Source organism: Cryptomeria japonica, chromosome 8 (assembly GCF_030272615.1).
Source record: "Cryptomeria japonica chromosome 8, Sugi_1.0, whole genome shotgun sequence".
Classification (NCBI taxonomy): domain Eukaryota; kingdom Viridiplantae; phylum Streptophyta; class Pinopsida; order Cupressales; family Cupressaceae; genus Cryptomeria; species Cryptomeria japonica.
This window is the reverse complement of record NC_081412.1, coordinates 712,536,594-712,680,772: the sequence shown is the minus strand read 5'-3', so window position 1 is coordinate 712,680,772 and position 144,179 is coordinate 712,536,594.

Below are 144,179 nucleotides of genomic sequence, written 5' to 3'. Positions count from 1 at the left end.
TAGTGGTACTTTTACAATGGCTTCTCTGTATCATCAACAGTTCTACAACATGGAAAGCCCATGCTGGGCTAAAGCATGGGTGAAAGGCCTCACCCCTAAGATAAACATTTTCTTTTGGACAACCCTTCAAGATAAAATTCTTACTACTAAGAATATCAGAAAAAGAGGTATTAGTATGCCTAGTTTTTGTTTTCTTCATAAGTAGAATGAGGAGACTATAAATTATATGCTCTTTCAATTCCCTTTCTCTGCTAATGTCTAGGGAAGTTGTCTGGATCACTTAAAAGTCAATTGGGGTTTCCCCAAGTCAATTCAGGAGATTTTCAATTCTTGGCATCATCCTTCAAGCAATAAATCCACAACCTTATTATGGAAAATTGCTTTACCTCACATGTGTTGGGGCATATGGAAAGAGAGAAATGATAGAGTTTTTAGAGAAAAGACTACTAAGGCTAAAATTGTGTTTGAAAAAATAAGAAGAAGTATAGTGGAAAATATGAATATCATAGGCGGTATTGATAATCCTCAAGATAAGGATGATCAATTTATATACAAAAAGTGGAGATTAAAGGGTCAAGATTGCTTTCAGATAAACCCTAGAGAGGGTGTGATATGGATCAATCCACCCAAGGGATGGATGAAAATCAATTTTGATGGGGCCTCAAAGGGTAACTCAGGTGTTGCAGGATGTGGAGTGGTTCTAAGGGATGAATGGGGAATATGCAAAATCATAAAATGTATTCCCATAGGAAATCAGACTAATCATGTTGCCGAAGCCATGGCGGCTTACCATGGGATGATCCTTGCCAAGGAAGCTAAATGCACTAAAGTTTGGTGTGAAGGAGACTCTTTAAACATAATCAATAGTTTAAATATAAAATTCCTGCCTTCTTGGTCAATTAGTACTAGGAAAATCAGCGAAGAATTTGAAATGTGTGTTTTTACACGTGTATAGGGAGGCCAACTCCTGCGCTGATTGGGCAGCCAACCTAGCTTGCCAATCAGGAGACATCATTACTAGTTATGGTGAAATGGATATTGCAAGTGATATGAAATCCCTGCTTAATCAGGACCGGAGCCAGACAAGGAAAAATGGTACTTTTAATCATTATTTCTAATGCCCCTTTCACCTTTTTCGATGCAAAATTTTATCGAAGATAATGAGCATTTATATAGGTGTCTTATCATTATTATCTGGCACAGATTCTGGGCATTCTCACAGAGTACCCAAAGAAACTAGAGGAGAGGTTATCAAGCTGAGAGAAGGAATTGCAAGGAAGGTGTTGGAAAAATGGGAGGTAACAAGAAAAGATTTGAACCTACTTCCTGCTCTGACTGGAGAAAGAACAAAGAAGTATGGGATATTCTTCAGCAGGGGGGTTTGAATGTTTTCATGGAGCGGCTAAGTGGGAAAGACCCCACAATCACTAGCTATTTCATCAAGAACTGGAAAAATGGCAAAATCCTTATCGGATCCCAGATGATGAATGTTGATGAAGAGGTCATTATCGAGGCCACGAGGATGACTACTAAGGGAATGAAATTTTATAGGGACCGAGGCATATCAGATAAAGCAACAGATAAGTTTCCTATCACGGATGAAGAGAGGAGAAAGATGATTAAAATCGACAACTCCTACCATGCTCCAAAGAGAATTTGCACACCATGGAGGTTTGTTTTATTTGCTTCTATTACATACATTACCTTAGATGGTAGGTTTACCAGAGCCTACGGGCATCACTTTGTTTTTCTCAACCATTTCTGTCATGGGGACAAGGTGATCCTACCCTATTACCTAGCATGCTCAATGGATCATACTATAAAGGAGGTTCAGAAGAACCCTAAAGGTGACCATGCCCTCCACCAGGGGCTTATGGTCCTAGTTTATAAAATGCTTAAGGGGAAGTGCATTGTGTTAGTGAACAAATTTGTCCTTTTTACAAATGATCAATCTTGAACTCTGTTGCCTTATTTTAAGAACAAGTGTTTCACTAAACAGTTGGGTAAGTGTTGTTTGAATCACTTCCCTCTGAATTTTGCGTAGGTACAACTCCCTATCTTAGTTTTTCAAATAATGCTCTAAACTATTTATTTTTTAATAGTAGCTCTTAACTCGAAAGCATGTAAGGCTGCCTACTTCATTCTTGGATGAGAGGCTGATATTTCACACATGTTTCAAAAAGAAGAAAGCAATCTTTCCTATCTTTTCAATATATGAGATGACATCAACTGAAACAAAGTTCAATATACCATTTACACAGGTTTAATAAAGAATGAACAGATTTAAGAAACTAAATCTATCTCCAAACATGAATCTTCTCTAGAAGTAAACAAACACTCAAAGGAAAGAATATCAGAAGAATAATAATTTTCTATAATGGCAAGATCATTACTATTATTTGATCAAATAAACATATGCAAAGATATGTATCAACACAGATTCAAAACACACAGATTTTCCCTCTCCCAAGAACAATATGAACAGTCTATATATATATATATATATTCTAATGCAACAAAGGCATGAAAATACATCTACAAATCTTCTTCCATTCTAGATTTAGCAGTCTGATTCTTCCTTAGACAAAACATAAAATACACCAAATGGAGCCAAAAACCAAAAAATGGTCACTAAATCTAACCCTTATACTATCTAATTTTCCTTAATTTATAGATTTGAATAGGGGAGGTCTCCCTAAAAACTTGACCACCCCCGTAAATAGTTATGAAACCAACAAGAAGTATTTTGGGACAGATGTCCCGAAGTCTTTGCATAACCATGAGAAATTACAAAAATAAAAGAAACCAACCCTAAATTAATGCTTTATGCCATATTTCCATCATCATCATCCTCTCCGCTTTCATGGGCGTTGTGAGCAGTTGTGAGTTCTTGAATAATGGATTGGCTCAGGACTTTCATCACGTTGAGCTTCCTCTTCACCATCTCTTTATTCCACCGGTGTTGCACCATCTTCTTGGAATGTTTCGGTAGTTGATCATTTCCAATGAAAGTCATAGACTCAATCCTTGCCACCCTGGTTATATCTTCAGGTGTGAAGTTACCCTTGGCCTTGATCTTCTCCATGTTCATCTAGAAAGATCTGATTGCATCCTGTGTGCTCAACCCGCAAATTCCCAACTGTCAGTCATGGTCAGGGTTAATCACCTTGTTATCATTTACTATGCTGCATTGGAGATCTCGGAGTTCGTAAACAGAGGTCTTTGCATCAGTGATCACAGACTTGAAGGTAAGCACTCGTTGCATTATGGTTTTCTTCAGCACAAAAAGCTAACATTCATCCGCCACCAGCTTGATTGAGTGTTCTGTCAAAAACCTGGTAACTCCATATTCTTCTATTTTGGCAAACAGAGGCAAGATATTCTGCCATTTGTGCTCCTCCTTCTCCCATGGCACAAGCTGATTTTGAACCTCGGCAATAAGACCCTATATTTCATCGCATAGTCTCTGGGAGTCGGTAATGTACTTCCAACTGTCCTTGATTATCCCCTCAATCCATTTTTCCACAGCTTCAGCAATACTCTTGGCCTGTTGAACTTGGTTCATTAGCTTTTTATTTTCTGGCGAAGTTGGGTCGAAGTTCTCTATAGCATGAGATATTGGAAGTTCCCCAAGGCAACCAATACTATCGATGAACTAGGCCAGAACGTTTATGTGTTGCTTAAGTTCTCTCTTTTCTCGCCCATCCTTTTCCGACCTAGTGAGCATTTTCTTTGCTGACACTTGGAAGAAGTGGTTGTCTGTGTCTCTGCTCATGTTCCCTAATTCCACCTTTGTGATCTCGAAATCATCAGGAATAGCCTCTTTGTTTTCATCTTTGGGTTTATATGAGGCGATTTCAGCAACCCATTTTCCAGTTTCCTCATATTATCCAAGCGAGCGGCAGTCTTCAACCTCTTTGGCTTTGGATTCTTCTCTATGTATTTAACAACCATTTCCTGAATCAGAATAGTCACCGGAAGAAAACTCCTTTTCTTGTTCAGCGAGGTGGTCAACCACTTAGGAGTTGCACTGGAATGAGTAGTTCCTTCGATCATCTTTGAAGGTGGCATCATAGCCACAGTCACCATATGAGAATCTAGGGTACTAGCAACTTCACCATCCAAGTCTTCAATTTCAAATATCTAGGCATCGAGGATGGTATCTTTCACCCCCGTATGCTTTGCCTGATCCATCTTTCTTTGAGCGGCACTTTGCGAATGGGTATGCCGAGGAGCACAAAAATCCAAAGTTGAATTAGACCTGTGTCTAAGCTGGGGTGACTTGTTATCCTTACTTGCACGAACAAGCATAGAAGCATTGTTAGAAAGATGCTTTGGTGAAGGTAGAGGATCCTTATTACTTCTCGCAGAATGAGACTTAACACCTAACTTCATTGTTTTCTTATTGGCCACCCATGCCGCGGTCCTTTCCAGAACTCATTTGGTCCTTAATTGTATATCATCATTCTCTTCCTCATCCCAGTTAATTGGAGGCATTTCAGCTTCTGCATGAGCTAAGTACCCTAGTTCGAATAGTTCCAGATAATCCTCTTCGAGCCCCTTAGTATCCAACTTTATCTGGAAGAAACAACTTGTTCTAACACCAATCTCATGTTTCCCCTTTTGAATATTTCAAGTTCATCTATACAATCTTCCCAGAAATCTTCTAACTATGGCATGGGAAGATATGGCATTAGACCAAGACTTGGGGAAAATCCTTTGTTATCAAAACCTTTCCTTTTAGAATAAAGAGAAAAATTGAAATTCCTGAGGTCTGCTCCTATACTCAAAGTATCAAACATTGAACTGCAGAACAACACACCCAATTGTATGGGAAAATGACCTTCCCATTTGTCCCTGGGTTGTGCCTTTTTTATTATAGAGGTTAGTTGCCTGCATACTTCCGCTAGAACAAAGCAATCTGAACAGAAGTGAGGGATCTTGAAGGGTTCCTCTTCAAATCCGCCTACCCATATGTAACAGAAGCGTGGAAACTAGATATAAAAACTACCAAACCTCTTTATCAAAGTCTGTGCATCATCAGAGATTCTTTTAGCTTTCATATTCTTCAATTCATGACACAAATCACCCAGAAAAGCGTTGTGCGCCGTTTTGAAATCCTATAAAGCTTTATCCTTTTGCAGCATAGGATAGAACTCATATATGGGAACATCCTCCTCAGTGAGTTGTTTCGGTATTCCAACCAACTCCTTAACACAAGCCAAACAATACAAGAGATATGAAGACATAAAGAAGTTCTATTTGAACTGTTTAGCCAAACTCAATTGTTCTCTCATTGAATCAGTGATTAATTCAGCCCAATCCAAATACTGCTTTCCTTCTAAAACCAGCTGCACATAACAATAAATCCAGTCATCGAAGCTATAAGCTTCAGCGGATCCTCTGGCTCGGTGCAACAAAAGTATTACGTCATGAATGTGTGGCAACATGTGATTCTTATTAGGATTCTTGGGTAACCTGGAACCACCTCTTTGAGGAACCTTCAACCAGAATTTTGCTACATCGTTTCGGTGTCCGACTCTGTCAACGTTGAACTCGGTGACTGATTGAGTAGGAGAAAAGTTGGAGAACTGATAATTAGGTATTTTGAAGACTGAGGAAATTACTTCACGATTTATGGCAAGAAGGGTTTCACCATTGTCTCTCCTAATGGTTTCAGACACTAGGTCATATCTAGCAATACATTCTCAAATCAACTCTGGGCAAGGAATGGCTGGGGGAAAAGCTGCGACTTCTACGAGACCACTACTCAAAATCTCCACACCAAAAGACTTGTCAATTCCCTTGAACAACCTTTCTTTCAACACCTCAAGGTTTTCCCCTTTTAGATTAGTATCGCTAAATATGGGTTCAGTGGATGCCAGGCTAAATACATTCCCGAACAAATGCAGTGTGGACTTCATAATTTTAAACAATAAGCCTAAACTGGTTACAGAAAAAAAATTTGTAAGAGAGATAATGCAAGCAAAAACCACTGAAGAGAACAAGGAAAAGACTCACCTTCACAGTTGAACAACCGGACGACGGCTAGCAGCAAACAAGACTTCTATCTAGGAAAAACAAAGACACAACAGCGAGGAACAAATGTGGAGTACTAACAATCCTTCATACCTTATTAGTGAAGGCAATGATATGGAAACATTGAATGCAATAATTCCAATTTTTAGTCTGATTGTGTCGAGTTTGTGGATTAGACCTCACACACATGCATTGAATTCATGGCAGCATTTTTGAAGTAACCGCCAGTTCCCGAAATGTTTACTTACTTCGAAAAACCAAAGAATGACATCACTTAAGACATGGTTCTGCCTCTTCATATTTGGCAATGAATGCACTATTAAATCATTAAAACCCGTGGGGCCCACCAACATCGAACACATATGAACATCCTGAACAGACTTCATGGGTGTTCAAGTAGTTCAAGATGTACGCTGCGCTCAAGGAGAATTTTGCCACAAATAATACCAAGCTATTGACTGCTTGTGCTATATTAAACATGTTGAACATATTTGAACCTCTTGAACTTAGTTCAATGAGTTCAACACCCGACGAATAATAAAGTGACATATCACCGAGCAAGGAACCTTTTTTTAAGAGAGCCGCTGCAAGACACTTAGAGAAAACATTAGTGTGAAAAACCTCCCTGAACACCTTGGAACCTATGGAACCTAAATGAACCTGTTGAATCCATTTCAAAATGGTTCAACGTGTTCACAGAGTTCAACAAATTATCTAAACTTGACCTTTATGACTAGAAAAAAAGATTTTTAGATGTACTAAGGACTTGAACCGAGGTATCACTTGAAGGATTAGGACTTCCAGCTGAAAAACTTAAAGGATGACTCACTCTTATCATGACGAATAAAAGACGCAATAACACATTGAAAAGCATATTAAAGGCAAAAATGCAAGAGATGAGACAACGGAGAGTGAAGCTAGTGGATTTAACTTTGAATCAAAGACCGAGGGAGAATCGGAAGAAACTAGCAAAAAAGGGAGGAATAGGGCCAATAAGAGAAGGATTATTGTGGAATCAAAAATTTCGGATTCTGAAACCAAATCCTTTGAGAAAAAAATTGTTAAAAAAAAGAAAGGGAAAGCTACTGGAAAGAAAACTCAGAGGAAGAATACTAAAAAGGGTAACAATTCAGACATCAACCACATTTTGGTTGATTCTGAGGAGGAGGCTGAAGAAAACAAGAAGGTTGAGGGTCAGGATAAAGAAGGGGAGGGTAACTCGGTGATGGGCAATATTGAGGTCGTGAATACCACAAGTCTGCAAAAGGAGGATAAAGGGGATAAAAGTGGCAGTGGTGACAATGATACTGTTAAAGCTTCTGTGAGACCATCACTACCATGGTGAATGATATCAATAGTTTGAAAATAGATACATAGGCTATCGCAAGAGTTATGGTTGGTGATAAGTCCTTGGCTGAACATGTTAAAGAATTGGTTGCCGTTCTGCATAATGCGGAAGCTATTGAATGTATGGTTGGAAAAATCATAGCTGCAAAAAAAAAGGTCAATGAGATGGGAGATAGAAAGGAAATGGAAAATAAAATGAATGACTTTGGCAGCAGAATTGATAGGTTGGAACTCAACGTCAAGAAGATTGCAGACCAAAATTTCCAAATCCTCAAATCGTCGGTGGACAACATGAACATCCTTATCAATAGGTTTGAGAATAATGCTGAGAAGGATGGTGATAAAGAGAAGCTGGACAAGAAGGGTCATGAAAGGAGGACTAGAGCTAACACAAAGATCAAGGGCGACATCAAAGGTCGTGAGCTGGAGAAACTGAAGACCTCAGCGAACAACATGAAACAAATGGTTGTTCATGCTGAGGAAATTATGAATAGTATTTAGGTCTTTGTTGGTGTCCTAGGTTCTGTCTTTTTGTTGTCTCTATGCTTTTCTTTCGCTGTCTGTTTTGGGTTTTTAATGATATGTTATGTTAGTTGATCCCTTTCAGTGGGATCATTTTGTCTTTTTGAAGTGATCAGGCACTTTTTTCTAGCAGTTTTGTTCTCGTGGCTTGTTCAAGGTTCGGGTACCTTTCAAATACCTGCTTTTACTTAATCAAAACTAATAATTATGATATATTATTGGTGAATTAATTTGGATTTCTACAATAAATTAAAAAATGTTGGCAAATTTGATCCAATCATGTATCAAATATTGTGGCGAATCTTTAAGTTAAAAAAATTAATAAAATAAATTCTCTAGTGATTTAAATAATATTAAAATAAAAATTTGTAAAAATGTGGCGATTTGGATCACCTTAAAACTTGAAATTATTAGCCAAATTTGATTCCCAAATTTCAAAAAATAGCCAATTGGCGAATATTAGCCACTAAAGTTTTCACTGCTGACAATGTTTATTATGTTGAAGGTTTGAGGCATAATCTTTTGAGTGTAGGACAATTGGTAGATAAGGGATTTCAATTACAGTTCAAGGATGGAAAATGCAAAATCATTAACACATCTGACTTGGAGATTGCAACCGGTACACTGACAAAAGGTAATATATTTCATTTGAACTCCGGTGAGAAGACATGTTTGATTACACATATTGATGAGAGTTGGCTATGGCATAAAAGGTTGTGTCATGTGAAATTTGATTGCAAGATAAGTTCAACTAAGGCAGTTAGGGATATACCTAAGATTATAAAGCCCTATAATCTGGTATGTAAAGAATGTCAAATGGGTAAACAGGTTAGAACCTCTTTTAGGAGTATACAAGATAAATCAAATGATGTTCTTGATCTTATTCATACTGATTTGTGTGGACCTGCTAGAGTTAAAAGGTTTCAAGGTGATAGATATTTCATGCTAATCATTGATGATTATTCCAGAATGATGTGGGTTACTTTTTTGAAAGAAAAATCTGAAGCATTTGAAAAGTTTAAAATCTTTAAGGCTAAAGTGGAAACTAAGACATGATTGAAGATTAAGTGTTTGAGATCATATCATGGTGGAGAATTCACATCCGGTGAGTTTTATAACTTTTGTGACAAGCATGGTATAAGAAAACAATTTTATGCTCCCTAGACATCTCAGCAGAATGGAGTTGTGGAAAGGAAGAACATAACTATCTTGGATGTTGCTAGAACAATGATGATGGAAGCTAGTCTACCTCATATCTACTCGAGAGAAGCATTAAGTAAAACGGTTTATACATTCAAAAGAGTACATATCAAAGGAGAAACCGGGAGGACACCTTATGAATTATGGTTTGGCAATACACCTACAGTTAAGTATTTCAGAATTGTTGGTAGTAAATGTTATATTAGGAGAGATGATATTATTGGGAAATTTGATCCTAGATGTGATGAAGGCATATTTCTTGGTTATTCTAATGAAAGCAAAGCATATAGATGTTATAACAAGAGATTGCAGAGAATTGTGGAGAGTACTAATGTCAAAGTAGATGAGCTGAACAAAAGTCAAATCAGATTTTATGAGAAGGAACTGATAGTAAAAATCATTATATTTGAACCGGTAGCACCTTTACCGGAACAGAGAGTTGAACCAGTTACTCCAGCAGGATCAGAGAATTCTACAGTAACTGAAGAACACGGAAGAGGAACAGAAACTTAGAAGACTCCTAGGTATGTGAGATTGAATCATTTAGAAGATCAAATCATTGTGGATAAGAGCAATGGAGTGATGACAATAAGAAGACTAACAACTAATGAGGTATGTTTAATGTCACAAGTTGAACTGGTATTAGTAATTGAGGCATGTAAATATGAACAATGATTGAAATATATGGAAGAAGAATTAGATCAGATTGAGAAAAATAACACATGGACCTTGGTTCCGCGGCCTAAAAATAAAAATGTTATTGGAACTAGATGGGTTTTTGGGAATAAATTGAGTGGGGATGGTCAATTTATAAGGAATAAGGCTAGATTGGTTTCTAAAGGATATTCGCAGAAGGAAGGAATTGATTATGGAGAGACTTTTGCACCTATAGCTAGGATTAAAGTTGTAAGATTATTTCTTGCCTATGCTGCTTATAAAAACTACAAGGTTTATCAGATGGATGTAAAATGTGCATTTTTTAATAGGGATCTTGATGAGGAAGTTTATATTGAGCAACCTAATGGTTTTTCACTATCAGATGATACAAATATGGTTTGCAAACTAAGGAAAGCTTTATATGGATTGAAACAAGAACCTAGAGTTTGGTATGCAAGGTTGGATAAATATCTTTTAAAGCTTGGTTTTACTAAGGGTAGTGTTGACAATAATTTAGATTATCATATCACTAATGATCATATACTGATTATTGAAGTATTTGTTGATAAAATTATTTTTTGAGGTGAAGATAAGTTATGCATAGAGTTTTCTAAGAATATGGAGAAAGAATTTGAGATGTCTATGATTGGTGAGATAAAAAAATTCTTAGGTTTGCAAATTACTCAGACTGACAAAGGTATTTTCATCTGACAAACTAAATATGCTAAGGAATTTTTGAAGATATTTGGTATGGGATATTCTAAACCGTTAAGTACTCCTATGATTATAATTGAGAAATTGACAAGAAAAGATGTTTCTGCACCGATAAATCCTACAAGATACAAATCTATGATTGGAGGTCTGATTTATTTGACTCAGACTAGGTCTGACATTATGAATGTTGTTTTTATTGTTTCAATATTTCAGAGTGATTCTAGAGAAAATCATGAGATGGTGGTAAAAAGGATTTTTAGATAGTTGCAAGGTTCATCAAAATATGGCTTGCGGTGCACTAAGGATGATAACTTTAGTTTATGTGCATATACAGATGTTGATTGGGCCGGAAAATCACTTCTTGTGGAGCTTTCTTTCTTGGAAAGAAGTTAGTTTCATGGATCAGCAAGAAATAGTCATGTACCTATTTATCTATTGTTGAAGCTGAGTATGTTGTTGTTGCTACTAATTGTACACAAGTTTTATGGATGAAGAAAATGTTGCTACTAACTGTACACAAGTTTTATTGTGATGCACCAGTAGTTATTCATTGTGATAACTCTACTACTATTGATATATCAAAGAAACTAGTATTTCATTCTAAAAAAAAGCACATATCTATCAAATATAACTTTTTAAAAGGAGAAGGTGGAAGCAAATGAAGTCAAACTAGTTTATGTGAACACTAAAGAGTAGATTGTAGATATTTTTACTAAACCTTCACCCAAGGAATCATTTGAGTACTTGAGAGATAGATTGGGAGTTTCTGCCCCTCCGATAGAGACTTGATTGATGTGGTTTGGCATCACTCCAGCATGCATTATCAAAGATACTATTCATTCTGGCATTGATGTGGGATGTTACTGCTCAAGGGAAGTAGTCAGCTTTATAGTAGTCATATTTCTGGCACTGATGTCGAAGGGGAAGAGATATTAATGTGAAAAAAAAGTAAAGGGATGATATTCAGAGCTATATGTGGGAGATTGTTGGTTGTCTTACATTGGGGGAGACTTGTTTGGCATTTTTTGGTACTTAGATGTTTTTCACATCTAGTGTTGCCATCAATGCTAAAGGGGGAGATTGTTGGCCATTTGGTGAAATTGATTATGTGTTGCATTGATGTTTTGTCATTGATTCAAACAGTAGCTATTCGGATTCGGCTCCAGTATAGTTTGGTGATGGAATTGGTTTGTTCATGATACTCATGCTCATATTTAGTCAGTTGGTTTTGGTCTGGTGATCGAATGCTATCCTGCTTGCTTAGAAGCTTAGTTTCTGGTTCTGGCAAAGGTTTCACCGGCAAAGTTTTTGATGAAGATCTTTGATGAATTGCATAAGTGGTGTTAGTGCAGCTTCTGGTGGAGTTTCAGGATGTTGTTGGTGCTCATGTTCGAGACTTGGCAAACAGAGATCATTGTTGTAGTGTGTGGATCTATATTGGATCCCGATTGATCTAGGTTATGGACCGACTTTAATGTGATGTATGGATTGGACTTCTCAATGTATTTCTGGGATATCTTATGTGTTGGATATTATTTATTTGGTCTAAGGCCGACATGGTTTGTAATTATGTAATTGGTTTATTATTTGGTGGCCGACCTAATTGTTTATGGTCGAGGGTTTGTATATATAGATGTAAGATCTCATTGTAGATCATCATGGTTATGTTAGAGGTCATGGTCAAAGGAATGTAATGTGTGAATAATGTAATATCATTCAAGAAGAGGAGTTGGTTGATCATTGGAGATTGAATCGGTTTTATGTAAGAGGATTTAGTCCTCCGGTATTGAGCTTAACCGGAACTGTACTCAGGCATACGAGATGCTATCTTTTGCAATTCAACACTTCTTCGGACTATAGTCTGGATTTCTATGTAGTCAGTGAGTCTCCTTTTGTGATGAGCAGTGTGCTCTAGGTTGTTGGCCTTCCTACAAGTGCAAGCCCCTCAATTGTAATTCACATACTTACTATAAAACTATTATTTGACTGTGGGTAGGCTTCCCATCATTGTTTTTCCCTTTACCGGGTTTTCCACATACATTTTTTTGTTGTCATGTGGATGGTATTTGTTTATGGTGAAAATGGAAACAACAATATTGAAAGACTGAATGAATTCAACCAAAAAACCCTAGCCTAACAATTCAACAAAGATCCACCATAACATATGAAGATTACCTAAGACAATGAAAATCAAATGAAATAACAAAGATTATACCATCACATGTCCAATAGGGTTTGGATCTCCATTCTTCCTATCTCCATTGATCTTTCTTGATATATTTTCTCTTAGATTTTATGTGTGCACAAGAGCTCAACAAAGAATGGAAATGTGGTTGCAAGTAGGCTTGATCGCATATGAAAGTTCAAATGCTAGAGTAGTCGAGATCTGAATAGAATAATTGAATTGAATGGCTGATTACGATGATTAGGGTTGATAATGAAAGAGAGTATCCTCTTATATAGAAGACACTGTAGGAAATGGAGGGATAAGATTGAGAGGTGTAAAAGAAAATGGTTGGCTAGGATTAGAGGGTAGGTAAAAATAAATAAAAATAATGAGAGGGTAGGTAGTGTAGGAATTAAGAGATGAATGACATGTGGATCATAAGTAGAAAAGGATAATGAATTAACTAAATAAATAAAGATTTATTTAATTAATAGAGGAAGTAAGATCAATTAAATAAATAAGATATTTATTTAATTTAGGAAAAGGATAATTTAAATAAATAAATGTATTTATTTAAATGAGAAATAAGGCTAGAAGAGGATAAATGAATTAATTAAATAAATAAAGATTTATTTAATTAATAAAAGAATTAGGCTTAAATAATTAAATAAATAAAAATATTTCTTTAATTAGACAGGACAATTTTAGGTGTCTACATTTTGCCCCTCTTTGAGACAATGCAGCTTGTCACGTTCTTTCAAAGAAGATATGATAAACTGATACAAAGTTGCCCTAAGATGGGAATGATGTCCCCTCGAGAGATTGGATGAAAACGTCTGAAAAGATCACAGACAATCTCTCGATAAGAAAGAAAGGCTAGAATGAACTAACCAGATAGGACAGAGCGATAGAGTCATGGGATAACAAAGACTGACACGAGAGACTAGGGCTAGGGTAGTCTATAAGATAGACCACACGGGGAAAACATCCTCATTGTCATCCACACATCCAAGAGATCAGAGTGTAGAGAGAGCATAGAGCAACAACAGTCAGCAGTGATGGCATTGGTTTACAGATTCGATCACGTTCACCAATTTCAGAGACCAGCAAATGCAGGAGAGCTGGTAAGTACCACAAAACCTCCTTGTACCTTGTTACATTAATTGTTGTCATAAATGCATGTCAGGTAGGGTAATAAATGTGCATTAGGTAGGTCTAGAAAAATATCAAGCAGGGGGGGGAACGTTAAGGTGCGTCCGCATTGGTGCCAGGTGCGTTTGGGTAGGCTAGGCGCGTTTGTGTCATGAATGCGCATTTATGTCTTCAAGGTTGAATCGACAGTTTTGTGATAAACATACATTGTCGATTGGATAAGGTGTTGAGAGGATACACTCAAAAAGGTCCTCTAGGGAAGACCAGAATAGTAGATAGGGCTAGGATTGACAATTTTGTGATAGAACATATGTTTCCAATCAAGAAACTACTCAAGAGGATACACTCAAGCAGAGGCCCTAGGAAAGGATAGAACAAGGCACTTTGTGATGAGCAGGGAGTACCAAAAAGATTGATAATTTTGTGATAGAACATACGTTGCCAATTGGATTAGGCTAGAATTGACAATTCTGTGATAGAACATACGTTGTCAATTGGATAAGCTACTCAAGAGGATACACTCATAGGATCAAAGCAACACTTTGTGATGAACAAGGAGTACTACTAGGATAAAAAGCAACACTTTGTGATGAACAGGGAATACCACTAGGATAGAGTGCCATATGATATATATAAGCACTAGGAAAAAAAGTAGCACTTTGTGATGAACAGGGAGTACCACTAAGATAGAGTGCCATATGATAGATATAAGCAACAGGACAAAAAGAAACACTTTGTGATGAACAGGGAATGCCACTAGGATTGACACAGTTGATTTTCTTGACTGCAGGAGGACCTACCTATCCTGGAGTCATGGGAGAGGTTCCCTTTGACTCAGAGTTTATGACCAGAGCTGACACTTGAGGATAGAGCAGTTGTTTAGGCTATGGGCTTACGATGTATTCTATATGTTCCTGAGTTTCAGGCGAACATGGGATTGCTAACTGCATTAGTTGAGAGATGGCACTCAAAGACATCATGTTTCATTTGTCGATGGGTGAGATGGCAATCACCTTAGAGGATGTATACAAGATACTACAGATACCGATCGATGGGAAGTTAGTTCCTTATGATTGAGAAGGAGACATGGATGCACTAAGATGAGTGTTTTAGGATCCAGGACTAGACATGGACAACCATAGGAGTAGCCATAGGGACAGGGTGAGGGGAGAGGGGAGGATGAGGATGATCTACTATCCTTGAGGGCCATCTTCTAGGGATAGGCAAATGAGATCCAGGATCTGGAGAGGGACGAGGCTAGGCTCAGGAGACAGCTGAGGGATACTGAGCGAGAGAGGGATCAGGCTATTTAGCCCTATACGAAGGCTGAGATAGCACTGAGGGCAGGGAGGAAGGCAACAGAGGACATAGGGGACGGATACGCCTATGTTCTATAGGAGGGGAGGAAATAACCTACTGGAGAGACCTGTATTATGGAGTGGTGCCACTAGATCAGTGGGCTAGGAGCTTCCGGAGACCATCACGGATGACAACGACCTCTGGAGGGAGAGACAGGAGATAGGCATCTAGTGGTGGGGTCATGGTTCCTCCACCACCACCAAATAGAGGGGGCAAGAAAGATGATCCTGGGGCGGATCCTTCCAGGTCTCAGACTCCATCGAGGCCAGCCAGCTCTGAAGGAGGGAGTTCATCATAGCCTTAGAGGGCTCCCTATGCATCAATTTTTGTATCATTTTGTATGATGACACCTTCGAGTGATTGTAGCCATATGATTTTGACATCATTGTATCATGACACATGATAATATATATGACATGATTCATCCTTGCGGTAGCTATATGCATGTGTACCTATGTGATGTTGGTTCTATGTGATGCTTATTTCTATGTGATGCTTATGATATGGATGAAAATATGTACATGAGGAAATGTAATATTTTTGTCTTTTTATGTTTTATATGTTTATGCAAATGCCAATGTGAATGTATGAAATGTAGATAAGGCAAATAACTATTTACATGATGAGAATGTAAAATGTGCTAACATGTGTTGTGTGCAGGATGTGATGCAATTGTGATATCTATATGTATGTATGAAATGCTTAATATGTGGTAATGCAGGTGCAAACTACATAAAATGCAGATATTTTTGGCATGTCATTATACTCAGTCATGTGATAGCAGGCTACACAGACTCGAGAAGGATAATGGAGGTCAATCAAGAAAGGGGGATGGAAGATAGAATATATGAAAGTGAAAGAGATTCTTGTGCTTTATTATCATTGAGCTTTATTATGGAAAATAGGTTATGACAATCCAGATATATGTTCGACCTAGAAAGTCATTGTACCCGTTTGCATGGAGATAAGATAGTCGCAAACAAGGAATACCCCAGTTCGCACTAGACTCTCAATGTCCTCATATCCTTGGACAAGTCATAGTATTACTAAGAGACAATCCACAGATAGCAAAGAAACATAGGTGACAATACCCCATCCTCACCTTTCTAGTCAAAGACATCTTGGAGATAAAATCTCTAGTTAGAGACATCCCAGAAAAGCTAAAAGACATGTCACGAACAGATAAAATCAAAAAGAAAACCAAGACTCGACACCAACATGCACTATAATCCTCAAGTTTAGTGTCTCTTGTCACTTCTATAAGTCTTATTTGATTGTGGTTACAATGTTTACTTTCACAAAAGGATAGTTAGCATTGAACCATAATGTTGTCTGAGTTTGTTGAAAGATTTGATTCGTTGAAGCCCATTGTTGTTGCTTCTCATCTGAAACTGACTGAATCCATGAAACTCATACTTTATTGCAGAGAAAGTGGAACTCTATTGTGGAGTTATGATGCAAATGATCTTTATTGTGGATTATGCATGGATAGACTGAAGAAAACTGGAAGAAACTGTACTCCTCAGAATGTGTGATTCTCTCAGTTCCACACCCATCACTAGACGTAGGATTTGCCTTAGCCATAAATAGGAGCTGATTTATTATGGATGGAAAGGTTGTGAAAAGGAAGGATTATTATGAATGGCTAACCAATATTAGGTAGATCAATAACAAGCCATGATGGGAATGGGTTAGTTTATTATGGACAGATAGGTTGTGAGTGTGTGCAAAAGTGAAAGGATGAAAGTGAATCCTGAAGGAGGGAGGAGCAATGTCTTTACGCATGGCGCTGGTGACCCAGTTTTCACCATGGTACTTGCCCAGGGCACCACCAAAGTGGTTTTCACCATTGGACGAATTTATTTTTCTTTCCAATTTTTTTGTGTCACAAGGCACTTGTTTGCCAAGTTTTTTTTGTTTTTTTGATAAAAGTGGAGAGTCCACTGAACTTATATTAATTAAAAGAAAATTTTACATCGAGTTCAAACATGGCATACCGGCAGGAAAGAACCCACAAGAAAACCTCCGGTTGTAGCCATTTTTGAATTTACAACAAAGATATATATATAGCCCTTACAACCAATATGTTTCGACTAAAAACCCCACCCTCCTATCACTACCTATTTTTACAAAAAGTTCGATCTGATAATTTTAAAGAAGAATAACTCCAACCAAAGAAGATATGGGTGTGAAGAGACAACTACATGAGAGAATTCACTTTCAAAACCAATGCAAACCATTTCGAACAAAATAAAAGCCAAGCTGCCTGCAACCCTGCAAAAAAACTAAAAAACCACCAGCTACAACACAGACAATATGTTAGATATCTAAGAACCAGGAACTAGTGCTCTCTTTTGGTGGTAACTGAGAGAATGGAGGTGAAACCACCCTTAAAGGGAAGGCCACACAAGCCAGAGCAGAACATAGAAAGCCCAATGAGATCAGTGAATGCAGAGCCTGAAAAACAACCCATGCTTTATCTACAAAATGGTCAAGAGCCAAATATAACAAAAAATCCATAGAGGCTCTAGTAGTTTCCAAAGAGTCACATATCAATCCCATTCGTAACTAATGAAGAAAATGACCAGACCAGCCATTAGCCAAAAGCTCATGTCGAGGAAGAAAACCCCCGTAAGGAAAAGAGCCCATATCAAACTGATAACTATCAAATGCAGTAGAGACCAAATCCCAATTACAAATTGTCAAAAAGATAAAGGAGGATACCAAGAGGTGAACCAAATCCAAATCAAGTAGAACATCATAACAAACAGTAATAAAATGAGAGAGAAGCTCATCATAAGAAATTTGACGAGCAACCTGGAAGCACCTACATCCCAAAAGTCCGCGAAGCTCAAAATCCATTGCGGGAGTAAATAAATCACCATCCCCTAGTGAACAAGCTTCTAAAACCACTCTATATACTCCACATGAAAGAGGACAACATTTGCAGGAAGAAGGGCACCGACAACCAAACACAAAAAACACAAAAAACTGCTTTTGACATTGACAAAAGAGAAATGTATTTGAAGGAAAGAAATGGCTTGAATTTCCCACAAAGGTACTAAAACAACCACTATAATCACACTTGTATCAATTCAAATGCATTTAAAATCCTTCCATTAAAAATCATTAGTGACTCTCCCACAAGTAGGATACTAACACGCAAAAATAAACTAACCGTACTCCAAACTGACAGACCCAGACAAGCACAAGGTAGCCAGCAAGTAGATATTAATCATCAGATAATAAAAACCTTACAAACGTACCGACGGCTGGAGGAGATGAAGCATGCAGAAAAGAATGTAGGCCTAAAGGATAATGATTACACAAATCACACATGCCACAACCATAACCTGATATAAATGAGGATAATACTGACAAGACATAAAAACACATAAAAATTGGAAAGTAAAACCAAAGGAAATCTGTCTCCAAACTAAGATAGAAAAGCTTATGAAACTTTAGAGAAAATTCCCATACATTACCAAATAAACCATTTTACTCAAAGTGGCCAAGATAAAGATCCCAAACTGCAGCTTTAACACAATGTGCACCAAATGTGACGATATTCATATGTGAGAAAGAAAAAAAACTTAAACCTCATAAAGAAAATAAATTTCTTGCCCCCACATGTGTGCCGAACGGAAAATGAGTACACCATATTATAAAATAAGCTGATAAAATGTAATGTCATCCAAGCCTAAATCTCCAATTCTTAAGTAATACACACATTGCCATCTAACTCAAATACAGAGATGTATAACTACTCCAAATGTAGATAGATATAAGACCTTCTATCAACACATGAAGCAATGATACAAACTGTATTGAGAAAAAGAAAATATGAATACTTCAGTAAGAAATGGAGAAAAAAAACCAAATATTTTAACATGTAGTGCAACTTAGAAAAAATATTCTCTCCAATCATCTAGAAATACATGCATTAACATCTAACCTAATTGCAGAAGTGTAAAGAACTCCATATGCAGATAGGAATAAAATTCCTCCTATTGCCACATGACGACCAGATACATACTGAACTAAGAAGAGGATAATACATATATTTCAACAAGAATGGAGTAATAATTCAAAATAGATAACTTAATTTGAGGGATGAGGCATATACCCGAGGAGGAGTTCTTGAGGAATGTCGCCTACTACTATATTCTTATGAATAGCAGCTGAGTCAATAGCCAAATTAGCCAAGAAGTCTGCCACTTTGTTTAACTCATGAAAGCAATGAGATAATACATAAGTATCAAAAAAGGAGAACTTCTCCAAAATGTGATCAATTAAATACTTCAAATGCCAACAATTACTTCTACAGTTCAACACACTTTGGATAACTACCATTGAATCCCCCTGAATAGAAAGGTGTTTGATCCCAAGAGAGATAGCCAAGTCAACCCCAAGTGACAAAGCTTGACATTCAGTGAAATTGTTTGATTGAGACCCAAAGGCATAGCATTGAGTAGCAATTAGGACAATATTATGATAAAAAATGGCCATACCAGCCCCAGCCAGACCTGGACTCCCCCTAGAAGCACCATCAAAATGAAGTTTGAAATGACATGGAGGAGGAGGAGCCCATTTTGCTATGATTCTCTTTGATTTAAAAACCAAACTCTTTGCAACAGACCCATGAGAAGGGATACAAGCCAAAAATTTCCAAGTCCTAGTGATCATGCCATCCCAATGGGAAAAAGATGGCAGATTATCTAAATTTTTATGAATGTAAAACAAGGCCACCTCTGAGATAGAGGCTTCTATCTTGACTAAAATATCAGAGAGCGAAGAGGATGTCTTTTTAAAAGATCCTATTATTTCTCTCTAACCAAATGTTCCAAATAATAATCGATGGGGCTATGATCCAAAGACAGGCATAAAAGGAAGAGGAAAATAAAAGAGGCCAAGCTCTAAAGTGAGAGAGAAGATCCCCACTAGTGGCAAAAGATAAGCCTAGCTTCTCAAAAAACCAATTCCAAGATCCTAAAGAAAAATCACAATGAAGGAAAAGATGAGATGACGATTCCAATTTCTATTTACACAACACACAAGGGAAAACAACCGATAAGCCCATTCTATCCAATCTCATGCCGGTGAGAACCCTATATTGAACCGCAAGCCAAGCAAAATCTCTGGCCTTCGGTAGACATGCAAGATGCCAGAATAATTTATAAGGCCAAGAGGGGAGAACCATAGCCGGCATAAGAGAATTGTAACCATCTTTCACTGTGTATTTTCCAAAAGAATTCTTAGTCCAAATGAGCTCATCATCCTTCTTAGACAAGATGATGGTTCTATCTTTAAGGATCGAAGAAAATTATACCTTCAAGCAAGGGCTAACAGGAAGGAACTCAATCGATTTCCATTTAGCCAACACCAAATTTCCACATTGAACTACATTAAAGTAGTCTGATAGAAAAACCCCCCATTTATCAAGAAGTATTGATTTCAAGGGAGACCAATCCCTAATAGAATCCATAGGATAGTAACCATTCCAAGCATCATCCCAAAATCTAACTTTTGAACCATTGTGCACGACCCAAGAAAGATATGGTAGCAGGACATTTCTACATTTACCCATGAAGTTCCAAATAGCCGACCCCTTAGGCAAAGTTATGGCCCTGAAAACAAACTCCCTATATCCATTAGACAAATACTTAGCGAACATGATTCTAGCCCAAAGGGAAAGTGGATTTTCATATAGTTTCCATACTAATTTGTCCCCAAGAGCCAAATTTTGACACTCCAAACTACGAATGCCAGCCCCTCCTAGATCTGTAGGAAGACAGACCTTGTCCCAAGCTAACAAGGGGATCCTAGACTTCCCATCCCTATTATTATTCCAAAGAAAAGACCTCACAACATCCTTTAAACTAACAATAACAGCCTTAGGAGCTTTTAGAATTGACATTAAGTAAATTGGCACCGCATTCAAAATAGGCTTAATCAACACAATTTTCCCAGCCATGGTGAGCCATTTATGGTTCCATGCCATAATTTTCTTCGACACCCCTGAAACAACTTTATCCCAAAAACTAACCTTAACCTTATTAGAAAAGAAGGGAACTCGTAAATAGGTACAAGGTAGAACCCCTTGTTCGAAACCCCAAAACCTTTGAAGCTTATCCTGAAGCAGAGAGTGAGTATTTAAGAAAAAGATCTTAGATTTCTCCTTATTAACCATCTGGCCTAAGAAAGCTACATAATTCCTGATCACTTGATCTATAACTTGAGCCTCCTTCAAGGATGCACAACCAAATAAGAGGGTGTCATCAACAAAAAGACAATGGGAAATCCTCTGATCAAAATTCTAAATTTTGATACCCTTCCATAAACCATTTTCCCAGGTTGAGCCAATTGCCTGACTTAGAGCTTTAGCTAATAAGATAAATAAAAAAGGTGAGAGTGGGTCCCCTTGCCTTAAACCCCTATAAGAGTGGAAGAAACCACAAGGTGACCCATTAATGAGAATCAAGAACCTTGCCGAAGAGATACAAGCCATAATCCATTTTATCCAAGCCAAGGAAAAACCCAACCTAACCAGAACTATTTTTAATGCCTTCCATTTGACCCTATCGTAGGCTTTCATCATATCTAACATAAGGATCATGAAAGGATATTTCTGGGCAGAAATCGAATGTAAGACCTCATGAGAAACAATAGCCCCTTCAGGAGTTTCCCTATGCGGAACAAATCCTCCTTGTTCCAGGGAGATAATTTTTGGTAAAAGAATAGCCAACCTTATAGCAATCACCTTGGAAAATATCTTATAAATAGTGTTACATAAAGCTATAGGATGATAATCTGCAAAAGTTTTAGTTTCCCTATTCTTAGGTAAAATGACTATTAGGGTTGTGTTTAATTCTTTAATTTTTTGAATTTTTTTGAATTTTTTTTATTTTTTTGTATTTTTGAATTAGGATACTCTGAAGAGCTATGCGTAAAACCTGCAAAGGTGCATGTTGTTTATAGGATCCTCCAAAGGTTCACCCTCTGTGGTTGAGAGTTGATATGCACCAGAACCATAGGCTATTGTGATGATGTAAGGACCAAGCCAATTTGGTTTGAACTTGCCCTTTTTCTCTCTCTCTTGCTGATTTTTGGGGTTTTCTCTGAGAACTAAGTCACCCACCTAAAATATATAAGGCTTTACCTTATGATTGTAGCTACATTGTTCCTTGACTGGATGATATGTTGCTCGAGTGACTATCTATTGGAAAATGCACACTCCAATGAGAAATTGTAGGTGATTGTAGGTTTTGTCGTTGATGGCAACCTTGCAATCATATGATATCGACACCAGCACCGATAGATAGACTCTACATTGGCACACAAGACACCAACAGTGAAAGGAAGGATACCGACATCTTGGCTAACTTCAATTTTATTTAAAATGAATTTTGTAATTAATTGTAAAATCATTGTAAGCTGACATGGCAAGTTGTAATATGACTCATATATACATGAGATCATTTTGTAATAGGAAATATGTGAAATAGGATGTGAGATAAGTAGACCTAATATGCAAAATATTGGTTAAGGATTTATGTTGTAGCAGAGCTTAAAGTGGTACTGAATCTAGCATAGCAGATGTTGATCTGAAGTAGTACAAGACATTGGATTAGTATAATCCATTTTGTAAGTCAGTGTGACTTCTTTTGTAATTTAGCAGTGAGCTCTAGGCACTTGGCCTTCCTGCATGTGCAGGCCCCTATTATAAGAGTAATATTCCCTTATTGGCCAATAAGAGAATATTGTGGGTCACAAATCCCACTGAGGTTTTTCCCACACCGGGTTTCCTCGTTAAAATACTATGTTATGGTGTGCTTCTCATGTGATTACTGTTATTCTTGTTTACTGCATTATTTTTGGTTTACCAGTACATAGTTTTAATATGTTTTTCATGTTTTAAGTCAAGTAAATTTATATACTAGTTAGATACTGATTCACCCCCCTCTCAGTATCTTTGGGAATCCTAACAATTGGTATCAGAGCTTGGTCCTCTATTTTCAGAAGCCTAAGAGCTTGAAAAAGATCTTGTCACCGGTAGAGATGGAAAACTTGAGAAAACAATTGGAAACAACTCTTACAGACTATGATGTAGAAAAAGTGAAGAATATCAAACTTGAAGATGATCTAAAGGCTGCTCAGGATATTATTCAAGCACTTCAAGATAATTTTACTATTGCAAGGAACAAGAGGAGAGAACTTTGTGAAAAGAAGCAGAATGAGGAAAATGAAAAGGAAACTCTTAATGATTTGATAAACAAGCTAAGACAAGAAATGAGTACAACAAAGAATGAGATGCAGGATATGACTATGAGATTTTGTAAAGAAATTGAAGATAGAAAGAAGAATGAAGAAGACTTGGTTAGAAGACTAAATGATGCCGGAAATGAAAACACAAGACTCAGTCATGAAAATGATATGTTGGAGATAGATCTTATGCACACACAAAATGATAGAACTGAACTCATAAGATAGAAAGGAATCTTGGAGAGTGAACTGACTACTACAAATCAACACAAGGAGAAATTAAAGAAAAGTTCAGAAGAACTTGGTGACATGTTGAAGAATCAGAAACCTAATGATGATACAAATGGCCTTGGCTTTGAAGTTGGTGAAAGCTCCGGTACTGCAAACAATCATGATCATAGAAAACCGGTAAGACAACCTACTGCTTACAAATTTAATGGCAAATGCTTTAACTATAACAAGTATGGTCATAGAGAAAATAAGTGTAGATATAGAAATTTTCAGAATACTAATACACCCACCGGTCAATGTTCTAAATGCAACAAAGTTGGTCATAATTCAGAGAATTGCAAAATGAATGTAAGACGTTATATTTGTGGAAGATTTGGACACGTATCTAATCAAAGCAGAACACATACCGGAATAGGATATGGGAAAGCTATTCAGAAGAACAATGTGACTTGTTATGCCTGTAACAAAATTGGACATATTGCAAAATTTTGTAGAAGTAAGGCATCACTGGTAAATAACAAAGGTCCTAGTTTGAAAGGTAAAGAAAAGGTTGAAGAGGTAAAGCAAGAATTCTCAAAACAATGGATCAGAAAGTCAGATTTGAATGTTGATGGGAATAATCCTCCACCGGTAGAATAGAGTAACACTCCACCGACAGGAGACTCTTCATCTAACTGAAGAAAAATCCTTTGGGGGTTTAGCAACAAAATGAAAAACTTGCTATTATTCCCTCGGTTAATGGTGAGAAGTCGAAATTGCTTCTATACCGGCAGATGACGTAAGTTGTGACTTAACAGACAAGCATTAAATGTGGTAGTTGACAAAAATAACATTATAAAGAAAGTGTTCTGGCTCCTTTTTCATTCACCAAGCATTCAAATCCTCAAGAGTGCAAAAATTCCTGAGCGAAGGTATTCTAAGCGAAGAAATGAAGAAATCCATCAAAGCATTCATCCCTAAGGAAGATTGAGGTATTTATAGCTATGACATCTTCATCCACTTCTGAATTTATTGCAAACCCTACTATTGTTGAGGTTATTAAGTGCCCTAGACCCATTTTCAAACTGGTTCCCGAAATTGCAAAGAAAGATGATAGCATAGGTGCATTTTCTCAAATCCCTAAAGGAGTAGTATATGTTGAAGACCCTAGGATGTATATACATTGTCATATTGATGAATTAGGTGATGATGAGATTAAGAAAATGTTTAAAACTATGATTTGTGATGAATCCAGAAATGTCAAACTTGAACATAAGATAGTAGAAACCCTAGGTTTCATTGAAATTCTTAGTATCCTAGATTTTCCCAAGGATATCATAAGGATTGTGTTAAGAAGAGTACATGGTGAATTTTTCTGGTTAGACTCTATTCATAAAATCACAAAAGAAGCAGTAAAAGTTGTAACAGGGTTACCCTCCACTGGTAACAGACCGGACAAAACAAAGAAGGTCTCAAATGACACAGTGATAAACCTAACTACTGCAACATTTGATAAAAGATCTCTAAGGGTAAACAATGTGAAGGATATAAATGTCAAATTTATCAGTATGATCTTAGGTTATAAGCCTACACATGCAAATAGGTTAAATTCAGCTTCTAGCATATGTATCAAGAGTGCCTATGATATGGTCAATGATAATGCAAGAATAGATATATGTGAATGGCTTAAAGATGAGCTAATAGACAATTTGGGAAAGATTAAAGGAGATAAGAAAGGAACATTCAGATTTGGAAACTTACTTGTTTGTCTGATGTTGTACATAACCAAACAAGTACTCAGTATTGGTACTAGAGATTTTGGCTTTGACATATCGGTAGGAAAACAACTATCAGATCTGTTGAAAAATATGGGAGAGAACAGGGAGAAAAACATAAATGAGCATTTTCAAGCATTGAAGGCTCGAATGAAGACTAGAGTAAGACTATCACAAGATATTGTGGATAAGTATCAAAAAGAAATCTGTTTTGTGATCAAGAAAGATGAAATCTGGATGGAGGCAGTTATCCCTAGAACTATTTGGGTTACTGAAATGGGCTATGAAATATATGACAACATCATAGAAACTTATGCAAAAGCCCTCCTTGAAGCTCCAAAGGAACCGAAAGAGAAAGTGTTTGGTAGTGCTAAAACAATAGAAAGTACTATTCAATCTAGGAAAAGGGTTAAGAAAGTTGAAGCAACTGTAAGAAAAGGAACCCGATAGGCAAAGGCAATCAAGGAAGATGTTTTGAGACAAATTGGTATAAGTGAAAGTGAGTTGGAAGCACCTCAACTGGAAACTCATCTTTCACCGGTTGGAACTTCTTCTAAGAGTGATATACCTGTTGTATTTAAAAGGGTTGGAAGGAAAAGAAAACCCCACCGATACCTTCTCCTACACCAAAAAGGACAAGATAGAAGCAACAGGCAATAAGGCCTCCAACAAAGAAAATGACTCCTAAGAAGAAGAAGGTGAAACAGACTATTGCTCCTCTAGACAAAATTCTTAGCACAATTATAGAGGATGGTAAACTGAAGAACATCAATAAAATATACAATACACTATTAACTGATGATAAGGAATGCATAGAAAATAGTGTAATTCTACACTTAGATATATACAAGAAATTTTTACTATAAATTGTTGATGAAATTCCAAATGACCTGTATATGAGATTAGAAGCTAGAAGATTAGCCATTGTTGAACTGGATAAAAAGATTAAGATTGAAAAATTACTGGCAGTGCATCCAGTTAACTCACCTCATGAAATAGACAAATTAATTAGTGAGGCTAACCAGATAGTATTTTCTACTGCTCACCGGCATGTAGCACTAATGGATGGCAGAGTAACTGAAGTATCTGAGGAAACAACAGATGGATGGGATATATTCTTTGTGGAAAATGAAAAAGAGGAAGAATTACTTAGGCCAAAAACTATCAAAGTATATCAAAAGGACAAAGATAAGGGGAAAGGTAAGGTAGGTGGACCACCAAGCCTGAAAATAACTGACAATGTGCCCCCACCTCTTTCAGATACTCCATCGATAGACACTACTAAAAATCAACCGACCACTAAGAGTATGGAGACTCTGGTAGAAGATACAAACCCTGAATCAGAAATTTTGTATACATTAAATGTAGACACTCAAGAAGTTAACGTTGTGGTTGACAGAGAAACCACTGAGGATAAGGAGAAAAATGTGACTACTGAGTCACTAGCTGCAGAGGTTGAGAAGAACACAGAAAAACTAGCACAGACAGAGCAACCGGTAGAGGATATCACTGAGAAACCAGTAGAAACAACAGATAAACCATCTGAAGAACTAGCTAAAGAGAGTTCAGAGGTACAAACTGAGATTACATCTCAGAAACCGACAGTTAAAAGCTCAGAGAAACCCTCTGAGACACAGATAGAGAAACCAAAACTAGTACATGTTGAAGCATAGGTTCAGACAGACACAGTGCCACCGACCCAAACTGAAAAGCATAAAACTTTGTTTGTACAAATGCAAACACAAACAAACCTACCAGAGGTTGAATCAAGCAAGGTAATAACCACAACCAGTAGCATGGCTATTATAAAGACTGTTGGACAAACATCTGGTACAACTATGACAGAATTCAGACCTACTAATGTAACAAAGGTCTTGTTAGATTCAATAAAGAAGATCACAGAATGCAATGCACAAGCCTATAAGGCTATTGATGATACAATACCAATTCTTAAATTGATAGCACCAAAGTGTAGTGTTGAGAATAAAGATTCTTTAGGTCAACTAGACACATTGTCTAAGTTCATTACCGACAACCTACTAACTATTGATCAAATAAATGAGAATACATTTAAGGAGAGAATGATAAAAGAAAAAGAGAAATTATTTGAGGATATTGTAAAGGAGAACAAGGAAGAAATGGACACCCTTTTACCAAAACTTGGAAAAATAATCTATGACTTCAAGAAACTGTACAGGGATACTTGCAAAATGAATGTCCTAACAGAGGATCTTGACAGGGAGATTAGCAAAGCACAAGATAAGATAAATAATATTGCTGACAATTTGATTGGAACATCAGATTCATTTTTGGAGTTAGAAAAGAAGATTGCAGAACAGGAAGAGAAAATCAAGAAGTTAGAAAATGACAAACAGGGAATAAAGGATAAGGCAAAGGACTTGAAATGCAGACTTAGTCAAAGACTTGAATACCTTACTTCTTTGAGAAAAGAAATATCTGAAGCTCTGGTTCCCGGACTGAAGACACTGGAAGAGAAAAGACACATACTCACCGGTACAGTGTAGAGAACAAAAGAGGCAATAAAAGATAGCAAAACTTTCAGTAATGGTATAAACTTAGTTTTGACAGATATCTTTTAGATTGTAACCCACCGGTTACAAGAATCCCGATAGGACTCCACTGATAGCGAATGACAACCTTTGTCATTGATGTCAAAGGGGGAGTAGTGGGATGAGAAAAATGGTCAGAAGGAAGGGACTTCATCTGCTTAGGGGGAGCATACAGTTTTGAGCAAATTTTGGAAAGACAATTTTTTGGCAGACTATTTTTGGATATCATTTTGGACACTTTTGATTTTTCTCATGAGTGTTGCCATCAATGCCAAAGGGGGAGATTGTTGGAAAATGCACACTTCAATGAGAAATTGTAGGTGATTGTAGGTTTTGTCATTAATGGCAACCTTGCAATCATATGATACCAGCACCGGCACTGACAGACAGACTCTACACCGGCAGTAAAAGGAAAGATACTGGCACCTTGGCCAACTTCAATTTTGTTTAAAATAAATTTTGTAATTAATTGTAAAATCATTGTAAGCCGACATGGCGAGTTGTAATATGACTCATATATGTATGAGATCATTTTGTAATAGGAAATATGTGAAATAGGATGCGAGATAAGCAGACCTAATATGCAAAATATTGGTTAAGGATTTATGTTGTAACAGAGCTTAAAGCGGTACTGAATCTGGCATAGCAGATGCTGATATGAAGTAGTACAAGACATTGGATTAGTATAATCCATTTTTTAAGTCAGTGTGACTTCTTTTGTAATTTAGCAGTGAGCTCTAGGCACTTGGCCTTCCTGCATGTGTAAGCCCCTATTGTAAGAGTAATATTCCCTTATTGGCCAGTAAGCGAATATTGTGGGTCACAAATCCCACCATGGTTTTTCCCACACCAGGTTTCCTTGTTAAAATACTTGTTATGGTGTGCTTCTCATGTGGTTACTGTTATTCTTGTTTACTGCATTATTTTTGGTTTACCGGTACACAGTTTTAATATGTTTTTCATGTTTGAAGTCAAGTAAATTTATATACCGGTTAGATATTGATTCACCCCCCCTCTCAGTATCTTTGGGAATCCTAACACTATCTTCCTTGATAAAGGAAATAAGATAGAATTACTAGTGTTTGGACTATGTTTGCCCATATGCGTGTCACCTGAAGAAGTTTGGGCACCTCTAATAACAAATTCCTTCAAGGAAGTTCAATTAAAGGTCCATGATGTATTGCTAGAAGGGAAAGGATGTGTAGAACAAGTGGATGAGTTATGAAGGCTTGTGATTGGGAAAAGAAGTGAAAGTAGGATAGCATCATGGAGACTTACGATCAACAAGTATGCTTTATGACTTGAGATTGTAGAATTTTTTCCCCCCAGCTATTTTGATATTAGGGGAGATCATCTCTTGTTCTTTTTCCTTCATAGGATTTTTATCCTTGACTATGATTTTTGCAGAGTCCAATAGCTTTTGATTTTTGATTTGGACTAAAGGACTTTTCTTTATTTTTGACGTTTAGATTTTTCTTTTCAAAGCTTGATTTTTGATCCCCAATTAGTAAGGGCTTTTGTAATTCTTGTTGATCCAAGTCTAGGAGAGGAGTGGAAATGGAATGAGTGGATAATATGGTAAAGCTATGTGAGTTCTCAAGAGGGTTGGTGATATGCTCAATAGATTATTTGTTGGAACCACTCTTAGGACTATTGATATCAAGAGCTGCTTGCACCACTAGAGGAGATTTGCATTTAGACTTAGTAGCCACAACACTAGGTGGTTCACACCCAATTCCTTGATATTGCAAATTGTTTGTAGGTTGTTCCTGTCGACTCAATGTGTTAGGAGATAGTGGGAATCGATCAACATGAAAGATATACTCACCACATCCCAAGTCTTTAACCTTGAATTTTTCTTTTAGCTCTGCTTGCTTTGATGTAGAAGGTTTTAATGATTCGGGATCAACATATCCTGATGAAGGAACAACTTCTCGATTGACTAGAATTGTTATTTCTGATATAGGTCACATATTGTTGCAATATATGAATGGATTTGGGTCAGCTTTGATGATCACTTCAACTCCATTGTGTGGAAACTTGATACATCAATGATATGTATATGGGACTGTGCTCATCTCATGAATCCATGGACATCCTAGCAATATGTTGTATGTGAGATCGAGGTCTAGGACTTGACAAACCACATCTTTTGTAATTGGCCCAACTCTGAGAGGTAAGGTGACTGTGCCCTTGGATGAGTGCTCTTCATCATCATATGCCTTGATGGTAACTTTGTTTAGAATTCATAGCCTTTTCAGAATATCCCAATTGTATTATTGTGTTCAAAATACATATATTGAGACCAGCTCCTCCATCTATCATTTTATTCAATGTTTGTGTATGAAGGCTCCAATGTGTAAAGGTGCATTATGTGATTGGCTCAAGGAGGCATCGTCAGCTTCTATACATGTAAGGGAGTGTGGAATGGAAAGGTATCCCACCATGGCTTGAAATTGGTCCACATTCATATCAGTAGGGACATAAGTGTCTCTCAAAATTTTGTCAAGAATAGCTTTATGTGCAGGGGATATATGTAAAAGTTCAAGGATGGAGATAAGCGTGAGTGTCTTCCCTAACTGTTCTACAAGGTCATACTCAGGTTTGGTTGATGAGGAAGCAATGTTTTTAGCTGGAGTACCTTGCAAGGTGAATTTACCTCGATGAGTTGTGACATTGCATTCAGAGGTAGGTTCAGAAGAAGATCCAATGCCTTTTAGGACAATCTTGGGTCTTTGGGCAGAATTCTCAGGTATTTTGTCCTTGATGATAATGGTAGAGATGTAATTATCCAACGAAATGTGATTGATAGTTGAATCATAGTTATAAGATGCTCTGGTATAGTTGGTTTGGTCATCTATGGCTTTTGCTTTTCCCCTGTCACATTTTGGGAATGGTTCTTTAAACATTTCATGTTCTTGATTGGATAAATGCCCTTCAATCTCAATGTCACCTCTATCAATAAGATCTTGTATGATGTTCTTCAATCGATGATAGTTTCTTGTTTTATGACCCTTGATTTTGTGATATTCGAAGTATTCACCGTCATTCCACCAATTTGGTTTCACCTTTGGCTCATATGGAGGCAAATCTGGAATTGTTATTATCTTGTTTACCACTAGCTTCTTAAAAGCTAACTCAAGTGGTTCTCTCAATGGTGTGTACTTCCTTCGTGATTTGGAAGTTGTTAGAGTATTCACTTGATTGTTTATAGAGCTTGATACCGAAAAAACATTTTTGGATTGTACTGTATTGGCATCAATAATACCATCATTGACTGTGTTCTTGTTTTTATTCCAAAATCTTGGCTTGTGTTTTCCTTTACATTCCTCTTTGTTTTCGTTGAACATTTTGATAATGCCTTTCTCAATTAGGACCTTCTCTATTGCTAAGCCTTTTTCAATGATGTCCTTGAAAGTGGACAAGCAAAATTTTCTCAGGTCATAACCAATTTCTTTGTGGACATTCTGGGTGAACATCTCTACCATTTTTTTTTGTGGAATTTCACAAGAGCATCTGCTGGCTAGATTCCTCCATATTTGTAAAAATGATGAAAAAGACTCTCCATCCTTTTGCTTGGTGTTGCACAAAGTAGTGACTAATATGTCTACTCTATGTTGTATGAGAAATGTTGGATAAATGCCTCTGCTAAGTCACCCCATGACTTAATTCCAGGTGGGAGTTGGGAGAACCATTCCATAGCTTGATCACCTAAACTCTGTGGGAATAATCTCATCAAATATGTCTCTTCTGCTACTACCTCAATGCAAGCTATGAAAAACTGTCTTATATGCACCTTAGGATCCCCTTTGCCTATGTACTTATCAAACTTTGGCATCACAAAGTGTGTAGGAAATGGAGGCATTGGAATGCTTTTGTCAAATGGATAGGGACATATGTCTCTCATTGTGTAAGTTGTCTTCGGTGTATTTATGTCCTCCATTTTCTTTTCTAAGTCCTTTATTTTCTGTTCCAAATTGTTCTTAGGTGGAGACCGACTTCTTGGACCATACCCCATGCCTGAACCACTAGGTGGAGGAGGAGCATGTTGCATATATGGATGGTATTGATCATACACATGTTCATATGGAGGTCTATAGTGATGCTGCATATATGGACCACTTGGTATAGAGTCATGATGAGAAATGAAATATTTTCTTTGTCCATGTATACCATACTCTATGGGCATGTCATGTGTTTGTTCTAGTGTGTTGCCCCCAAATTTGATGCAAGGTTTCCTTGTGTTGAAATTTTGATCATGCCTTTGGATATCCAATTGCTTTGGTGGTTGGTCCTTAGCATTGGCGTGTGATTCAGTATATTTTTCTGTATAAGACTTCCATAATGGTCTGTGAAGGTGAGTATCATATGCTTGACCATGTGTGTATGGGACCTCAGGTTTTTTAAACAAAGATGATGGTGATTCAGGCACCATATGTGGTCCTCTATTGCCTCCACTATTAGGCCTCCTTTGATCCATGTTGAGGTGAGGTTGTTGCAAAGGTTGATTTTTCATTATTTAAGACATGTCAAAATCATGAGGAATCTTGGCTCCACTTTGTGCCATCACTTGTAAGAAGTATTGTCCATCTCTCCTCATTATTTCCTCAACCAATCGATTAAAACATGGATCCATAATGGTGTCTTCCACTTATGCTGAATGTATGGAAAAGTTGTCCATATTGTCATTATGTGTATCATTGTTGTTTGTAGTGTCCATGTTCTCAACATTTGGAATGTTTCTATAGGCATCCATCTCAGGCAATGTGGTATGATCAAAATTGAAAAAGACATCATTGTCATACTCATAGGAACTCATGTTTGCGGACTCTTGAGCCTCTTTAAATTCTCTCCTAGATTTTTGGGAATGAGTTTCAACCATGAAATACGTATTGACCAAGATGTTTGAGGGTAGACAAAAATGGAAAGAGTATGGATGACCAAGAGTTGGATGGAATGTAAATGAATTTGAGTTGTACTTGCAATGTCCAAAGTGTAAGACCAAGTATGTATGTAGTAGAGTAGGTGTGACTTCCAAAGAGATGATAGTTTCTCTTGATGAGGTAAGTTGACCTTGACTCTAAGTAAGACCAAATGAGACCCAAAGGTGATAGACCTTGATGAGGGACAACTTAGCAAAATGTTGTTGTATGTAGTGTGTTGACAAAGCAAGATGAGGACAAGCAAGTGACCTTCACTCAAGTTTAGACAAATGTGAATGTAATGTAAGGTGTAAAGCAATGATGAAATTTGTGAGACCCAAAGATAGGTTGAATGCTAGATGAAAACCTGGAGAAATAACCTAGGAAGCTCAAGAATTCTGAAACTGATTGCTCTTATTTGCTGGACTATAAATTTTTCCAATTTGTGAAGTTGTTTGTTGTGACCAAATCTGAATTTTTGACTATTTTTTTTTCATGACAAGAGGACACAATGTTGATGAGGACTCTATGTTTGCAAGTGTTTAGACTCAAAATAAATCAAAAGAAAAGTGTTTTGTTTAATGTAAAAATTATTTTTCATACACTTGAAGACACAAAAGACACAATGTTATGATGTTTGGTCTTGAATGTTTGAGTGTTCAAAATAAGACAAGCACAATTCTTATGGTTGACCAGGACAATAGTTGTTGATCCCACATGGGGTTTCCCCGAGGCTACGCTATTCGGAGTGGATACTTAGATGCTTGACCCCACTAGCTCCACCCTCAACACTCACTTCTCTGGGGCAGCCAAGCATTAGTCCCCATGAAAATTCCCCGTGGTGAACTTTGTATCTCTACTAAGAATTGTATGTGTGTGGGTCGCTCCAGAGGTCCTACTTCCTGACCCAACAACTAGAAGGATTTTGGCTTTCTAAAACAAAAAGGTGCTAGTACGGGCATCCACTCGTGTGGCCATACATGTGGCACTTTGAGCTCTACAAATACAAAAGGCTCCTAGCCAATAGGGGTTACGCCCTACAAATGATCAAATAAATTTGATCAAATAGGTTTATGGGGAGACATAGTGTCGGTATGAACTAATTGGTACACGTTACCCATGGTTTTCACCATGGATATAGTTGTTTATAGTGGCTTAGAAGAGGTGGTTTTTCCTTGCTACCACTTGGGTCGTTCTCTCCTCACTAGTAGTCCTAATGACCACACAGGGAGACAGGCCCTCTAGAGATTAAACAAAAAGAGATTATTGCCCAAGACACAAAAGACACTGGTTCAATTTTAGTGCACCAATTGAAGTGTTTGATGATCTATGAAAACAAGGCACACAATGAAGATAAAAAATCTTTGCCAAAATTCTACAGCAAATATTTGTAAGTAGTTTTGCAATAATACCCCTCATGCAAGCACACAAGTTAGGTAAATTTTAAATCCAAAAGACTTTGTGAAATAGGGGCCTTCAACAATGCATTTTTTTTTACCAATTCAAAGATTTGATTCATCATAAAAAAGACCACTTGTAAAATTTCAAGAAATTTCCAGAAATGTAAGAAAATCCAAAAATTTTGCTAATTTGCTCCAAAAATTAATTTTTTTATGAAAAATCATAAAAAATTCATATAAAATGCAAAATTGATCCAAAAAATCTGAAATTTTTATTTAACACTCCTGATAGTCTACCAAACTTGCATAAAAACTATCTGCAAAAAAAATAAGTAGTTTGTGAGATATGAGCAAAATCAAGAAAAACCCTAATTTTCAAAGATCCAATTTTTGAGGGAATATTTTGTATCAAAATTAAAATCACAAAGAATAGAGCCTATGTAAAAATCAAAGAGATTTCCAAAAATATAAGAAAATCTGAAAAATTTGCTCATTTGCTCTCAAAATTAAATTTTTATGAAAATTCATAGAAAATTCAAATATGCTCCAAAAAAATTGAATTTTGGATTGCGATCTCTTGATACTGTCCCAAACGTGTAAAAATAATTTGATACAAAAAATACAATTTTTTTGTGAGATCGGAACAAATCTCTCCAAGATCTTGATTTTGTTTCCAAAACCCTAGCTGCACAAGGTTATTCTCCAAATTGTTTTACAAAACAACAATATAGGGTTAGAAAAACCTACAAAAAACAAAGATCTAAAAAAAATCCTTGTCTCACGAGGCGTATCAAAATGTTTATGGTGAAAGTGGATAATAACAATGTTGAAAGACTAAATGAATTCAACCACAAAACCCTAGCCTAACAATCAACAAAGATCCACCATAACATATGAAGATTACCTAAGATAATGCAAATCGAATGAAATCACAAAGATTATACCATCACATGTACAATAGGGTTTGGATCTCCATTCTTCCTATCTCCATTGATCTTGCTTGATATATTTGCTCTCAGATTTTATGTGTGCACAAGAGCTCAACAAAGAACGGAAATGTGGTTGCAAGTAGGCTTGATCGCATGTGAAAGTTTGAATGCTAGAGTAGTCAGGGTTGATAATGACGGAAGCATCTCCTTATATAGAAGACACTATAAGAAATGAAGGGATAAGATTGAGAGGTGTAAAAGATAAATGGTCGGCTATGATTAGAGGGTAGGTAGAAGAAAATAATAAGAGGGTAGGTAGTGTAGGAATTAAGAGATGAATGAAATGTGTCATAGGTAGAAAAGGTTAATGAATTAATTAAATAAATAAAAATTTAATTAATTAATAGAAGAAGTGGGATCAATTAAATAAATAAAAGTATTTATTTAATTTAGGAAAAGGGGAATTTAAATAAATAAATAAATTTATTTAAATGAGAAATAAAGCTAGAAGAGGATACATGAATCAATTAAATAAATAAAGATATTTATTTAATTAGACAGGACAATTTTAGGTGTCTACAGTATTTATTCTATGATTATTGTTTATGCTTAATTGGTTTAAGTGCTATTCCAGTATTAATGTTTTGGGTTTTGGTATTAAAGTTTAAATTTCTAATGGTTTCGGTAATTTGTGACAACTGATTCACCCCCCCCCCCCTTCTTAGTTGTCTTCCAGTTGTTTGAACTGTCTAACACCTCCAATGCTTTTAATTTCTCCAACTATCTCCTTGATTCTCTGACCATACTATTGAATGTTTTCACCTTCAGCCATTCTCATGTCATCAAAGTTTCCTCTGAGATTCTCTTCCTTGGCTATCTTTACATACTCATCACCACCATAAATCTCTTCTAGTTTCTTCTAAACTTCATATGGAGTCTCCAATCCATGAACATCAACATATTTTGAATCTGACAAGGTATTGATGATGGCTTCCAATGCTTGGTTGTCCTCCTGTTGCTCCTTCTTCTGATCATCTATTATAATTCCACTAGGCAAGTTATACTTATTAACAACATGATCCCAATACTGACTTTCTAAGCTCTTGATGCAAATCTTTATCCTATCGCTCCTGATTTTATAGTTATCTCTATTAAACTTCAAACTTTCTCTCTTTATCATTTTCTCCTAGATCTTTTCGTCAAGTTGTTAGGCTTGTACTCAAGAGGACCTGGAATGCTCTGATACCAATTTGTAATATGATGAAACTATAAAGATCCGATCAACTACTAAGAGGCGGGGTGAATTCATAGATAGAAAATTAACTGGGCTTTCACCAAACTTATTTCCAACTCAAAAACAACTCACAAAGTTGATCAGTTTAGCCACTTTAACAAATATGCAGCTGAACTGTTAAACCTTAGTGGTTGACCTAAAACATCAGTGATATAAAGCAACATATCTGAAACTTAAATATCCTTTTACCAAAACCATAAGCCACTTCACTAATACCAGTAATAAAATATTTCAGATCATTTCCAATTATTTAAATATATCTATGCAGATTTACCAGTCATTCATATGAACCATACCAAAAAAACATCCATAAAATCATTCACGACTTGACATAATGATTTTTCACATGGAAACCCAAATGGGAAAAACCACAGTGGAAATGAATACCCACAAGTATTTTGAACTTTTCTAAAGTTCATCCTGTTAGGAGCCAATCCCAGTTAGAAGCTTATACAATAATGTCCTATTAGGAACAGATATGGTTAAGGACCACTGGGTTAAGGGATTGACTACAAATACCCTGTTAAAGGTAACCTCAGTGGAGGATTTCAAATCCAAGCTAATGAATCACCTGGTTAGAGGATTTCAACAACAAGCCTATTAAATCTTACCTGGTTAATGGATTTTACTATTGTAATGGTTAGAGAACAATAAGTTCTTTGAGCGATCTAGAAATAACACTTCCTTACTTAATCAGATCCTTTACCACTCCTATCTATCTTCACATAATTCTGTAGATACACCTCCTAGTTCAGAAACAATCACTTACACACTTAACTAAATTTGCCAACCACCCATTCAATCAATCCATTGACCTTAAAAACAACTACATTAGGTCGGTAACACAACACAAACCCTACAAATCTCGTAGAGATTACAAACACATTGGTTCAATCTTGACCGTTAGATTACATGCAATCAACTTCACATTCTTCTAGGCATCTACACCCGCTCCTAGATCATCACACTTTGAATCTTGTAACACATCATGCCTTTTTCATTTCATACTATGCATTTGATCCTTCCCAAGATAAACAATTATCTTTATGTGCCAAAACCTTTTCAAAACTCATCACATGCAACATGCTTACGTGGCATCTTCACCACTGATCATCATTAGGTCATAGAACATCACAACCAATCTCCAATCTCCATCACCTAGGGTTCTGCTTGTCAACTGGTTAGGGTTACCGGTTGCAATTGACATCAATGATAACACTATACTTCTTCAATGCAATCTTCATGCAATTCCAACAATTATTACCCTTTGATATGTGGTGTTGACATTCTTGAGACTGAATGGAATTACATTCCAACAATATGTACCCCATGGGCATGTAAAAGTTGTTTTGTGTTGATCCTCTGGAGCAATCTTTATCTGGTTTTATTCTGAAAAGCCATCCATGAGTGATAGCATTGCATGTCCTGTTGTGAGGTCTACGACCATATCAATGTTTGGAAGAGGGAAGTCATTCTTTGGACATGCTTTGTTTAGATCTCTAAAATCTGTACAAATACGGATGCCCCTAGTTGGTTTTGCTACTAGTACTAGGTTGGAGATCCATTCTGCATAGTCAATGGGTCTTATGAAACCCACATCTAATAACTTTTTGAGTTCAATTTTTACTAATAGTGCAATCTGAGGATGCATCTTTCTAAGATTTTGTTTTATTGGTTTGGCTCCTTCTACTATTGTTAAGTGATGAATTACTAGTTTTGGATCAAGTCATGGCATGTATGCATAGGACCACACAAAATTGATTTGTTTCTTGCGAAAGAACTCTGTAAAATCAAGATCTTCTATTGGAGTCAGTGATTCTGCTAGATGTAGTATGTGTGAATTTTTAGGTGCCCCCAGATTGACTTCCTTTGTTTCTTATATGAGAATAGATGATCTCTCATAATTAGTGCTAAAGGGGAGAATGTCAAACCTTCTATCCTTAGGTGCCTCAGAGAGGTTTTCACCATTGGATACATCCTTTTTTTTTACTCTTTTTGTTTCCACAAGTGTCACAGTATGGTTGTCACTTGAGGATTTTGTTTTGATTCTAATATTTTTGTGATTGGAAGGTTTGGCATTCTCTCCAAAGTAAGTTGCACTGTTAAGTTCAATAGCATATCCAACTTTCTAATCCCCACTTGGTATGTCATCCCGTAATTCAAGAAAGTCTATGATTGCATCATCATTTTGGAAGGTGTCAAGGTGTGGAGGATCTTGTTGGTTCCACTAAATGAGTTCGGGGTGAATAATTGGCATTGCTTCATCGATCAAGGTAAATTCATAGGATGTGTCAGTTATGGTAAGTATGGAGGAATCAAGGTCATCGTCAGTACTATCCTCTTTGTAATCAGGCTTGGGAGGTGACCTATATGTTGTTGAAGTATCCTCATCAACTAGGTCCCAAAAGGTTTTAATAAATACATCTCCTTCAGCTTTCTTAACCTCAAAAGTGTTCTCGTCAGATGATTGTGAAAATAAAGAATCCCACTCATATTCATGTGAATCTGTCTCAGAATCACTTAGTAGAAATCTATCACTATATGTTATAGGGATGTCTGCTTATGTGAAAGGTTTGTTGATAGTTGTTGCAGGGGTTTTATCTGACGGGGTTGTTGATGTTGCTTGGGTGTCTGAAGTAGACAAGATTCCTATCCCAAGAGTGATAGTTTGGCAGGCAACATAACTCCTTTGCTTACTTGCTATAAATTGAGAAGTGTTTTCATAACTTGAAAATTTAGACCTAGTAGGTTGATTTACAATAACATTGTCTTGCTTCTAGAAGCAGTGATCTTAGAACTGGTCCTCTTATGTTTGCTTGGAATCCTAAGCTTAGAAGAGCTACCTGAACCAGGGTTGAATCTAAGTCCAGTTGCATCCCATGATTGTAACAATGGTTGCAATGGATCTTGTACACCTTTCTTGTGGAATCCCAATGCACTATCTCCATCATAGCCCATCTTTTGAATTAGGGTAAAACCTTTACCATACCTCTTTATAGGGATCCTGACCTATTTTCTAGCTATGTCAGAAGGGTCTTTGTAGATCCATCCTGCCAAATCTTCATCAATAGTTTCTTGTTCCTATGATCTACCTACGATGAAGCCATCAAGTGTAGTCATATGGGATGCAACAAGTGGTTTGAGTGACAGTTGTGGTTTTCCATAAGTCCTAGGTGAGAGGGGTAGTTGGCCAACATAGAAAAGTTGACTAATATTATACTCTCCTGGGCCTTCATCTTGTACTTTCATTTTCTGCTTTTCTTGTTTGGGTGTAGGGATCGGTGGAATGGTGAGGTTTGTTGGGTGAATATAAGATGATGAGGTGGTGGCTTCTCTATTTCTAGGGACTGTAATATAAGGTTGATTCCTTATATGGCTGCAAAAAGAAAATGGGTTGGCATCACCAAGGATAGTAATTTCTACTCTGTTATATTGAAACTTGATGCATTGATCGTAACTAGATGGTACTTCTTGCATGGCATGAATCCATGGTCTACCTAATACGAGATTGTATGGAAGAGGGAGGTCTAGGACTTGACAAACCACATTCTTCACCATGGGTCCTACCCTGACTGGTAGAGTGACACACACTTTAGAGGAGTCTTTTGCATCATCATAGGCCTTGATGATGATCTTCTTTCTGGCATCTACTACATCTTTTGCATCATCATAGGCCTTGATGATGATCTTCTTTCTGGCATCTACTGCATCTTTTGCATATCCCAATGTTGTGATTAATTGTAATGTGCAAATGTTAAGGCCAGATCCATTGTCAATCAAGACTCGCTTGATTTTGTGTTTATGTATAAATCCCTCAATGTGGAGAGGGGCATTATGCGGTTGTTGAAAGGATGTATCATTATTCTCCGCAAAAGTGAGACATGGTGATGATTTGAGACTACCAACCATGGCTTAAAATTGATTTGTATTGAGGTCAGGTGTGTTGACCATTTGGAGGAATTGATTATTTGTTGCATTAATTTTTTGTCATTGATGCCAACACTAGTTGTTTGGATGCTTTACCGACACCCTTCTGGTAATGGTAGGTTGAGTGGATTCTAGTTGATTTGGATCTGGCATGATCCGATAGTCTCTGGTATAGTTTGGTTATGGAATTGGCTTGTTCATGATACTCATGCTCATATTTAGTAAGTTGGTTGTGGTCTAGTGATCGGATGTTATCCTGTTTTCTTAGAAGCTTGGCTTTTGGTTCCGGCGAGGGTTTCACTGACAGAGCTTTTGATGAAGATCCTTGATGAATTACATAAGTGGTGTTGGTGTACCTTCCGGTGGAGTTTTAGGATGTTGATGGTTATCATGTTCGATACTTTGTGGATGAAGATCATTCTTGTAGCGTTTGGACGTATACTAGGTCTGTTTGGTCTAGGTCATGTACTGGTTTAATGAAGCGTGTGGATTGGACCTCTCGATACGTTTTCGAGATGTCTTATGTGTTAGATATTATTTGTTTGGTCTAAGGCTGACATGTTTTGCAATTATGTAATTGGTTTATTGTCTGATGGCCAACCTGATTATTTATGGTCAAGGGTTTGTATATATAGATGTAAGATCTCATTGTAGATCAGATATATGGGAATGGGAAATGGATATGTAATGTGCGAATAATGTAATATCATTTAGGTAGAGGATTTGTTCGATCATTGGAGATCGAATTGGGTTTATGTAAGAGGATTTAGTCCTCTGGTATTGAGCTTAACCAGAACTGTACTCTGGCATAAGAGATGCTATCTTTTGCAATTCAATATTTCTCTAGATTGTAGTCTAGATTTCTATGTATTCAGTGAGACTCCTTTTGTGATGAGCAGTCCGCTCTAGGCTATTTGCCTTCCTATGAGTGCAGGCCCCTCAATTGTAATTCACATACTGACTGCAAAAGTATTATTCGACTATGGGTAGGCTTCCCATCATGGTTTTTCCTTTTACCAGGTTTTCCACATACAAATCTTGGTGTCATGTGGATGGTATTTATTCTATGATTGTTGTCTATGCTTAATTGGTTTAACTGTTATTCCGGTATTTGGTTTAAGCATTTTGGTATTAATGTTTTGGGTTCTGGTATTAAGGTTTTAATTGCTAATGGTTCCGGTAATCTGTGACAACTGATTCACCCCCCCTCTCAGTTGTCTTTCGATTATTTCAATTGTCTAACAGGGTGGAACTGACGCTTCTTGGAGAGCTTAATCTAACATGGTTTTATATGAGGATGATATACACAAAATATCTAGTATAGAGATAAGTGTTGGAATCTTATCTAATTGGTCCACAAGGTTATAATGTTTGGGCACATATGCCGCTCTTGACGTTGCACCTGGTAAGACAAGCTTACTACGACGGGTAACAAAATTGCATGCGTGATCCTTTCCTTGGATGGTAATGGTAGCAACTTGTTCATTGGCATCATAAAGATTATTGATAGTATAGGTATAGGTTGCACGTGTATAATTTGTCATGTTATCTTGATTCTTACCTTGATGGGAGTGGATTTTTGAACATGGTATGATCAGTATTGGAATTTTTTTCATTGTGACCATCCACTTCTATGTCACCTCGATCAATGAGGTCTTGAACGATATCCTTTAGTTGATGACAATTATTTGTTTTGTGGTCTCTTCCTTTATGAAATTTACAATAATCATTATCTCTCCACCAGGTAGGTTTGACTTGTGGTTCATAGTTTGATGTTTTAGGTAATGTTACAAGATCAAAAGAGATGAGTTGGCATAAAATCTTTTCGAGAGATTCTCCCAAGGGTGTGTAGGTGCAATTGGGTTTGTAGGTTGGGTACCTATTTTTAGGCTCCTCTTATTGTGTGTTTGAAGGTTGATTTCCTGGATGCGTTTGAGGATTACCTCGATTGGTAGTTGGGTTTTTGCTATTATTCGCAACCACTGCAATTTTGACTATGGGTTGGGCGATTTTGACAATCCATGCATCCACAACACCATCGTTAACAATATTTTTTTTTCTTAGCCCAAAACTTTGGTTTGTCACTCTTGTAGGCTAGTCTTGGACCCTCCTCATTGTCATTGTATATTTTGGCAAGTCCCTTTTTGATAACGGCTTTCTCTATTTCAAGTCCTTCAACTATGCCGTCTTTGAAATTGTCAGAACATTTTATGTCTAAGTAAAATTATATTTCCTCATTTAAGTTTGAAATAAAAATTTCAACTAATTGCTCTTCGGGAATGGGAAAGGAACGTCTACTAGAAAGGTGTCTCCATCTTTGTAAGAATGTTAAGAATAACTCACGATTATTTTGTTTTGTATTGCATAGATCAGCCATGGGGACATCTCGTTCTATGTTATGCGCATGATGAGTGATACATATTTGCATGATGTACTCAAAGGTCCTGATACCACTGGGTAGGCGTGAGAACCATTGCATGGCTGAGCCTCCCAAACTTTGGGGAAAGAGGTGCATTAAATATGTGTCCTCATATGCAACCTCTAAGCAGGCAGAGAAAAATTGTCACACATGATCTCTAGGGTCTCCCTTTCCTTTGTATTTATCAAATTTTAGGGTTTTGAAGGTGCTTGGGAAAGGAGGCATGTATATGTTTCTATCAAATGGATATGGATAGATATCTTTGAGAGCATATTTCTTTTGTGTCCTTCCTGAGTGCACTTGTTGGGCGAGGTCTTGCATCTATTATCTTAACATATCTATTTATGTAAGATGAGGGGGGATGTTGTCACGTTGATAGTTACAATCATAGTTATGTGTATTCCTTGCCTCCCTTTCACCTTGATTTTGTTCTTGTCGATGGCTATGTTGGGCTTGTTTTGATATATCCTTAAGTTGTGATATGTCAAAGTCAGCGAGAAGTTTAGCTCCTTCTTGGGCAAGTTTTAGAAAATGGGCATCATCACTTCCCTTGAGAACTTCTTTAAAAATTCTGTTAAATCTGGGGTTACTAAGTGCGTCTTCTATTTGTGCTTGTGTAGGGGTATTTGGGTCTCCTCTTCTCGAAAATGGGTTAACATTCACTTCTTCTTTTCTTCCCATATTTCATTTTGATTTTTTCGATGACTCTGAGACCTAGTCCTAGCCATGTTTGAAGCACACATTTGTGGGTGAAAAAGTGTGCGGTTGAGAATAAGATGAATGAAAAAGTGGATGTGTGATCCCTTCTTATAGTTCCAAGATTTTATGATGATGATGATGAGTTGAAGTGTTTGTGGATGTTTGATCTCCTACACTAAAGGCTGGGTATTAACAAAGTCCTTTTTAGAATTTCTCATTTGATGCCTTAACAATTGTGAGATGAGGTGTAGCAAGGTCTATGTTGTTACAAACACAAGCTATCTAGTAATGAGAGGATGAACTCATGGACTAGTTTTAATGTATCTAAATGTTTAGTAATGCCTTTTAGGATGATTGATCCTAGATGTAGAGACACACTAGAAAGTAATCTTGTTGGTATGATAAGCAATATCTGAAAGGACTAAGGAGAAGACCTCTTTGTGTTGAGAGTTGAATGGATTTTTGATGTGTTTGGAATGAGTGTTACCCTTTGAGTTTCTACTAAGGGACTATGAATTTGATGATTGATTTTGGAAATAACTTTGAAGTGAGAAAGATGGAAGAAAATATAGGAAGATTATGTGAGCCTAGGAATCTCTAATAAGTGATTGTGGGTTGTGGAATGTATGATGGAGGAATGAGTCGACTGTGATTGTGATGATATTATAGAGCCCTTATTTGAAAGAAATCTTTTGATGCAAGTGGTTCTAATTCAAAGTTGTCGCTAAAACCATGACTAAAATCATGATATCGATGGATGAAAGTGTGATGTTTCAATAACAACTTAGGGTTTTTGTATAAGAAACTTATTCTCTTTTTGGGTTTTCTTTTCACTTTGCTTCTTTTTGGTTTTTTTATAAATTGAATTTTTGACATATTTGAGAGATTTCCAAACACGAAGCATGGGTAGCTTTTTGCAAGAATGTGTGAAGTTGTTTTGTTGAGATTGTTGTTGGGGTGTAGCTTGGTTTAAATGGTTGATTCTTTGGACAAGAAAACACGTCAAGAACACAAGCCTATATTCTTGCCTTTTCAAAAATGGCACAATAGGTGTGGGTCTAAATCAAGCCATTCATGAACTTTTTGACCTTGATAATGCATGTATGTTCATAGGCCTAAAGTCGGACCAAATTTTCACTGGTATGAAACAAGACAAAGACAACTCAAACACTTTTTAGTACCTTTAAGGTAATGTCCAATTGCTATATTTCAGCCCACAGCTTGATAGTTCTTTGACTTTGGTACTACATACCTTATGTATCCCATCGTAGTAGGTAAGAAAGTGATATACTAAGTCTTGCGCGAGCATAACAGATAGGTGGTCCCTATGATGGGGGAGTCACCACTTTCATCAAGCTACAAGTAGCCTTTCAAAAATCTTTGTTTCTACTCAAGGAATTATGCATGGTGACTATCTTGGGAGAAAAACCATTTATTCTCTTGCACTGAACTTTCACAAATATCCCCAATCAATAGAATGGGTGGGCTTCTAAAATAAGAGGTGTCTAGTAATGTTTGATGTCTTTAGATGTAAGTTCATTCTACAGTGACTCATTTAAGATCCTTGCAACTCACAGTGGGGTCCATATGTCCTTTCAGAAAGTTACACTGTAGGAACAACTACACCTAAGGCTACAAATTTCACTCTCACCTGATTTCTATAGTGGCTCGAAGGATTTACCGTTCAAGGTCATCCCAAGAGTGATGTGTCTCTTGGCAGGCCTCTCTTAAAAATAAAAAATTTAGAGTGTTACTAACACTTTTCGCTTGCACCTAGGACCACGAGATCCAAGGGAGAGGATAGTGTGTGTTAGAATTGAGACCACTCTACAAATTTGCACAAGCGTGCCAAACACAAAAGACACTTGTTCTTTTTAACCTTTCATTGCAATGTGATCTATTTGCTACTTGGAAATGTTTCTCCAACAAATATGGTGTTCTTTTTAACCAAGATATCAAAATGTTTGACACTTGACAAACTTTTGGAAAGCAAACTTGGTCAACAAAAATAAAGTCATGTAGCCTTTATAGCAAAAAGGTAAATGTGAGGTTCTTTTTATGCACCAAATGAAAAGTTGAGTTGTGTTTTAAGTGCATCAAAAGAGAATGAAGTTCATTTTATCCCTTTGTTTCAAAAACAAGAAAGATTTGATTCGTTTTATGCACCAAATAAAAGTTGAGTTGTGTTTTAAGTGCACCAAAAGACAATGAAGTTCATTTTATCCCTTTGATTGAAAAACAAGAAAGACCTATTTTAAACCAAATAAATTAAAATGTTTTAAAACTAACTCCTTCCAAAACCCGCAACTAACTGTTAGACCTGCAAAATCCACTCAAAAAGCTAGGTAAAATGGTGGGCTTGGCAAGACTAAAACTTTATTTTTCTTACAAAAATTACCTCTCTGCCTAATACAAAAGCACTAATCTGAGGGAAAATAGAAACACTAACATTATACAAAGGCGCTATAACCTTCAGTGAAAGCGCAATAACAATGCAAGAGTGCTACAACAGATAATAGAAGCACTAAATTAAATCAAAAGCGCTATAATAGACAACTAAGGTGCTAAACTGAACAATGGTGCTACTTTGCAGGTAAAAACCATGCACAAAATCAGAGACAAAAGCACCACTTCGTGAGAGAAAAGCACTAAAGCGCGACCTATGCATGAAAATCTGCAAATTCAGAATGCTTAGCTAAAAAGTTTTAACCTCTTAGTCTTTGATTCACGTCGGGTTCACCAAATGATGTTGAGGAAATGGGAACAAGGCAAAAAAAAAGTTCAAATGTTAGTTTCCAACCATAAAACCAAGACAAAGAACTAAAATCAGGTTGTAGATGATAAACAAATGTTATGCAAGTGTAAAAGAGTTGCTACAAGAAAGCTCCTAATGTCTATGTAAATTCCACTATAATAAAAATGCTCTAATTCTCTTTAATGCCTTTTTTTTTCTTAGGGAATGAGGTCCTTTTATAGGGAAAAATGTTGATTGAATGGCTAAGATTGAGTGATCTTGTGAAGGGTCAAGATTGATGGGTTTAGGATACATGTGATGGCATTCAACCCAATCCCATGATGACAAGTGTCAACATGAGATGGCTTGACAGGAGAGGGAAGGAACATTTAATTCCTGAGGAGACATGAGGGTAACCTCATGTGGGTTGGGTTATTGGATAAATCTATTATCCAAGGGATAAACTCTTGTGCAAGAGTAAAAGGGATAACCATGGTCAAAGCAATGAATGCTTGAAGAGATCCATGAGTTTAAAGGATGGTTGAGTTAGAGAGAAAGTCTCTAACCAAAGATTGAGTTTGAGTTAACCATTTATGGTCATGTAAGAGCCTTTAATCATTTTAGAAGACTTTAGAGGTTAGCTTATTGGAGACACAAATCCTTTAATGGTTATTGAAGACTTTTGAGTTGTTTTGAGAAGTGACCTTTCTTAAGGGATGTGCAAATGATTAGAGAGGGGGACTAGGCTAATTTGAATGGGTTAGAAGAGTCTATAAGAAGGGTTAGATATGCTAGTGGGTGAGGATAAAAGGAGATTTTAATTAAAATAAAATTCATTTATTTTAACTCAAATTATGCAACTTGTATTTGTAGGAGAATGCAAGTGGGAGAGTTTTAGGGATTTTAAATAAATATATTTAAATGTGAGAGAGAGGATTTTAGCGATTTAAATAAAAGTTGATTTATTTAAATGTGGAGAGGGGTTAATTAAACAAATATTCTTTATTTATTTAATTAATTGTCAGAACATGGTTCAATGGATTAAATAAAATAAATTGAATAATTTATTTAATTAATAGGAGAAGAGGGTTAACATGAATTAATTAAATATTAATTTGACTCATTGTTGACCGATGGTTAAATAATCAAATAAATACTAAGTATTCATTTAATTAAGTAGACAGATTTGGGTGTCTACACCACTAATAGATGAAGATGGATGTTGGAGGACACATTAATTTGATAGAGGAAAATTCCCTTCTTTAGGTATATATTCACCTAGAATTTGAGTAAATTTTTTGGATAAAAACTATGATAGTAGTATTTTTATTTCCTTTCACATTGGTAGTTGCAGCTTCATTAGTTTTTAGTTTTGGTTTTCTTTTTTGATCTTCAATAAAGATTAGATAGTGTTATTTAAATTTAATTTTTATCCACAATGACTTCTAACCTCATGACTAATAGGAAAAAGAGGCTTTAAAGGCCTTCAATCTAGAAAATAGTAATTATATAAGTTGAAAAGGGTTTGATAGCACTATTAGTGTTAAGAAAAGTCAAGTTAATGCTATTGGGCATCAAGGTATATTTCCTATACAAAATTAAATATTTATTAATGAACTCTTGTGTGGACCTTAAATGGGTTAATATAGTTCAAGAAACCGTATATATATATATATATATATATATCTATGTGTGTGTGTGTGGATGGATATATGTGTATGTATATATGTGTCTATGTATATGTATATGTATATGTATGTATATGAATATGTATATGTATATGCATATTCATATGTATGTGTATATATCATCACAATGAAGCTAGAATCAAGTACATTGGTTCATGTTTTTTATTCATTATTATTATTATCATGTCATGTATTAACCTTTTGTAGGATTTCAAGGAACACTACATTAAGCATTCACGAGGAAATCCTTGAGTGGGTTTCATGCCTAAGAAAAGCTTATCATTTTAGTATTTATGATTTATTCAACTTCTATCCTTGTAAGAGAACACATGTCATCTCATCATTACTATTATGGAGGTGTGAACACCAACACGGGGTTTTATTTAGGCAAGGACCTAAATCGCACAACCATTTCCACCTATTTTATATATGTGTAGGTGCAAATCTAAAAATCAGAAGCTTATAGATGGGCAAAGTACATAATGGCAAGTGTCATGAGACTTTGAATGAACAAAAAAATGGGACTAGAATGCCCAACACCACCGTCTTGCTAGTTTGATCCATATTTTTTGAAGAAATATTTGCAAATCTTCTCAATTCTATTTTTGTTGTCTCTTGACCTTTCTCACCTTTAGAAACAAGTACCCAACACTTCTATCCAACACAATCAACTCCAAATTTTAGTGCCAAGTTCCTCTTTGTACCTATATATCATATGTTTTACTCAAGTCTATCATTTAGCCCATAATGATATCCCATTCACATATTCATCAGGCCATGTTGCCTAATTTTTACACAGTTATAAACATATTTAATCTATTAATATCAATGTTTATACACCATTGATGCTAGAGAAAAATAGCCCTAACTTTTATTTAGTTTCTATATACTTATTTCAATGATCAACCCTAGTTTTGAATAAATCTAAGTTCATTTCTAATTCTTAATTATATATATTTGACTAAGCTATATAATCCATGTAAAGCATTACATCTTCTTATAAAATTACATTAAAACATTGCAATATTCAGTTAATTACTTCGTATATATCTTTAAACAAAGAATTGGTGAAAAACAATAACTCTCAAGGCACGCCTTTGATGAGTACTAATTACTATATCCTAAATTTGAAACCCTTTATTTACTCAATTTTAAACCTTTTCAAACCCAAAATATCCCAAGTATAAAATATTGGTGTTGAAGATATAAACATGACCAAACACCATAAAGTAATAGAACTATTTGGAACATAATGGGAGATCTTTTATTTAAAATATAGCACAATAAATAAAATATAATATATATAAGATACCTATTTTAATTTTAAAATAAAATATTTAAATATGTTATTTCTTAATCATTTCAATAATTAAATTTTATTGTAATATGGCTCATACATGCTTTAACTAGAATTATTTGATCGCACATAAAAATTTCTATAGGTTGGAAATTTCATTAATAGTGTCATAAATTACAATTATAAATCATAATTGAATTACAACAAAAATGATTATATATAAATTAATTATTTATTTTATTTCATCAAAAGTTTGAAACTTATATTAATAATTAACCAAATAATCTAAACAAAATAATCCATCCCATGACTTAAGAAACTTTGAATAACTATGCATGTGTGCATCAATTTTTTTCCTCTACACCATTGACCAGAAGATTAAATAATATTTAATTTTAAAATGCTCATAGATCCCATAGACTCCTAGCATAACACAACTTGCTAGTTTTAAGACCATGAAACCTTGTTTATTGATCTATGCTCCTCTTGCCTCTTCTTTTAGATGTCTTCTTGTTTGTTTATATAGAATTCTAGGAATGATGTTAGTTGATTGAGATAAAATTTTGCATCAATCTCTCTTCTCCTAGATAGCTTTGAAATCTATGATTGCTTTAGTACTAATTTATTATTGTGTTGTGTTTGCTCAATGTTTTCTTTATGTTTAATGTCTACTTTATTTCTATTGTTTGCTCCATGTTTGTTTTATGTTTACTATATATTTTATATTTTATGTTTATTTCATGTTTTATGTATGTAATATTTCACATTGATTAGGATCCTATGATAAGGGGATAGCACATTCCTTAGCTTTGACTCTTCTCCCCTTTACTATGGATATTATTATAATCCCATACCCTTGCTAACGTGTAGGCTACATGTAGCATCGTAAATTGTTGGCGCTAACAATTTCACATCAATTTCAGCACTCATTTTAGACAATATGCTTGATCAAATTTGAATTACCCATCCAATGATTTGTTTGGAAAAATTTATCAAATTCTTTCTTATTGAGTCCTTTGAAGTGCAAGTTATGCCTAAACTAGGGTATCTAGTGCCTATGTCCTAATATTTTTTGTTTAAAATTTACAAATTCAATTATCGACCTTTGACAATATTTGAAGGATATGAACTCATATATAAGGACATCATTCCTCATTCATAACCTAGTGGATCTCTAAAAGTAACTAAAAAGGATTTTGATCTGATGAATCCCTAAGGAAAATTGTCATAAGCACTCTTCAAACAAATTGTAATTCAATCATATTGAAGCCATGTTTAAGTATTGATTATCATTTTCTATTTTTTGGCATTATCATATTATTGGATTAACATTTGTAGGACTTCCTAAAGAGCATCACAACATGCATCATTTTACCATATGAATTCCACTTGCCTGTAAGGTATGCTATGTTTGGTGATTCATAGGCCATCAATGCTTGAGGGAGCATAAAACATTCAGGATCATAATATGCTATGTGATTAAGGTAGGTCATTTAAATTCCACTAGCCATCAGGTTGTGTTATGCTAGGTGATTCATAGACCGCCAATGGTTCAAGAAGCATAAAAAATATGGGATCACAAGATAGAAAGTTTTGTTATGAATATGTGACCATAAAGTAACAAGTAGTGATTAAGGTAGGTCATATGAATTTCATCAAGATATGTTATGGTGGATGATTTGTAGACAACTAAGGTTTCGAAATATTATAGGCATCAATAAATATGCCTCTACTGGTGTCATGGAAGAACACCATCACAGGGGGTACATTACTAAAATCAAATCTTAAGGAGGCCAGGTAAAAGAACAAACTTGTGTCACACTTTTATAAAAGTATCGGCCAACAAAACTAAAACTATTTAACTTCGACCTCATAAAAGTGACATTTCTAAATTGAATTTTGAAATGATGTAAACTGATCAAATGTAGAATTATTAATGAAATTAATGTCTGTCATTTTTTAAATTTTTTAGGGAAAAAAATTGATATTTATAAATTCAAAGTCAAATTTTTCATTGCTGAAAAATGCTGAAAATCAGGGGTTCTAGTGGACGCCACCAAAAAAAATGAAAATGAACTTATTTTTTCAGATTTTTTTTTTCCAAATAGAGAACATATATAAGCAATGTTAAAAAAAATTAAATTTTGATGTATTTTTTTTCTCGTTATTATATTTTGAAGTCCAACATAGCTGAATTTGACAGTTTTCATTTGGCGTCACCTTTTGACTACTAAATTTATCATTATCCAAATAAAAAATGACCTTTTTGATAAGATTCTCTCATCTAGTGTAAAATAATTTTGTAAATTATTTTTAATTTCATTTAATATTTATTTTTTAATTTCTAATCAACATCTTTTTTAACATTAAAAAGATACTCACAATGTTTAATTAATAAAAAATATTTAAAATTATCAAAATAGTAAAAAAATTATATGACCAGATTTGTGACTTTGAGCTCTACAAAAGGGTATTTTTAATTTTTTGTAAAAAAATATTCTGCTTGAAGAAAAATTGAGCAGAAGTGAGAAGTTTGAGAAATATAAAGTTTTTCACCACTTTTGTGCCACATCACATGACACTAGGCTAGTTCGGTCGGACTAACCTTAGTTATAACATTTTTAAAAAATTGAATTTTTTTTAATGGAAGCATTTGAATGAACGGGAGTCCGACCGGAATCCCGATGCCATTTCGGTGCCACACGACCTAGGGGTAGTCCAGCTGGAATACTCTCAATTGGCCCAAAGTGTGATACAACTCCATTCTTTGCCCTGGCCATATTTCCCTGACGTAGGAGCACTGGTCTAGTTCTTACCGGTTGAGCAGTTAGCAATGGAATTGCTTGAGAGTGTGGCATTTCTTCTGGTTTGAGTGTTTAGTGTTGTGGTTTTGGGTTTATCCCCTTGCATTTCTTGATCCTTCTCATGTTTGAGTTTCGTAGCATTTGGCTTTGTTTCTGACAAGATGTAGATTCGGCAGGATTCTGATCTGGTTGGACTGAGGTCGGAAGGCTGAGGTCCGGACTAGGGTAGAACCGACAGACTACAATCCAGCATGCAGCATGTGTAACTATTCAGATTGTAATAATATTCATTCATATTATTTACTGGTTATGTGTCATGTCCTGTTACGAGTTGTTCTTTCTACTTTTTCTAGCATCTTGTTACTGGTTATCGATATGTTGTGCATGGTTTATATGTTAAGTTGGAAGGTTGGGTTGTTCTTCATTGGATCTCCCTGCCTTGATTGCTTCATTCCCCCTATTAAAATATTATCATGTTCACTATACTATTATTTTAATGAAGAGAGGAGAGAAGGTAATACTTGAGGAAGATGCACAACTTTCCAAAAAGGGGAGGAGATCCTCAAAAAAGGATACATGCCTCTCAAAAATAAGGAGAGATGATCCTCAAGAAAGGATACACACCTCTCAAAATAAGTTTCCTTTTCTCCCCAATGTAAAGGTAAAAACAACCAAAATGAAATATGTTGTGTTGCTACTATATACAAAGTTCTTTTGTACAATAATCCACCAACAAAGGAAATGAAAAAACTCATGATACTATGAATGTCACATAGTGAAGAGAAACACAATAGAAAGGATTTAGAGGTGACATGGACAAACATTTGGTGATATGCACAAAAATAAGAAGTATCTATTTTTCTTTTGTTTGGGAAATCTCCTCTCTTTTGGAGGAGGAAGAGTAATCAAGTGGGCTTTGAGAAACCTCAACAAAAAATTTCTTCTTGAGAAAGAGGAATGAGAGAAAAAACAATTCTTTCTCTTGTGAATAAATAATTGGTTTCTCACAAAGAAGATAGTTAGGTGTGTCCTCCACACGGAAAGGTAGAAAATCCAACCCTTCCCTAGAAAAGTATGGGGTCACCTTCAATAGGGACTTCAACTCCTTGTTCTCTATTTCCAAGGCCTTTTCTATGGTATCCTTGTTTATAAATAATTTTGAAGATGCATTCATAATGTCTGTCCAAATCAAAAGGGGATTCTACCTTACTAAGTCCTTCAAAGTGATAAGTGTAACAATCCTTGTAAGAGGACGCGACATCAATTTGGTCATTGGAAGTGGAAATAATTTTTTCATAACAATGAAAATCCTTATTGAGTGTTGAAATGTTAGGATGAGAAAGGTCATTCCTAGATTCATGCCCATGAAGGCTCAAATCATCACCAATGTGTGATTTACAAAAAAAGATGTAAAGCACACTTAATAAAAATGTCAATAATATCAATCTCTTGCACCAAAAATACCATCATGAATAGGAAAATTATTTTTGCAGATGAGAAAGTATCTTTATCTATTAATGTTTCATCTATATATAAGATGTAGCACTAAAAGTAATGAAAGTTGGCATAATATTTAGGAAGTGGATAACATCCTCTTGTGCAAAACAATCCTCATAGGTAGGATAATGTTTTAGAGATTTTCTTACATTATTAGGATAAAATGAAGCCAAAATATTACTATTAACAATATTTTCTTGCACAAAAATATCCTCATGTATAGGATCACTTTTGCGAGAGGGTTCTTCATCAAAGGTACAACAACAAGAAGCATCCACCAATTATTTAAGAAAATAAAACATGGATAAATTATTTATTGAAATTTATTTTAATTACTTTTAATAAATAATTAGATCTTATGGTAATGAAATGTGAAATTAAACTATGCAAGTAATTAAGCAACTATTTAAATGCAAAAGTGAAAATAAATTAGAAGATATGCAAGTGTATGACCCATCATGTTCACCAAAATGAAATATATGAAAAGTTATCTTAGAATAATCAATTCATTAGCCTAGGATCAATCTTAAAAGTTCTATATGGCATTTGAAGCATGAATAGGTCTAGATACTATCCTTGAGGAAGAGATAAAAAATTGGATTTTGTGAACTTTTATTGTATAATATTGAGGTTGTTGAATTTATGCAATAAACTTATTTAAATAATCCCTAGGTCAACTAATTCTACAAAATGTAGTAGGTAGAACATACAATATAAAAATATTGATATAAATCTAAAATGTATACATAGAGAACAACCTAAAAATTATAGTTGGAGTTGACTATGTTAGATAGAATCATTAGATTCTCAAACCTAAAGATTACAAAGGCTTGGTAAATTACAAGAAAAGGGATTAGTAGGCCCTACACACCTGTCTTCTAAAAAATAGGACAAAATTGGTAGAACAAAGGCATTGGGATCTTGAGTCCTAAGATTTCATCAATTTGAAGTCTAATATTATTACTCAAAATATGTTTTAAAATCTTGCAGCATCCCAATTTAGGATATGAAAATGTGCATATGAAAAATGGGGAGAAAAGGTTGTGCTATATAGGAGATTACCTAGTTCAAACCATGTGTTGGTGTTCTTGATGAATAATGTGATGAATAATGATGAACATTAAGTACTCAATAGATACTGAGAGGGGGGGGGTGAATTAATATAGACAAAAACTTCCTTAAACCACTTTGACTGCAAAGACTGCACTAATTGGTAAACAACATCACCAATCTAAATCAAGGCACTATCGGTAATCACAGTGAGACTGTGAAACATATAAACCGGTAACACTTAGATCTTCACAAAACCTAATAACTCATTTCCACTTCACCCATATGCATAAGAAAGTAATACATCATCAGAAATATAATGACCACTGGATTAGCATGCTTTACCACTTAACAAAAAACACTAAGACATCACATGAAAAAGCATTACACATAACACACTGATTTTTCACGTGCAAACCCAACTGGGAAAAACCACGGTGGGGATGAATGCCCATAAGTTGTTCTTTGAACTCTTCTAAAGTCTTCTTTGTTAGGAGCCTAATCCAATTAAGGAATTTACAATAGGTTCTGCTAGGAACTGATCCTGCTAGGGATCACCCGGTTAAGGGATGGCTAAATACCAAGTTAAAGGTTAGAACCCTGTTAAAGGTTACCTCACAAGAGGATTTGAAGAACTCAATGATTTTGAGTCACCCTGTTAAAGGATTTATAGAAATCTTGTTAAAGCTACTCGGTTAAGGGATTTTTCAACTATTGAAATGGTTAGAAGTCAATAGGTAAAACACTGATCTAATAAAAACACTCAATGCCAAGGCAGGTCCACTTTAGTTCCTTTACTTCTGCAATCACACTTTGCAGATCTCTACTCACTACACTGGTCTAGCAAGAATCAAGTATCTCTTCACTTGGATACACACACAACCATTTTCCAACAACCTCACAATGCATGTCATCATCGACCTTATAGACAACAATTAGGTTGGTAGCCAAAACCTAAAACCCTAAGCATCTAGGTTAACAATACAGTCGGTCCAATCCTGACCATTTAATCATATTGCGTAGTGTAAAATAATCTTGAAAAAATCTCAAGACGTTCTCCATCATTCGTTCTTTGCCACTTCTGGAAGTTGATAACCCATCACGCGCTCTCCACCATTTACTGAGACTTCGCACATTCCTAAGGTAGATAGGATCAATCTTCTTCATGCAAAATCCTCAAGGAAATCCTTCATGCACACAAGGCTAATGTGGCAACATAATCTGATCTTCATTTCAATGTTAACCCATCATAGGATGTCGTCAGTCGAATCACACAGACTTGAAATGCATCAATCGAAAACCCTGAAGCTGAGACTACTAGCTGGTAGTCATATCAAATGAAACCTTGATACCAGTTCACATTACAACATACTGGTTCACATTATCATACCGGTTCTCTTTCCAGTTTGCTTTCTTCAATATACTGGTTCATACTTCAACATATTGACATCAATGACAACATAAAATATCATCATGTCAACCAACTCTGCACATATGCCAACATAATGATGAACAACAAATACCCTAATCGGTACTGAGAGGGGGGGGTGAATCAGTACATACAAAAAAATCTCAACAACTAATCAAGTTAAAACAATGCTAACCAGTTGTCTTCATCACTGAACTTAACCATGGCAATACCGGTTAAACACAGTAAGACATCAGACAGCTAAACCAGTAAAACTAAATACTTCAAATAACATTCAACACTTGATAACTACTTCACCAATATACTCATCCATGTGTTGTATCAGTAATACCATAACCATTAGCTTTGCATGCATATTCACCTAAACAAAAACTGCTCAATCATTACATGAAAAATGCACAACTCGTGACACACAAATTTTTCACATGGAAACCCAAATGGGAAAAACCATAGTGCGGATGAATACCCACAAGCTTGTTTTTGAACTCTTTTGAAGCTCGCTCTATTAGGAGCCTAGTTTGGTTAAAGACTTTACAATAAGGTTTTGTTAGGAACTGATCCTGTTAAAGATCAGGTGGTTAAGGGATGGCTATAAACCCTATTAAAGGTTGAAACCCTGTTAAAGGTGTAGCGTCCTAAAATTGTGACACTTGCAATTTCGACCGCATTTGGGTCTTCACGATGGCGATGCAACATGGAACCTGAATGGAGACCCTGAAACTTGTTCATGACATCAAAAACTGCATTTTTCAGCACCCTGGCCTGATCCTCCTTGCACCCTGCTGTCCCTGGAGGTGGGACCATGGCGCCCAGCGCCCTAGTCCTTCAGGACTAGGGCGCCTAGCACCCTGGTCCCCCAGGACCATGGCGCCCAGCGCCCTGGTCCCTGGCCCTATTTTGGGCCCAGTCTCCTATGGGGCTTCGGGTCTTTATGTTTGCAATTTGGAAAATAGCACTTCCTGGTCGGCTCAAGGTCGGAAAAATCAGTCTTTTAACCCTAATTGACAAGTATATAAACTACATTTCCTCTCCCATTTTGAGGAGAAAGGACATATGTGTACAAGACTTGTAAACGATATTCAAACGTTCAAGCATTCAAGCATTCAAGCATTCAAGCATTCCTCCAAGCAATTGATAATTCTAAGTCTCCATTCAAGGGTAAGTGTTGCATTCAAGACAAGGATTCAACCATTGAAGAGGAGATCACATGTCACATACAACATACAACAACATCTACACCTTCGCATGTAAGAATACAAACATTCTTACAACAAGGTTGCAGGTACGCCGCTGTAACTGAAGATCTGGAATCCTTGTGCAGAGACGAACAGATCCCCCTTCGTTTCGCGGATTTTTCGGAGGACCGTGTGCACGTCGGGCGCCATCGTCCTGTCAACTTTTGCTCAAATTTGTAGAACAGCACCATCTCGACATTTTACTGCTAATTCTAGGTCCGCAGCTTCATCCCATATTCCTATCTCAGTTTATAAGTGAATCTTTCTTGCTTTACATGCATTCCTAGTTCAATCATTCTTTCCACATTTCTTTACAAAAGAGGGTATCCTTGCTATCACAACCCTTGAAACTCATATAGAATCCAATCTTGCATTGCGTGGGATTGGATCTTGTGGGTTTCAACCCCTCTTTTGAATGTAAAGTCCCTCCTAAGTGAAAACCATCAACCCTAGTGACTCTCCCTTCTCTCTCCTTGGAGTTGGGAAGGGGAGAACGACTAGGGTTCGATTTTTCCGCTTTACATTTTGGTGAACCCGACATGAACATCCTTTCTGATTAGTCATGGTTAGATTTGAAAATTGGATTCCTTGATTACATTTCCATGTTTGATCTTTTGCAAAATTTTAGAGGTTAATTGCATAAAAACCCTAAATTTTCTTTTTAGTAATTGAGCTTGTGAAATGTTTAATTGTTAATGCTTGTTTCAGATCTACCCTTCTATTGCAAATTGCCAATTCATATTTGTGCTTTAATTCTGAAAATTAAGTGGTTAAATGTCAAAACCCTAATTTTTAAGACCTTCTTGATTCAACCTTTGACTGATAATTTCACTAATCAAAACACTTCCAAATCGGCTATAACTTTGGATTCCGCAATAAAATCACAATATCTTTCATCCCTGAAAATTTGGAAAAAATTTGCGAGGACCGTGTGCACTCTGAGCGCCATCGTCCCCGACATTTTTTTCGAAATTTCGGGAGCTAGATCTTACTGTATTTTTCTGCTAAAATCCAGAATTTTGGCTGATTTTATCAATTTTAACACCTTCAAAATTAAAGTCAAAGTTGGTCTAGCGATTGCTTGGATTGAGGTTTCTAATCATTCAAAAATTGTTGAAACTGAAATTCATGTCAAAATTGTGTTTCTTACTATCCTAAATCTGAAAAGTGTGTTGGCATTCATTCGAAATTTCAGTGCTTTATTCAAATTCTTGCAATTTGTGACTTTTGAAATTAAGTGCTTAATTACAACAACTTTGATTTCCGCTTTCAAAATTGAATTTTGCGCGAAATTGAGTCAACTTCTAAATTTCAAAACTTGCATTGCTCTTAACATTCCCTCTAAAATCATAAAATTCAAAATTTCAGTTTCCCTCTCTTTTTCAAAATTCAAATTTTGCATTTTTCGACAATCTGGGTAGGGTTCAATTTTGAGATTGCAACTTTAATTTGGCCTATCTACAGATCGTAAAATCACTCAATTTTTTCAGATTAGCTTTAAAATCATCATAACTTTCATCCCTGAAAATTTCGGAAAAAGTTGCGAGGACCGTGTGCACTCCGTTCGCCACGGTCCCGGACATTTTTTTTGAAATTTTGGGAGATTGTCCTGATTGCATTTAACAGCTTAAATCTAGGAGATTGGCTGATTTTATTGAAATTTGCTACCTCTAAAATTCAAAATCTTCTCTCTCTCTTTAGTGCATGAGTTTTACAACAATAAGCCCTACTTACACTATTCCCGTTAGACGAAGCCTTAGAATTAAGTCTTTCCAAGGTTTAATTACTGAGGAGATGGAACCTAATTTGAATGGCCTTTTTAATGAGGACATGGGTAATTCCTCTAATCCTCATAATGATGAAGAAGCTCTCCATGAGGTTTCTGTAGAACAACTTTCAAAATTGGATAACCAATTTGATGATTTTCGACAATGGATGTCTCAAGAATACCCTGATAGTGAAGCTCTTTCATTAATTGAGGGTCTAAAACATATGGTTCAAAGTGATAAGAATGGAATTGATATTTTGCGTGGTATTGCACACATTGTGGATTCGAATGTGATGCCAATGAAAAGTTGTGCCGAAACCTTAAGTTACACACAACCTCCTACTCAAGTTAATCATTCTATTCCTTTGACAACTCCTATTGCTAGTATACCTACTTTTACATCAAACATAATGACTACTTCAATACAAGACATTCCTCCTATGATCACCAGTCATGGAGGCAATCCTTCTTCTTCAATCAACCCTCTTCCTTCATTCAATCCAACTTCTTCATTCATTCCTTCAATGAGTGTTCCTATTATATCTCCACAAATGAACATGACGCAAGGGGGCAATTCATTTAACCCTTCCATTCCTCCTTGTAGTGTTCCTCCTTTCCAATCATCTCCTATGACTAACTATCATAGTGTCCCACCACCTTACTCTCTACCTTCTTTCAATAACATAACACCTCCATCACAATCTAACACGTCTAATATGAACTCCTCAACTGAAGCGACCATTAACAATCTTGCACAAACTGTCTCTTCTTTACAGCAACAAATTGCCTCTATGAATCAATCTAAGTTTAGTGTGCCCACATTTGATGTTGTGAGCCCACTTTCTCTTGACATTGTTCGAGCTATTCCCCCTAAACATGTTGAAATTCCGCATTTGGAGCTTTATAATGGTAAGGGTGACCCTCTAACACATGTTAAGACCTTTCAAACAATATGTACCGATTTTGCTTATGACCAAAGGTTGCTTGCAAAACTGTTTGATAGAACATTAAGAGATAAAGCCCTACAATGGTATTGCTCATTGTCTTCTTATTCTATTACTTCTTTCGAACAACTTGCAAATGCTTTTATTCAACAATTTCAAAACAATATAAGTCCTAAAGTTACTTTGATTGATTTAATGCATTGTAAACAAGGTGTTAAAGAAAAAGTGACTGATTTCATTGGTAGATATAAGCATTTGTATGCTCAAATTTCTTTTCCAGTACCTGACAATGATATTCAAAGAATCTTTATTTCTAATTTACAAAAAGATATTAGAGAAAAACTCCTGTTTTCTGAGTTTACTTCTTTCCAACAGTTGTGCACAACTCTTCACAATTATCAACTGACTGTGAGTCAAATGGAACAATCACATCCTATGGCTCCGAGTGATAAGGGTGATAGTAGTCAACAACCATTTGGGAAGTTTAAACCGAACAGAGAGTCCATTAAATTCAATGAAAACATCATCAACAACAATGTGAATGCAGCATCAGGTGTGCCTCCTATTTCTAAGTTTTTCAAGAAAGAAAGAAAGTTCACTCCTTTGAATGAATCATTGCATAGTATTATGAATAAGTTATTGGAACAAAATGTGCTTACTCTTCCTCCTATAAGGCAAATAGACCCTACAAAGATTAATTCACCCTATTTTGATAACAAATCTTTTTGTCAATTTCATCGTCAACTTGGGCATGATACTGAAAAATGTTTTGCTTTAAAGGGTAAAATTCAAGATTTGATTGATAATAATACTATCTCTGTTTCTGGTATGAATGATAAAGGCAACACATCTGTAGCTCCTCCTAACCAAAATCTTCAGATTTTTACTAATCCATTACCTTCTCATACCTCTAATGCGATTGATACTAATGATGCCTCTGTCTCACCTGATGATCTCGTGTCTATGACTCCGAATGTGATTAACTTTGTGGAACAGCAGAAAATCCCTAAAGAACCTTCCATCACATTTGATTCTAGTGAAACTATCAGGGCACCTGATGGTCCTTTATATATAGTTGCAAAAGTCAAGAATACACCTTGTCGTGGAGTGCTTATTGATCCTTCTTGTATGGTTAATGTCATTACTGAAGAATTTCTTTTTACTTTGCAATTGAATCAAGTGATCTATGATGAAACAAATGTGGTTGTGAAACTATTTGATGCATTTTCTTCTCCTGCAATTGGTTCTATTATATTACCTATTGAGGTCCATAACAAATCCCTTGATGTGGACTTTGCTATTATTCCATCATCCGAACAATTTCGTGTGAAGCTAGGCTATCCTTGGCTATCTTCCATGAAAGCTATTGCTTCTCCTATTCACAAGTGTTTGAAATTTCCCCATAATGGTGAAATTGTTACTGTCAATCATAGTCTCTTTAAACCAGCTGAAAGAATTTCTAGCGTTCCTATTGATTACTTTTGGCCTAAACAATTCCAATCTCTTCCTCCGCGAAGTGATCATCTTTTTAAATCTTATCAAAAGTGGAAGAAAGATATGATCCTATCTCTAAGTGAACCTAGAACACCCAAACTTGACATTCCTATCATTCTTGAGAAGGAAGTTCTTCCTTTGAAAGATAAAACTAATGTCTTTCCTCAAGAAGATTCCCAACCCATCCCTATGGATGTGACTATGCCTATGATTAATAAACTTCCTAAAAGTAGACCTATCCCTCCTCATCATGATGGACTTGGTCTCCTTCCTAAACCAAATATTCCTCCCTTATATGGAGTAGTTCCTCCTCCTTCCTCTTATGGAGAGAAGAGACCTTCCTCTTCTCCTATTTTTCAACCTAAGAGACCACAACCTAAACACCCAAGTGATAAGGATGAGAACATTCCTCCTCCTCAATCTTCTCAACTTCCTACTAAGACTAGACGAAATCATTTTGCACGTGAACGCCGACGAAAGCGTCGTCTTAGAGCTCAAACTTTACAATCCCCAAAAACACCTTCAACTAATATTATTCCATTTTCTCCTCGGCCGACGATTGAGCCGAAATCTCCTAAACATAAGATGCATGATGGTCTTGATCCTGTGCGAGTTAAAGACCCTATTTTTATAAATCTTGATCATGATATAGATGAAAATGTTACTTCTCTTGCTTCTGATAGTGAATATGAACTTGTTGATGTTGATAACCATTTATCTAACGAATTTTCTAAAGCACTTATCCTAGCTCCTAGACAAGAACAACGTGGCTTGGAACATGAACATAGCCCTTGTTTGGATCTTGTGATAGCTCCATCCGCTGTGTTGGATGTTCCTCCTCTAGCGTGTTCCCTACCTTCCCGAAACATTGATCAGCAAGATCGGGGGGTAGATGACGTGCTAGACTAGTTTCATTAGCATAGCAGATTCTCTCCTCCTCTCTTTCTTTTGTTACTTCTTCTATGTGTTATTCTCATTCTTCTATTTGTTTTCCTTAGTGTTGTATTCTTGAGGATGATGCAAAACATTCAGATCTCTTTTGGTCTCTCATGTTGACTCAAAAGACACATGTGTTCCCTTCTTCTAGGTGACCTTCCTTGATTGGGGAATGAAGAACAATTATGCATACATACATATGATACACATGAATTATCATACAACATACTGACCCCGAGGAAAGAAAAGTCACCTTGTGCTTTGTGTTTCATGTCTATTATCCTTGGGCTTATCTCACACTTGGGGGCTAAATCCTTGTGATAACGTGCTCCTTTCTCATTTCTTATATGTATCACTACCTTAAAGCAATCACCCCCGGTGAGGCGTGTGTGATCGCTTTAACGTAGGGGGGCATACATCCCGTTCATATCTTTTCAAGATACTTGAAAATTTCTTGACAAATTTAGCTTTGCCTTGAAAATTTTTGATATCTTTCTTGCATGACTCATAGTGAGGGAACCTTACTACTGACAGTCATGGTTCTCCCTCGTGATCTTCCCTTTTACTTTGTCAATCGAAGTCGTAAGATCCGTAGTCCACTGGGGGCTTGGTGTATCTTGCCTCCTTGACGTGGTGAAAGTTTTTCAATGTTGTTTCCTTGTACTTTACCGGAAGTATCAGCGTACGCTTATACTCCCGCTAAAGAGGGGGCTAAATGTAGCGTCCTAAAATTGTGACACTTGCAATTTCGACCGCATTTGGGTCTTCATGATGGCGATGCAACACGAAACCTGAATGGAGACCCCAAAACTTGTTCATGACATCAAAAACTGCATTTTTCAGCACCCTGGCCTGATCCTCCTTGCACCCTGCTGTCCCTGGAGGTGGGACCATGGCGCCCAGTGCCCTAGTCCTTCAGGACTAGGGTGCCCAGCGCCCTGGTCCCCCAGGACCATGGCGCCTAGCGCCCTGGTCCTTGGCCCTATTTTGGGCCCGGTCTCATATGGGGCTTCGGGTCTTTATGTTTGCAATTTGGAAAATAGCACTTCCTGGTCGGCTCAAGGTCAGAAAAATCAGTCTTTTAACCCTAATTGACAAGTATATAAACTACATTTCCTCTCCCATTTTGAGGAGAAAGGACATATGTGTACAAGATGTGGAAACGATATTCAAACATTCAAGCATTCAAGCATTCCTCCAAGCAATTGATAATTCTAAGTCTCCATTCAAGGCTAAGTGTTGCATTCAAGACAAGGATTCAACCATTGAAGAGGAGATCACATGTCACATACAACATACAACATACAACAACATCTACACCTTCGCATGTAAGAATACAAACATTCTTACAACAAGGTTGCAGGTACGCGGCTGTAATTGAAGATCTGGAATCCTTGTGCAGAGACGAACAGATCCCCCTTCGTTTCGTGGATTTTTTGGAGGACCGTGTGCACACCGGGCGCCATCGTCCTGTCAACTTTTGCTCAAATTTGTAGAACAGCACCGTCTCGACATTTTACTACTAATTCCAGGTCCGCAGCTTCATCCCATATTCCTATCTCAGTTTATAAGTGAATCTTTCTTGCTTTACATGCATTCCTAGTTCAATAATTCTTTCCACATTTCTTTACAAAAGAGGGTATCCTTGCTATCACAACCCTTGAAACTCATATAGAATCCAATCTTGCATTGCGTGGGATTGGATCTTGTGGGTTTCAACCCCTCTTTTGAATGTAAATTCCCTCCTAAGTGAAAACCATCAACCCTAGTGACTCTCCCTTCTCTCTCCTTGGAGTTGGGAAGGGGAGAACGACTAGGGTTCGATTTTTCCGCTTTACAAAAGGTTACCTCACTAGAGGATTTGAAGAACTCAATAATCTTGAGTCACCTGGTTAGAGGATTTTCAATAAGCTACCCACTAAAGGGATTTTCCTACTATTGAAATGGTTAGAAGACAATAGATAAAGCTCTGATATGATAACAACACTACATGCCAAGGCAAATCTGTTTCAGCTCCTCTACTCTGCAATCACACTCTGCAGTTTTCCACTCACTGGTCTAGCAAGTATCTCATCACTCGGATACTAACACAATATTTTCCAACACTTAACAATAACAAACATCATCAACCTTATAGACAACAATTAGGTCGGTAGCATAAACCCTAAACCCTAAAATTTTTAGGTTTACAATTACAAGAGGTCCAATCCTGACCATTCAAACATTTTGCATGGAATAAAACAATCTCAAATAGATCACAAGTCATTCTACATCGTCCATTCTTCACCGCATATGGAAATCAGTAACCCATCATGCTCTTTTCACATACCACTAAGAAGAATGTTCATTCCCAAGGTAGATATTTAATGCAATCGATCTTCACATGCAAGATCCTCAAGGAAATCCTTCACGTGCACAAAACTGACACGGCATCTGGATCTCATCCTTATCTCATAGCTAACTCATCACAAAATGTCACCAGTTGCATCACACAAGATAGATTGCCAAGCTGGAAGCCCTAGAGCTGAGACTACCAACTGGTAGTCACACTTAGTGAAACCCTGACACCAGTCCACTTCATCCCTTCATACTAGTTCTCATACTTGAACATCAATAACAACTTCTTCCAATCTTCATACCGGTTCACCTGCACTTATTAACATCAATGACAACATACATTATCATCATACCAGTTCATCATATGCCAACAGTCTCCCCCTTTGGCATTGATGGCAATACTCATTGTAGCATTGAAACTATAAACAACATAGACCGGTGCAACTATAACATATATCTTCTCCCATATCATACATCTTCATCACTTCAGATATCTTCTCCCCCTTTGACAACAATGCCAAAGTGGAGGCACAAGCTTCCATTCTCCACTATGTTGCTCCCCCTATGGAGTATCATCCTTCAACACATCAATCCTAAAAGATTGGACATTGTAGTACCTAACTGATGTGGAGAACAAATATTTAGTGTACTTCATGAAGGGGTGGAACCCCTAATTCACCTCTCAAATAGGTAAATGTAGTTTTTGGTTAGGGCTTAGTGAATATGTTTGCTAGCTGCTCCTTACTGGAAACATGTTCTAATACAACCTCTTTGTTTTGAACCTTCTCTCTCAAGAAGTGATACTTGAGCTCAATGTGCTTAGTTCTAGCATGCAATAACAAATTCTTAGAAATATTCATTGCACTTGTGCTATCACAAAATATACTCACCGGTTCAGATATAGGTACTTTGAAACCATCCAATAAATATTTCATCCAGATTGATTGAGTGCAGTTCCTAAATACTGCCACATACTCCACTTCAGCTGTAGATTGGGAAATACAACAATGCTTCTTACTCATCCATGAGACTAGTCTTCCACCAAGAAAGAACGCTCCACCGGTTGTGCTCTTTCGGTCGTCCACATTACCTGCCCAATTTGCATCGATAAATACTTTGAGATTAAAATCACCATTGTATGGATACCACAATCCATAATCAACTGTCCCTTTCAGGTATCTAAGAATCTCTTGACTGCTACCAAGTGGGATTCTCTTGGAATTTTCTGAAAATGGGCCACAATGCCCACTGCATGAGCAATATCTAGTCTATTGTGTACCACATAGTGCACCTTACCGATCATTGACTAGTACTCCTTCTCATTCACCAATGTTGAATCATCTTCCTTAGTCAATTTGTAGCCGGTCACCATCGGTGTACCAACCGGATTTCTCTCCTCCATGCCAAAGGTCTTTAATACCTCTTTGACACAATTGGACTGGGTAATAAAGATACCCTCTTTCATCTGCTGAATCTATAGACCAATGAAGAACTTTATCTCTCCAATGAGAGACATCTCAAACTCTTTCTTCATTTCATCTACAAATGCATGGCTCATTTCATCATCCCCTCTAAAGATTATGTCATCTACAAACATTTCACAGATTAGAATCTGATCACCTTCAGATTTCAGGTAGATGTTGTTGTCCTCACTTCTTCTCTGAAATCCTATCTTCACAAGATGAGAGTGTAACCATTCATACCATTCCCTTGGTGCTTGTTTCAATTCATACGGGGCCTTGTGTAAGCTACACACCATGTTACTATCTTCTAATAAGGCAAACCCATCGGGTTGCTCAATATACACTTCCTCTTCTAGGATTCCATTCAAGAATGCATACTTCACATCCATCTGGTATACCTTGAATCCCTTAAATTTCTGCAAATGCAAGTAGCATTCGAACACCTTCCAGTCTAGCCACTGGGGCAAAGGTTTCTCCATAGTCTTCTCCCTCTTCCTGAGCATATCCCTTGCATACAAGTTTTGCCTTGTTCTTTACAACAGTGCCTTCTTCATCCAGCTTATTCTTGAAGACCCATTTGGTACCTATGACATTCGTGTGTTCTGGTCTGGGTACCAAAGACCATGTTACATTCTTTTCTATCTGGTCCAACTCCTCTTCCATTGCCTTAATCCAATCTTCATTTGTAAGTGCCTCTCTAGTGGTCATAGGCTCAAATTCAAAAATCATGCAAGTTTTCTTTCACCTTTCTTCTTGTGAGTATCCCTGCATCTTTATCTCCTATGATCTACTTTGGATCAAGATGTAGTTTCACATATCTAGGAATGACTCTAGCTAGTTCTGCTTGCTTTTCCTCTTCTTCTTCACCTACTACAGCTTCTACCAGTATAGGAACATTGAGGTCCTTGCTTGTTTCTTTCTTAACTGGTTCCCAAAAGGATACACCTGGTTCATCTTCCACTTGCTTGCTGCAAGTTTCCTTAGGCTCCTCAGGGGATTCATCAACCCTAACATTGATGCTCTCAACAATTTTATGAGTCCTATTGTTGTAGCACTTTAGAGATTTGCTTTTAGCGGAATATCCCAAAAATATTCCTTCATCAAATTCAGCATCAAGCTTGCTCAAATGCTCAACTCTCTTGATATAACACTTACTGCCAAATAATTTAAAATAACTCACAGTGGGAGTCTTCCCGGTCCAATACTCATAAGGGGTTTTATCTTTACCTTTCTTGATGGGTACCCAGTTCATAGTATAGATTGCAGTGCTCACCGCTTCTCTCCAAAAAGTGTGAGCAACCTTTCCTTGGATCAGCATTGTTCTGGTAGCTTCAACTACAGTCTTGTTATTCCTTTCTACTATGCCATTTTGTTATGGTGTCCTTGGGGCAAATAGTTGCCTCTTGATATCATTCTCTTCACAGTACTTGTTGAATTTATCAGAAGTGAATTCACCTCCTTGATCAATTCTTAGGCATTTTATCCTTTGGCCACTTTCCTTCTCTACCAATGCTCTAAAGGCTTTGAATTTTCCAAATGCCTTAGACTTGTATTTCAAGAATGTGACCCACATCATTCTTGAGCAGACATCAGTAAGAATTATGAAATACCTGTCTTCCTAAATACTTCTAGTTTTCATTGGACCACACAGATCGGTGTGCACAAGATCAAGTATGTTCTCTGTTGAAAAAGACTTATCTTTGAAAGTTGAGGAAGACATCTTCCCAAGTTGGAATTCTCTGCACAAAGAATTCTCCAGTTTTTTCAGCAAAGGCAATCCTCTTACTGCCTTGATCTTACTGGCTTTTACAATATTGTCAAAGTTTATATGACAAAGTCTCCTATGCCATATCCAACTGTCATCAAACTTTTCCATCAGACACTAACTAATCTTGGCATTCAACTAAAACAAGTTACCTCTAGTCTACTTACCAATGGCAATAAGTTCACCACTCTTTCCAATTATACTGTAGACTCCACCTTTGAACTCCAAAATGAGTCCTTTGTCATTTAGGTGAGAAACACTCAAAAGCTTATGCTTAAGACCTTCTACCCAGTAGACATCATCTACACTTCTCTTTCCATTCAGTGAGATGGATCCTTTACCTTTCACCAAGCATGGTGCATCGTTTCCAAACCAGACAACACCTCCATCATATTCTTCCAAAGTCAGAAACTTTCTCTGGTCACCAGTCATGTGATGAGAATACCCACTATCAATAATCCACTCATTAGAGTTGTCAATGTGAGAGACAAGGGCTTTCTTGTCAGACACTTCTTCCTTTACGACTACAAACACTATGTCCTCATTCTCTTCATCCTCATATTATTCATCAGTAACACCTTCATCAACTGCAACAAGACAATTTCTCCTACCTCCTCCTTTATACTTTCTAAACCTCTTCGGTTTATCCTTATTGTCATTGTTAGGACAATTAACAGCTATATGTCCTATCTTATTGCAGGAAAAACATTTTAAAGGAAGATTACCTCTGTATTTTTTGGTACCTTTTGGAAGTCTCTTGGCAAGAAGAGCTTCAAACTCCATCAGAATCTCTTCATCATCCATATCCCTGCATTGCCTGGATTCATAACTGGTACTTCTTTTCCTTTTGTGGTTGGTGCAGCAGATGCTCTAAAGGTTGACTCAGTCTTCTTAACACTGTCATCATAGCTATTCAACTCATATGCAATCAACTTTGCAATGATAGAATAGCAGCAACTCTGATTGCATAGACCCATAACAATGATCTCAAAACTTTATTGACAATGATGGCATCATCAAGTGTTCCACCAGTGCTCTTGATATCTCCAACCACAGTCTTGATCCTTATGCCATATTGATGAATGGTCTCTCCTTCAACCATCCTCGTGTCTTTAAATTTTCCTCTAAGGCTCTCTTCCTTAGCTTGCTTGACATGCTCATCACCACCATAAATGGTTTCTAGAGTGTCCCATACATCCTTAGGATTGTCCTTATCTTGTACATCAATGAACTGAATATCGGATAGGCTGCTAATAAGGGCTTCCATGACTTGCCCATTTTCTTGAATCTCTCTTTTCTGATCATCGGTTAGAGTGCCAGTGGGGATAACATAGACATTCTAAACATAGCTCCAGTGTTGAGTACCCAAACTCTTGATATAAATTTTCATTTTTTCCTTCCATATTTTGAAGTTATCTCCATTTAACTTAGGACCTTCCCTCCTTATCATTAAAGTAGGATCTTTTACCTCAAGCGGTTAAGCTTATATCACTGAGGACCCGGAGTTTCTCTGATACCAATTGATGAATAATGATGAACAACAAATACCCTAATCGGTACTAAGAGGGGCGGGGGTGAATTAGTACATACAAAAACTTCTCAACAACTTATCAAGTTAAAATAATGCTAACCGGTTGTCTTCATCACTGAACTTAACCATGGCAATACCGGTTAAACACAGTAACACATCAAACAACTAAACCAATAAAACTGAATACTTCAAATAACATTCAACACTTGATAACTACTTCACCAATATACTCATGCATGTGTTGTATCAGTAATATCATAACCATTAGCTTTGTATGCATATTCACCTAAACAAAGACTGCTCAATCATCACAAGAAAAATGCACAACTCATGACACACGGATTTTTCATGTGGAAACCCAAATGGGAAAAACCAAGGTGGTGATGAATACCCACAAGCTTTTTTTTGAACTCTTTTGAAGCTCGCTCTGTTAGGAGCCTAGTCCGGTTAAGGACTTTACAATAAGGTTCTATTAGGAACTGATCCTGTTAAAGATCACCCGATTAAAGGATATCTATAAACCCTATTAAAGGTTGAAACCCCGTTAAAGGTTACCTTGCTAGAGGATTTGAAGAACTCAATTATCTTGAGTCACCTGGTTAGAGGATTTGCAATAAGCCTATTAAAGCTACCCTATAAAGGGATTTTCCTACTGTTGAAATGGTTAGAAGACAACAGGTAAAGCTCTGATCTAATAACAACACTACTTGCCAAGGCAGATCCATTTCAGCTCCTCTACTCTGCAATCACACTCTACAGATTCCCATGCACTGGTCTGGCAAGTATCTCATCACTTGAATACAAACACAATATTTTCCAACACCTAACAACAACAAACATCATCAACCTTATAAACAACAATTAGGTCGGTAGCATAAACCCTAAACCCTAAAAATTTTAGGTTTACAACTACAAGCGGTCCAATCCTGACCGTTCAAACATTTTGAATGGAATAAAAAAATCTCAAACATATCACAAGTCATTCTGCATCGTCCATTCTTCATCCCATATGGAAATTAGCAACCCATCACGCTCTCTTCACATACCGCTAAGAAGAATGTTCATTCCCGAGGTGGACATTTAATGTAATCAAGCTTCACATGCAAGATCCTCAAGGAAATCCTTCACGTGCACAAAACTAACGTGGCATCTCGATCTCATCCTTATCTCTTAGCTAACTCATCACAAAATGTCACCAGTTGCATCGCACAAGCTATATTGCCAAACCAGAAACCCTAGAGCTGAGACTACCAACCAGTAGTCACACTTAGTGAAACCCTGGCACCAGTCCACTTGATCCCTTAATACCGGTTCTCCTACTTAAACATCAATAAGAACTTCTTCCAATCTTCATACTAGTTTACCTGCACTTATTGACATCAATGACAACATACATTATCATCATACCGGTTCATCATATGCGAACTATTCCAACCTCAATAATAATGATGATGAAGAAGAGATCTCATATCTCCATATAAATAGAAGCTAAGTAAATGATAAATTCTAAAATGATAATATCACCTTAGGTAAAAAGAGGCATGATGCAATGCTCTTTAGGAGGTCATGTAAGCATTAATGTGATAACATAATAATGATAATAAAAAGGAAACAATAATTAATGCTTGAACATGGCTACATTGTGATTGAAGAGTTCTTATGGAAACAATTCTTAAGGATTCATTAGCTTGAAATCATTTTTAATGCTTGCTAGATATCCTCTAGGGTATGAATGAGGGATTTTGTCCTTATATATGATTTAATAGCCTTTAAAAATTATAATTTAAGCTAAGGATAAAAAACAAGATCAAGTTTCAAGCTCAAGGAAGGCCAAAAATTGAATTCCTAAATTTTGGAGGTAAAAATATCAAGACATAAGCATTAGGTACCCTAGTACAGGCATAACTTGTTCTTCAAATGGCTCAATAATCAAGAATTTGATAAAAAAATTCCAGTAGGTCCTTGAACAAGAATATTCAAATATGATCAAAAATATGTGCTAAAATGAGTTCTAAACATGATGTGAAATCATTAGGGTTAGTTATTTATCATGCTATAAAATATGAATCTTTTTTGCATCGTCAGGTTGGATTTCCCCTACATGAGAAGTAGTTACTATTGTGATAAAAAAAATTAGAGAAACTACATCTCAGATATAATTGAATGTGTAGGTTTATATTAGACATGAATATTAACTTAAGATAAGAAAATGAGACTTTAAAGCCATTGCAATAACTCTTGTATATAAGAATCAAATAATATTTCAAACATAAACTACCCATTAACAAAAAACCTTACTAAAATAATAGCAATGAAAGGGGTTTTATATAAATAATAAGCATATAACTATGAAGAAGATCGTTTGAAGGATATAACTGTGAAGTCATCCATAGTCCCTAATAAACCTAGATATTGTTGCCCTATAAATCATGGTCATGATTAGCTAATGTCACTTCAAGGAAAAGATTGCCACCCTATAACTTGTGACATGAATTATTAATGGATTTCTTAACATGCATATCCCCTACAATTATTCTTTAAATATATTGTCTTATAATCATAGTCATGGTTTTATCAATAACATTAATCACTTTTCTTAACAATACTAGTCCTTGTGACTCTTTTTTGGTCCATCGAATCATTGATGACTATATTAAAGTTCTATATAGTCTCTTCATCATGTGTAAAAAGACAAGTCAGTGTAGCTAAAAATTGATCGAAATAAAACTATCTAATTCTCATCAAAACTCAAAAAGAAAAGCTAAAACTAATCAAAATACAATTATGAGAGTTCAAGGAAAAGAAGCAACTCCTACCATAATTTTATTGAAGCATTTTACTCAAGCATTGAGTAAATAGCTATCTAGAGAAGGTAATTGTCCCGCACCCATGAAATCGGTCCTCCAAATTCCATTTTGATCCATAAGTTTAAATAGCCAAATAGAAGTGAATTATCCTCCACCCTCATAATGGATCCTTTAAATTCCATCTGGATCCTTAAGCTCTAATAACCAACTTGAAATGTAAAGGACTTATGGATTAAAATATGCTTCATGTTGATGTATTTAAGATATCTATACTAATAATATAGGGGAAGCATACTAGTAGGGTTGTTATACCTAACTTCGCACACCCACGGATCTTAAACGATACATTAGATTTTAATTTCTTTTTCAATTGTCATTGTATGTAACTTAATTGCTTATAGATATTGTTTTGGCTTCTAGGTAGTAACGATGCACACTTTGGGATTCATTATGCATGCAAGGGTTAAAAAGTGGTTGTTTCAAAGTGTTGTCTGATAACTAATTAAAGATGTCACAATAACCATGCACTAAAACCACCTCAAAGTGGCCAATACTTATGCACAAATGTTCTAGTAGTTGTGTGCTATGAGTACCAATAAAGTTGCACAACTCCTCCAATTAAAGACCAAAAATTCTAGCTACTAGTGATAAAATGGGTGACTATTGATACATGTGAAATTTATTAATGAAGTTTTAGTTACATTCTTTTGATTTCTTTAATTAACAATAAGTGAACATTAATTGAAACATTGAAAAAAAAAATGCATAAAATAATACAACCATCTCTTCCACATCTATTTACTAACTAAAAGCAAGTGATTTTTAAAATGTAATTTTTTGCTTAGTCCTCCCTTGGTCAAAAGAAACATTTACTAACAAAAAGTCCATCTAGAGTAAGTCAACAATTATAAGCATACCAGCTCCTTTCGAACAAACTTATTAGAAATACTAGCTCCTTTCAAGCACCAAACTAGAAACAACAATTGCAAGACCAAGGGTCACAACTTAGAAATCCACTTTAAATAACAACGAAAGACCAAAAGTCACAACTTAGAATTCTACACAAAGGTGTCCCTCATGGGAGTTGAACTTGGGTTTCAACATTGACAACTCAATGCTTTAACCAACTTAGCTCAACCCCTTGAACTCCTCAGACTGCATTTGAAAATAGTATAAAAGAATATAAGAACGTGATTATTAATGTAGAGGATGTGATTATTAATGCAGAGGAAGTAATTTTTTATGAGCTTCGATTCTCCGATTGAACAAAGTCCCATGAATCACTGCCCTTTACTGTACCTTTTCTCGACTAGACAAAATAATCTGTAATATGTTGTTAAACATCTGTAATTGTAGCGTCGTAAATTGTACGCACTTGCTAAAGCAGTACAATTTCACACCTAGTTTAGTACCCGCCTTGCCGCAGTTTGCATTTTGCATTGCATTTCCCCTTTAGCACTTAATTAATCAAATTAATTAGGTCTAAGGTCCTATTTCATCGTCCTCCACATCATAAAGTCGGGCCCTTTCATTAAAGTGTGCCCCTTTTTATTCCTCCAATACATCATCTAATCAAAAACCCTAATTAGGCCTTCTTTTGAACTTGGGGGCTTGATTTCGGGGGTCAAAACATCTCGAAATCACCTGTAACTTCGGGATTCTCTCTAAAATCATCATATCTGACGACCCTGAAAATTTGGTGAAAAGTTGCTGGGACCATGGCGCCCGGAGTGCACACGGTCCCGGACATTTTTCCCAAAATTTTAGGAGCACGATCCAATCATAAAATAAAGCTTAACCCCAAGAAATTGGCGGGATATTCAATCTCTAGGTCGGCCAAAAGTTGGAATTAAGACCTAGGGTTTCATACATAAGAGCTCTCTTTCTTCATTAGAAAGGATCCGAATTTTGTTTTCAGGAACCTCATATGCAGCAAAAGAGCAGATCTTTGAAGATTTCAGCAACTCTCAACATTCATCCTCCAAGCATTCATCAAATCCATTCATTCACTTAGGGCTTTGAAGGCATTGAAGAGCAATAAGGGATCATCAACTGAAGATTGGCTTGTACCTCTCCCTTGGGGTTGGGTATGATTTCATGTTGTTTTCATGTCTTTGCATAAGCCTCATTATGTCACTTACATTCATGCTTTAGATCACTTGGCATCTTGATTTAGAGCATTTACATTGTCATTTACAAGCAACTAGGGTTTACTTTCTAGGTTGCTCTAGTTTGCTTACTTGCATTTTAGATCTTGCACACACACAAGGTCTGCACACACATTACTTTTACAATACAACTTGGCTATTCGTGGAGGTGGAAATCACCGAAGCGGGGGTTTGACTAAGGCAAAACCCTATATAGCCGCCCAAACACCTTTTCAGATATAAGTGCAGATTTCGGGATTCAGACGACGCCGCAAGTTGCAGATCTGAAAGAAGCAGATGGAGACTGAACAATACACCAAGTTTCAAAGCAGAAGACCAGGACAGGGGCGTGGGGCGCCTTGGTCCTGCCAGGACAGGGGCGCCCTGGTCCCTGGGACAGGGGCACTGGGCGCCCTGGTCCTCCTGACAGACAGCAATTTTTAGCATTTCCGACAGTTTTCTAGGTTGCAAAGTGGCAGTTTCAGGTGCATTTTCAGGTGCAGAATCAGGACAGTGGCGCCCGCGCCCCCGTCCCGAACATTTTCACTCAGATTTTGACTCTGGGTATGCATCTGCATTCTTGTCTTGTCCTTATGTTTGCAGCTTTCCATTGTTTAAGTTCAATTCTGCAATCTTGTTATTAGTTCATACTTGCATTTTGGGGTTAGGAATTGAACTTGCATAATCTTACCTTTCAATTACAACAAAGGAATAGAAACCCTAATAGGTAGCCCGTGGCTCTCTCTTTCACCAAAAAGAAGTAGCCAATTGTGCGATACCTCTAGGCTCTTTCGTATTCCGTAATGTGTGACAAAAGGTAGTATTAGGACATGTTAGCCTAGTCTCGCTTTTTCCCCCACACAGTAATACATCGATAAACAACCCTAAAATATTTCCCTAGAATTGATAAAATATGAAACATCGTAAATTGCATATTCAAATCCACTTGCACCTCAATACTTTTCCCCTTTGCTTGTGATTTAAATCTTCACTCTCGTAATACGTTTTCTCTACTGTGTAAAATGTTAATAACCCTAAAATGTTTTTCGCATAATAGACATTATCAGCTGGATAAATAAAATATGAAATGTTGTAAGTACAATGTCAATAGACTTAGATGTGATTTAAATTCGTGACTGTTGTAACACAAGTTCTTTCATTTGCTGTTTAGAGACTTCTTATAAAGTGATTATAAAAAGATCTCATAAATGGATCTCTTTTGGGGGGCTCCAAATATTATAAAAAGATCAAATTCATCTTTAAATGATGCATATTTGATTGCCAAGCATTATGACATGTTCATCTATATCAAACAATCATAGGATAATTCACTTGTATTTAGTGATTAGAGACGATTGGGATTTCATGAAGTGGACTTGGGTTGGGAAATGCAAAGAATGTAAGCTCTCTACCATGTTTGGGGAGACACTTAACTATTCAAGACAATTTTCTCTTTGTCCAACCTCCTAAGCACATGCCCAGGGAATCGATATACTAATGTGCATGCCTAGATCAATGGTCAAAACATTCAAAGCAAGTGGAATCTATGACAAGAATATATATGGATAGAAAAGTTTAGATCACAATGAGTGAAGCTTCACATTTTTAAAATAAATATTGTTTAATCTTCAATCAATCTTGTAGAGGAAAAAATCTATGCATACATGCATAATTACTCAAAGGTTTCTAAGTCATGGGATGAATGTTTTATTTTAAATTATTTGGTGAAGTATAAATAGAAGTTTGGAACTTTTGATGATGTGAGATTTTTCCAAGATCAAGAGCTCAATGAAAAGTACAAAATAGAGACAAAATATAGGACAAGAATAAACTGTATTCTCATCAATAGATAAATGATCAATAGTTGTTACATACAATGAATATGAGCCTGCATATATAGGAAAGACTATACGGATATGTGAGCACACAAACATGACATGTGGCTCAATAAGAAACAAGGGTAGGTAGGAAATAGGTGTGGTAGGTAGGAGAAACAATAAAATATTCCACATGCAGTGGATCACCCACCAAAGGTGGAAATTCTCCTAAACACACTATCACAATGTGGCACAAACACCCAAGTGTCTCAAACCCAAACTACTATGAAATGCATGTACCTACGTAAACTTAAGTAAGGTGTAATAATATCAATGATGAATAATTATTTACACCAACACCCCCCCTTATGTGCAACCTAGGGGAATGCACTTAAGTCTACAATGCAACTAAGCAATGCAAGATGGGTCCCAGCTACGAGGCCATGTTAAGTACCCATGTACAAATGTAAATGCATGCATACCAATGTGAAGAAATCTCTCACAAAGTGGGGAAAGAGAGAAAAACCCAATGGGAAAAAACCCTCCCCCAAAAAGAAGATGAAATCTATACAAGAGAACTCTCATAGAAGTATGTGAGGAACAAAACCCCATGTGAGGAAAAAGTCCCCCCCATATGAGAGAAGGAGAGAGGCTAGGAGGCCCCCCCTCAATGTAGAATCTGCACCAATAATAGAAGCTTGATGATGTATGAAGAAACTGCTCCATGAATTTCAAACAACATTCCTCCCCTTAGGAAGAAACAAAACCAAAGGTGTATCATGAAGTCTCCCCAATCATGAAGGGAAGATGTAGGAAAAAAACTCATGATGAATGAAGTCTCTGAAAACTGCTCAAGTGTCCACATTTCTATGCTAAAAGATACCCTCTCCAAAGGTGGTAAACTACTCCACATTGCTGAAAAAGGCACTCCAAGATCTAGTGGAGAAGAAAGTAGATCAAGTCCCAAAGACTCACATGTCTCCTCTAAAGGTAAAGAAACTTCCTCCAACTGTTGTACATAAGAATCCATAGTCATGTCAACCTCGAAAGAATGATCATGTAGATAATGAACAAGAGGGTCAGAGTGTTCCCTCGCAACAATCGAAGAAGGATCATCTTCATCAAAGAGAAGATGAATGTCATCAATAATGTCTCCCAAATTTGCATTGTAGGATCCCACAAACAAACCTGAATGTCTGTCAAGTAGTCATCCATGAAACTGAAGCTGGAAGACATGAAATATCCTGCTGCACTAAATCACATGAAGGAAAAACTGTCATACTATCTGCATCATTGGGTGCAATAGGTGATGTGATATCAATAGGAGGAGATGAAACACAAGGCTCAAGAATGGGGTCACATGTGAGAATCCCCAAGTTCTCCTCAAAATCTGAACCATCACAAGAAGTGTGATCTTCATGTGTAGAATCATCATATGTGAAATCATCATCATCAACAAAATTTGAAAAGGAGTACAACCGACATACATGATTAACCACCCCAGTCGCAATGATAGCTCTACTCTCCAAGTCTCTAATGAAAACTGACTTAGGTGTGAACTCCACAATTCTCTTAGTGGCTCCATGTGTGATTTGATAGATGGAAAGGAGATTGTTTTTCAAATGGGGTACACACAATACATCATTGAAGGAGTTATCCCCAATGGCAATAGATCCTTTCCCAATCACATCCATGTATGTATGATTGCCCATCAAAATCTGCGGCATGGTGCAAGGCTCAAATGAAGAGAACATAGACTGCGAAGATGCCATATGATGAGAAGCCCCTAAATCTAGAAGCTATCTCCCTGAATCATGACTTGTGGTAGCACAAAGAGCTTTTCCTTTTCTTTTCCAAAAAGAGTGAGTCTTCCCACTTGTAGAAGCCATGAATGTTTGCCCTTTCCCTTTTGATTGTGAGGAAGTAGAAGTTGATGAATCATCCTTCTTGTAGACATTAGGCAAATCAATGTTATGCTTTTTGAGGATGTGTGTTAGCTCATCAATCTTTTTAGAATGGCAATGACTCTCCTCATGACCAAAATTTTTACAATAGGCACAAGTAGGTCTCTCCCTCTTTGGTGAATTGTCCCTCTTGAAGAGGAGGAATCTCCTTGTTGTGGAGAAGGTGATGCTTTGTCCTTAGGCTTTGATTTCCATTTCTTCTTGTTGGAGTTATCCTTTCCTTGATTTCCTTTGTTCCCTTGATTTTCCACTAATGCTTGAGACTTAGAAGCCTTAAGAATGCCCATGCTTATCAACTTAGTTTGTTCCATCATCAACATTTCGGCGAAAGCATCAAATGTAGGCATTGTGTAGCTTGAACCCATTGTCATTCTATGGGTTTGGAAACTATAAATAAATGTTTCATATTCAAGTGGAATCTTTCCCATCAAATTGAAGATCAATTGAGTATCCTTCTTATTAATGCCACAATCCTTGATTTGTGCCATCAACTCTTTTGCCTTAGTGACATAATCTTGTATAGTATCAAAGTTATTTCAAATCTAACATGGTGAGATCACTATCAATCTGATATCCCCTAATCTCATCAACTTTACCATACAAGTCTTGAAAAGTTTGGGTTAGTGCAAGAAGCTGAGTCCACTTATTGGCCAAAAAGTGGAAGAGTTTTCCCTGATTTTTAGATTTTGTCTCATTTGAGCTTAAATTTTGAAACACTTGGAGATTGAATCTTGGAAAAAGTCAGTAATATAAAAGATAGCCCTCTGAGTGTACTTTCCAAATATTTAATTTATTTTAATACCCACATAATAAAAAATGACTTTTTGAATGGAGTTCTAAAAACTATGTTTTAAAAATGTGTGTTTTAGGACCATACCATGCATGTGTACGACCCACACTTTTTGACACAATTAAAATTATTTTCTCAAACCATTTTGGGAAATGGTTTGTAAAACATTGAATATTAATGAGCATATTTTTCTTAATTTTTTTAATTAATTTTTTAATGACCGTAATTATATTTTTAAAAATTTGACATATACGGCCCACATAATTTGACATAAACTTAACATTTTTTTTTTTTAATTTTAAATAGAAAAGAATTTTGTGTAGATTGATGACATATAATTTTTTTTTCAAAATTCATTAAAATAAAAAAGTTATTAAATTACCAAAATTAGTTAATATTTCAAGTTTTTGGACTCGATTTAGTATAAATTAAATGAAAAATAGTTAAAATAATCAATTTTTAAATAAATTTACATATTTAGAATCTAGACAGTATAATATGAAATGGGTTTTAATTTCATATAAAAATTCTCTAATTACAGGCACGTAAACTATTTCAGAAGTTCATATTTGTGGTTTCAATCATAGAGATTTGAATTTGCAGGTCCATGTCTCAGGTGTGGCCATCCCAAGCCAAGTGGCGGGTTGTAGAATCAACTTCCACAGAACGGGCCCCCATTTTCAAAATGGGGGCCTGTTCCTTTTTTTAACCATTGGATTTAGGAATACAAAAAAAGACAGATTACATCAATTTACCACACCATCATTGAAATCCATACTGACAAACATTTTTTACAACATTTGGTAGTACTTCTTAATATTTTTTACACAAATTTCTGAAGAACTCGATAAAAAGATATTATTTTTTGAAGAGGAGTTTGTAAAAATGGGTTCTAAGCAACGTCAAAAGAAACAAAGGAAGACAATGACAACGGAAGAAATTCAAGGACAAAAAGGGAAGGAGGCAAAATGTCAAAGAGATCCAAGATCACAACAACGACAATTGAATAACACTTCTGAAGCATCTAGTTCAATGCCCGTTGTAGATGGGACCATTGAGGAGATCATGATGGATGCAAGAAATGTAGAACCAAACACGGGTATGATTGTTGATGCAAATGTTCATGTGGATGCAGATCCTGGTATGTTTTTAAATCCCCAAGACTATGATGCCAATCAAATTGCTGATTTAAATGAAGCTGGATATAAATTTCATACACCAATATGAAAAGAAATAAAAATTGAAAATATTACACCACCCTCTCTGAAAGAAAATGAATGTAATTTGTTTACTATTGATAGCAATGTGCTAGATAATCTTAATGGGTTAGTTTCTTGGAGACAAATCAGAACCAATGCAAACACATTATATAAACAATTTTTCTATAATAAAAAAGTTAGGATTCCAATGTCAATTAATGCTACAATTAATAAAAATGTTAAAAATGCATAAAGTCATAAAAAATAGGTATTTATGCAAAACCAAAAAGAAAAGATGAATCATATAGGCAAGTTGTATCTACTATTGCTAGTGCCATCAATTCTATCGGAAAAACAAGTTGATCTAAAGATAAGAATGTGGCACATAGAGTTATAACAACTGCTATAGTTGACAAAACAATTGTTAGTAAAAGAATGTTAAGTGATATAAGTGGCTATTTAATCTTACATCGTAGAACCTTGTCAAGAGCAGCCAAAAGAAGAGACACAATTGAAATTGATCCAGTAAACCATTGTTGGAGTTTTAGTGGTAGACTTCAAAGGTCGGACATGAAATTAAACAATGAAACTAAACAATTAATTGCAAAATTTTGGCATGATAACACTAGACTTTCATCAAACACTAGAGATGTTTTAAAGTTAAGGGTGGGATCAAAAATTCGTGATCCCCATCCAAAACATCTTCTTGACATGACTCAAACTGAATTCTTTAAAAATTTTAGTGTTGATTTGTGTTAATGAATTTACGAATTAGTCAAAGATCATTTGAAAAATGCAAACCCTGGTATGTTAAAATCAATAAACAAAGAATATCTTGTTGTTGTAAAACTCATGTTCAGTTTCGTTACTATTATGATGTTTTTCGATATATACATTGTGTGTTGCATGGTAATGATATTGTGTAGGATTGTGGTGTTTATGTTCCACCTGAAACTATAAAAGATTTTATTGTAAGTTTATTTTGTAAACCACCTAATGAGCAATTATTTATTTCCAGTTCATGCATTTATGGCCTTCGCAATTTATGTGGGAACTATTCTTTGATAGGCAAATGTTTGCATGAGCATGTTTCATCTGAGTTTGGACAAAAAATGGTTGATGTTAGGAGATTTAAAAATATAGAATACCCTCTAAAGGATGGAAAGATGGGGAAACATTTATAATTGATTATAGAACATAATAGTGTGAATGCATTTATCAGTGAGTTTAAAAGTCATCTTGTTCCAAAATATGTGAAACATTCCCAACATGCCTAATGGCTTGATGGATAGTTTCACATATGCAAGAACACATTTCTAGTTTGAACAATAGTATCAGTTGTGGATTTTGCAAAAAATTATAATCTAAAACCACAAGAGGAAACTCAATCACAATACTACAACTCAGTGCAAGTGGCCATATTTGTGCACATTATATATAGACATGCCCATGACAATACAAAAAATAACAATTTTTTTTTTAGGGAGTATCATTTCTATGTTAGTGATAATTGATTACACTCGTCAAAGTTTGTTCAGCATTGCTTCCAGGTATTTCATGATATTCTGAAGGAAAGAGAAATTTACATGAAACAACATATGATATGGTCAAATATTACACTGGACAATTCAAAAATGCAATAATGTTTTATTGGCTATGCAAAGTTCACAAGAAAACCAATGTCCAACATTTATGGAGTTTTTTTAAGCGGGACATGGTAAGGGGGAACACGATGGAGCTTATGCATGTGTAAAAAGAGCTCTTGCTAGAGAACAATTGAAATTTGAGGATGCAGTGAAATTGAGAGATGCTCGTGCAGTTGTAGATTGGTGCAATTCAAAGTTGTCAAAAGGATCAACTGAGAACTCTGCAATTCGACGTTTCTTCTAGTTGGTAGAGGAAGATAGTATTCCTATGCGTCATGATTGTAATACCATCATTGGATTAGCTAAATGGAATTCCTTTAAGAGTTCTAATTCAAACACATGGACTATATTCACAAGGGAGCTTGCTTGCTTTTGTTAGTATTGTGTTTCCAGAGAATGGGAATTTTGTGAGAATAAAGAATGGGTTGAAGAATAGCAACAAAGATCATTGACACCCATAGATGCAAATGATCCACATGAAAGAATTGATGAAGATATGGATCAGATGTTTGCATCAAATGACTATGATCTCATTTCAGATCTTATACAACAAGGTAAAATTATTTTTGAAATTTATTTTGATTTATTAAATAGTACATATATATGAAATCTTACAGTGTATATTTTTGTTTTTATTTCTCATTAAATATTAAAATAAAATTGTTTTGTGCACAGGACATGTCTATGTTGTTTTTGTGAGGACAATGAAGAGGGGACAGAGTATTGGTTGGCTCAATGTGTAGAGCCAACACATAAACTAACCATTCCTCAAGTAGATGATGATGGTTATGACTATCCAACATGATCTATGGTTGTTGTTGGCACCTGGCTACACAAATATCTAACAAGAAAGAATGGATTGCCCGCATTTGAAGATTATGAATTAGAGAAGAAGATTATACAATACTTGCATTTGGTAGTGGAAACTAATATAAAATTGGATAGATATCATGGTAGACCTTCTAATAAACAATTATGGACTCTCTCTATGGAAGAGCACGAGACAAGTATAGATGCTTTGCAAAAGAGAGAGGATGCAGATGGTATAACGGAATGAATATCAAGTTATAATTTGAACCCTTAATCCACCTCCCTTTTAAAAGTCATGATGTATATTTTATATAGCATTTTCAATCATGCATCATAATTATAAAATCTAATCTAGTAATTTTGTTTCAAGTCTACCACAAGTAGAAGGCATCAATGAAAACCAAGTTATTTGTGCATACTTTATGTTTCATTTTGAATAATTACAAGTAAGTTAAATTTTTGTACCCTTAAGGCAAATCCCTTTGAAGAGTTGTGATATATGTTTTATGTTGTATTTTAAATTCAATGCATCCTCATTATAAAAACTAATCATGTGTATTTTTTTTCCAGGTCTCTCAAAGTAGACTTGGTCTCAATGACTACTATTGTTTGTGCATACTTTATGTTGTATTTTGAGAGATAAAAATCCTTATTATTATAATTTAAATACACTTTTTATTTTATTTTAGATAGGTCTGCTTGATTACACTTTGTGTAATATACATAAACGAGAGACTATTGGTCAAATTTATGAATGCGATAATTATGTTTTAATCAAGTTCTATTCAATATATTTGTTTTGATACCTTTCTCTTATCATCATTATTATTGTAATGGTAATTATATATTTTGTGTATCTATGATGATTAATACTTTTTAATTTAATTTAAAATATGTTATAATTATAAGATATGTTTTGATACTTTGGTCTTAGCATCATTGTTAGTTCGTGATGTACACCTTTAGTTTATCTAATCACAAGTTATTTAAATAAAATTCCATAAATAAAATTTCAAGTCCACATAATCCATATAATATCTAATCCATATATATCTGGATGGTAACATGATGAGCTCCACATAATATCTAATGTGAATAAAATATATAAAGTATGCACAAAATATATATGATCTAATCCTATTATGCAACTATCCATATATAAAAAGTATGTGTGCATGTCCAAGACAATATATACAATGTTAAAAAATAATTACACATGTAAACAAATGTGTAAAGTCAATAAAAAAGTACATATCATATAAAATAGTACATGTACATCATATCAAAGCCAAATAAATAGTAAAATCTAAGTGCTATCATCAATAACATCTTGTGGTCTCTTCTCCCCAGGATGTGGACCAAATCCACCTGTCTCATGCTATACAAGGAAAAAATAATATTAAAATACTTGAAATTAACTATTAAAAGATAATCATTTATCAAATACAGTTGGAATTCATAAGTTGAGTTACAAACTTACCATATGTGTGTGCACATCAACTCCAGTAACTTGTTCTGCATGTACTATATGCTCGATAGTTGTGCCATCCTGTATACAACATAAGAAACATGATATAATGAACATGAGCTCATACACGTGTTTATTTTTTTATTAAATAAAAATGAACATTTATAAATTGATTTTAAAATAATCATATAATAAAATATCGTACATAATACTGCTCATCTCCTCTAGCAGTATCTTGTGCAATATCAATGCCAAATGTAGTGCTAGGTAAGTCCTGTACAAGGTCAAATTCAAAGTGTCCAATTAAATCTTAAATTAAGAGTCAAAATAAGGTCAAATTAAGTATTACATATTAAGACCTCAAAGGACGTCGATGTGCATTCAAATTGGCTCTTATAAAAATGATGAGGTTAACCTATGCTGATAGTAGTGTCCACCTACAAACATGCATTTAATGAAATCATATTTATTGAACATATATATGTGTATTAAATAATTTCAAGTTAAGTTACAATTTTGTAAGAGTTCATATTTAATTTATGAATTCTAAGATACATACAATAGATGTTGTCACAGTTGTCACACCCTCTTCTTGATGTGATGTAGAGGGTCCCTCATGACCTGAAGCCTGGAGAAAGAAGCATTCAATGTATCAACATGAAAATTTATATAGTATACGATGATAAAATATTAACTTAAAAAGCTAGTACAATGTCTAGATAGAAATTAATAATATACCCCATAAGGTGTGCCAAGCTGTCTAGGAGTAGATGCAATATTGACTCTAACATTTGGTGTAGTCCTTATCTACATAAACCAAATTTATTTAATGAAGTATTAGATTGTATAAAAAAAAATACATGCACTTAATTTATACATATATGATGTCACCATACTATCATCCATTGCATCATGCTCAGTTGCAACTGAAGCAGATCCTTGATCAGTAGTAGAACCTACACACATCTAATGACAGCTCGAACACATATGTGGCATCCATCGAGGAGCGGATGCCATGTGAGAAGCTTTCTCACTCAGGTTACCTGTGAGGGAAGTCAAATCATTTAATGTTGAAATGAATGATCTATTTTGCACATCTACAAGAATCGATGGAGAAACAAGTGGAACTATGGATGGATCTGGTAGGGGATTATTACTTCGTACCCCTAATCTATGTTGTGGCATTCCATGACCAACACCTTGGAATGACTTAATATCAAAATAATTTGGTTTTTGGTGCATTAAAAACTCACGGTATAATTTCTTCAAAAAAATATAAAGGGACCTCATAATTATGATGTGGTGGATAATAAAAAACCATCCACCATCTATCCCAAAAGTATCTAGCCATTTCTGGATGCTCACACCACCTAATTGAAATTCTTTTCTAGCTAGGTTGCATTGGTTCTCTTATTTTTGGGTTAGTAAAATATGGACATAAATGAGCTTTGGTTATTTTGATATCAGTGATTTGCCTATAAGTTAAACCATCAACATAAAAATCACGCAACACTTGTCGTTGTCTATGAAATTGATCTAATTGAGATTCAACAGATCTAACTGACTAGACAATTGTTTGCATTGATTTTGCAAACTCTAGAAGATGAGGTTGTGTGATTGGTTCATTTTGGATAGCAATAATATTTTGTTCAATCACTTGTAGGTTTTCATTAATTTGTTCTCTTAAACGAATTTCATCCAATCTAGGGGGTGGAGGTGGAGGTGGTGGTGGTGGTGGCAGTGGAGGTGGAGGTGGAGGTGGAGGAGGAGGGGGTTGCGGTGGGGGATTTTCACCTAATAATTCATCTATGTCAAAGACATCCATGATAACAAAGAGCTCCTGCATATATAAACATATACATGAATTATATACAACTCTATGTCAAAGAAGAATCTATTTTAGTTTTTAAAAAAATATTTATAAATAGTAACATTTCTATGTTATTGAATGAGATACACATGAAATATAATATAATATTGAACTTAAAAAAATATACATGTGCATACTATTGAATCTTTAAATATAAAATTTGCGCACAAAACTTAATAAAAACCTTCAATGAAACTTCATAAATATATTATATATTCAATTTAATGCATTCATTTCTTGTAAAATGCATCAACTATTAAAATCAATATAAAATATTACATACATGAACTTGTAAAAAAAGTAAAATAAGATCAACATATATAAAGTAATTTATATAATAAATAATTAAGTCACAGTTCTGGTAAACATGTTACATTATTTCTTTGTGTTGGAATAGTACTAATATATTAGATGGTGACCTCTCTAAGTGGTCATTTACTAAGTAAACATGTTGAATTAGTACTTCAGTGTCGGAGATGAATTAGATGATGAAGTTGGCAATTCGATAAAATCATGTCATGTCATGGCTTAATAGGTCCTATTATGGACCAATTATGCCATGATGGCATAATAGGTGGACTATTATGCAATGTTAAATAGTAACATTTCTACATTATTAAATGAGATACACATGAAATATAATATAATATTGAAATTAAAAAATAATACATGTACATACTATTGAATCTTTAAATATAAAATTTGCGCACAAAACTTAATAAAAACTTTCAATGAAACTTCATAAATCTATTATATATAAAATTTAATGCATTCATTTCTTGTAAAATGCATCAACTATTAAAATAAATATAAAATATTCCATACACGAACTTTTAAAAAAACTAAAATAAGATCAACATATACAAAGTGATTTATATAATAAATAATTAAGTCACAATTCTGGTAAACATGTTACATTACTACTTTGTGTTGGAATAGTACTAATATATTAGATGGTAACCTCTCTAAGTGGTCATTTACTAAGTAAACATGTCGAATTAGTACTTCAGTGTTGGAGATGAATTAGATGATGAAGTCAGCAATTCGAGAAAATCATGTCATGGTGTGACTTAATAGGTCATATTATGGACCTATTATGCCAAGATGGCATAACAATTATGCAATTTCATGGCATAATAGGACTTATAATGCCATCATGGAATAATATGTCCTATTATGCCATGACATGATATAATAGGTCCTATTATGCCACATACATGGCATAATAGGTCCATAATTGTTCCTATCATACTAAGTAAACATGTTGAATTAGTACTTCAGTGTTGGAGATGAATTAGATGATGAAGTTGGCAATTCAAGAAAATCATGTCATGTCATGGCTTAATAGGACCTATTATGACATGATGGCATAATAAGTCCTATTATGCCATGACATGATAAAATAGGACCAACTATGGACCTATTATGCAGTGTCATGGCATAATAGGACTTATTATTTCATCATGGCATAATAGGTCCTATCATGCCATGACATGATATAATAGGTCCTATTATGCCATGACATGATATAATAGGTCCTATTATGTCATGACATTGCATAATAGGTCCATAATTGGTCCTATCGTACTAAGTAAACATGACGAATTATCACTTCAGTGTTGGAGATGAATTAAATGATGAAGTTGGCAATTTGAGAAAATCATGTCATGTTGTGGCTTAATAGGTCCTATTATGGACCTATTATGTACTGATGGCATAATAGGTGGACTATTATGCAATGTCATGGCATAATAGGACTTATTATACTGTCATGGCATAATAGGTGCTATTATGCCATGAGATGATATAATAGGACCAACTATGGACCTATTATGCAATGTCATGACATAATAGGACATATTATGACATCATGGAATAATGTGTCCTATTATGCCATGACAAGGCATAATGTGTCCATAATTGGTCCTTTTATACCATGACATGGCATAATAGGACCATAATAGGACCTTATGGCATAAACCTAAGCCTAAACTTTGATATCTAAAATTTGAAGAGTAATGTTAATTACTTTTAAGGGTGTAATAATAGTGGTAATTTTTGTATTGCCTAATGATGATTAAGAATAGTTTTGGTACATATGTTCAATTTAAGGAATTGGAATGGTGGCTTGCTAGAAGTGGTTAAATTTTTTCGTTTATTGGTTGAAAGGCCCAATACCTAAGAAAATAATTCCTAGAAACATTTAACGGTCCTATTGTGCCATTTCATGGAATAATAGGACCTATTATGCCATGATGGCATAATAGGTCCTATTATGTCATGTCATGATATGACATGACCAACTATGGACCTATAATGCAATTTCATGGCATAATAGGACATATTATGCCATCATGACATAATGTGTGGCATAATAGGTCCATAGTTGGTCCTATCATACCATGACATGGCATAATAGGAACATAATTTTCCATCATGGCATAAGGTGTCCTATTATTCGATGGCATGGCATAATAGGACCTACTATATTCCTATTATGCCATGACATGCCTTAATATGACATGATGGCATAATATGTCCTATTATGCCATGACATGCCATAATAGGCCCATAATTGGTCCTATTATGTCATGTCATGGAATAATAGGAAAATAGTTATCAAATCTATAATAATTTGACTATGTCAATGGCTAATTCTGAATGAATATTTCATTTTGGTTTTGGTTTTGATACATCCATTCAATTTCAGTTTGGTTTGGATTTGGTTTTGATTTCCATTTACTTTCGATTTTGTTTTGGTTTTCATTTTGATTTCCATTTAGTTTCAATTTTGTTTCGATTTGGTTTTCGTTTTCATTTTGATTTCCATTTAGTTTCGGTTTTGTTTCTATTTGGTTTTGGTTTTGATGTTTCTGAGATATCTTGTATCTTGTAAATTTGATATTTTATTTTGTTAACTATCTAGATTTGGTTTTATTAGGGTTTAGGGTTAACTGTTGAAGAATATTTCAGATCAAAATTAAGAATTTACAAATGTAAAAACAAATTTATTTATAGGCTACTTTAAAAAAAACTAAAATAATACCAAAAAAATCTAAATAATACTCAAAAAATAGGAAAAATATACAAGAAAATTATAAAATGTGAAAATAGATGATTTAATGTGTACTTGGGATAGTGGTGGAGGCTTGAAATGGAATCCACAGCACGGGGGGCCATTTTTGATCTCCTGTTCTCACTTCAGGTCCAGGGTGAAAATGACAAAATTCGCCCGGAAAAAAAGGGTAAAATACGATTTAGAAATGGGGCCCCATTTTGTTTCAAAGCAGGCCCCTATTTTAGAACAAAACGGGCGCCTATTTATTTTTGCTTCGGGCCCCCATTTTTAAGAGTGCGTTTTCCAATGCCCAAACTTCCATGAATTTGTGACTCGTTACCTTGCACTTGCCCTTTTGCCAAGCATCCTTGATTAGAGTACATTTCTCAATATGAAAAATGAGATCCTTTGATACATACTTTCTTAAGGTACCAATTGCCATGATATTTTTAGTATCAACCTTAGGATCGGCGGGAGCAACAATAGTTCCATCAATATAATGAGTGAGTCCTTTTTCCATAAGTTTACTCCATGCATGAATTTTTCAAGTAGCATAATTATGAGGAGTTAAGAGAGGAAACTTAGGAGAAACCATAGTAGTAAAAAGGAAGAACACAAGAGCACAAAATCACATGAGGCACCCCCCCAAATTCACTCAATCAAAGTACCCCCCCTCCCCCCCCAAAAAAACTGATGATTTTGGCACTTTATATGTAGTGCGTGTACAATAGGCCACTTTCAAACAATGGAAAGGTGGACTTCTGATTTTGTTTTACAACTGCCCCAATAGGCTAAGAACTACAATGCAAAAGACCAACAAGATAGATCTATGCAATACAAGTGCCAAATTGGCCAAAAAAGACCATATGATGAAAGTACAATTTCTACCCCATTTTTTTGCAAAATGATAGCATATTATAATAGTAGACAAAAATTAATGCACTTTCAAAAAAAAATGACACCTGAAAAGGAGTTCGTATGAGCCCAAACGGAGGCCCGAAAGTTGCAAAATGGGGATTGGATAGGTACAATCACCAAAAACTGATAATTCTAAAAATATGTACATCAAAATTAGAAAATAATGCCGCCACAAGAAAGTACACGAAAAATTAGCCCATTTGAAAAAACATTGCACCAAAAAAGGAGCAAAAATGAGCAAGATATGGCCATTTGAAGTTGAACTGCAAAATCAAAAAGCTCAACAGAGGGGGCCTACTAAATTTTCAAAAAATGATGACATCATAAAAACACAAGGTTAAATTTGACGATCATATGGCCGTCGCCAAAACTTTGCCTCCTTGCCTACATGGTGTCTGTACAGTACAAACTGCTGACGTGGACAAGTTGAATGGTGTCATGTGTCATATGGAAAATGATGTGTTCGATGATGTGGCATGCACAAATGGTGTAGTTGTATGGTTGTTGATGTGTTAATGCTGACTATGAAAGATACGTGGACGCTGACTCAGCTTAACTGGGTTGAGGTGGCGCTGACTAACGACAATGTAAAGGAGTCGCGTGGTAGCTTAGGCCTACCAAAGGGAGCCCTCAGAGTTTCGGCCGGCACGGTGGCATCGGGAGATCGCCGAAGTGAATTCGATGACAGTGAATCAAGGAGCAGCTATGGCGGGAGGAAGACCGCAGGGTGCCAAGAAGGAGACCCAACAGGGAAAACTTGGTCAGAGCGGTGGTGTTGTCATAGCGGCCAAAAACCAAAGCAAGGGAGATGTAGTTGCCGGGAGTACGAAGGGTCGGCGATAGATAGGACCGGCAGGGTTCGAAGCACGTCAGTGGTCAAGGCAAGTCATCAAAGAGAGGAGGGTCACCAGTGAGTGGAGGCCAAGTCACTGGCGTGAGGAAGTCGAGAAGCAATGACTAGAGAAGTGTGGTAGGCTAGTGGTTGTCAACAAGTGTACAGCAGGGAAGTTGGTTGTCGGTAGGGTATGCAGTGCCCTGGAAAAAGCTACAGTACAGGTACGATGTCGGGGGGAAACCCCCGAAATATATATTTTTTTATATTATTTTTTTTAATTTTTAATTTTATTTTTAAACTTTTCTAATATTTAAAAACTGTGAAATGTGAAAATAAGAATTAAAGTATTTTAGTAGAAAATAAATATTATTATTTTTTTTTTGCAAAATCCGTACCATACCGCCCTTTATGGGAAAAAAATTTCCTCCAAGTCCTGAAATTGAATTTCACCCAATATAGGTGAATGTATACTCAAAATCCATGGAAATGGCCACCTAGATGCAATGGGGAGGTCGGATCTGGTCTAGGACACCTCCAAAAGATGATGCTCCTCACATCTGCCTCTTGACATCACAATAATGCCTCTCAAAGTTGAATCAATGACACTCCAATGGCTCTGATACCATGTGAGATTTTGCCAAGATCAAGGGCTCAATGAAAAGTACAAAATAGAGACAAAATATAGGACAAGAATAAATTGTATTCTCATCAATAGATAAATGATCAATAGTTGTTACATACAAAGAATATGAGCATGCATATATAGGCAAGGCTATATGGATATGTGAGCACACAAACATGACATGTAGCTCAATAAGAAACAAGAGTAGGGAGGAAATAGGTGCGGTAGATAGGAGAAACAATAAAATATTCCACATGAAGTGGATCACCCACCGAAGGTGGAATTATCACTCCACAATAAGTCGATATGATAGAGTAGTAACAAGATCAACACCATAAAAGGTGGAAATTATCCTACACACACTATCCCAATGTGGCATAAACACCCAAGTGTCTCATACCCAAACTACTATGAAATGCATGTACCTAAGTAAACTTAAGTAAGGTATAATAATATCCATTATGAATAATTATTTACACCAACAGATGGAAAAAGAAATATAAATTTTGATATTGACGGGTTGATATATTCATAATTGTGTAAAAATTGGACAACATGACCTAATGAATATGTGTATAAGAGATCATATAATAAAAACCTAGTTAATGAAGAAGCGCTAATATATAAATTTAGATGAAAAAAGTGTTAGCATTTTTATCCTCAATTTCTATCCCCAAAAATTCTATAGAATTATTTTTTCATTTATGAAACAAGGAGTCCCGAAGCTTACTAATCATACACTTAACATTATCTTCAAAATTCAACAACTTTAACTTTGAGCCTAATAAAATTTTAAAATCACATTGAATTAAATGAAGCACATATACAAAAGAGACTTTTATTATTCTTAAAGTATAATTCATTCCTCATTCAAATTTAAAATTATTATCATTAGTCCTTGCATACAATAAGAGACTTATATTTTCAAGTGGATGAAATGCCACTATTGTTGCACTAAAAAATGAGTAGAATCTAAGAAAATTAACACTTTTATTAAAATTTTATTTATATCTATATTTCTCATACATGGGAAATTAAGATTTATCTATATTTTAGTTCGATGTGCCTTATTTTTCCTAGTTAAATATGTTAGTCCTAGTTTTTAAAAAATATTAAAATAAGCTCATCCAATGATGGAGAGGGTAGGGGAAAAATTGAATAGATTTTCTAAATTTGTTTGTTTCTTTTTGTATAGAGGTGTGTATGTGTAAAGGTTCTTGTTGCTTAAAGGTATTGGTGTTGCATAGAAAGGATATGTCCTACATGTGATCATGTTAACAAGGTATGGCTATACATCATATATTTTATAGCAGAAATATATAAGTGTTTAAAGAACCTATTTGGAAATCCCATGGACATTTCTTGTCATAGGCCTTCTATTGCTCAGGTATGTTTTATACATTGGAACAAGTTCTTTAAATGTCTTTTTTGGATTATATGGAAAACAATCATTTCTTCTATATTTGTTTTTTGTTACCTCATAGATCTCACATTTTATTTTATCATTCTTAAAATAACATTTCTTGGTGGGTTGTGTAAGGGATAATATGGCACTTTTATTCATTACCGCTAACATTATTCAACATTTACAATAAGAAATATAGAAATTCCTTCTATATATAGTACATCTAGTCTTAGATTTATACCAACTCTTGTAATATGGGAAAATATTTCCTACAATAGCATCTACATTAACCTAGGATCATCTCATCCTCTCATACAACATTAGAGATGTGATTGGGCTTGTCTTATTGTCAACATAGAATAGTCATGTTGTCCTAGACTCACACCTATGCTAATTTCATGTGATCGAAATTGATTGTGTGTTTGTGTATGAAATAGGCTAACAGTGGTAAAATGGTTGAACCTAATATAATGTAACACATACAAAGTGAAAACATATATGAGAAATAGATACAAAGATGAACTAGGAACTAAAATCTAGAGTTGATTGAGCTGGATAGAAGTGTTGGGTGCTTATTTTTTAAGGTGACAAAGCTTGGGAGGCAGTCGAAAAATAGAATCAAGAAGCTCTGCACACATTTCTTAAAAAAATATGGATTCAAGTAGTAAGACAATGGTGTTGGGTACCCTAGTCCCAAGTTTTATATTCATTGAAAGTCTAATAACACATGTCACTATCTACTATGTCCATCTATAACCTTCCAATTTCTAGATTTGAACTTGCACACAAGGAAAATAGCAGGAAATGGTTGTGTTTTTTAGGAGCTTTCTTAAGTCAAACACTATGTTGGTGTTCCCACATCCAAAATAGTAATGATAAGATGAAATATGCATGCTCTCACAAGGATAGAGGATAATAAATCATAAATCCTAAAATGACATGCTAAAACCTTAGGTATGAAACCCTCTCACGAATTTGAACATAAATTATTAACATAGTGCTCCTTGAATTCATGCAAAAGGTTAGTACATAGAATGATAATAATAATAATAATGAATAACAAACATAACTTGAGTGTAGCTTCATTGTGATGATATTGTAGAATTGCATTAACCCATTTAAATGCTCCACACAAGACTTCATTGATAAATATTTATTTTGTATAGGATATCCAACTTGATGCCTCAATGGTAATAACTTGACTTTTCTCAACATTAATAGTGCTATCAAACCCTTGTCCACTTATATAATAAATATTTTCTAGATTAAATTCCTTTAAAACTTGTTTTCTTATTATTCAAGAGGTGAAACTCATCATTATGGATAAAATTAAATCTATATAGCACTATCTACTCTTTATTGAGGATCAAAAAAGGAAATAAAAAGTAATGAAATTGTAACTAATGATGTGAAAAAGAAATATTAGAAATACTACTACTATAATTTTGATTTTATAAATTTGGATCTAGGATCTGAACCCTTATATAATAGGCAGTCGGTGGACAAGAGAGATCTCACAAGTAGTGAGATGACCAAAATCCAAAAAAGACCACATGATTTTGTTTAAAATGCTTTTGACTAGAGCACTAAACCAGTGGAATATGGAACCCAACCCCAAAAGAGTTACATTTTTAAATCATAGGGGTTTTGGAAAGAACCCCAAACCATCTTCCAAGAGGAACCCCTGAGTCTAGAATAAAAAATAATAGGAAAGGAACAACAAGGAGACCCTAGATCATTAGGAAAATTAACAAACTAGCAACAATTGCTAGAAAAAAATTAATAGAAGAATCCATCTCTATAGGACATGTGGGACCAAAACCATCCTTTGAATCCACCTTCATAGAACCCAAAATAGAATGAATAAGGATCCAGACATCGTGGACCTCATACAACAATAAAATCTCTATCCCAAGAACATCTAGGACAACAAATACCTCAACCAATCCCCAACAGACTAGTCTCCACCTTGATAGAAGACACACAAGAGAATATTGGTGTATACTCAATTTTCCCCAAATTAAAACCAAAACCCTGACCATAGGAGAAGAGCGAAGGATAAAATGGATCCCATCAATGAACCCTTACAAAATAATAGTGGCGAACCAAATCAGAAATCCGCCATCATCAACCAAGAAAGTATTGGAAGCCATAGCAGCCCAAAGGAACATTGAAGCCCATGCAATAATAGAATTGATCTAAGGCACAATTCTCCACAAGAACACAACCATGGCAAGGCCAGTGCCATCTAAGAGAGGGAAGAAAATGGAACCAAAAACCAAGAGAAGGGTTTCAAAGGGACCTACCATAGGCATCTATAAGTACACATAAATAACCAAAGAAGCCTTACCACTAACATAGCCCTACACACCCCTACACAAGGAAGAATCGACAATCTATTGCAAGTATCCCAAAAGGACAGGGAAGCCACATGCCAAACTACCCCACAAAAAAGGAGTAGAAGCATCCTCTACCAACATCAGAAGCACCAAGGGATGAAGTGGGAATGAGAATTAAGAGGATCCCCGCACACCTAAATCTTAGAAACCCTCTATAAAAACCGGTACCAATGACACCTAGAAACGGGTCTAAAGGTGAAAGGAAGAAAGAGGGGGCTTGACCCTATCCACTAAAAGAAAAGTGGCAGGAACAATTATAATCACCCTACAATCAAATATAAATTTGCACACACTAAAAATGGAGAAGGTGGTGTTGTATAGGAGCTCACCTAAGTCAAACCACCTATTGGTGTTCCCACCTCCACAATAGCAATGATAAATAAGAGAGCATATCTCCATAGAGACAGAGGCTAAATAAATTATTAAAAAAAAAATGATGTAATATTTTCTTTAGTAAAAAGAGGCATTATGCAATTCTCTTTAGGAAGTCCTGCAAGTGTTAATATAATAATATGATAATGACCATAAATAAGAAATAGTACTCAATCCTTGAACATGGATTCATTATGATTAAATTACAGTTTTGTTGAAGAGTGTCATTGGTTGTTATGTGAATATAAAAATTTTATCACTATTCACTAGTATGTTGGGACATAAAACATTTTTAGAATAGTAAAACTATTCTAGGTGTTTTTTCATGTATCCTTAACATGGCTCAGTTGAATCACCATAATGCTCTGCACTCTTCCACAGTGATTGGTATGGATGTAAGGTTTTAGAAATATATTAAGAATGGTGTATTATATCAATAATGTGAGTTTCAAGTGTGTTGGTGCTCTATTGCTCAATATTCATTATGTTGATATCACATAGTCTAGTGTACATTGTGTTCTCCAGTTAAATGGATTGATTCTCTTGCTTGAGAATTTGATAATTTATTTCATTTGGAGGAGATTTTAGAAATATTTTAGATGGCCTTCAATGGCTTCATCTTGGTCTACATGGTGATTTATGTTTCTCCCCGGTGGTATTAAGGCTAATAGTTAATAGTTTTGATAGAAAAGTTGATATTTGAGATGACTGGTTATGTTCCTTTAATAATTGCAGTTGATCATGACCTATCTTTTTTTATCACTTTTGATTGGAGATTTGAACTAGTGGGGCCACATAGAGGTACCCTATCCCTAAGTACAACATATTTGATTCGATATACTAACACCTCTTTTTTCCTCTCCACTCCTTATTTAGCCAATACTCTCCTTATCTCTTTTTTCCTTATCTCTCCAATATTTCTCCTTATCACTCCACCCCTTATCTCTTCATTTTGACCCTTATTTATCCTCTCCCTATCTCTCCATTCCTTATCACTCGACTCCTCCATGCATCTCCTTATCTCTCCATGAGTCCTCTATTGGATATCATTGGCACATGATGAACCAGTATGTTGATATGATGATAATGTATGTTGTCATTGATGCCAATAAGTTCAAGTGAACCAGTGTTGGGGTTTCACTAAGTGTGATTACCGGTTGGTAGTCTCAGCTCTATGGTTATGGGCTTGTCAATCCAGCTTGTGTGATGAATTGATGATACTTTGTGATCGAGGTGCCACATCAGCTTTGAGTGCATAAAGGATTGAGGCATGAGAAGAATGACCACATTCGAAGTCTACCTCAGGAACGATTATTCTTCTAAGTGGCATAAGAAGAAAATGTGATGGGTACTGATTCCCATGAATGATGCAGATTGGCTTGTGATCTATTTGAGATTATAAATGCTCTATGCAATATGTTTAGACGGTCAGGATGAGACCGCCTATGTTGTAAACCTAAGATATTTAGGGTTTAGGGTTTATGCCACCAACCTTTCTGTTACCTATAAGGTCGATGATGTTTGTATTGAAATTTTTTTGGCAAATGTTGTGTGTGTATCCGAGTGAAGAGATACTTGATACTTGCCAGACCAGTAAAGAGGAAAACTGTAGAGTGTGATTGCAGAGCAGAGAATATGAAAAGGATCTGCCTTGGCATGTAGTGCTGTTATCATATCATAGTTTTACCTGTTGTCTTTTAACCATTGCAACAGTTGGAAAATCCCTTTACCGGGTAGCTTTAACAGGCTTATTGTAAAACATGTAACTAGGTGACTCAAGATCATTGATTTATTTAAATCCTCTAGTGAGGTAACCTTTAACAAGGTTTCAACCTTTAACATGGTATATAGCCATCCCTTAACCAGGTGATATCTAACAGGATCAATTCCTAACAAAACCTTATTGTAAAGTCTTTAATCGAACTAGGTTCCTAATAGGGCGATCTTCAAAAGAGTTCAAAACAAGCTTGTGGGTATTCATTCCCACCATGGTTTTTCCCATTTGGGTTTCCACGTGAAAAATCTATGTGTCATGTGTTATGCATTTTTTCATGTGATGTTTTTGAAGTATTTGGTTGAAAGATCATGCATGCAGAGTTAATAGGTTATGGTATTACTAGTGTACCATATGCATATGTTTATGGGTGAAAGTTGATGTTGTACATTTATTATATTTGAAGTATTCAGACTTATCAGTTTATGGTGTCTGGTGTCTTACTGTGTTTGACCGGTATTGACATGGTTAAGTTCAATAATGGTGATAACTAGTTGGTATTGCTTTATCTAGATAAGTTGTTGAGAGTTTTTATTTGTACTGATTCACCCCCCCCCCCCCTCTCAGTACCTGTTGGGGTATCTATTGTTCATCATTATTCATCAATTGGTATCAGAGTGCCTCTAGGTCCTCGGTGATATAAGCCTAACAGCTTGAGGTAAAAGATCCTACTGTAATGATGAAGATGGAAGGTCCTAAGTTCAATAGAGAGAACTTCAAAATATGGAAGGACAAAATGAAGATTTACATCAAGAGTATGGGTGCTCAACAATGGAACTATATTGAGAATGCTTTTGTGACCCCCACTGGCACTCTGACTGATGATCAGAAGAGAGAAATCCAGGAAAATGGGCAAGTTATGGAAGCTCTTATCAGCAACCTATCAGATATTGAGTTTATTGATGTTCAAGACAAAGACACTCCTAAGGAGGTATGGGAAACACTCAAAAGCATTTAAGGTGGTGATGAGCATGTAAAGAAAGCTAAGGAAAAGAGCCTTAGAGTAAAATTTGAATATATGAGGATGGTTGAGGGTGAGACCATTCAGGAGTATGGTATTAGGATTAAGACAGTAGTTGGTGATATCAAAAGCATTGGTGGAATGATTGAAGATGCCACTGTTGTTAGTAAAGTTATTAGATCATTGTTACCAATCTATGCAATCGGAGTAGCAGCTATCCAGGAGCTAAGGTCTATTGATAAAACCAAGGTATCCTTAGACTCTATCATTGCAAAGTTAACTGCATATGAGTTGAATAGCTATGATGGTAGTGTTCAGAAGACTGAGTCAGCCTTTAAAGCATCTATTGTACCATCCAGAAAAGGAAAAGAAACTAGTACTAGCTTTGAATCTAGACAATGCAAAGATATGGATGATAAAGAGATTCTAATGGAGTTCGAAGCCCTTCTTGCTAAAATACTTCCAAAGGGAACCAGAAAGTATAGAGGTAAACTTCCTTTGAAATTTTTTTCCTGTGACAAGATAGGACATATAGCTGTTAATTGTCCTAACAATGACAATAAGGACAAACCAGAGAGGTTTAGAAAATATAAAGGAGGAAACATAAGAAATTGCCTAGTTGTTGTGGATGAAGGTGTCACTTATGAAGAATCAGAGGATGAAGAAAATGAAGACATAGTGTTTGTAGCAGTAAAGGAAGAAGTATCTGACAAGAAAGCTCTTGTCTCTCGCATTGACAACTCCAATGACTGGATAATTGATAGTGGTTGTTCTCATGATATGACTAGCGACCGAAGAAAGTTTCTGTCTCTGGAGAAATATGATGGAGGTGTTGTCATATTTGGCAACGATGCACTGTGCTTGGTAAAAGGTAAAGGAGCATAACCTGTTGAGTGTTGTTCAGTTGAATGACAAAGAACTAGTTCTGGAATTCAAAGGTGGAGTCTGTAGTATAAGTGGGAAGAATGGTGAACTTATTGCCACTGGCAAGTAGACCAGAGGTAACCTATTTTAGTTGAACGCCAAGATAAGTTGGTGTCTAATGGCTATGTTTGATGACAGTTGGATATAGCATAGGCGACTCCGTCAGATGAACTTTGACAACATTGTTAAAGCTAGTAAGATCAAGGTGGTAAGAGGATTACCATTGCTAAACAAACCTGAGAATTCTTTGAGCAGAGAATGTCAACTTGGGAAGAAGTCTTCCTCAACTTTTAAAGGTAAGTCTTTCTCAGCAGAAAATTTACTCGATCTTGTGCATACTGATTTGTGTGGTCCTATGACAACTAGAAGTATTCAGGGAGATAGGTATTTTATAATTCTTACTGATGACTGCTCAAGAATGATGTGGGTCACATTATTGAAAGACAAGTCTGAAGCATTTGGAAAGTTCAAAGCTTTCAAAGCATTAGTAGAGAAAGAAAGTGGTAAAAAGATAAAGTGCCTGAGAACTAATCAAGGAGGAGAATTCACTTTTGATGAATTCAATAAGTACTGTGAAGACAACGGTATTAAGAGGCAGCTATCTACCCCAAGGACACCTCAATAGAATGGCATAGTAGAAAGAAATAATAGGACTATAGTTGAAGCGGCTAGAACAATGTTGATTCAAGGAAAGGTTGCTCACACTTTTTGGAGAGAAGCGGTGAGCACTGTAGTCTATACTATGAACCAGGTACTCATCAAGAAAGGTAAAGATAAAACCCCTTATGAGTATTAGATAGGGAAAACTCCCACTATGAGTTACTTTAAAGCATTTGGTAGCAAGTGTTATATCAAGAGAGGTGAGCATTTGAGCAAATTTCATGCAAAATGTGATGAAAGAATATTTCTGGGATATTCCACTAAGAGAAAAGCTCTCAAGTGCTACAACAATAGAACACAGAAGATTGTTGAAAGTATCAATGTCAGGATTGATGAATCCCCTAAGGAACCTGAGGAAACATGCAGTGAAGAAGTGGAAGATGAACCGGGTATAGCCTTTTTGGAACTTGTTAAGAAAGAAACTTATAAAGATCTCAATGTTCCTACACCAATAGAAGCTGGAGAAGAAGAAGAAGTTAGTGAAGAAGAAAAGCTAGCAGATCAGGCTAGAATCATTCCTAGATATGTGAAGCTACATCATGATCCAAAGCAAATCATAGGAGATAAAGATGCAGGTATAGTCACTAGAAGAAAAGTGAAGGAGAAATCTTGCATGATTTCTTAATTAGAACCCAATACTTCAAGAGAATCTCTTACAGATGAAGACTAGATTAAAGCAATGGAAGAGGAGCTAGACTAGATAGAAAAGAATGCAACATGGTCTTTGGTGCCCAAATCGGAACATAAAAATGTCATAGGTACCAAATGGGTCTTCAAAAATAAGTTGAATGAAGAAGGCATAGTTTTCAAAAATAATTTTAGGCTTATATGCAAGGGATACACTCAGGAGGAAGGAGAAGAGTATGGAGAAACTTTTGCTCCTATGGCTAGATTAGAAGGTGTTCGAATGCTACTTGCATTTGCAGCATTTAAGGGATTTAAGGTTTATCAGATGGATGTGAAGTCTACTTTTCTAAATGGAATCCTAGAAGAGGAAGTGTATATAGAGCAACCAGAAGGGTTTGTCTTATTAGAAGATAGTGACAAGGTGTGTAGATTACACAAAGCCCTGTATGGACTGAAACAAGCACCTAGGGCATGGTATGAAAGACTACACTCTCATCTTGTGAAGACTGGATTTCAAAGAGAAAGTGAAGATAGCAACATCTACTTGAAATCAGAAGGTGATCAGATTCTGATTTGTGAAGTGTTTGTGGATGACATAATCTTTGGAGGAGATGATAGAATGAGTCATGCATTTGCAGATGAGATGAAGAAATATTTTGAGATGTCTCTGATAGGAGAAATAAAGTTTTTCATTGGGTTACAGATTCAACAAATGAAAGAGGGTATCTTTATTACCGAGTCCAAGTATGTCAAAGAGGTATTGAAGACTTTTGGCATGGAGGAAAGAAAACCGGTTGGTACACCGATGGTGACTGGCTATAAATTGACTAAGGAAGATTATTCAACACTGGTGAATGAAAAGGAATATCAGTCAATGATTGGTAAGTTGCACTGTGTGGTGCACAGTAAACCGGATATTGCTCATGCAGTGGGCATAGTTGCTCATTTTCAAAAATGTCTAAGAGAATCCCACTTGGTAGCTATCAAAAGGATTCTTATATATGTAAAAGGAACAATTGATTATGGATTGTGGTATCCATATAATGGTGACTATACTCTCAAGGTATATACTGATGTCGATTGGGGAGGCAATGTTGATGACTAGAAGATCACAACTGATGGAGTGTTCTTTCTTGGTGGAAGATTAGTATCATGGACAAGTAAGAAGAAGAGTTGTACTTCTTAATCTATAGCTGAAGTAGAATATGTAGCAGCATTTATGAACTGCACTCAAGCAATTTGGATGAAGCATGTATTGGAAGGTTTTAAGGTACCTATATCTGAACCAGTGAATGTATTTTGTGACAACACAAGTGCAATAAATATTTCCAACAATCTGGTATTGCATGCTAGAACTAAGCACATTGAGCTTAAATATCATTTCTTGAGAGAGAAAGTTCAGAATAAGGAGGTTGTATTACAACATGTTTCCAGTAAGGAACAACTAGCAGATATATTCACTAAGACCTTACCGAAGACTACATTTACCTATTTGAGAGGTGAATTAGGGGTTCTGCTCCTTCATTGATTCAACTAAAAGGTATGTGCTCCGCATCAGTCAAGTACTACAAATGACAAATCCTTCAGGATTGATGTGTTTAAGGATGCTACTTCTTAGGGAGAGAAGCATAGTAGATTTTGGAACCTTATGCCTCCACTTTGGCATTGTTGTCAAAGGGGGAGAAGATATGGAAGATATAGATATGATAGATGTATGGGGAGAAGATATGGAAGATATAGATATGATAGATGTATGGGGAGAAGATATCTGATGATAAAGACACACTGGTCTGTGATGTTTCTAATTGCAATATTACACTGAGTATTGCCATCAATGCCAAATGGGGAGATTGTTGGATATCATTGGCATATGATGAACCGGTATGTTGATATGATGATAATGTATGTTGTCATTGATGTCAATAAGTTCAAGTGAACCGGTATGAAGAGGTATGAGGAGATTCAGTGAACCGGTGTCAGGGTTTCACAAAGTGTGATTACCGGTTGGTAGTCTCAGCTCTATGGTTATCGGCTTGTCAGTACAGCTTGTGTGATGAATTGATGATACTCTATGATCGAGGTGCCACATCAGCTTTGAGTGTATAAAGGATTGAGGCATGAGAAGATCGACCGCTTTTGAAGTCTACCTCGAGAATGATTATTCTTCTTAGTGGCATAAGAAGAAAACGTGATGGGTTACTGACTCCCATGAGCGGTGATGAATGAACGATGCAGATTGACTTGTGATCTGTTTGAAATTGTAAATGCTCTATGCAATATGTTTGGATGGTCAGGATGAGACCGCCTGTGTTATAAACCTTAGATGCTTAGGGTTTAGGGTTTATGCCACCAACCTTTCTGTTACCTATAAGGTCAATGATGTTTGTATTGAAAAGTTGTTGGCAAATGTTGTGTGTGTATCCGAGTGAAGAGATACTTGATACTTGCCAGACCAGTAAAGAGGGAAATTGTAGAGTGTGATTGTAGATTAAAGGATACGAAAAGGATCTGCCTTGGCATGTAGTGTTGTTGTCAGATCATAGTTTTACCTATTGTCTTTTAACCATTGCAACAGTTGGAAAATCCCTTTACCGAGGAGCTTTAACAGGCTTATTGTAAAATATGTAACCAGGTGACTCAAGATCATTGAGTTCTTTAAATCCTCTAGCGAGGTAACCTTTAACATGGTATATAGCCATCCCTTAACCGGGTGATCTCTAACAGGACCGGTTCCTAACAGAACCTTATTGTAAAGTCTTTAATTGGACTAGTCTCCTAATAGGGCGAGCTTCAAAAGAGTTCAAAACAAGCTTGTGGGTATTCATTCCCACCATGGTTTTTCCCATTTGGGTTTCCACGTGAAAAATCTGTGTGTCATATGTTATGCATTTTTTCATGTGATTTTTTTGAAGTATTTGGTTGAAAGATCATGCATGCAGAGTTAATAGGTTATGGTATTACTAGCATACCATATACATATGTTTATGGGTGAAAGTTGATGTTGTACATTGATCGTATTTGAAGTATTCAGACTTATCAGTTTATGGTGTCTGGTGTCTTACTGTGTTTGACCGGTATTGCCATGGTTAAGTTCAGTAATGGCGATAACCGGTTGGTATTGCTTTAGCTAGATAAGTTGTTGAGAGTTTTTATTTGTACTAATTCACCCCCCTGTCAATACCTGTTGGGGTATCTATTGTTCATCATTATTCATCATCCTCCTTATCACTCTAATAGTGGCAGTATCACCTTATAACTCCAAATCCATTGTGCCTTCTACTATATCTATACTCCTCCTTTCACACAAGTTCCTCTATCTTTTGTTCACTGAATAGTATGAAGCATTAACACCTTTTCTCATGGTCACCAATTGCAAGTCAGGGAAAAGACTTTGTCGGGTTAACTCAAAGTCTACCAACCTTTCAACTCTTCTAACTGCATCATTTGCACCTTCTCCAATGTGAGGGTCTTCTCCTCCAGTCTTCGACAGTATCTCTAGTGCATGGGTTCTATTAATTACACCTTATTTTATCATCGAGTGAGGTTCGAAACCTAAGACCACCCTCTCAACTGGGATTGAAATAACCATTGCACTATGGGGACATCCCTAATCATGATCTATCTTATGTTGGAGTTGAGAAACACAACAGCATAGGAGCCTAAAGATCTTCTACAAGATAAATAATCTATCACAAGGAGAAGCAATGAAAGCAATAACAATCTGCAAAACAAAACACAGGAAAAATATGCTCAAAAGAGGAGAGCTCAATATTCACCAAAATGTATAATGTCATAATGATACAAAGAAAAGAAAAACAACCTCTAATAGGTCAAAAAACCCTAAAAGGGAAAACCTAGGCTTGCACATAATAATTAATAAAAGAATTAATTATTGTGCAGCTAATGTTAGCTTAAGTGTAAAAAGAATTTAATTAATCAAGTAAATACCCAATTACTCTAACACCCCCCCTTAAGCTAGACTTAGGGAGAAGCTAAAGCCTAGAACAACTACTAAAAGCAAAAAAGATGGGTCCCGACAACAAGGCATGATCAGGTACCCAAATACAATGAAATCTCTATGAAACAAAGAAAAGGAGAAAACCCAGTGGGAAAAAACTCCTCTCCAAAAAGAGATAAAATACATGCTGAAAGAAGAAGAAGAAGGAAGGAAGGCCTCATAAAGACCCCCCAAGGACAACTTCCTTCACCCCAAGCATAGAGCGCAACTGAAGATAGCGTAGCGATGTAAAAGGTTTCGTGAAGATGTCTGCAACCTGCTCAGCAGTGGGAATGTAGTCCAAAATGAGAACACCATCCTGAATCAACTGGAGGATGAAATACATGTGAAGCTCAATGTGCTTTGTCTGCTAATGCTCTATCAGGTTGCGGGAAATATGAATAACACTCTATTTGTCACACCAAAGAACAATGGGACTATCAGGAGGAAAACCAAACTCAATCATCAACTGTTGAAGCCATAGGATCTCCTAACTAGCGAGCACAACAGCTCGGTACTCAGCCTCTGTAGATGATAATGCATGAGCAGTCTGCTTCTTGCAAGACCATGTGATAGGACCAGAGCCAAGATAGAAAACAAAGCCAGAAGTAGACTTCTGATTAGTGACATCACCAGCCCAATCTGAGTCAGTGTAGCCAACAATGTGAGGGTCCCCTGATGTATAGTGAATGCCATGAGAACTAGAGCCCTGAATGTACCACAAAATATGTTTGGTTGCTTGCCAATGACTCTCATGAGGATCATGGGAGAATCAAGAGACAAGTCCAACTGCAAAGGAAACATTGGGATGGGTGTGATTCAAGTACAACAAACTACCAACCAGCTGCCTATAAAGTGTAGAATCTACTGAAGGAGTGGGGCAAGCGGTGGTCAAAACAACCCTTGACTGAAATGGAGTGGGAGTAGGCTTGCAATCAAGCATGCCAAAGCACCGAAGAATGTCAAGAGCATACTTCTGCTAGTAAATGTAGATCCCATCAGAAGACTGAATCACCTGAAGACCAAGGAAATAGTGCAGAAGACCAAGATCTGTCATCTCAAACTGATCCATCAAGGCTTGCTGAGTATGTTGAATCATAGAGGATGAGCTATTGGTGATGAGGAGATCATCAACATATAGCACAAGAGTCAGGATCTCACCCTCAAGAAGCTGAATGTACACTGTGTGATCAGAATGACTGCGGGTGAACCCAATGGAGAGCAAGAAAGAATCCATCTTCTCATACCGAACCCGAGGGGCCTATTTGAGACCATACAAGGAACGCTGAAGTCTACAAACCAAAGAACTATTCTGCACAAATCCCTAAGACTGCTCCATGTAGATTTCCTCCTGTAGATCCCCATGCAAGAAGGCACTCTTCACATCCATCTGAAAAATAGGCCAACCCCGAGAACCTGCAAGAGATAGTACAAATCGAATGGAGTTCATCTTGGTGATAGGGGCAAAGGTCTCAGAGTAATCAATACCCTCAACCTGTAAGAAACCCTTTGCAACAAGACATTCTTTGTACTTATCAATGGAACCATCAACAAAATACTTGGTGTAATACAACCAATGACACCTAACCATCTTTCTGTCCTTGGGAAGAGGACAGAGATCCCAAGTATGATTCCTCATCAAAGAAGAATACTCCTCCTCCATAGCACAATCCCACTCAGGACGACCGGTAGCCTCTGAAAAACTTTTGAGGATCATCTGAAATAGCATGACTCAAAATAATAGAACCCACAGTATGAGAACAAGTCTGACGAGTATTTGAAGGATCGACGGCCAGAGGACCTGCCGCCTCAACAGTAAAGAGAGCCCACTTGGGCATCTGAGATGGAGCGGGTGGAGGTGGGGATGGTGGATCATCAGCACCATCATCAGAATCATCCTCAAAAAGATCCTGAAGAGATGCAGTGGAAGGAGTAGGTAGAGGAGTAGACACTGGAGTCGGGGTATCCACTGTGGGAAAGCGCTCATCAAACTGAACATCTCGTCGAAATAGGACCTCTCTGGAATTAGGATCAAACAACTTGTATGCCTTGACATCCTCATAGTATCCAACAAAAATGAGTGGTCAGCTCTTCCGCTCTATGGCTTTCCTCTGAGTATCAGGAATAAAAGCCCATGCCTCACTGCCAAACACTCAGAAAAAAGAAACATCAGGCTTGTTATGAGACCAAGCCTCCTCAGGAGTCATATGTCGAATAGCCTTGTGAGGCATCCGATTCTAAATATAGTTGGCACAATTGACTGGCTCAACCCAAAAAGATGAATCCATGGACTTGGACTGAATCATACAATTTGCCATCTCCCATAAGGTTTTGTTCTTGCGCTCAACGACACCATTCTACTGAGGGGTGTAGGGAACAGTAAACTGATGCTACAAACCATGCTTAGTGCAAAAATCTCTGAAAGTCTGATTCACATACTCCCCCCATTATCTATACGTATCTGTCGAATAGAACAACCTGATTGCTTCTCAATAAATGTCTTGAAGATTCAAAATGAATCAAAGACATTAGACTTGTACTTAAGAACATACACCCATGTGCGTCTAGAGAAGTCATCAATAAAAGTGAGCGCATACTTGGCCCCAGAAAAAGAAGGAGTGGGAAATGACATGAGATCACTGTGAATCAACTCCAAGGGTGCCAAAGCACGAGGGGCTCTTCCCTTCGGAAAGGGATCTCTATGATGATTGCCAAGCACACAACCATGACAAACACCATCAGTGCAGGAAATCTATGGGAGCCCAATAACAAGTGCCTGTGTACTCATCTGCTGAAGATATCTGTAATTGACATGGCCCAAGCACTCATGCCAAAGCTTACTCACTAAATCTACATGTGCTATAAGAGATGAACCAACATCCACAGAGGGCTCAAATCCATCAAATCTGTATAGACGAGATGCAGTATCCACACTCCCAGTAGCCACAACCAAATCAGAGTCATGGAGGTCTTGAATAACCACATCATGTGGTGAGAACTCAACTGTCTTACCAAAGCCAGAGTGGCAAATCTGACAAATGGACAAGAGGTTCATCAAGATGTCAGGAACAACCAAAACATCCTGCAGAGTACCCCCATCCAATGAGACAGAACCTGAACCCAAGACTGAAAGCTGGACTGAGTCACCCACTGCAATCTGTGAAGTACCACAAGAGGCAAGAGAAGTAACCAATTGTTGAGTGTGAGTCATATGGTGAGAAGCACCAGAATCAAGTATCCATGTGGACCCATAGGTTGAAGCTCGAGCAGTGAAAGCATGACCTTTCCTAGTGGAAGGAGAAGATGTATGAGGTGAGGAGATGTGATGCTGCTGCATGGCTTCCTCTAAAGCCTCTAAATGTTTCCAACAATGGGAAACGGGATGTCCTTCCTTGCCACAAAAATTGCAAGTATCGCCTGATTTCTTCTTAGTCTTGGAGGAAGACTCACCAGACTGTGAAGATTTCCCGTGCTTGGGAGGAAAGGGTGGTTTAGATTCAGACTTGTGAGTAGGCTTGGAGGGATTCTCACTACCTGTAGAAGGCTTCTTTGGCTTCGATTTTTGCTTTTGTTTATCCTTAGAGGATTGAGCAACCAATGCTTTGTTCTTGGATCCTAAAAGAATATCCAGCTAAGAAAGATGAGACTGCTCTCAAGACAAATTCTCACAAAAGACATCAAAGGTAGGCATGGTGAAATGAGCACCCAAGCCATCCATGGTGGAGTAGAAAGAAGAGGCAAAAAACTAAAAATGACCCCAAAGCTTCAAAAGAATCAAATGAATGCACTCTATGTCTATCTTGGTCTTGCCACATCCCTGAAGGACAGATCGGGTACTCTTGAACTTGTTCAAGAAATCCTCAATGGTGGGAAAGGAATCGGGTGACAAAGAAACCAACTCTACCTCAATCTACAATGCCTGAGTCTCATTGACCTGCCCAAAGAGAGACTCAAACTTCAACCACATAGCCCGAGGAGTGAGCAACTCATCAAGGTGAAATAGAAGACTGTCGGAGACATGCAAGGAGAGCACACCCATAGCCTCATCCATCTTGTTCATGTGTTAAAGAAGCTCATAAGGACACTGCAATACTAGCTGAACCTCATCCAAACAAGACCACAACCCTCGTGCCCTGAGGAGCCTCGTGATGTGGGGCTTCCAGGTGTGATAGTTGTGTGAAGTCAACAACTCAACTGAAGGATCAGCCATGAGAAGAAAAAACTCTATACCTGCACCTACACTTGCTTGTTGGTTTTTTTTTATTATGTGATCTTTCAGACTAGACAAAAGATGCAAAAGGGTTTGTTTGTTTTGAGAGTTTTGGTGTTTGTGATTTCTAATATAAATGACAGAAAGAAAGGAAAAAACACCCCCCCATAATAGAGAAACCCAAACCCTAGTACATACTGATGAGAAGGAAGTAGTGCATAACCAAATAAACTTCAAACTGATCTCTCATGTACCTGATGAAAAGTCTGAGAAAAAGGATCACAAATATGAATAGAGCATGCTAAGAGATTTCCAATGCCTATTCGTTTTCAAAAAATGGAGTCCGTTTGCCCATTCTACGGCCTCGGAAGTGCAAAAATGAAGCCCGACTTTGACTGGGAAAAAGTATAGTCAAACCACAACTCTGGAAAAACAATCCACTACCATGAGTTCCAGCTCCGAATCACCTTTCCGACGCCTATTCGTTTGCCAAAATCCGACTTCAAATGCGCAAGAAAGAGCCTAAAAACTAACCCCCTCTCAAAAAAGACTAGAGAGGGGAGAAGGCAGGAGGAGGTGGTTGGAGGGCGGCAGTGGTGGTGTCGGGTCGGGTGGAGGTGGTGATCTTGGGCGGAGCGGCGACGACAGGATCTCCGGGCGCAACGGCTGGAGGGGGCCACCAGCGGGGAGCGGCGACAGCGGGAAGCGGAGGCCGCAGAGGGCTGTCGGTGAAGGCCAGAGGGGGATGTCGGCGGGGCCGATGTGAAGCAGTGCTGGCGGGAAGCGGGGGCCGGCAGGGCCTGGTGTGACAGGACAGTCCGGTGCCCCCCAAAATTTTTTAATTTTTTTTCCTCAAAAAAAACTTTCGCCTTTTTTCTGATTTTTTTTTTTTTTTTCGTTTTTTTTACAAAAAATCAAATTTCGGCCTACATGCTATAAAAAGGCAAACAATTATTATTTTTTTGAATTTTTTTCTTGAACTGCGTGCCAGGACCGTATGACCTGGTACTAGAGAAAAAATGCTCCTAGAGGCTCAGGAACCAAAATAGGTCAAATTTTATATGACCATAGGGGTTTTTGGGCCTTATGATCATGATGGTGAGGTCCATTTAGGCCCAAAGTGCTCAGAAAAAAGGCCAATCCTTAAGTACATAAAAAAAATTTGAAACCCCAAATCTGCTTCTAGTGCAAAAAATCTCAAAACAAGAACAGATAGCTGCAGATCTGAAGCTCTGATACCATGTTGGAGTTGAGAAACACAACACCACAAGAGCCTAAAGATCTTCTGCAAGCTAAGCAATCTGTCACAAGGAGACGCAATGAAAGCAATAACAATCTACAGAACAAAACACAAGAAAAATATGCTCAAAAGAGGAGAGCTCAATATTCACCAAAATGTGTAATGTCATAATGATACAAAGAAAAGAAAAATAACCTCTAATAGGTCAAGAAACCCTAAAAGGGAAAATCTAGGCTTGCACATAATAATTAATAAAAGAATTAATTATTGTGCACCTAATGTTAGCTTAAATGTAAAAAGATAATAGGGAACTTAAAGAATTAAACAAATATTGTTTCATTAATCAAGTAAATACCCAATTACGCTAACATCTTGTTGGCTTTAAAGGATGTGTTATGACTTGTTTGGAGTCTAGTTAATTTTTCCATTGATCAACTACCTATTTCTATGGATGATTCATATTATTAAAGATGACCTTTCCTTGGTCACATGTTTCATTTGATAGGTCCTATTAAGCCAACCTAATTGATATTTTTGTATGTTGTGGAGGATATATATGGAAGAAAAAATAGATTAAATAATATATGTGAAGTGTTTTGATATGCAAAATAGTTTAGTGAGATATCAGATGATTATGAAGTGTGTGAAATCTACGTGACAGAGTAATTCGGCTACAAAGTGGATTGCACTATCAGTATTTGTCAAATGTTTCTTCTATAGTAGTTCATATAATGTTTCTTATAGTAATCTCTTTATATCTTGTCAAGTAGACGTTCAATCCTCAATTTGAAAGTCCATTATATATTGACCTAGGGCAGTGTGGAAGAACGTACAAGCCCATTTTAGGGAGCAGTGAGATTCCTTGGTAGTGAGCCTAAAACAAACATTGTAATACCTCTTTCATATATAATTTCGGTTGATCCTTATCATGGTTTTTCCCTCCTTGGGTTTTCCATGTAAAACTCTTGGTGTTCTTATGTGATGCATGTTCTACTTTTGTTCTATCATTTGGCAAATCTTATTTAATGGTTGAATGGTTAATAAATAGTTAAGTTTTAGTTTGTGTTTATTTAGTATGCCCTCTTAGCATCTAAGTGTATTCAACAATTGGTATCAAAGAAAATCTTTTGAGGTTTTATAATTGCACAATCAATAGTTTCAGGCATTAGGCATGATGCCTTTAGTGTTTCAATTTTGACTAATTAGCAAACTTGGTAATTCAATACCTTGACCATCAATCCTCGATGAAAGATTTTTGGATATCATAATTCAAATTTCCTAGTTCTTTGGGCTTCATGCATCAAGTTTCCTCTCTTTAAATTTCTTTTGTTTAGTGAACGAGGTATATTGAAACCTCAAACCTCAATCTAGTTTGTTAGTCTTTAAACTTTGGATCTTTGTCCTTTTGTCTTCATCCTCATTAGGTAGGGGGTAAGCAGTAATCTCAATCATCAACCCTTGATAATTATTTGTGGTAATATAAGGATTCATCCTTAGATCTCAGAAAATTCTCATCTATGTTTCACTTGTTTCTTGAATGGGGTAAGGTGAACAATGAACCCTTGGCTATAAAATCTTGACAAGATTGAGAAGGAGTAAGGCCTCTTGGATAGGAAACCTCTTGAGTAGATTGGTATTTTTTATGAATATACTCTTGAGTGGATTGGAGGTGTAAGTTTCCTTGTCCCACTCATTGTCAGAATTTGATAGTGTCTTCATCTAATGGTGTTATGTTGGCTTCTAGACCATTATCATTGGTGTCGGTTTTTTAGTATTTAATTTGTTTTTAAAATTTTACCTAAATATGGATTAGATGTTGATGATTCCCTCATTCTATCATTTTGTGTTGTCTCAAGAAAACATGATTTATGAGTTTGTATCTCATCATCTTTAGATGGTGTTATTCATGTCTTATAAGTTCATCATGGCAGTTTGATCTTGTGACTATTCAGTCTTCCACTAGTACCATCTTGCACATGCAATGGTCAGGTTATTCAAGTTTCCATTTCCTTTGTGTCATAATGTTCCATATGACACTTGTGTGTACATTGCAGTTTAGGTGTGACTTGTTGTTGTTTCAAAATAAAGTTGTTCCATCAAATTTTTCCTTTGTCCTTTGAATGGGACATTACATTGTTTCCTTTCTATTTTAGCTTTAGTTAGTTACTTTTTATAACTATCTACTACTAGTTTATAGTGTGTTTTGGTTGTGGCTCTTTTCATATTTTCTTTGTAATGGGTTGTGCACCCTTCCCCCAATTATCATAATCAAAAACATTTTTTTGTTATGATGTAAAGCTTAAGGGGTCCCTTGGTAGGTTGAAATATGATATTTCATGTGTAAATTTGCAAGAACAATGTAATAGGGGGAATGTTAGCATGAACAGTGTATTAGATTATTTTTTCAATTACTCAGTTATACTCTTTATGTAGTTATCCAGCTATATTTTTCCTTCTATAAGTTCCTTGGAGATTCAACCTAGAATGATCTAAAGCAAAATAATTTTATAATTCATTTATATAAGTAAATGGCACATGGGATGATGTAATGCATATTTTTTATTTTAAAAAAAATTACAAATATTAACTTTTAAGTGACTTTTAGAAACACTAACAACATTTTTTGTTAGGCTATATAACTTCAACATGTCATATGTATAAAATTAATAAAAAATTAATTATTAAATTTTATTTACAAATGAATTATGTGTTTAGAATGGTAACTTCCTTTCAATACATTCTCTATTCTATTAAATTTAATTTTACAAAGTTATTAGTTTCAAATGTGAAGTTGTGAAATTTCGTATGACAATTTTATGTGGTTAGCAATTTTAGAGACTCATGCATAAATTTGAGATAATCCTAGGAGATTTTATGAGGGAATTGAAATTTGGGTTATAAATGTTAACAAATTTTTCATTTAAATCTAAATGTTAGCAATTGCTCATCATTTTTTCATTGTCAATATTTAACAATCTGGTTTTCACCTATTTATTAGGCCATGTGCATTTATTTTTAACACAATGATTAACATATTCAACTTGAAATCGTTAATATTTCTACATCATTGGTTTTAGAGCTAAGTGCCCTTGACCCTCTCATTAAATATTTTCTACATGTTTAGATAAATAATCAAACATAACTCTAATTAATCTAGGTCCAATAATGTTTACTTAATTATATCTATTTTATAAACCTACATAATCCATATAAAGCATTATATTTCCTCATAAAACCATATGATAACATAGTAACCTTCATCTAATTGCTTCTTATGGTGCCTTTTAAGTAAAGAATTGCAGAAGGTGTGCCTTTGATGAGTACCAATCATTATATATTAACTTCGAAACCATTGTAGCAATTTAAAACTTCATTGAGTCCATAAAAAACATAAGCATAAAAATATTCTTGTTGAAGCTAAATGCATGATTGAACATAATGAATTAATAAAGTTATTTGGAATCTAATAAGAGATTCCTTGGTTTAAACTATAGCATAAAATTAAAATATATTAATATATAACTCTTTTAAGTTAAAATTAAAATATTTAAATATATCATTTTTTTTATAGTCTAAATAATTAAATTTTAGTGTAATATAATCCATGCATAATTTATGAAGAGACATAAATTAGCATTATAAATCACAATCAAATTAGAGATGAGAGGCTCGTATATAAATTAATTAGAATTTTTTCTTCTCATAAAAAAATATGAAACTTTTTTTATACTTCATCATATAACTTAGATAAAAATATTCATGTGATTGCTTATGACCTTCAATTACCTATGCATAGATAAATAGAAAAAATTTCATTGCTAATTTCACTATAATTTTAGCAATTCTTATTTGGAACCTAATTTGTTGTGATCTAATCCTTTTTATTTACATATTTGTTTGTCATAGATTCCACTTCTATTTTGATTGCTTGGACTATTGGCATGGGCATGCACATTAGTATATTGATTCGATCGGGCATGTGCTTGGGAGGTTGGACAAAAAGAAAATAGTCTCTCCCCATCCAAAGTCCACTTCATTGAATCCCAACTGCCTCCAATCACTCATTGAAAGCAAGTTTTCTTGTTTTATATGCACATTTGATGCAGATTGAGATGTCACAATGCTTGGCATCAAATATGCATCATTTAAAAATGACTTTGAACTTTTTATAATCTTTGCAGCTCACAAAAGAGATCCATTTATGAGGTATTGTGCAATATCTATCGCACATCCAATACCAATGGCTACCATAGTAACCTTGTTGGAGTGGGGGATTAATTGATCTCCTCATATCCATTGCAAAGAGAAGCTTCACATTTTGATCACTTGGAATTTTAAGAGCCTTTGTTCTTACTCGCCAAGCCAGTGCTACAACAATTTCGAATGTAGAGAAAAATTCCTTACTTTCTTCCATAAAATCTTTTTTGATATATTTTGTTAGAAAAACAAAATATATTGGATAACTATAATAAAATAAAATATATAATGGAAAAGAAAATTTTTACCAAAGATAAATTACCAGAAACTAAACCTTTAAAAATACTGATGAAAGAAATAAATTGGAAAAACCGGAAGAATTACCTGAATAACCAGAAGATGGAAATTCTCAATAGGAGTCGTAGTAAGTGGAAGTGAAAAAAGTAGCTGTTGAAATGATGGCTCGATGTCATCCAAATCTCCGAGGACTGAAAGATTGTTATCCGCCATTGCTTCCACAAACAGAGCTCCCTCTCCTGTGCACTCCACTTCAAGCTCCCCATCTTCTCTGATTCTCAGCCGCCCAGCAAAAGGAAAATAATACACCAACACTTTGGACAGAGCCTCTCGATTCACATTTGCAGGATTAGCAGAAATAGTGTGATGGGCAGTGTAGACTAACAATAAATGAAAAATATTTCTTCTAAACATGGATAGGGTGTCAATGGAGGAGAGGTGGAGAAGAGTTTTGGGTGAAGGCAAAGATGGGGGCACCATGACTGCCCCAAACCTCTTAATACTCAACTCTCTTGACCTTGCTTTGACCTCTAAATTTTCTCTTTACATTGGAATAGAAATATTCAAGGTGGAAAATAAATACTAGAACAAAGATAATTATTCAACTTGAAAATAAAAAAACTAAGAAAAGTTTGAAATTTTATTTTTTAAACAGCTAATAGATAGAAAATATAAAGCTTGAAAAATATTAATATTGAAAAAATTACAACTTTTCTTTTTACATTGAAAGCATACCTTTGATTTGATTTTCTTTTATAATTATTAGTATGGGAGACTTTTCCAATAAATGTATGTATGTATATTTTATTATTAATGTTATGTTTATAGGTTTAGGCTTTTTATTTTAGTTGTTTATGATATTATTTTTATTTGTCGTTTATTTAATATATTTAAGATTTTTTTGTTAACATTCTCACATCATTCACCTTGAGCTACCACTGTAAGTTATGCCTCTCAACGTAATAAAAGATTTATTTCTAGTGAAAATCAAAATCTTGAAATTATATTTATTAATGATGTCATCTCATACTTGTGATATCACAGTTATGACTGATGTTTTTAGTTACAAATATAGATTATATTATGATCTAAAAGTATTTTACTATCAATCTAACAATTAGAAATTAAAGATCAAATTAGAGTTTGGAGAATTCCTTTCGAGGTTGGAGGATATTTTACTTCTTAAGGAGTTTCACACATTATCATTGCATCATCATTCTTCTTCTTTTTTCTTACATTTAATTTAAAATTTTAAAATTTGAGTATTTCCTTGATTTTCTTAATACTGCCTAGCTAGGGTGCTAACATTAAAACCAACTTTAGAAAGAAAAAAGGGGAACACAGACCAGATTTTTGAGCCCCGAGTACTTTTTGAGTGTTGTAGTTTATACCCTAGACTTAGTTATAAAAAGGGAGCAAGGATTTAATCTTGACAAAGATAAAACTAGTTAATTTAACATAAAATAATATCATATAACATATTATATATGAAATTATGGTATATTTATAGTATCAATGTCAATTAAGTACATTCATTTATCCCTATATCTCATATTACATCATTTTAGTTCATTTATTCATCTTCATATATCTTCATCTATACTTTTCAACATATTCTCATGTACAATCACACTTTTTTACATATATCTTTCTCTATACATATATCAAGAGGATGGGACATGACCCATCTATGATATCCCTATCCTATATGATTCCTTTTGAATCTTAGGCTTCGACAATGCTCTACGATGGAATGAGGCATTATTTTCTTAACTATTTCTATATTATTATACTTTATTACCAACACTCAGGTTTCACAAGATATTGTTAAGCATGTTTTACATCCTAGTTTATCTTATGCCTCTTTTTGGACCTTTGTAGGAATTTATTATTATTATCATGGACTCACTAATAAATTATCAAAAAAATATAATTTAAATCTATGAACTTTATAACTAAGATTGATTTATTTATATTCTCATCTTTTAATGAAGTTGTAAATCAATTAACCACGGTGGATGCATTGGTTTAAGCCTAAAAACCTATGCCTCAATATCTTCCTACATATTCTCTTTATTATGTTCAATGATCATTGACCCCTTCGGACTAATATCATCAATCATTGCTCACCTTTTGTGGTATCTAGCCTTCCAATATTATTCAACATGTTGAACTTCCCTTAATCATGTAAGTTATTATATGATGTCTCATCATATAGCCGATGTAATCCTACTTTAATAGAGTACAACCCATCATTTTTACATTGTGTATTCATTTTTATCCTCCAAATTTTTTTTTGAATATATTTAGCTCTCACTTTTTTATCTTTAATATATTTAATACAAAGTGACCTTGTATTGTGTAAACTTTAGGATTGTTGTTCTTTTATCTTTCCTCTATTAATAACCCTTCCTAAAATGTTTGATAATATGCATATCAGTAGCCCATATAACATATAAATCTTAAACTTGAAATGAGAAATAATTCTCTATAATTTTATTATTGATTCTTCCACCCATTTAGGGGGATGTTTTTCAATGGTATCAAGGGACTAGAATGATATAAATATGAAATATAGAAAAGGTGATGCTAGACAAATCAATGCATTAACCTAGGATCAATCTTAAAAGTCCTATATAAAATTTGAAACATGAAAAGGCCTAGCCATATTCATTGAGGAAGAGATGCATACTTGGATCATGTTCCATTTCTATTAAAGATTGAGATTGTTGAATGTATGAAATAAACCTGTGTAAATGATGACTAGATTGACTACTTCTATACAATGTAGTAGGTACAACATAAAATATATAAATAATGAAATGTATTTAGAATGTAGACACAAAGAAGAACCTAGAACCAAAACTTGGAGTTGACTATGCTAGACAAAGTGTTGGGTGCATATTTCTAAAGATTATGGAATCTTGGGAATGTCCAAAAAAGGGATCAACAAGCTCTACACACATATCTCGTAAAATAGGGAAAAATTGATAGGATAGGAGTAATGATTCCTAAGTACTAGGGTTTTGTCCATTCAAAGTCTTAGATTATTCATCACAATCTACTTTGCAATCATATAGCTTCCTACAATTATATTTGAGCTTGCACACATGAAAAATGGAGAAAAGGGTTGTGTTGTATATGGGGCTCACCTAATTCAAACCCCATGTTGGTTTTCTTACCTCCACAACAATGATGAAGAAGGAGAGAGAATATCTCCACATAGATAGAGGCTAAGTAAATGATAAATGAAAAAATGGTAATATTACCTTAGGTAAAAAATTCATAGTGTAATACTCTTTAGGAAGTATTGTAAGTGTTATTGTAATAATATGATGACAAGAAACAAGAAACAATAATGAATACTTGAATATGCCTTCACTTTGATTAAATTACAATTTTATTGAAGAGTTATTATGGCAATATTCCTTAGGGATTCATCAAATTGAAATCCTTCTTAATGTTTTTTAGAGATCCACTAGGGTATAAATGAGGAATGATGTCCTTATATACAAGTTCATAGCCTTCAAAAATAAGAATTTGAGCTAAGACCGACAAACAAGATCAGGTTCCAAAGTTATCAAATATTGATAATTGACTTCCCAAATTTTAGAGGTAAAATATTAGGACATGGGCATTGGGTTCCCTATTCTACGTATAATTTCCACTTCCAAGGTCTCAATAAGCAATAATTTGATGAATTTTTCCAAACAATTTCTTGAATGGGCATATTCAAACATGATCAGGCATATTATCTAAAATGAGTTCTAAAGACTTAGTAAAATTGATAGGGCCAACAATTTATAATGCTACATGTATCCTAGACTCTAGAAAGGGTATTAAATAATGCTAATAACAATGGAAAAGAAGAGAAGAGTCAAGGCTAAGCAACTAGAAAGATAAGATGACACCGAGTTGAGGGATGTGCTAGCCCTTAGCCTTAGGATCCTAATCAATCTTAAATATTACATACATAAAAAATGAACTACACATAAAATATATAAGATATAGTAAAAATAAAATAAACATAGAGTAGAAAATAGATACAAATCAGACATTGAACATAAATAAAACATGGAGAAAAAAGAATACATAATAATATTAGTACTAAATCAATCAAAAATATCCAAGTTAACTAAGTGAAAAGACCTTGATGTAAAAGGTTGTCTTAATCATCCAATATCACTCCTACATTGCTACTACAAACATACAAGTAAACTTCTAAAAGGAGGGGGCAAGAGAATACATGATTAAATAAGATTCCACATTGGGGTGAACTCACAATATTGGTTCCCAATTTTTGGCCAACTTTGACAATTAGATGAACATTTTGAAAAAAAACCTTCACTTTCTGACACCTATAACTTTTAAGTCGTTAAGAATTTGAAGATGATGTAAACTAGTGATTTGTAACATCTTGTCTGTAGATTCTAAATATATTTTTTTTGAAGAAAATTGTTTTTTTTTTCATCTCCCTCAAAAAGTAGTTTTTTATAGCAAACAACATTTTTTAAGAGTGATCTACATCCCGAAACGCATAACTTTTTTTCTATAAATGATAAAAACTTATTCTTTTGAATTTTGGTTTGTAACATCAATACCAAGTGCATTCAATTGGTTTGATAGTGATATGTTGAATATGTTTCATTTTATTAAGTTTTGAAGTTGGACTAATTATAATTTAGACATAGGTGTACCTTTGAACACATAACTTGTTCTATATATATTGAAATTCAATTTATTTATTTTGTTGGAAAGAAGACATCAATACCTAGCGTATAGGTATTTTTCATTTTTTTTTTAATTAGTTTACTATATTTCCCAATGTGTTGAACAGAGAAGTTCATGTTCGGTGAAAAACCTATTTTTGGTTAAATTAAAAAAAAAACAAGTTCATAATAAACTAAATATGCAATTAAATTATAATCAATGGAAATATTGCTTCGAGGAATACCATACTAAATTTTGGGTTTGTCAAGGTCGTCCCATTTGAGCCTTCAACAAGAGGTTTGAAGGCCAAAAATCTATAGAAATTTGTAGAAAGTTTTAGAGAAGTGTAAAAAAGGGGGTTCTAATGAAGGGGGGTTTGATTGAACCCCCCTAAATACCTTCGAATGAAAGGGGGGTCAAATGAACCCCCCCAATATAATTAAAAATTGACAACAACAAATGTTAAAGATGATTTGCTTGAAAGAGGGGGTTCGAGCGAAGTGGGGGGTTCGAGAAAACCCTAAAGGGTAGTTCGTTCGAACACCCCCAGTACGAACGAACACACTTCAAAACAAATTTCCCACCGTCACGTTTTTCCTTCATGGGTGAAAGTGGGAACCATTATTGTGAACTCACCCCATGGTCAACAAACTAGGAAGTTGTGTTATGCTAGGGGTCCATAGGAATTCAAAGATAAATGAATTCCATTTGCCAACATGTATTGATATGTTGAGTAATCCATATCTAACAACAATCTACATTATTAGCTTTCTATATTTCTAAGTTTATTTAGATAAAAAATGAGTTCATGGTGTAGCAATTTGTGTTATGCTAGGTGAACATGAGTAAATCACACAAACTAGAAAGTTTTGTTATGCTAGGTGGCTATATAAGGTACATAGTTTTACACAAGTTGTATTGTGTTGAGTGAATGTGTAATATTAATATTGTATGATATGAATTCTATTTGATTGGAAAATTGTGTTATACTAGGTGATTCATAAACCACATAGGCTCGCAAACTAGCAAGTTGTGTTATGCTACATGAATTTTTTCCAATATTAAGCCATATAGATTCCACTAACCAACAAGGTGTGGAAAAAGAGATAAAGGGGCTTTATAATGAATGTTTTATAAGGCACAACACTTTCTAATTTTTTTGTAAATGGGATTGCAAGCTAAGTGGGCTTAATCGTGGAGGAAAATCAATGGTTAAGTGTGCTTAAGTCTAAGTAGTACTAGGATGGGTGACCTCCTAGGAAGTCCAATGTTTCACCTTTGTGAGTATCACCTAGATGCAATGAGTGCTAAGTGTTACATTCATTCTCATGAGAGATGGGTTCATATGACCACTACTCATGAATCATGGGTCAATGAGTTTGACTCAAAAAAACTACACAATTGAATCCTGATAGCAATACCACAATTTGACTTGTTATAGAAAAAGAGCTAAAGGGGATCTATATGGAATGGTTCATAAAACACAACACTTGTTGAATTTTTTGCAAATGTAGTTGCAAGCTAAGTGGGCTTAACCTTGGAGGAAACTCCATGGTTAAGCATGCTTGAGTTAGAGTAGGACTGGGATGGGTGACCCCCCATGAAGGCCTAATGTTTTACCTCTGTGACAATCACCTAGATGCAATTAGTTCTAAGTGTTTTGTTCATTCTCATGAGATATGGGTTCTTGTGAAAGACTACTCATGAATCATGGGTCAATGAGTTTTACTTGAAAAAACTACATAGTTGAATCTTGATAGCAATATCACAATTCAACTAGTTACAGAAAAAGAGCTAAAGGGGCTCTATAATGAATGGTTCATAAGGTACAACACTTGATGAAGGTTTTGCAAATGGGGTTATAAACTAAGTGGCCTTAACCTTGGAGGAAACTCTATGGTTAAGCGCACTTGAATTAGGATGGGTGATGTCCTAGCAAGGCCCAATGCTTCACTTTTATGAGCATCAAGGTAAGTGCAAGAAGTTGTGTCCACTTAATGTGGAAGTTTTACACGTAGAAAAAAGTGAAAATCGAGCAGAGTACATAGGAGATGAAACGAGATCTCATCTAGGCACAGGTTCCCGAGCCAAAAAAAATAATGGGATCCTATGGGCCCTGGGATCCCGAGCCTAAAGCTCAAAACAGGATCCCGTTTCAAAAAAAAAAATTGTTTTTAAAAAATAGGTCCCAGGTCAGTTTTTCCAAATGAGATCTAGATTAGAGTTGCCTAGAAAGCCACTAGCAAGCCTTCCAAGTATACCCTCTGATATTTTTTCTAATAAGTTTTACTTTTTAGTTTTTTTTTCAATTTTTCATAGTTAAATTAGTTTTTTTGTTAAAAAATTGGTTTTTTAGTCTAAAAATTTGTTTTCTTAGTTTAAAAATTTATTTTTTTAGTTTAAAATTTATTTTTTTAGTTTAGAATTTATTATTTAAATTGATTATGAACATTTTTTTTTTTAATTGATTAGATTTGGTTTTTTTCTTAGATGTTAATCTAGGTTTTAATGAAAGTAATTTTTTTAGAAAATTATTTTTTCATGGTTGATGAATGAAAATGAAAATGTTGAAAACCTTGAAATGAAAACAAAAAACGAAACCAAAACAAAAACAAAAATCAAAACCAAAACAAAATCCAAAATCAAAACAAAAGTCAAAATGAAAACCAAAACCAAAACTACAACAAAAACGAAACTAAAACATTGTTAAAAAACCAAAGCCAAAACTAAAACCTTTCAAAATGAAATTGAAAATGTTGAAAAATCAAAGTATAGGATCACATATGATGATATGACCTATATGACCCAATATGACCATATAGGATCACATAGTGTCCTAAGGGGTCATGCATGTGTTCTAACACATGAGTGAATCCTTAGGATCACATAGTGTCCTAAGGGGTCATATGTGGTCCTAAGGGGTCACAGATGTGTTCTAACACATGCATGACCCCTTTTAACATCCTAGTGTGTACATACCCCTTAGGACCCAATATGACCATATAGGATCACATTTTGTCCTTAGGGACCATATGTAGTCCTGAAGGGTCACCAATGTGTTCTAACACATGCATGACCCCTTAGGAACACATATGACCCCTTTTAACATCGTAGTGTGTACATACCCCTTAGGACCCAATATGACCAAATAGGATCACATTTTGTCCTTAGGGGCCATATGTAGTCCTAAGGGATCACACATGTGTGACCCCTTAGGACCATATATGACCTATTATAACATCCTAGTGTACCCCTTAGGACCCAATATGACCAAATAGGATCACATAGTGTCCTAAGTGGTCATACATAGTCCTAAGGGGCCACGCATGTGTTTTAAACATACATGTGACCACTTAGGGCCCCATATGACCCCTTTTAATATCCTAGTATCCTAAGGGGTCATATGTGGTCCTAAAGGGTCAGACATGTGTTTTAACACATGCGTGACCCCTTAGGACCACATATGACCCCATAGGATCACATAGTGTCCTAAGGGGTCACACATGTGTTCTAGCATGTATGTGTGACCCCTTAAGAGCACATATGACCTCTTCTAACATCCTAATGTGTACAACATACCCCAAGTAGGACCCAATATGACCATATAGGATCACATTGTGTCCTAAGGGGTCAGATGTGGTCCTAAGGGGTCACGTATGTGTTCTAACAAATGCATGACCCCTTAAGAGAATATATGACCCCTTTTAACATCCTAGTGTGTACAACATACCCCTTAGGACCCAATATGACCATATAGGATCACATTGTGGCCTAAGGGGTCGTATGTGGTTCTAAGGGGTCACGCATGTTTTCTAGCATATGTGTGACCCCTTTTAACATCCAACTATGTACAACATAACCCAAGTAAGACCCAATATGACCATATAGGATCACATTGTGTCCTAAGGGGTCATATGTGGTCCTAACGGGTCATGCATGTGTTCTAACACATGTGTGACCCCTTAAGAGCACATATGACCCATTTTAACATCCTAGTGTGTACAACATACCCCTTAGGACCCAATATGACCATATAGGATCACAATGTGTCATAAGGGGTCATATGTGGTCCTAAGGGGTCACGCATGTGTTCTAACACATGTGTGACCCCTTAAGAGCACATATGACCCCTTTTAACATCCTAGTGTGCACAACATATCAATTTTTAGACCCAATATAACCATATATAGGATCACATTGTGTCCTAAGGGGTCATGCATGTGTTATAACACATGTGTGACCCCTTAATAGAACATATGACCCCTTTTAACATCCTAGTGTGCACAGCATACCCCTTAGGACTCAATATGACCATATAGGATCACATTGTGTCCTAAGGGGTCATATGTGTTCCTAAGGGGTAATGCATGTGTTCTAACACATGTGTGGCCCCTTAAGAGCATATTATGACCCCTTTTAACATCATAGTGTGCACAACATACCCCTTAGGACCCAATATGACCATATACGATCACATTGTGTCCTAAGGGGTCATATGTGGTCCTAAGGGACCCCTTAAGAGCACATTATGACCCCTTGTAACATCCTAGTGTGCACAACATACCCCTTAGGACCTATTATGACATATTATGGCATAATAGGTCCTATTATGTCATATTAGGTGGACTATTATGCCATAATAGGTCCTATTATGGCATGTAATAGGACCTAATGTGACATAATAGGACCTATTATGCCATAATAGGGCCTATTATGACATATTAGGTCCTATTAAATGCCATAATTTAGGAACTATTATGACCATCCCCTTAAGCCACATGTCCTAAATACGACCATCCCCTTAAGACATATCCTATTTAGTTTGATCCTAATTAGTTAATTTCATAATAGGACTGGAAATATGTCATAATAGGCCCTATTATGCCATAATAGGACCTATTATGACATAATATGGCATGATAGGTCCTATTATTATGGCATAATAGTTCATATTATGGCATAATAGGGCCTATTATGACATATTAGGTCCTATTATGACATATTAGGTCCTATTAATTTATGTCATAATAGGAACTATTACGACCATCCCCTTAAGCCACATGTCCTAATTACAACCATCCCCTTAAGCCATGCAACATATTTAGTTTGATCCTAATTAGTCAATTTCCCCTTAAGCCATGTCCAAATTATTTCAAATGATCCCCTTTTAATCCGTATGTCCTAAATAGACCTATGATCCCCTTAAGCCACATGTGTGGACTATTTAAAGTTTCTTCCCCTTAAGCCACATTTCTTGATTAGGCCTATCCCCTTAACTCGCTTGTCCTATTTAGTTTGATCCCCTTAAGCCACATGTCCTAGTTAGGCAAATCCTCTTAACCCATGTACATCCTAGGATTAACTGATTAGGACATGAGGCTTAAGGGGATGGGTGTGCAATTGGGACATGTGGCTTAAGGGGATCAAACTGATAAGGACATGGCTTAAGGGGGCATATAAAATTAGAATCTAGATGGAAGTACAAAATGGTTGAACATTTTAAACGAATTGTGAAAACCTATATTAAAAGCAACTTATCAATTTATCATTGAAAGACATGTAATTTTAAAAACATGTATACATACCTCTAGATATTAAATACTTATTCCATTACATGTACCACAAGTGTGTAAGCTCGATAAGGGAATGGACCTATTTATCAAACAATAATATTTAAACCATGGATCAAATGGTATAATAAATAGAAATTATATATAATATACATGTACATACATACTGTTGGAAGTGTTTAAAAAATGACTTCATTCGTGTCCTACTTATATGTTGGAGCTTAGGGTTTAGGGTTTTTACAAGGGGGGTTTTATGTCTTTCAAGGTTTTCCCTTTGTTTCCCCGAGCAATGTTATGTTTTGCAGTTGACTTGTATTTGTCAGTGACATAGTTTTAAGTCATGGCAGTGAGGCCCTTTTGTCGTTCATTCACCGGCCTCGCATGTTAGGAGTCAATGCTTGAGGTCGTCACTTTAATTTTTATTATATGCCTAAGTGTTGAAATGTCCCCATGGTTTTTCCTTTTAAAATTCCCTAGGAAGGTCCCCGTGCATGATCACTTTACCCTTGGCTAGTCTCCACCTACTAAAATGATCCACTTAAGTGCCCGTTTTAGTTTCATAGTTGTGCGGGATAAGCATGCCAAAGGAAACACAGAGAAATTTTATCCCACAAGATTTTCAGCAAGAGGTCTCAACCCCACGGGGTAAGGAATTTTCAAAGCTCAAAGAACAAGACTTATCCCGTGACACATTGGAATTCATGCTTAAGGCTCATGGGATAAGAAGGAGATAGAGGTAACAAAGGGATCCTTGTCCTGCAGTCATTTCATAATAGAAAAAGGCTCACATGGGATAAGGAATGTTTGCAGGTGTGGTAGCAGTTTTCACTATGTAGGGTGACCATGCGAGACAAGAAAAGATAAGAAGCAGAGAAGAAAGTCTTATCCCACGGTGGTTTTATGACGCCTTGATGTGCTCACGGAAAAAGAAATAGCTCAAATTTATATGCTAAAGTTATCTCGCAATGGTCATAGGGCGACACAAAGATGGTGTGGGATAATAGATAATGAGGGATTCTAAAGAACCTTATCCTGCAAGGGATTTCTTCTACTCAAATACGGGCACGGCATAAGGGTTGCAAGCTGAAATCGATAGGATCTCTTATCCCACACGTTCCCACAGGGATAAGAGATGGATCACGGGATAAGAGAGGAAAAGCTTAAGAGACTTATCCCACATGAAGAAAAATACAAGGAGAAGCGCCATCAAGCGGGAGACAACGGGGAATTATGAGCAATGCAGGATAAGAAGATACTCAGAGGACATGCAAAGAACCTTATCCCATGAGAAGAAACAAAGATGACAGTTGTGCCGATAAGGAAAAGGTGGCAAGGCTTTATCTAGCGAAGGTGAAAAAGATTCTTCTGAGTGCCACTGGATAAAAAGAGCAAGGTAAATACACAGGAACCTTATCCCATGGGGATAGTCAATATAATGAAAGATGATGCGGGATAAGGAAGTAAAGAGAAATCCAAGGAAGGCTTATCCCGCAGAGATAGTGAAAGTCATGAAATGATAAAAGTATTTGAAATGACATAAATTTTGAAAAATCTAAGGTGGTGAGGAGAGTCTAATAAATTCTATGTCATCATTTGAAGTTTGTCAAAGGCAATCTCAACCGCTCACTTCCTGATCAACGGATGAAATTCAAAATTGGTGCTAATGACTAGCTCTGTCCGACACGAATGAATAATGACATCGCCATAAAAGAGAAAATAATCAATTTTCTCCCATACCTTGCATCCGAAAGAGAATTCAGAGCGAATTTTAGCAAACCAGCATGCCCTCTAGCCAATTCAGCCAAGTGAAGGAAGCCAGTAAGTCAATTATTCCACCATCCCTGTGTATTTGCTAGGCTTTTGTAGTTGTGAATACGCAAAGCTTTTGTGTGTGCCCTAGAGTCTTTAGGGTTTGTGTCTGTATTTAATTTTCTAGGCTCTCCTTTGTTTTTAAAATTAAAATGGTTTCCCCTGTTAGAGACTCTGCTACTCCCATTCCTGAGAATGTCCCTGAAGTTGGCACTAGCTCTTCAATGCCAGAGATTACCCATGGCGTTCCCCTTGATGTAATTCCACCTATTCCAGTAATTGCAAAAATTCTTGTTGGTAAGCCAAACCCTCAATCTACCCCGCAAATGTTTGAGGGGGTCGAAGAAAGCTCCCCTCCTAAGGAGAAGACCACAAAGAGAAAGAAAAGGACAATTAGGAAGACTGACATCATTCTCTTTGATAGTAAGCCTTCAAATGAGCCTACCCCCCCCCTCCTAAAGATAGTAAACCAACTCAAAAGAGGAGAAGGGTTTCCCAAAAGGCCTCCATTGAATTATCTACCACTGAAACCCCTCCTCTTGTAGAAAGTGCCTCTGCTGTAGAAAACCCACCCATTGAGGAAGCCCCAGTCCCTCAAAGGGAAACCCCATAGAAAGAAAACCCTGCTGAGCAAGTCAAGGAAATTGCTCTCGCAAAAAAGCTAGCTCCCAAAGATCCCAAGCATCCTAGAAAACCCTCTAAGGGAGAAACATTAGCTCAGGAAGAGCAACCAACAATAGTGCCAACTGCCCCTCTTGCTCCTGCAAAGACTGCAGAGGAATTGCAACATGAAATTGAACAGAGATTAGAGGAGGCTACAAAGAGGTCAACCAGACAAACAAGAAGCCTTCATAAAGACCTATTAGAATTGTTTAAAGGGTCCTTCATGAATGACAGCATCAAAATTGCCTTCAATGACAAAGAAGAAGGACACAGGGATACATTTACAAAAGAGAGAGAGTGGGATGTATTTTATTCCTTTTATGGCAATAGAGACAAACCTGTCCCTGTGTCAAATCCTTGGACACTGAACTTGGGGAAGTTAGTAGTGCCAAAAAAATTTCTAGATCCAATATTAATAAGAGATCTAGTTGTTTCTTATGACCCCCCAAGAAGGACTGTAAGATATGAAGAAGGCTATGTCCTATTGGACATTTCACATAGGGCTATTGTTGAATGTTTTGGTTTGGACAAGTCTGCCCTCAAGGAAATCAACATAAATAATCTGGAAATAAATTACTAATTTAAAAGGGACAAGTATAGAAAGGAATTTGTTCCTCATTTTATGAAGAAACTTTTCAAAAATTCACAGAATTATGTTCTGCCATCTAAAAGGGAGCCTTTCAGATTAGAATGCTTTGAGCCCTATTTTGTTAAGACCTACTATGCATTAGGGCAGGTTCTTGGGGTAGATTGTAGGCTTACTCAAATGGCCATAGATTTCATGATGATTCCCATCAATATCCATCATCCCTCAATAAATGAGTTGTATGACTTTGCAGCTATTACTCATGATAAGCTCCATGAAGGGTTAATGGGAGCAAGGAATAAGAACCAGAAGCCTAAATTCAGACACTATTCTTTATTGTATCATCCGATTCTTTATCAAAATAGGGCTTATGGGGGTCCAGAATTAGCAATAAGGACAAATGATCCACACATAGATTTTCCATGGCCAATATAGAGATGGACTCAGGTGTGGGACAAAGGATCCAGGTTTGGCAGTTATTCTGTTTTTTTTTATCATTTTGTCATGAAAGTTTTGATGAGGCTTGGAGTAAGGCTTCCCAAGATGCCTAAGACAATCATTAAAATTCTAAGGGTAAGAAGTTGTAGAGTTTTTGGGACAATAAATCCAAATAGGGCCTTCATCCACAATTTTGGAGATTTCTTTTTATATGGCAACTGCACCATTATCAAGGTCTACGGGTGTGAGAAAGAACCCCATATTTTGCCACTTTTTGTCCCCCTAGGCTAGCATTCCTTGAGTAAATTTGGCAATTGATGTGGATGGAAAGGGCACAAATTCCAATAGATAAGAAAGGGAGGCTCCTCCCTAGGGTGGTCATTTTTTAGGAATTCACTATAGGATGTGATACCTTGGAAAAGGTGTAGGACTTCATAGTAAAGAATTACAGGATGAAGGTTGCCCAAGCTAGGCATTTTGACCCTAAGTGATGTGTAAATGATCTTAGAGTATACAAGTTAAAGGAGAAGGGATATTTTCATTCATTTGATGAATGGGAGGATTTAAATACTCACTCTTCTGAAGCATAACAACACATGAAGAAATTGGAGCTCATGAAGAAGCTTGAGCGGGAAAGGAAGCAAGAGGATCCCAATTTTGAAGGTTTTTATAAGTGAAAACCCTATACCTTCACCTTCCTCAGGTGTCTTCAAGAACTATTTTTCACTTAGCAAAAGAACATTAGGACCTGCTGCCCTCTTTTCACCTTCCTCAAGGATAGACTGAATCTTGAATGTGACTCCATCTTTTTTGAATGAGTATGCATTATTGGCTCCATCATGGATAGCATGTCTATCAAATTGCCATGGTCTTCCTAATAGAAGATGGCATGCATCCATGGGTAGGACATCACATAACACTTTGTCCTTATACCTCCCAATGGTATAATCCACTCATGCTTGCTCATTAACTAGGACATTTTGGCCTTTGTTCAACCAAGTGACTATAAGGGTTGTTGTGAGGTATCCTTTGCAATTTGAGTTTAATCACTGCCTCTTCCGACACAATGTTGTCGGTACACCCTGAATCAATGATCACTTTGCAAACTTTGTCCATAATCTTGCATTTGATCCTAAATAAGGACCTTCTTTGACTTGGCTCTTCTCTGACCAGTTATTTGATCAAAGTTCTCCTTATCATCAAGTTGTCACCTACCTCTGATTCTAAGGTAACCTCTAAAGTCTTTCTGCATGAAGACTTCTTGATGATAGTTCACTCTCCTTTCACCACCTTGTGATGATGATCCCTTCTTTGGACACCTATATGCTGGATTACCAAGTTGGTTGCAATGGTAACACTTCATTGTTGTAAAATATGAGGAACCTCTACCTTGTCCACTAGATCTTCCTCTAAATCCACTGTTTGATCCTCTTCCTCTATTAATTCCTCCTTTATTAGTGCCACTCTCTTGCTGCTCAGTGAGTTTTGACTCTCCTTGTGTTCTTTGTTCAGAAATTCTTCCTCCAAAGCCTCTCCTATGGCCTCTATTGTCTTTTCTTCTACCCCTATCCCTATTGTTGCTTGAGTCATGTCTTCTTTTTAGTTTTTCCTCCACTTTAAGGGCAAGTTGATAAGTTTGATGGACTCAATTATTACTGGCTTTAGTGGAAGTGCAGCTAGTTTAGGCTTGCCAACAAATTGCTGACATTGCTCACACTTGCGAACCCAACTGTATGTATCTTTAAATAATGTTGGCCAGTAATACCTAGCATGCAAGATTTTGTGTGCAGTAACAGGGGCAGAAAAATGTCCCCCACAAGAAAGATCATGAAAAGATTGGAGTAATCTTACTTGCTGTTGTTTGTCCATGTAACAGAGGAAATTTCCATCCAGACCCTTCTTGTACAAACCATTATCCCATAGGACAAAATTCACAGCTTTGAGCTTTAAGGTTCTCTTTTCTTTCCTCGACAAGTGTGCAAGACAATCACCATATGTCAAGAGATACGCCAAGTTGGAATACCACTTATCAATAGTGCTAACAAATAGAACATGAGGAAGATCTTGATTAATACCTTCTTTTTCAAGTACCACTTCATCTATTGATTTACTGTCAGCTATCAACTGACATAGACCTCTTCCACAAACCAACTTAGTGGGCTTGATTTCCATATCATATTCTTGAATCTTGGCAACCCAGTTGCCCCTTTTAGTCCCAAACTCTTGTTGTGTCAGAATAGACTTGACAACAGCATCAGGAACAAGAGCAATGACATGTGAATTTAGAATATAGAACCTGAAATGTTTAGCCCCTTTCACCATGGCAAAAGCATGCTTCTCCATTTCTGAGTATTTCAACTCATGAGCTTTTAATGGATAACTCATGAACGCGATAGGTGATTCCACACCTTCACTAGTTCTTTGCATTAGTATAGCTAAACAAGTATGATTTGATGCATAGCTATACATAATGAACTCCTCAGTATAATCTGGGCATACTAAGACTAGAGCGTTTGCCATGGCTTCCTTGATCTGATGGAAAGCTTGCTTCCCTTTGGGAGTCCATTTGAAGAGAGAATTACCCTTCATCATATTGACTATATGACGAGTTTGTTCAGCGAAGTCGGGAATGAATCTTCGTAGGAAATTAACTTTTCCGAAGAAAGAATGAACGACAGTCTTACTGGTCGGCAAGGAAAGGTCACGGATTGCTTTTACCCTTTCTACATAAATTTTAATACCTTCCTTCGACACAATATGCCCAAGCAATTTACCTTTAGTGACCCCAAAAACAAACTTTTTGGGATTGAGAGAGATTCCATGCTAACGGCATTTTTCCAAGACTTGTTGTAGATGGGAAAAATGAACTTGACGTTCCTTAGAATAAACTGTCAAATCATCTAAATAGACAACAATGAACTTACCAAGAAAACTTCAGAAGGCCAAGTCCATTGCACGTTGGAAATTTGCTCCCGCATTTATTAATCCAAAAGGCATCCTGCAATATGTAAAGGTACCCCAAGGTGTAGTGAATGCGGTCTTATGTTGATCTTGCTCCAGCACTTCTACCTGATTATAACCTGAAAACCCATCCAACATGGACATCATTTCTGCTCCAGTAAAAGCTTGTAAGACATGGTCCATGACAAGTAAAGGATAATTATCCTTCAAGGATGCTTGATTCAAGTTTCAAAAATCTACACATATCTAAATTTCGCCATTCTTCTTACGTACATGTACAACATTGGCTATCCAAGAAGAATGGTGGATGGGGAAGATTATCCTTGCTTTCAACATCTTTTGTACTTTAGCAAAGATAGTGTCGGAGATTTTTGGGTTATATTGCCTTTGCTTCTATCGGAAAGGCATAATACCTGGTTTCAATGGAATGTCATGGCAGAGCTCTTCGGGACAAAAAGACTTTAGATCTTCATAGGAGTATGCTAAGACGTCAACATACTGCTGCAATAATGCAACAAATTTCTGCCTTTCTCCTTGTGAACAACACTTTCCAATGTTGATCATTTTTGGATTGTCTTCAGTCCCAATGTTTATTTGTTCATATTCCATTGACCCTGTAGTTGACCTTTGTTGCTTCTTAACATAGCGATCATGCTTGTCAAAAAGCTTTTCTAGCAAAAATAGACCCTTTGGGATCTTGTTTCCTTTTAATTGTAGAAACTTCTCTCCTATTTCTGCATCAACACTTTCAATTGCATCCTTTGAAGGGAAGTGACTACCTTCAAAGTATAGATCATCAAAAATATCAGAAGTCTGCAAGAAATTTATTACATGATGATCATCATTAAACACCTGCCAATGATCAGAGTTGTCAGGAATGCTTGGCCGGAAAACTAACTCAACAACATAAGTTGATCCTGAAAATTCTTTGTGAGGAACCAAAGATGTCGCTGATACTGCTAATGAGTCAGCCCTATCATTGAATTCATGGGAAACCACGGATATATCAAAAGCATCAAATGTTTCTACTAGATCCCAAACAAGGTTGCGGTAATGCCACAGCCTTTCACTCCTTGTTTGATATATGTTTCTGATCTGATAGACTATTAACTCGGCATCTCCTTGAGCATGCAAGTTCTTGATTCCCTTCTGCTGAGAAACATTCATTCCCAGAAGGAGATACTCATACTCAGTAGTGTTGTTTGTGTTATCGAACTGTAATTTGAAGGAGAAAGGGAAAAGATTACCCTTGGGAGAAATCAAAATGATACTGGCTCCCGATCCGGTGGAAGAACAGCTGCCATCAAACTCCAACGTCCAAACATCATCTGGACTACCAATGCTGACGATATCAAAATTGAGAATTTCTTATTGTGAAGTTGAAGATCCTTCTAATTCAATAACACTACTGTCACAACTACTTTCACAATCAACTAGGAAATAATTGAGTGAAGTATCAACTTCACTCTTAGGAGTCATCTTTAGACCATCATCAGCATGCATGAAATAATTACCCATGCCTGATGATTCGAAAAGAATCTGGGCCCGTTGATCATTAAACTTGACAATGGTATATTTTGATTTTTTTTCTGGAAGTAACCTTTGGACAACTCCTTTAATTGGGATACGAGCCTCAATTATATCCATGTTTAACTCACCCCCAACATCTCTACAGAAATTCCTTCCCAACAGTAGCCCATAGGAAGTCGGTACATCAGCTACCAGTACTATCATCTTGATTTTCTTTTCTGGGAATGAAGCAAAGGCAAACTGTGCATCTTTGATTTGACCAATCAAAGGAACTTGTTTGTTATCCATAGAGAAACACCTTCCAAATGTTTTGGTCAAAGTTAAACCAATGGAATTGGCAAATTTTGATGGCATAACATTATCAGATGCCCCAGAATCAATTACGTAGTTACTAAGCTTGTAACCATTTATTAACAAAGAGATGTAAAATGGTTCTATCTTCTCAACAGGAGAAGGGGAAGATACTAGATTGTTTTGAAGCAAGTTTGATGTTGGAAGATTGCTAGGGGTAGTATCTTTTTCTTTAACAAATTTGACCAAACAGTCAAATTGATCAAGGTTAGATCTCAAAAATTCTACCTCAGACATTTGTATCTTGGTTTTCCTAGCATGATCTAGAATATCAAATGACTGAAAATAATTCATTAAAGATGAATTTGTGTTCTCATTTTGAGAACTTACAACATTAGGAACACTAGTCTTCGATGCAGGTGCAGAAAAATTAACAGCAGCTGAAGGAGTACTTACACCTTTATCTTTCATGACATCCTTCGAGATAGAAGTGTCCCTTGGGGGGTTTGGTATAGGAGTCCCACGCTTAGCAATAGAAATTGGCAAACATTGAGAATCCTTGATCTGAGCAGAATCATCATTTTTCACATTGGTAGGTGGCGAAGCCACTTGTATTTGTGAACGAGTGAATAATGCAAAGACATCTCCTTCATGTGCATTTGACACATCATCTTCTTGGTACTACATAAATCTGATGTTAGAGTCGCCAGCTAAATCTGCATCACCTTCTTGATGCGAATTAGCATCTTCTTCACCAAAAGGAGGAAGATCATTTTGTTCAGCTTCATAGTATCCAGTAGCTGAACTTTGGGGTGGTGCTTCCAATGCAAGCCTCTCTAGAGCAAGAGGTAATTTATTCTGATTACGCATAGCGTAATTGGAAGCATTATTTGGGTAAGTCCTTGGAACGTCTTGATAAGAAGTATTTCCTTGTGAGGAAACCTGCTTCTTAAGCGCCAGCAACTCATTTGCTAGCTTTCATATCATTGGATCAGTGGAACTAGTTGAAGAAAGAGATGCATCGGCAACTTGATTACTCCTAACCTTGTTAGCATCTCTCCTTATCTTGCCAGCAAGGATAAGATCATCTTCAACCGATATGGCCATTTGTTGAGCTGCAGCCAAATCTATAGGATTGTTCCTTCACAAAAGGAAACTCACCTCTGGCAATTGGGAGTTGATGAAAAAGCATTTCAAGTTTCCAGCAGTAGGTCTTGAAGCAAGTGGAATACGGTTATGTAACTTGTCGAACTTGGCTACAAACTCATGCATGGGTTCCTGAGGCTCTTTCTTCAACTGAGTTAATTGTGCTAATAAAGCATGATCATCTTCAGAAAACTTGAATCTCACCTCAAACAACATTCTGAGAGATGCCCAATTTGTGATACAAGCATTGGGTAGATGATAGAACCAATCGACAGTAGCTCCATGAAAATTTTCAATGAATAATCTTACTGAAACATCTTTGTGTTCAACACCAAGAACTCCACAAGCAATGTAGAAGGCAGCAATGTGTTCATCTGGATGTTGAGCACCATCCCCAAAAAAATTGGGTAAATTTTTGCACGTACCTTTGGGTAATTCATGCAAAGGTGCGGTCAAGTTCAGAGGACCAAAAGAAGTACCCCAAGGGCCAGCAGTAGCCATCCTTAATGGATTATAAGGTGGTATTACAAAATGATTTGCTAATGGAACAACTGCAACTTGCAAACTTGATGCCTCGCTTGGTATGGGAGATCGCCATGTAGATGGAGGAAAACTTCGTGTCCGTTGCAAAGGAGAAAACGTTCGTGGAGGTGTCACAAAGGGAAATTGAATTGCTGCAATACTTCAAAGGTAGGATCAACAATTCCTGCTAATCGTTACTCATGAGTGTAACGTTGATCAGCCAGATTATGATTTGAAGAAAAACAACAATATGGAAATTACAATGAAAACGCACTGCAACCCAAGAGACAAACCGGTTGCATGTCACTTCCCAGTAGAGTCACCAAAAAACTGTTGGGTGAATATTTTGTCACCAACGTACTAATGACAAAACATAAAATTCACACAACGCTATGCTAAGAAATTAATCTCTCCTCTCATCAAGGGGAGGTTCCCTATGAAATTTCTCCTCTAATTAACAAGAAATTAAATTTGTGGGTTGGTGTTGGGCATATAACTGTCTTTTTTCAGAGTTTATGTATTCTCCCTTCACCTAGTTACAATTTCTCTACCTCTTCAGATACTTAAAGAAAAGAACTATTAATCTAACAAATTGCACAAAGAGTTACTTTTAAGTAGCACAAAGTCTCCTTTATGGTAACACTAATTCACACTGATCGTTACAAATCAAACAATTAGAAACTTAGCTTAAAGCACAAAGTCTTCAAGTATTGATTTCTAATCCATTAAACTACTAATAACTGCAGCAATACAAAGCTTACTACAAGTTACTTCCTTTATCAGTAGATCAAGATTTGAGAGCTCTTTAACCATGTAGCAATATCTTAAAGATCAAATAAGTAAAGATAATATGTATTCAATGGACATAGGAACATTAAATAATATAAACAAATTTATTGATACAACACAAAGTTTGCAATCAACAAAACTATTTTCTTTATTTGTTTGATTGAATTCTCACCACAAAAGCCCAAAGTCTTAATTGGGATAAAAATCCAGCAAAGTTTCGCTGCACAAAAATTTACAACATATATTGGTGCAGCTACATGAAGAAAGAGTGCCAAAAGAGGGTACTTCATTCTTGATTCTCTTCTTCATTGGATTTCTGGAAAAATTTGAATTTAGCAAGGATGGCTTTGACCTCTATTTCGTTCAGCATCAAGGTAGAACTTGTGATGATCTGGATGCGGGACATGGCATCTTGAATCTTCACCTGTTTCTTTTTAACATCCTTCAACATGGATGCGAGGACTTCAAAGTTGACCTGAATTTCTAAAAGTTTATCAAAGATATCAAGCGAGAAATCTTGTCTCGTGCATTGGTCCATCAAGGAAAGGAATTCCTGTGTGACGACTTTAGCAGTGACAAGATTTTGATCACTATCATATAAATAGCAAGGGAGATCACCAACTTTAGAAAAAATAAGGTCAACCTTGTCATCACCTTCTTTCTTCTCCTAGTCCAGCTCTACAATCATTAACTTCATTGTCTCTTATTTATGAGACAATAATGACAAGATCTTAATGTACTTCTCCCTTGTGGGAATTACCTTGTTCTCAACCAGGACATCTATCCTGAAATCCTCCATTTTTCTCCACAAGGTAGTGCTTTTCACAACTTCCTCAATTTCCTATGATAAAGAGGTTTTGAGTCTTTGCATCCGACTCTGGATCACTTCATAATCAAACAATAGTTCCACTATTGAGCTCAGAAGATGAGAGCCTTCTGACCTTAGCCGCAAGATCCATTCATCCATGACCCGACCTTTAGCTCCTACCTGTTCAATCTTTTTGAGAGCTTTGATGTCTATTGGTGACCCTATAGGTTCAACCTCTTGAGAAGATTGTGTTACCTTTAGAAGGACATTCGTCAGTTGTTCACACTTCTGCTTCAAGACATTTTTCTCGTCCCTCTCTTGATCCAGTCTTCTTAACAAAGAATTAAGGGTTGTTTGAGAATCTAATTTCACACTTTCGTGTGTCTCCACTCCGAGCTCCACAACCTGCATGGTATAATCTTCTGATCGTATGTTGCCTTTGTCCTTGTCTGACGATGGCACCATAACTTCAGTGTATTTTCTTTTGGAAGCTGGGTCTACTACCACCCAAGATACTATCTTTGGCTTCTTCGTTCCCTTAGGCTTTGGAGGAACCAAAAGTTCAAAGTCAAATTCATCAAGAGATATTACCTATTTTTTCCTCTTAGGTGCCACTACTTCCATCCAAGGGGGTAGTTCTGGATTGGATGATGGAGTAGTAGCTCCTTGCTGACTTGGGGTCAAAGATTCTGGAGTAGGTTGACTGGAACTTGGAGCAGTTGTGAATGTAACTGATGGTGCTGATATTGAAGCATCTAGTGGAACATTTGTTGCTACTACCTCTTCAGTTACAAGTGGGAGAGTTGAGGGTGCCGTGGGTGTAACTTCAGCACTTACCAATGAAGGGATTGTTGTGACGATGGTAGTAATGGCGGGTAAATCTACCGAAACCTATTTTGCAAGTGCATCTTGCAAGGTTTCATTAAAATCTATCATGGTAGACTCAAAAGTAGATGAAGGGATATCATCTAAAGTAGAGAAGTTGGTTATTGTAAAAAATTGACCAGCGGTCTTTGATTGCGGCATGCCCATACTTAGATCTCCATCTTCATGAACATCTTCATCCTCTTGATCAGAGTCAGAGTTAGAATCAATAGAGTGAATGACTACTTGTGAGATAACTAGGGCATCAACTTCAGCTGGGCATGATACTTCTTCTACCTGTACTTCCTCTTGTTGAGGAATTTCACCTTCTTCGACCTCTTTTCCCTTTCCAGCTTCATTGGCAAGCGGTTGTTCTGACTCTTTCATCACTGCTTCCTGTGATGTTGATGATGATTCGCCCTTCTTTTCCCCTTTAACTGTAAATTTGATTTTGGGCCCCTTACCCTTTGATTGTACCATAGGAGCTGAAGATAGTGCTTGTGAGTCTGCCCTGTTCTTGGTTCTTGTTTCAGCTATTGTTGTCTTACCCAATGGTCCATCACTATTGTCATCATCTCCTGAACTAGTGGGAAGTTGTTTCATCCTGAGTTTCTTTTTTAGCAACCAAGCATTGGTGTTTGCTAAGATGGGAGAGATCCTCTGCGTAATGGACTTGCTTTCCTTCTTTGACCATTGCACAAGTGGAAGTGGGGAATCAGTAATCTTCTTCTCATAATAAACAGGATCCACTATGTCATCTATGTCTTCCATAGTCATTGGGATCTTAGCTAGATCCAGATTTTCAATTTGTTCTAGAGTAAGGCGGCTGAAATCCATCCTTCTTATATCCTCCTCATTCTGACAATCCGCCCAAACATCCTCAAACTTGTAAACATGAGTGTATGTCCTTTTGAGTTTTCTCTTTATACCCCGAAAATCAAAATCGGTTCGGGCCTTGAATCTTCTCATGGTATTCCACTGCATTTCTTCCTCCATATTTTTGGCTTTAGGGTTGGTTAGCACCGAATACCTACCAATTGACTCTGGGAAATTCAGCCCAGTCTTATGTGCTTATGATTGTTTCTCATGCACATTAATCAGTTGTCTACACAACTCCATAAGGATGATTTTATCTAAAGGGAACCTTGGAAGAATGAAGGGCTCACTTGAGAAGCATCCAATTTGGATATAGATGAATGTGGGAAATTGTAGAAACACACACCCAAAATGAGACACCCTGTTGTAAGCAGTCTTTGATATTCTTCTCTTCTACAGGCCTTTATCAAAAATGTACTTCCATATAGCAAAGAAGGCATCATTAACCCTCCTATAATGATTACCTTGATTTTTGATAGTTAGTTGATCATAGTACTCCCAAATGGGCACCACTCTTCTATCACCCTTGGTAGACAAGCCTGGATATTGTCTCATTGAAGCAGCTGCATAAACTAGGTATGAGGTCATATAAAACTTCAGTGTTACCTTGACCTCTTTCAATTGATCGCAAAGTGCATCATTGATCTGTTCTCCCCAATCAATTCTTGTAGCTCCCTTTCTGATTATATTGATGTAGTAAGTCATCTAGTTTTGGAAATAATGAGAGTCTTTTAATCCTCTCACTCTGGATAACATGGTGACCATGTCATTATATTCCTCATTAAAATCACTCCTGTGGAAAGACTTAGGCCATCGTGAGGTGAGGGAAGTTCTAGCAGTAGAGAGATAAATAGTATTAATCACTTTTTTGCATTTATCCTCATGTTTCTCGTAGTACTCTTGAGCACTTTCTTGATAAATATCAGCTGCTTCTTCAACTGATGAACCTTTAAAGACACTATTGAAGAATACACTGTCTAGAGTCATGATGACATTCTGATCATCATCTTTTACTTTCCTTGTGCTTGGATCAAAGTGATCAACCACTGCCAATACAAATTCAAGATCGTGAGCCGCAATTGGGAAAGATGCATACTTATGTAGCTCAGATTTGATTAAACTAGTCAGGCGTGCAAGAGCCTTCTGAACCCGATCGACAAATTCTTGCATGTCAACATGCCCAATTTCGGTGTCCCTGATCTCCTTAATGTTTGATTCTACTAAACTCTTAGGGTACATATTCAAGTACCTGTCATACTTGTATTTCATCTTTTTTGATGATGCTTTACTTGGAGACGATTGTCCTGAGGAAGACTCGAGCTTGTTGTGAGAGAGCTTTGACATTCATGCACAATGACTGCATTCAACATTGATGATTAGCTATTCATCATAATCAAAATCAATTTTACTCAAACGGATCAAAAAACGGGACTCAGAATAGGCTTAGGAGTAAAACTGCCAAAAACAGCAGGTCAAGGAAAAAAGTCCAAACTGCTCTTTTGAAAACAAAAATTGCACATCGGACTTTAGAGTTTGAAGTGTAATTAAGAAAACCTGATCAGCACATCTGACTTTAAAGTCCGATGTGCGAATCCGAGATGGGTCATTCACACATCAGACTTTAAAGTCTGATGTGCTAATCCGGGGAAATCAACAACACATCGGACTTTAAAGTCTGATGTGTAGGGGAAATTAAAACAAGCACATCGGACTTTAAAGTCTAATGTGCAATTTAGTATGCTTAAACCGGCACATCAAACTTTAAATTCCGATGTGCACCCCTGGGAAAGATTAAGAAGCACATCGGAATTTAAAGTCCAATGTGCTTGCTTAAGGGAAAAACATCTGGTTGACATGTCGGGTTTTAAAACCCGACATGTCAACCTACTCCCCTTCGCATACCGGATTTTAAAGTCTAATATGTGGAGGTTAAGATCCCGCATATCAGACTTTAAAACCCGATATGAGGAGATACTTTTCTCCAGCCGCACACCGGACTTTAAAGTTCGATGTGTGGTTGTAGAAAAGAACTTCAGAAGGCAAGAAGGGAGGAGGAATTGGATTCTAAAGTCTGATTGCTCCTCCGACACACACAAAGAAAAATAACAAAAACAAAAAGAAGAACAAAAACAAACAAGAAACAAAAACCCTACTTCTTTCGCTTTGCCGATGAAAAAGATCCAACAATCGGGCAAGGGAAATCCAAATAATGATGAGCAGGAGCAGAGGAGGGCGCGCAGAAGAAGAAAATGGAGCATAATGAAAATTAAAATGCATAAAATTAACTTTAAAAAGCTTTAAGAAAACCCTAATTAGCAATAAATGCTAATTAATACAACTCGCAATTGCATGTCGGGTTTTAAAGTCCGACATGCAAGCCAGGGACACTTGCACGTCGGACTTTAAAGTTTGAGATGCAACTTAGGAAGCAAATCACTTGCAGTTCGGACTTTAAAGTCCAAAGTGTACGCAAAGACAACCTAAAGTTCAGACTTTAAAGTCCAATCTGCAAGCAAAAAAGCTACAAATACATATCGGACTTTGAAGTCCGAAGTGTATTGATAACAAGGAACCTTGCAGTTCGGACTTTAAAGTCCGAACAGCAGGAAAAACTGCAAAGCTAAGAAACAAGGAAAACAATTAAAAACAAAAGGAAAAGAATGAAACGAACTAACCGACCGAGTCGATTAGGCTCTCCTGAAGACCATAAGGTACAAAATGGACCAGTTTCGTAGGGTTGCCTCATGATTTTGGCCATGCTGAAATCGAGGACAATAGCTAGCTCTGACTGGGGAACAAGCTACACCACCTGAAGCTTGTAGAATCCATAACTCTGAGTGCCTGTATCCATTGGGCTATAGAGTCAAGCGACAAAAAGACTGAAAAGAAAATTTTTTACATATTTTACATGAAAGTGTAACTTCCTTTACATCACTCTTCATTGAGTAAAGAGCTTCAAATGTTCTCCACTATGAGGTAGCGAGAATGGAGTACCATCTGCATATGCAAGTAAGTAGCTATGCTCGCCACATACTTCATGAATAGTGAAGGGACCTCTCCATAAGGAATCAAACTTTCCATGCAAACCCTTTGGTTCCCTCTTGTCCCATAACAAGACTTGATCACGAACTGAGAAGTCACAAGAAGTTGTTTTCCTATCGAACAATGCCTTCACTTGGCTTTGGTGTGCAGCAATCCTATCTACCACTTCAGCCCTTGTTTCTTCCAGCTAAGAAAGAAACATGATTTGCTTATCCAGTGATTCGCTTATCTCGACGTTCTAGTGCTTTGGGATGCACGACAGGGCCATGCCTAGTGTAAACCTGCCCACCCAGACGCGCTCGTGATGTCGGTTTGTGCACACGAGGAACAAAATCAATTCTAGCCAATCTTGCAACTTTTCCTTGCAAGCAACTGACGGTTTTTTGAGCAGGCAAAAAAATGCTACTAATTGAAAATGGCTTCAATTCCTCAAAAACCGAGATAGGCCATTGTAGAGGAGTCTCACGCAACCCCATGAGATCAAACAGATCAACTATATGTGTTGTGGATTGGAAGAAACAGTCTGTCAAATTTTGACAATTTTTTGGACTCAGGGCACTTGAGAGATCGCACCGGTAGGGTATGACTCTCGACGTTCTAATGCTTTGGGATGCACAACAGGGCCATGCCAAGCATAAACCTGCCCACTCGGATGCACTCACTACATTGGTTTGTGCACACGAGGAACAGAATCAATTCTAGCCAATCTTGCAACTTTTCCTTGCCAGCAACTGACGATTTTTTGAGCAAGCGAAAAAATGCTACTAATTGAAAATGGCTTCGAGTCCTCAAAAACTGAGATAGGCCATTGTAGAGAAGCCTCATGCAACCCCATGGGATCAAACAAATCAACAGTATGTGTCGTGGATTGGAAGAAACAGTCCATCAAATTTTGATAATTTTTTGGACTCAGGGCACTTGAGAGATCGCACTGGTAGGGTATGACTCTCGATGTTCTGGTGCTTTGGGATGCACGACAGGGCCATGCCTAGCATAAACCTGCCCACCCAGATGCGCTTGCGATGTTGGTTTGTGCACACGAGGAACAAAATTTGACCATTGCGAGCGTGAGGGCGCTCTCTCACCAAACACATTGTTGTTTATATTCATATTGTCGATTTTTGTTGTTTATATTCATATTGTTAATTACATATGCAAATATTCATTTAAATTTATAAAAGGGCAGCCACCAAATACAGCGAATATAAATAATGAACTGAATACAAGGAGTTTTGTAGAGTTAATTCAACATTTTAGAAATTTTATCAAATCATATTCCACGATTGCAATGCTTTATATCATATATTTTTGTTGTTTATATTCATATTGTTGATTACATATGCAAATATTCATTTAAATTTATAAAAGGACAACCACAAAATACAATGAATACAAAATAATGAACTCATTACACATTTATTGGATCGAATATCGATATTTATATATAAAAAAAAAGGCATGTCTGCCAAGTCAATACAAGTATTACAAAAATGTGGCATACGCCATGTCCAAATCGATATACAATAAAAATGTAGAATATATCTACATGTATTGGTCATTCTATGACCAAAACTAACACTATATGATCCTAAACTTGTGGTGGATCATCAAAATCAAGCCTCTTCGGTGCAGTACGTGGCTCTGTAGATGGTTGCAAAACCACAATTCAAAAGCCAAGTTAGAATTCTTTTGTAGAAAATAGTTCACAATTAACATCATAACTATGCATTTAACTTTAATTCCTTTGCAATTGAAATGTAGATTACCTCATTGGCTGATCCAGGAGCTAATGTCTTCGCTCTCCTCTCCTTGTCACTCTTAGGAGTTTTCTTGAAGACATACTTAAATTGATCCACGTTTTGGCCGTACCGCGAAGGAGTCTATTGTAGATTAAATGTACAATTAATACAATGTACTAACATAAATATATCAAAAACACTTAAAAGCTATAATATAGAGAACAATGACGTACCTGTGCCTGAGATGCTTCTCCAATGGACTAAGGATGTCTCATCATCGATGTAGAAACTAACGCTATTACCTATACAAAAAATGTACAAAGATTAAATACAATTAATATAATGATAAGTATTGAAGGTTGAAAACAATTAATTTTACATATCAAACAAAAGTGTACCAGATCCTTAGATGCTTCTCCAATGCAAGGAGGAGGGTTCGCCATTGACGAATTAGGTATGGATTTTCCTGTATGAAAAAATTATAAGATTATAATATATCACAAGTTCACATGTACGCGTGAATATAATCATGAAATCAAGAAAATAAAGTAGAGATACATACCTCCGCCCTCTCTTCATCCGCGGGTGAATCAGGTGCATTCAACATATCCACAAAGCTCAATGGCCGATGTACATGTAAAATAGATTAAAAAACACTAATCAATCTACAAACCCCAACTAATACTTGATTTTAACATTTTCAAACAATTGTACAACTAAAAATGTGTTCAATTACCTTCTTCACACGTTTTGGCATCTTCGAGGAATTCTTTTTCTTAGGATGAGCCCTAGACGCGGAGGGGGTACCCTAAAAACACAAAATTAACATGAGATATTAGTACAGATAATAAATTAAACATAATTTTAAAAATCTAAAATGAAATGACTTGCATATTCCATCAAAACAATACATAAAAAGAGTTGTACAAAATATGATAGCGTATAGCCTTGTAGGCCAAAATCGATCGCGGAGAGCGTGACGTCATCAATCTGGGACATTTCATCCCCTGTCAACACCTACAAACCAGAAATTGGACCAAGCATTAAAGATAGTTAGTATATCTTGTATTTTTTTGAATTCAAAGTGTACTATTCTATTTTAACATGTTACAAAATTTATACCTCAGGCATCGAAGTTGTAGCTATGGTAACTGGGGGAGGAGTATGGGATACCGCTGCTGCATCCTAAAATGCATATTATTTGTCTCAATTTAAATCGATGTATAAATGAAAACTCATTTATGTAATTACAAATTTAAAGTGACTGATAAATAAAATGTTATGA